General features: G+C 37.3%; 4 protein-coding genes across 8 annotated transcripts; 2 read left to right on the top strand and 2 right to left on the bottom strand.

Annotated features, from left to right (window-relative positions):
• Window positions 1–229: 229 nt before the first annotated feature.
• On the bottom strand, window positions 230–31,588 carry PROK1 (prokineticin 1). Its single transcript, XM_058176679.1, has 5 exons — window positions 31,541–31,588; window positions 29,421–29,507; window positions 24,530–24,616; window positions 1,786–1,911; window positions 230–543 (listed from the first exon to the last, which is right to left on the bottom strand). The coding sequence occupies exons 1-5, from the start codon at window positions 31,586–31,588 to the stop codon at window positions 424–426; spliced, it is 468 nt and encodes a 155-aa protein (XP_058032662.1). The 3' UTR covers window positions 230–423.
• A 239-nt stretch (window positions 31,589–31,827) lies between these two features.
• LAMTOR5 (late endosomal/lysosomal adaptor, MAPK and MTOR activator 5) lies at window positions 31,828–42,833 on the top strand. Its single transcript, XM_058176986.1, has 4 exons — window positions 31,828–31,922; window positions 32,097–32,158; window positions 38,715–38,832; window positions 39,794–42,833. Exons 1-4 carry the CDS (start codon window positions 31,888–31,890, stop codon window positions 39,852–39,854), a joined length of 276 nt encoding a protein of 91 aa, XP_058032969.1. The 5' UTR covers window positions 31,828–31,887; the 3' UTR covers window positions 39,855–42,833.
• A 998-nt stretch (window positions 42,834–43,831) lies between these two features.
• On the top strand, window positions 43,832–62,734 carry SLC16A4 (solute carrier family 16 member 4). The gene is made up of 8 exons (XM_058176680.1): window positions 43,832–43,963; window positions 50,270–50,402; window positions 50,843–50,986; window positions 52,579–52,740; window positions 53,583–54,143; window positions 55,404–55,615; window positions 57,449–57,542; window positions 62,154–62,734. The coding sequence occupies exons 1-8, from the start codon at window positions 43,832–43,834 to the stop codon at window positions 62,276–62,278; spliced, it is 1,563 nt and encodes a 520-aa protein (XP_058032663.1). The 3' UTR covers window positions 62,279–62,734.
• Window positions 54,500–86,537, bottom strand: RBM15 (RNA binding motif protein 15). 5 transcript variants are annotated; one of them, XM_058176979.1, is made up of 6 exons: window positions 78,516–86,536; window positions 77,489–77,537; window positions 62,926–62,986; window positions 56,380–62,246; window positions 55,490–55,612; window positions 54,500–55,012 (listed from the first exon to the last, which is right to left on the bottom strand). In XM_058176979.1, the coding sequence occupies exon 1, from the start codon at window positions 86,373–86,375 to the stop codon at window positions 83,556–83,558; it is 2,820 nt and encodes a 939-aa protein (XP_058032962.1). In that variant the 5' UTR covers window positions 86,376–86,536; the 3' UTR covers window positions 54,500–55,012; window positions 55,490–55,612; window positions 56,380–62,246; window positions 62,926–62,986; window positions 77,489–77,537; window positions 78,516–83,555. The 5 variants fall into 5 exon arrangements, with proteins under 5 accessions (XP_058032962.1, XP_058032961.1, XP_058032965.1 ...); XM_058176978.1 differs by having other exon boundaries at window positions 55,490–62,246; XM_058176982.1 differs by lacking the exons at window positions 54,500–55,012; window positions 55,490–55,612; window positions 56,380–62,246; window positions 62,926–62,986; window positions 77,489–77,537 and having other exon boundaries at window positions 79,755–80,125; window positions 83,489–86,537.
• Between the last annotated feature and the right edge of the window lie 33,779 nt (window positions 86,538–120,316).

Raw genomic sequence — 120,316 nt, forward strand, 5'->3', positions numbered from 1 at the left:
AGATTAAACTGTGAGTAGGAAAGATGAGGAGAACACAAATATCTATTATCTCTATATGTCTATTTGCTGTCTGTCTGTCTATCTAATCTAGCTAGCTAGCTATCTACTCTATATCTATCATTTTTCAAGAAACAGTAATATTAACTACCTAGTTTTTTAACTATTCTGGATATTCTGGAATAAATAAAGACGTTTGCAGAACTACAAAAATATACCCAGCTCACATTAGTCATTCTGCAAGTTTACATTTTTAATCCCAGTTCTGGAATCTCTTCATTTGTTTTACAGGAACAATATCTGCACATCCAGAAGTTACTAATTACTGACAGCCCATTTAAGTCATTTGTGTAAACTGACAATTATCTTCAACACTTTTTAACATGCTGTGGATTTAAAGGTATGAAGGTCACAAAGCACTTTTCATTAAAAATCCATGTTCTTGAAGTCTATTGAGCATCGGTATCGACCATCAATGAATTTAGAGCATATGAGATTTGGCAAACAAGGACAGGTATGATGTTGCCGTTTTCCGAAGAAAGGGACCTTTTAAAGAAAATAGAAAATATAAATAATGTTAATAATAAACTTTGCAATCAATTAAGATAAGCAACTAAATGCACAAAGAAGCTGTAAAACACTTTATCCTTAATAAAAGCAAAATGAAACAACTTAGATTCATATGGTCTAATCTATCTAAACCAGGGGTGTCAACTTAAAACCCGGAGGCTGAATCCAGCCCGCAGGGTGTTTAGATCTGGCCCATGGGGCCACCCTGGAAACAATGATGGACCAGACCATGGTGCCTCTGCCAGAAAAACATGTGGCCCTCCCTAGCTCTGTTTTTATTGACAGAGGGTTGCAGAAGGCCATCGCAGCCAAAAATGGAGTTCGGAAGCCTGTTTTTGCTGGCAGACTGCTTGGGCCACCACAAGCACCCCCAACACAAGTGATGTCAAGCTAACCATATCCACCCTGGCCATGCCCCCCCTCCAAGGTCAAACACAACCCTGATGCAGCCCTCAATGAAATCAAGTTTGACATCCCTGATTTAAACCTACCTTTTTTCAAACATAATAACTTTTAGATGGAATTCTGGGAATGGTGGCTGGGAGCATTTTGGGAGTTGAAGTCCACCCATCTTAAAGTTGTCAAGCTTGAAAAACACTGACCTAAACTCTGCAATGTAATTTGGAATGGACCCAGGATCTTCAGCTTTCTAGAAATTTCTGAGCTAACAAGGAACGAAGCCTTATACAACATGGGGAAAATGTTCCACTTCTCCCTTGGAATGTGTGAAGTCTTCTCATGAGAAAGAAATAAAAGGCCACACTTTTTCATACAAAGCTAATGCTATGCTGATAGCTGATTTCTTTAACAAAAAAACTTATTTCATTGCAAAAATGAATTATGTGAAGCAATTTAACTTCAGTTAAGAAATATGGGGTTTTACCTCCCTCCCAATTTAGTTGAAAATTATGCAGCAGATAATGTTACCGTTGCTTTGTTTCTATAATTCAACTCAACAAAATCAAACAATGTTCAGGCTGCAGAAAATGGAATTCTCAACTAATGCACAAATGCATTTTGCTTTGGGACCCTGCAGATGCCAACTGAAATGTAAACATGTTCATAAACAAGTGATAAATAATGTGAAGCCTGTGGAAATGTCACTTGCTCCAGCAGTTGATATACATATATATCAACAAATCAATACAAAGATATATGTTGACATGAAAGACAATTAGTACTTCATGTCATGAGCTAGTTGAGGCCACTTGCAAATACCTTATGGCTAATAGGGTGGCATTCATCTCCTTCAAGTCCCAATGGGGTGCACATACGAAGCCCACGGAGCCACAAGCTGATGGCACAACATGTTCCACTTCCACACTGCAGATCTCTTTCACAGGCCTGCAAATATATATATATATATATCACAGAAATGCTAGTTTGATGAAGAAACTGTTATTTACCATTATAGTTTTATTGCAGATGTAAAGATATGTGGGAATTTTAGAGAAGCAGTCTTCTAATAAAAAACATGTTACAAATAATTAAAAACATCAAGACCTGGGAAAATGTCACTGGTAGGTCCCAACATTTATTATAGCTGAAAGACCGGTTTTATATCTGATGCTAAATATACATTTTGTCAGAGAGCCAACCAAATAGGAGACTAAATTTAACATACACATTAGGGTAATTTTCAAATGACCACACTGTAATCTCTGCTGAGTGGAACATATTAAGAATTATCCAATAACACTTACATGCAATTGTTTGTTCAAGTCTGGGAACTGATTTAATGATCATACGAGCACAGAAAACATAAGCTTTTTGAAGGGATTTTTATTTATTTATTTATTTATTTTGTCAATCATATATAAGATAACAGGTAAAAGTATAAACATAATTTGGATACATGAAAGTGTAAGTAAAAAAGGAATATTAGGACAAGGACGGTAGGCACGCAGGTGCACTTATGCACCCCCCTTACAGACCTCTTAGGAATGGGGTGAGGTCAACAGTAGACAGTTTAAGCTTAAAGTTTTGGGGGTTTGGGGAAGAAACTACAGAGTCAGGTAGTGCATTCCAGACATTGACCACTCTATTCCTGAAGTCATATTTTCTGCAGTCGAGTCTGAAGCGGTTTACCTTGAGTTTGTATCTATTATTTGCTCATGTATTTTGGGGTGGAAGCTGAAGTAGTCATTGACAGGTAGGACATTGTGGTAGATAATTTTATGTACTATGCTTAGGTCAGACTGAAGTCTGTAGTTTATGTAGTTTATTTTAATTTAATTTAATTTAATTTAATTTAGTAAATATATATAATATATTATAATAAATATAAATATATTTAGTAAAATATAGCAGAGCTAACTTAAAGTAAATTTACTTTAGTTAATTTCCTTTAAGTTAGATCTGCTATATCTGGATTGTAAAAACGCCAGTGACCACTTGATGGCAGCAAAAAGTTGAAGTTAAAAGGTTAAGAAGAAGTGGCAAGAATACACAGAACTATACAAGAAAGATCTTAACTTCCCTGATAACCATGATGGAGTGATCGCTGACCCTGAGCCTGTATGAAACCAAGTGAGCCTTAGGAAGCATTGCCAACCACAAAGCTAGTGGAGGTGACTTATTCCAGCTGAGCTATTTAAAATCCTAAAAGATGATGCAGTTGAAATACTGTTAAAGTTGCATAACAAATGCTAGCAAATTTTTAAAAATCAACAGCAGCCACAGTCTGTTTATGTTCAAATCCCAAATAAGGGCATACTACATGGGTGAGAAGGGAAGAAAGAGGATTACAAGACATCAGATCTTCCAGTAGTCAATAGTCCAGAGTGACTATTGGTAATAGCTAGTGGTGGGTTTCAAAATTTTTTACTACCGGTTCTGTGGGTGGGGCTTGGTGGGTGTGGCATGACTTGGTGGGCGTGGCTTGTTGGGCGTGACAGAGGAAGGATACTGTAAAATCTCCATTCCCACTTCACTCCAGGGGAAGGTTACTGCAAAAGCCCCATTTCCTCCTGATCAGCTGGGATTTGGGAGGCAGAGAATAGGTGGGGGGCGGGGCCAGTCAGAATTTTTACTACCGGTTCTCCAAACTACTCAAATTTCCACTACTGGTTGTCCAGAACTAGTCAGAACTTGCTGAAACCCACCTCTGGTAATAGGCTATTACCAATCCACTAGAAACTAAACCAGAATTTCTTAAATTTGCTTAAGAAAAATTGGGTACAGTTTAGGCGAGAAGCAATTTAGAATGCCCTTAGATCAAGCAAAGAACTACCAGTATGTGCTATTCTAAATTGCCATTCCATAGAAGAATCAAAAAAGCTGTACTGATATCCAAATCTACAACATGTCTAACTAAGGAAAGCTTCTTTAGGAATTTTTGTAGATTTTGTGATAGGCAAAACCTGTCTTCACCATACAGGCTTGTTAGGAACTGGTTGGACATTAAATCATGCAAGTATTATGAAGATACACATAGGATTAAACCCACGTTAATTTTAAATAATTCATTAAGCCTGTGTCAGTTGTAGAGCCCTTGCCAGAACATGGATGTTGCTAATAGAGGGTCTATGCCAGTTGGCCTCAGGCAAGGTTTTTGAGCAGCTTCCCTGCAACCCCTGCCATATAAATTAGTCTAAAGTTTGTTTGCCATTAGACTCTTGTTCGACCCAGCACACTGGCAAAGTTGCTTCCTCTATGAAGCACGTTAATCAAAAAGCAGATGTGTATAACTGGGCTGCATTTAGAAGAAGAAAGAGATGTCAGGCAAATAAAACATGATTGCTTATAACTAATCTCATCATTTATTACAAGGGGGAGTAAAATTGCAGGCGTCACAACAAAATGAAATGACATTTATATGGCATCCTTTTTGAAATATGGGGATGCAATAACAGTGCATCTCAAAAGAGCAATAAATATACTGATTTTCAGGGGAAGAAATAATAAGCAGGGAAATTATTCCACTTCTTCAATTCTCTCTTGTTTAAGAAACTTTGTAATTTGCAGTGGGCATCTAATTCCGATTATGCCACAATTCTGTTGGTTAAAAAATAAATCATAGTGTTGCTTTCCAGAAAAGAATGAAGCAATCTGTAAGACTCTTATTCAGCAAGAATAATATTCTGCTAAATCAATTCCAAATATTTGCAATGGCTTTAATAAAGAAATGGTTATTTCCATTGTGGCTTAACTTCTAAATATTTAACAGTAGAGATAGTTTTACAATTTAAATAAAACAGTCAGAAAATCAAGACCCATATTATCTTCAAAGATGAAACTCCAATCTGCAACATCTGCAACTAGAACAATGAGAATATTGGTGAAGGAGAAAGACAATTTCACTAGAAGACACTGTTATTCATTAGAAGACACTTATATCCATTATTTGCCGGAATTCCACAACAGTTTTGGATGAGTATATGTTTACCCTCGGGAAATAACTAAGTCCAGCCGCTAAGTCAGAAAAGGCTCAAAAAGATCTTCCAGTGCCACATAGAACAGCCTTTTCCAATCTAGAACATTCCAGAATGCTGAGAGGTAGCAATTACCAAATTACCAACCATAATTTTGGCTGACAATTTGGCAGTCACAGGAACAAGTCAGCACTTTCATTTTTACTTGTAATCTGCCCAGAATCACTTAGGTGAGGTTCAGTGTAGAAATTTGATAGATAAATAAATAAAAAGCTAAAGTTTTATAGCACTCAGAACTACACAGGAGAGTTGTACACAAAACTCAAATGGAGGGTCATGTTTTGTCAAATAAGACTTATGAAGATTATAGTTTTTGTTTAGAACTTTTTAAGCTGTACTGCTTGCAAAATAAATGTGATGAATTGTGTACATTAAAAAAGTGTAAGTAATACAGTAATACATACTCGATTTACGACCATAATTGAGCCCAAAATTTACATTCTTAAGCAAGATAGTTGTTAAGTGGGTTTTGCCCCATTTTATGACCTTTCTTGCCACAGTTGTTAAGTGAATCACTTCAGTTGTTAATTAGTCACATGGATGGTACACGAATCTGGCTTCCCCATTGATTTTGGTTGTCAGAAGGTTACTACTACATGACCCTGGGACACTGCAACCGTCATAAATATGAGTCATATGCCAAGCCTCTGAATTTTGAGCATGTGACCAGGGGATGCTGCAATAGTCATAAATATGAAAAACGGTCATAAGTCATTTTTTTTAGCGCGTTGAACTTTGAACAGTCACTAAATGAACTGTTGTAAGTTGAGGACTACCTGTATAACACGTGATAAAATCAGTGAATTGTTTACTTATAAACTTGTATGGCTACCCATCTTAAAATTAGAACTTGAGGTGGCTCACAATCATAATATAAAAACAACATTATACAAAAAAAATTTTTTAAAGCAGAAGTCAATAGCAACAGAAACAACAAGAAAAGCTGGCACCACAACCAATCTCTCTTTTATTTATTTTATTTGTTACAACAGTATATATAAGCATAAGCATGAAATAACTATATGACATATAAGCATATATATAAGTATAAGCATGAAATAATTATACGAGTTGGATACGATACCCACAACAAGCTCTTCCAACTCCAACTTCACCTTAAGCCAATGCTTGGGGGTAGAACCCAGTTCTTTACAGCTTTCTATAGGGGACTATAGGATTTTAATGGGAGGGGTCTTTCAAAAGGAAGAGACTGCCACAGAAAAGGTACTCCAAACCCCTACGCTTTTGTTTGATTTCCCTGAGAGTGTAGAAGCAATTTGGGGAAGAAGATAAACATCTGGATTGGTTGACTAATAGAAATGCAATTCCGTTGGAGGAGATATTTTCAGCAATGCCTGGTCCCCCGCTCTATCCTGTTTACAGAAAGAAACTGAGCTGCCTGGCTCCTCTACAGAATATAGATTATCCCACCCTAAAGGCTATTATCCTCCCTGCTTCAAAAACCTGTGAAGAACAGGGTAGACGTTTGTTTTTCTGTCTAATATCTAAAAGAGAAAGGTAATGGGAACTTGAGACTGAGGATGAATCAAGCTGGCTCCAAATCCTGGCAAACAAAATAACTTTTGGGGATACAATAAGCAGCATGGAATCCAGGGGTGAAATCCAGCAGGTTCTGACAGGTTCTGGAGAACCAGTAGCAGAAATTTTGAGTAGTTCAGAGAACTGACAAATACCACCTCTGGCTGGCCCCAGAGTGGGGTGGGAATGGAGATTATGCAATATCCTTCCCCCAGGAGTGGGGAGGGAACGGGGGGGGGGATTTGCAGTATCCTTCCCCTGCCATGCCCACCAAGCCACGCCCACCAAGCCACACCACGCCCACTAAGCCATGCCCACAGAACCGGTAGTAAAAAAATTTGAATTTCACCACTGATGGAATCCATTCATTTCTTGCATTGGGGAGCACGAAGGCACAATAAGAAGCAACCACTGTGATCCTGAGAAACCAGAGAGAAGATATAAAATGTATTATCCATCTTCTCTGTCCTTGTATTGTGAAAGCTCTTTCAGACTAGTAATATAAATCTGTCAGCATTAACTAAACCAGGGGTCTCCAACCTTGGCAACTTTAAGCCTGGAGGACTTCAACTCCCAGAATTCCCCAGCCAGTCCTCCAGGCTTAAAGTTGCCAAGGTTGGAGACCCCTGAACTAAATGACACCCTTCATCTTTTTCTTGCTGTGTTGCTGTCACCAAGTATATATACAAATAGTTCTCAACTTATAGCCATTCATTTAGTGACTGTTCAACAGCACTGAAAAACATGATTTACGACTGGTTTTTCACACTTACAACCGCTACAGCATCTCCATGGTCTCATGATCAAAATTTGGGTATTTGGCACCTGTCATGTACTTATGACTGTTGAATTGTCCCACGGTCATGTGATCACCATTTGTAACCTTCCCAGCCAGCTTCTGACAAGCAAAGAAGCCAGATTCTCTTAACGAACACAGATTCACTTAACAATTGCAGTGATTTGCTTAACAACTGCGGCAAAACAAAGTTGTAAAATGAGGTGCAGCTCTCTTAACAACTGCCTTGCTTAGAAATGGAAATGTTGGGTTCAATTGTGGTTGAAAATCAAGGACTACCAGTCACTGAGTCTCAGAATTCCCCCGGCTTTATTGCATTGGTTTGACACAAAGAGAAGGTGATCTTACTCCACCAACAGAAGCTACAATCCAAGCTAAAGAAGCCCAACAGCTCATCCTTGGCAAAATAGTCTTTTGCTGGAGAAAAAGAATGCTTTTCCCCCCTGTGCTATTAAGTACAGAAAATTTCCTCTAGCTACTTCAGCCAATCTTCCTTATAGAAAAGCCTTGATGGCACAGGGGTTAGAATGCAGTATTGCAGGCTGACTCACTGCTCACTCCAGGAGTTTGATTCTCACCAGGCTCAAGGTTGACTCAGCCTTCCATCCTTCCGAGGTGGGTAAAATGAGGATCCAGATTGTTGGGGGGAATATGCTGACTCTGTAAACCGTTTAGAGAGAGCTGGAAAGCACTATGAAACGGTATATGTCCATGTCAGTGGTGAAATCCAATTTTTTTTACTACCGGTTCTGTGGGTGTGGCTTAGTGGGCGTGGTAGGGGAAGGATACTGCAAAATCATCATTCCCTCCCCACTCCTGGGGGAAGGATATTGCAAAATCTCCATTCCCACCCCACTCTGGGGCCAGTCAGAGGTGGTATTTGCCGGTTCTCCAAACTACTCAAAACTTCCGCTACCGGATCTCTGAACTGCTCAAAATTTCTGCTACTGGTTCTCCAGAACCTGTCAGAACCTGCTGGATTTTACCCCTGGTCTACGTGCTGTTGCTATATTTCAAATGTGCCATTATTGCAACATGTAAGCTACAGCTGTGGGCCCCAAACTCAGGACTCCAGAAAAATGGTGATTACAGTCTTGAGTTGCTACTTGCTTACCATGAAAACTGTTTATGGTTAATCAAAATGGAGCAAGCTCACATATATGTCTCCTATAGCCCAGGAGTTATCTTTGATATAGAAAACAGATTCACGATAAAATCTTTATAAGCCAGGTGCTATCTAATTCCCATGTTAACATTCATTCTTTTTTATTAAACTTTAACCTCTGCTTCTCAGGAATATAGAATCGAATAACAGAGTTGGAAGGGATTTTGCAGGTCTTCAAGTCCAACCCCTTGCTTAGGCAGGAAACCCTATACCATTTCAGACAAATGGTTGTCCAATCTCTTCTTAAAAACTTCCAATGTTGGAGCATTTACAGTTTCTGGAGCCAAGTTGTTCCATTGGTTAATGGAAATTTCTCCTTATTCTAGATTGCTTCCCATTGCTTCTTGTTCTACCCTCAGGTGCTTTGGAGAATAGTTCACTCCCTCTTCTTTGTGGCAGCCCCTGAGATGTTGGAACACTGCTATCATGTCACCCCTAGTCCTTCTTTTCATTAAATTAGACCGGGGTGTCAAACTCAAACTTCAGCTGGTTTTATCTGGTTCGGACGAACAGCGGGAGGCTCCATCCACCCACCCGGATGTCATCACATCCTGTTTTTGATGCTCTATGCATGCGCAGAAGGCTCTGCGCATGTGTGGAGGAGGCGCATGCTCACATTTGCGAATCACTAGCAAATGTAAATGGATTTCACCCCTGCCACAGGGTACTTAGAAACAGTGAAGGACTGGCCCACGGTGCCTCTGACAGTGAAAATGGAGCTCGGGAGGGCCGCATGTGGCTCTCCCAAGCTCCATTTTTACTGGCAGAGGGTTGCAGGAGACCGTCGCAGTCAAAAATGGTGCTTGGGGGTCTGTTTTCGCTGGCAGAGCACTCAGGTCACCGCAGGCACCCCCGACACAAGTGATGTCAAGCTGGCCATGTCCTCTGGCCATGCCCCTGTTCCCCCCAAGGTCAAACACAACCCTGATGCAGCCCTCAATGAAATCGAGTTTGACACCCCTGAACTAGACATACTCAATTCCAGCAACTGTTCTTTACATGTTTTAACCTCCAGTCCCCTAATCATCTTTGTTGCTCCTCTCTGCACTCTTTCTAGAATCTCAACATCTTTTTTACATTGTGGCAATCAAAACTGGATGCAGTTTTCCACATCTAGTTTTACCAAGGCATTATAAAGTGGTATTAACACTTCACTTGATCTTGATTCTATCCCTCTTTTAATGCAGCCTAGAACTGTGTTGGATTTTTTGACAGCTGCAGCAATATCTGGTACCCTTCTAATTTCTGGTCTTCTGATATAGAGTGTGATGGCTATTGAATTGGTTCTTCTTGATGCCTATGAAAGTGAAGCATGTGTTTAAGCGTATGGTTGTGAATGTGAGAGAGTGTATATGAGCAAAAGGTTTGACAAAATGCCATAAATTCTTTCCTAGCCATTTTTACTATAATTTTTTTTTTTTTTTGGTTCATGATGATGGTTGTAGCGCCAAAGTGAGCTGCTCTTTTAAAAATATCTACTTCCACTGTCATCTAAAATATTATCTGAGTCACTTACATGCCACAGCTGTGACAATCTAAATAGATAAATGTCAGGACAAAAACGTAATAATGCAATTTCCTGCATCTGTTAAAATTCAAATAGCTTAAATTAAGTAAAGATGAGGAAATAAATATCAGTTTTATTCAAAGAAACACTACACAAACACAAATCAAATTCTGCCAGGCTGTGAATTGTCATGCTGAGGTCATCAGAACTATTTAAGGAATGGGAAGTAACTCATCAAGAATATGAGCATCCAGTTATTACAATACTTTTGAGAGAGTTGACCCTTTATTTGACTTGATTGTAATTCAGATCCCTTTAGGTACACTAAGAAGATTGTTCAGACAGTTTTGTTTTGTTTTTATTTTTATTTTTCAATTTTGATTTAATAATAACAACAACAACAACAACAACAACAGAGTTGGAAGGGACCTTGGAGGCCTTCTAGTACAACCCCCTGCCCAGGCAGGAAACCCTACACTATCTCAGACAGATGGTTATCCAACATTTTCTTAATTTCTAACATTTTCATCTGAATTCAGCTTCTATTTGAAATCTGAATGAAATATCTGCATAGTAAATTAGAAACAATGTTTAAATACAGATAACAGAAAAATAGGCTAATTTTAAACAATTTCAACCCATGAGATATTGCCATGAAATACAGGTAGTCCTCGAGTTATGACCACAATTGAGCCCAAAATTTATGTTGCTCAGTGAAATATTTGTTAAGTGAGTTCTGCCCCATTTTATGACTTTTCTTGCCACTGTTGTTAAGTGAACCTCTGCATTTGTTAAGTTAGCAACATGGTTGTTGTTATGGGAATCTGGATTCCCCATTGACTTTGCTCTTCAGAAGATCACAAAAGGGGAGCACATGACCCCAGGACACCACAACTGTCATAAATATGAACTAGTTGCCAAGGTTCCAAATTCGGATCATGTGAACATGGGGATGCTGCAACGGTCATAAGTGTGAAAACGGTCATACATCACTTTATTCAGTTTTTTCCCGAAGGCCATCACTCTGCTAAACAAATAATTCCCTCAACACTGTCAGACTATTTACTGAATCTGCACTACTATTAATCTTCTCATAGTTCCCATCGCCAATCTCTTTCCACTTATGACTGTATGGCTATAACTTGTTGCTGGCAATCCTTATGATTTATATTGATATATTGACCATCAATTGTGTTGTAAATGTTGTACCTTGATGAAGGTATCTTTTCTTTTATGTACACTGAGAGCATATGCACCAAGACAAATTCCTTGTATGTCCAATCACACTTGGCCAATAAAATTCTATTCTATTCTATTCTATTCAGTGCTGTTGTAACTTTGAATAGTTGCTAAATGAATTGTTGTAAGTTGAAGACTACCTGTAGGGTTTTTTTTGCTTTGTTCTGTTTTGTTTCGTTTCGTTTCATTTTCAAAATACTGTATATCTCTCATATATAGAATTCAGCGGTAGGAAGAAAGCAATGCTAGGAACAATTAAGGTATTGTGCAGAACCCTCAAATTCCCAGGCCTCTGGTAAAGGACCTGAGATTGAGGAAGACACATACAACACATAGGGGTGAGAAGGGTTTTTCTTTAGATACTGTATATGATTATTTCTGAAGTAACACACAGATAGAACTGGCCAATAAGCACACAGTTGAGAAAAAATATAATTGAGAGGGTTAACAGAATGTATTCCGATTGGATCCTATTCAATGGATCCAATCAGTTGCTTATTTGAGAAATAACTTTAATTATGAAATTAAAGGCAGGGTTCTTTAATAAAGTTATCAGTAATATTGAAAGGAATCAATAGGAAAACAAATCGTAATCACAAACACATTTTCAGGGCGGTTTCCCCAACTAGTGTTCTCCAGGTGTGTCCAAACCAGGAGTGAAATCCAGCAGGTTCTGGAGACCCAGTAGCGGAAATTTTGGGTAGTTCGGAGAACCAGCAAATACCACCTCTGGCTGGCCCCAGGGTGGGAATGGAGATTTTGCAATATTCTTCCCCTGCCTTGCCCACCAAGCCACACCCACCAAGCCACACCACGCCACACCACGCCCACCAAGCCACACCCACAGAACCAGTAGTAAAAAAAATTGGATTTCACCACTGGTCCAAAGCTTAATTTCCAGAACCACTAATCTGCATGCTGCGATTGTATGAAGGCATTGGGGTTGGTGGTAGGGGAGGTGTTAAAGAAGTAAAAATGATTGCTCTGATCACACGACCCATCATCCCCTGAAAATGTTGTAAGCCCAATAAATTTGAGGGGAAATTTAATGATACCCAATTGTATATCTCAACCCCTAGTGAATTAAATGATACAATGAATATCCTGTCTTGTTGCCTGGAGCCTGTGAGGATCTGGATGAGAAACAACAGGCTTCATGAAACCCTGACAAGACCAAATATATTTGGCTTTAGGGACTCACTGCTTAAAGGAATATATATTTTTTGGTCCTGGATGGGGTTGCACTGCCCTAGACAGACCCAACATGCAATTTGGGATCCTTCTCAAGGAGTAGGTGGCAGTGTTGCTAGAAGGTCATTTCCACAGTTCCTGAATCATCAGGTCCTGATAACAGCCACTGACGCCCTAGTCACCTTTAGATTGGACTACTGCAGTGTGCTCTACATGAGTTGCCCTTGAAGAGCATCTGGAAGCTTCAGCTGGTACAGAATGCAACAGCATAGGCAATTATGTGCACTCCTAAGTCAATGCATATTAGAGCTCTGCTTCTTGAGCTGCATTGGTTGCCAGTCTGCTTCTACATCCAATTCAAGGTGCTGCTTTTAATCTTTAAAGCCCTTTGGCTTGTCCCACTTATATCAGCCTGCTCTGTCAGATCTGGCAGAGAAGGCATGCTGTGGGTACCTTTGGCTAAGAATTTACATTTGGTGGGTCCCAGGAGACATGTCTTCTCTGTTGTGGATGGAATATTCTTTCCCCCAAAATTAGGTTGTCCTGATCCCTCTTGATATTTCATAAGGCCCTTAAGACCTGGTTATATGACCAAACCCAAGGCTCCCATAGAACTGAAGACCTAGCTAGATGGGTTCATCGTTGAAGGGGCTATTTTTATTTCCTTTGACCATGAGATTTCCAATTTTTGAGTGTATTTATTATTATGGTTCTTTATATTTTTTTCTTGCTTTTTATCTATTGTTATGCACTACCCACTACTCAGTCAGTTGCCTTGACTGAGATGGGTAGCTATATAATTGACAAATAAATAAATTGCAACTAAATAGAATGTGTGTAATTTTGTTACAATAATAAGATTTCTATACGGGATGGAGAACTGTTAATTTTTCTTCCTCTTTAAATTCTTGTATAAAAGAAGAATCCCATCTAGTTATTTTTTAAGTTAAATACAATGCAGCATGCTTTCTACAGGTAGCCCTTAACTTACGACCACAATTGAGCCCAAAATTTCTGTTGCTAAGTGAGACAGTTGTTAAGTGATTTTTGCCCCATTTCACAATCTTTCTTGTCACAGTTGTTAAGTGAATCACTGCAGCTGTTAAATTAGTAACACGGTTGTTAAGTGAATCTGGCTTCCCCATTGACTTTGCTTGTCAGAAGGTTGCAAAAGGTGATCACATGATCCTGGGACTCTGCAACCGTCCTAAATATGAGTCATTTGCCAAGCATCCAAATTTTGGTCAAGTCACCATGAGGATGCTGCAACTGTTGTAAGTGTGAAAAATGGTCATAAGTCACTTTTTTCTGTAATTAACTGTTGTAAATGGAGGACTACCTGTATTACCAATTTCAGTGTAAAACTGAAACTTCCATCATTTATAAGAAGGAAGAGATTTTCAAACCATACAAAAATTGAATACCAAAGGGCTATGTGTCTGTCTGTCTGTCTGTCTGTCTGTCTGTCTGTCTGCCTGCCTGTCTGTCTGTGTGACGCGCGCCCCCACAGGTGTGTGTGTGTCCGTGTATGTGTTTAACTTTCAACTTTCAACAGTGAGGGGTGAATTCCTGTCCCACATGGTATGCATGTGGATTTTTAGAATCAAGGGATTCTAAATCATATCCAATAATTCGGACTGAGCCATCGTATACTTCCTCTACAAGCAATGGGGAAAAACTGTAACTGCTCATCAATGTGTATTGCATCTAATGTTCCAGATTAGCCGGTGTACATAACATTACAAAATGCTCTTATCCGTATTGGAAAGAAGTCTCAATGAGTTTGACCGACAGTGTGTTGCTGTCCGTTAACAGAATCTGGAATCTGTCATCAAAGAAAGTTGATCTCTGCTTCATGACTGGACCAGGAATGGATTCTTCTTAATTTTTTGACCATCTCCATGTATTAAACAGGATGTTTTTCAACACATGTCTTTAACCAGTATAAGTAAGTAATCATTTCCAGGAGAATGCTGCTTTCAACCTTACTCAATAAGATATTTCAATTTAACTGATGCAGATAATACTATATCTATTAACTGATATATGCAAATAATAGTCACATAAGAAATCTTTTACTTGAATAGGATGATCTAGAATTTAAGGAATTGCCTGAAGTTTTTGTCATTAGAAAATCTACAAAAATGTTTTTCTCTTTTTTTCAAATTATAGAGCCAGTTGCTGAAATCTTTAAAAAGTTCCCTTGTCAAGTGCTGATCAATATATTAATGTGGGGAATAAACATGGATCATATTTAAAATATAATATTTTTACTAATTTGGAGCTTGTGAATAGTTTTGTGTAAGCTATTTTCAGATGGGATTAAGAAACATAGATCCGTAATTTAGGATTTTATATAGCTAATATTGAAAATATGTTGTTTTGAAAAATATATTAAAACCATTAAAGAAATTCAAAGTTGCCTTATAATGAACATTAAGAATATAACTTTTTATTTTAGATCATCAATATTCACTAAACTAACCTTTAAACATGCCATTTTTAAACTTTTAAATCTTTACATAAACATACAGCCCAATTCCATGCATCTTTTCTTAGGAGTAAATCCCATTTTTAGGTAGGTGTGTATACTATATTACCATTTCAGACTCTATTCCAAGCCTATGAATATTTTAAAAAGCCTTTGAAATCAGTGAAACAGTTTTTCCTCCCTCCACCTTTCCAGGACTTGTGAAAACGCAATAGTTATAATCAATTAATAGTCAGTTTCCTTTATTTTTATTTTATTATGTTTCGATTGGCATATTTTCAATGGTAACTTAAAATCTCAGGGTTAGAGTTTAAACATGTATTAGCCATGCCATTTAAGTTAAGAATAATAGAAAACATTCTGTCTGGCATTGCCAAAATTCACATGCCATCTTCACAGCAAGCGGACCCTAAATTTACAGCCAATGTGGTCACAGAACTTCTTCAACAATTACAGTAGTCCATAAGCAAAAATGAAAAGAGAGAGAGAACTTACCCCAGTGATCACTGCACATTTGTACAAGGTTAGTAAAAGAAAGAAGCATAAGATCTGCATACATATTTTCATGGTGCTTGAAGGGCGAAAAGCTTATTTTTCCTTCTTCTTACACTCTCTTACATGTCACACAGCCTCTCAACAAGGTTGCAAGTTTGTCTCTTCCTTCCTGCTTGCCTGCCTGTGTGAGAACTGATCACATCCTCCTCTCTTGGTTCTCTATTTAACATCTTCTCAGCCCCTTTCAATTTGTTTGCTGATGTGATAGTATGATGATCCAAGAACACAAAGATGAGATGTGAGCCTATAACACTGTTATAATACTACAATCATCTTCAGTCTTGTCAACGACTTAGATTCAGACAGGCACAATTATCAGTTTTCATTTTTAATTTACAACTGAGAAACTTACAAGTCATCTCTGAGTTGGAGTCATATTTTATATTAAAAAAATCAGAACTGATATTGAATGAGGTAAGTTTGTGGGGAGTTGGAGATTTTTTTAAAAAAAAATTTGATTAAAAAAATCTGATTCTCTTCCCATCCTACACTGATCAGATTTCTCTTATAGATTGATAGCAGATGAGGTAGCATAAGCAGTGAGTTTCACTGTCACGTTTAGAGGGGCAAACCATATATCTGGCATTGGCTGAGGCACTTCCTTCTAACTCAGGCATTGTTGTATTTTATTTTTATATCTAGCGGTGGACAGTGCAGAATTGGAAAAGCACATTCTGGGTTGATGGAATTACAGCCCAATGCTCTTGAAGGGCAACAGGCTGGGTAAGAAGGGTGTTTTTAGTTGGACAGATCTTACCACTTCTGGCATTATGTAAGGATAGAAGAATAAAAAGCTGTAGGCAAAAAAATGAGCAGAGAATGGGCAACCACTTTACCCATTTAAAATAAAAGCTAAACCAGATATTGCCTTTGCATTTAAAGTACGCTTAAAAAATGCAATAGTTGCTCCTTAGGGCAGGGGCTGATAATTAACAGGACTGCAGCTGTTTGGCTGCAGGAATATCTCCCTCCCTCTGATGCTGGTATCTACATTGAAGTAATGTGCAATGTGGCATTTCCTCCTGTTGCATTATCAGCTTCTTTCTCCCTTTCACTGGAGGAAAGTGTTAAAGAAGGCCATCTTTCCCTACATGCTATTACTCCAGAAGTGATCAACTTTTCTCCCCATTCTCTACGAGGGCCATTTGCATTTTTCAACATGCGCTTTACCTTCAAAACTACTCAATTGCTCTAGAGCGGAGGGGCAATAATATCCTTGGACAGCCTGAGCTGCTGTGATCGTCATCTTGAAGGAAAGTGCCTTTTTCCTGGGTCTTGATCTCGTGAAGATTAATCAAGCATTGGGAGAAGCTACCTACCATCCAACACTGGAGAGCCTTAAGCAGAAACCAAATTGTGCTCACAGCACCACGAACCTTCTCAATGTACAGATAGGCAAAAGGACACCTTCTTCTCACAGCAAACATGGGACAAGAGCAGGTGTTCCTTCTCTTATTATTCAACTGCCTGCCACAAGAGGTTCATCTCAGGCAAGAAGCCTAAGAGATTCTTCTGGGATCACAGAGCACACTTATGCCATGTGCCGTTTGTGCAAGGGCATCCAAAATTCATTTAACTGCAAAAAAATGTTTCCTTTCAGTATTATAAATCATTTGCAAGTAACCACCTAGCTGTTTCAGTGAAGCTATACAATTAATAAATAATCAAGAATTAGAATTGGATATAAGGCCACTCTATTTATCTTCTTAGCATTTGCCTTACCAGGATGTTTTTATTCTTGATGGATGGCCCACTTGCTTTTTCCAAGCAGCAAAATCTTTAAAGCTGATCCTGGATTTATAGATATTGAAATTGCTGTTTGATTACTATTCTCCCCAGACCCACCTTGGCACCTCCACTGCACAGTAATTCTATTACTTTTAAATTAGCCTTCCCCCCAAGGGGCTGTCCACACTGTCATGGTGCCTCAGGACTTTGAGAGTCCTAATCCCAATAAATGTGGAGGGCACCAGATTAGAAAAGAGTGTGCCAAATTGACATGAAACAGAGGCTTCTCCAAGTCACAGCCTGTAACATTATAAAGAATAGAATAGAATAGAATAGAATAGAATAGAATAGAATAGAATAGAATAGAATAGAATAGAATAGAATAGAATAGAATACTTTATTGTCACTTTAAATGTACACTAATCAGCATTCATTAAAATGAAATTTTGCTGCATTCGACTCTCAAAATATAACCATTATGCATATTCTCACATACACACACATATATGACACAGAGAAACATCACAGTCTAGTTTGAATGTATACACATATATGGCAAAAAAAAAAAGAATCTTGCAAGTTTACAAGATGGATGGCATAAGGAACAAAGCTATTACAAAATCTAAAAGTCCTGCTAGAGGTACTTTGAAATCTCCTTTCAGAGGGGTGCAACAGAAACAGACCATGAAGTGGGTGTGTGAGGTCTCTAACAATACTTCATGGTCTGAGCACATAGCGCTTATAAGCAGTATCCTGAATAACGGGAAGCGAGCTTCCTATAATCTTCTCAGCTGTCCTTACCACTCTCTGTATGGACCTTCTATCTGAAGCACTGCTGCCAACAAACCAAACAGTGATGCAGTTTGTTAAAACGCTCTCAATCTTAATCAAAAATTACTTGATTACCGTTTGTAATGGGATGTGAAAATAATGTTGAGAAAGAAGAGAAAAATGGCAACCAAGACAATGATCAGATAAGAGAAGCCCTATCCCAAAGCATAAATACAATTTGAGAAAGCATTTCAGACTGGACCCTTCCTCGTTCTCTTAAGAATAGAGTCAGTAATATGTAGTCTTGTGGTCTTACAGGTTTGAAGAAGACACACTGTTCTGCAATTCATTTGTGGTTCCAGTTTGGAAGCACAGAGTCTAGCAATTGGGGCCATTGGAGGCCCATTGTTTCAATAACTTTAGGTATTAATTTGTGATGCCACTCCTAATTTTCCATCAGTTTTTGACCGGCTTTGTTGTGTTGTGATATAGGCTTCACAGCTAAGGGATTGCTAGTGAGTTCTTTCTGGAACTGTATATCTAGTTCCCTTGACTGGATGTTACAGTGCAGGGGTGGAATCCAGCAGGTTCTGACAGGTTCTGGAGAACCCATAGTGGAAATTTTGAGCAGTTCAGAGAACTGGCAAATACCAACTCTGGCTGGACCCAGAGTGGGGTGGGAAAGGAGATTTTGCAATATTCTTCTTCCAGAAGTGGGGAGGGAATGGAGATTTTGCAATATTCTTCCCCCAGGAGTGGGGTGGGAATGGAGATTTTGCAGTATCCTTCCCCTGTCATGCCCATCAAGCCACATCCACCAAGCCACACCACACCCACCAAGTCATGCCCACAGAACCGATAGTAAAAAAAAATGGATTTCACCACTGCTACAGTGGTATATGGTTTTCTTCCTAATGTCTTTGTAGCACTTCCGTGGACAATCTAAGGTCTCTAGTTCACCATAAAGCAACTGGTGAGCCATGCAATGGTCTCCATTGTTGATAACATGTCCCACTTACTGCATCTGGGTAATCGGGGATTCAATGTTGGTGGGCCCCATGTGATCAAAGACCTCCAGATTGAAGTCATAATCTTGGGAGGATGGAGTGGAGGGTCTGCATGTGAAATTTCTCCAGTTTTTTTTATGTGTCCTTAGAACAGAGTCCAGGACTCACATTCATATAGTAGATAGGGGACAACTCTGTAGAATTATGGCTTTGTGGGGATACAGATGTTGTGTTAATTAGCACCCTAATATGTAGCTGCCCCAGAGCCTGGCTGCCTTGCTGATCCTAGAGTGATTGATTGATTGATTGATTGCCCTCTTTAATGATTGTATAGAGGCCCTTTGTCTTGCTTACGAGACTTTTTCAGGTTTTCCCCAAGGCATCAAGGAAACTCCTTCCAAGTTCACCTTGTATCTCTCCTCTGTCCTTTGACTTGTGAACTGAACTGTTTTTGGAATCAAGTTTAGTTCTCTTCCAAAACACCACCACTCTTCTGCACAAAAATAACCCTATTCACAGGTCTCAAACACTGAGCTCCTCCACCCCTGTGGCTGGTCACTCAAGCAACCTGAAAGGTGGCAAACCTCTCTATCCCTTATAGACACATCCCAGAACTTGCCACACAGCAGCACGCAGATCTTGAACATTGGCTTGCTAACCGCCAACCCAGCATCCTGACCACATGAGCCACCTTCTGCCTTCACATTCATTCCTTCCATTCCATATTAGTTGAAGAAGTGGAGAACAGCATATTTTCATGGACAGCTGGCTGTTCCCTAAGAAAATACTAGTGGATGCAAGACAGCAGAAAAGTTTATAAGATATATAATATGTCATTCAGTTGTTGACTGATGGCTTGTTATTCTCAAATAATTAGCAAAATCCAACAGATTATAGAAATCCTGGCTGATTGCTGCCCCCAGAGCAGATGTATAGCTTCATTGCTAGAAGTAAATGCTCTCTGATAGACTCAGAATAATTCTTTCAACATAAGTCAGATGAAATGGATTTGTTGTAATGCTTGTGTGTAATATTTATTGAATTTCTAAAACATAAGCTCTAAGAAAATATATCTTGCTGAAATAGATTACAATCTAATATAGTCATAAAAAAGCTCTATTCAGCTAGAGTTTTCACCACTTAGTACCTTATCCGAGAAGGGGAAAGATTCATGGTTGTCCTTTGATTAGTTCGTTCTATTTCTTAGCTAATGTCTGTAAAGGGGAGGGGATGATCTACAATCCTTGATTTCAATAAATGGACTGATGGGAGCCACAGAAACAATGCAGTAGGATCTATGGTTTGGGGAACAGTGTTTAAGTAGAGGTGAGCAGATACTGCAGGTGCTCCTTTATGGCTAGGAATCTGGAGAACAGCCACAAGAATCTTGAAGACCCAAAAAGAAATAAGGGCACCTTTCAACCCCCATCACAGGACAACATATATCAGGTTATAGGTATAACAATACATCTCTTCTTAAATCTCATCTGAAATGATTATCGAGGTTCCTTATGGGCAAACAAACAAATACTATTTATTAGAAAAATGAGAGCAAATGGGCTTTGATTCTATTTGCTTCATTATATGGAATAGTTAATCCTAAAATTTAGAAATAGTAATGGGACAAAGTACTTTTCAAGGTAGGAAAAAACCCTATTTCTTAGTGGATCATGAGCACCACAAGAAAAATAAATAATACAGAGTATAGCAATGAGCCAGCTTTGGTACCACATACCAATTTTTAAGTTTCAGTCTACTTGCTTACTAAAGGCAATATCTTCTAGCTATACTTACATGAATTCCTAAGCTAATTTTTGTATTTTACATAAAATATACACCAGCTGGGATAGAGAGAGATAAATGGGACCCATTCAGAGATAGAAATGAGCACGTAGAATATTTCAGAACAAATGAAGATAAAAGATGTCCTAGGCAATGTCTTAGGCAAATGTCCCCATTTAGGTTGTGTTCCAGAAGAAGCACTGAGTCAGGAGGAAGTGGGAAATCATTCTAGTCAAAATATATTAAAGTATTTGTGAGATGTTTGATATAAACTGAGCATTGCAGGAGATGAATTAGGACTATGTAGGAAAGAGAAGAGCCACAAATAACAATGAATCTAGGTGCAATTTTCATCTGCTAAATGCTTCCTCGCTATAGTTTCTCTCCCTCCCTCCCTCCCTCCTTCCTCTCTCGTCTCTTTTCTCTCTCTCCATGCACTGTGATAAATCTGTTTACTTGTCTGTTGAAGTATCTGTGTGATGGTTGATTGTAGTAACTATTCCTGGACTAGAAATAGTAAACTCACAAAAATATGATTTTATTATGTGGGAAGAAAGGCCAACTAAGGCCAGGTGGAAATGGACATGGAGTAGGAGTAGCAGTCCACAGAGCTGGCCCTCTCCACATGACTAGGGATACCACAAAGAATATTGGTAGGTCTATCTGATATTGACATTGGATTGTTTGGAAATGTGACATCTTGGAATGTATGGAATTCTTGCTTTATATCAATGCAGTGAAAATTAGATAACAGTATAAATACTAGGATTATGGGAATAGTGCCCTAAGCAGACAATTTTGCAAGCCTGAGAAACCAATATTAAGGATTTCTAAGAAAAAGAAGAGCTGAATAATAGTGCAGCTCTCTTCTCTTCTGCCCTAAAGCCTATGTATATTTCACAAAAGTCAATAAAGCACAGAAGTTACTCTTTACTGAATCAAGCCCCTGACTTATTTAGCTCAGTGGTGCCCATGCTAAGTTTCTAGAAATTATGCCTTTTAGTTCCTCTTGACATTCCTGTTTTAACAGCAAATCTTCCATTGTATTAACAATTGATTGGTTGAACTGCAGGCAAGCAACAGGGAAATAATGGAAGAGTTGTCACTGCAATGCAGAAGGACTAGGAGAAATAAAGAGACAGCATTTCTGAAGACAACTACAGAAAAGAAAAAGGGGGTACAATAGAGTGAAATGCTGTGCCGACTAGCTAATTCATGGCCACCCCACACCCCATTCCAACATTAACCCTGCAGGATAAAAGGCTGTCAAGAAGACAAACAAGAAAAGAGTCAAGGTAAGTACTGTCATCAGGGCAAGAGGTTGAGTCAAAAAATGTAATGGTAAATGGGAATGATCTTGCAACACAAGGAAGAACCACAGACTGGACAACTGGCATGTAAAAGATTTCTCCATCCACAGAAAAGGAGAAGGTACGAGAAGTATTTCAGATGAGACCTTCCCTGATTTTCCAGAAAGTAAAAGAAATCAAGTATCCCACCTTCATAGAAGAGATTGAAACTCCCCATTCCAGCAGAAGACTCCCCCTCTCAAGAACTCACTAGACAAAACATCTATCTGGCTAACATTGTTGTCATAGCTAAGGAGCAGATTGAAATACAGATTACAGCTGCATGTACAAGACTGGAGATCTAAGTACAGAGGTGCTTTGAGAGTGGTACGCTGAACTTTCTGGGAGGAGTATTATAATCTTACCTGGAGAGCCTGAGAAGATTGAATCTGAACTGTGATCCTTCCCTTTCAAATCAGTAATAAGATGTTCCAATCCCAGTCACTGAACTTCTGGAGTTTGGAGGTCGTTCTCCAAAAATACTTAGTGTGTTTTAGTTTAATATTTACACTTTATTTTATTAGAAATATTCTACTTAGTGTGCCTCCAAAAATTAGAAAATGATAATGAAGACAACACAATGACTAAATTCACCCAGGATACGGTTTCTCTGCTCACTTAAAGGCAGCCTAGCCAATATCTGAAATTTAGGATTTTTCTCTACCATCTTTTTTATCTTCCATTTTTCTTCTACAGCTCATTTCTTTGAATATTTACCTGGAAGTAAATCCAAATGAGGTCACAGTGAGTGATTCAAGATTTGCAGCCAAAAAGTTTACTGACACTTTCACTGCCACTGTTGAGGGTGTTAAAGAAAGGATTAAAATAGCATTAAGGAAATAATGAATATTTCATGAATGTGTAATCTATTGATATTTTGAACAGAATCCAGATTCACTATTTAATTGTAGAAACAAGCTTGTTTAGTCAGCTGGAAATATAAATTGTTTGTGTACCCATATTCATGTACATTAGAGGTCCATCAGTTTTATCTTTGTTTCTTGTAGATTAAATGTTGTCTGTAATTTGAAATACACCCTGCTCTGGAAACTTAAATGCAAATGAACTGCACAGTGTCACTGCAGTTGCCAGGCAACTAAAATTGGCCTTTGCAATGGAAAAGCCAATTATCAATAAAGGTTGGCATAATGCTCCAGATGTAGCAATAAATTGTATGATTTTTCATAGGAAGAAAACATTATTCTGTATGATTGCTTTGTCTCTGAAATCTTTTGACACAAGTTTTCTTGAATGAATTGGTGTCTTTGACCAAGAGCATGTTAGCTTTATTAAGTTCTGTTTTCAATGGCACCTGATTGGCTATTTTCAACTTTAAAATATAGCACTGGAGTATATTAGTTTTATTGGGGAATACAAATGTTGGTAATTCCAGCACGACTAAAGAAAAGCCTTTTAGAAATCATTTTTTTATGAATTTTATAAATTCACAAAAATTCCATCATCATCCTAATAATAATAATAATATTATTGTTATTATTATCCTGCCCATTGTGTAAAATAGCTATAATGCAAATGCTAAATATTGCAGGGGTTCATAATGTAGTCTGCAAAAAACCTGGGGATATTAAAATCCATTTTCAGATGCACTAAAGAAATACGCATTCAGAGACATTTGTGATTCATTTATATGAAAGAATTATTCTTGGGACAATTTAATGTTGGCTCTCTATATTTTATACCTAAGCAGTTGTCATGCTGATACTTCTTCAGTGCTTGTAAAGGTGACATTTTTACTCTGTCATGCAGAAAGATTCCCTTTTAGCTATCAAGTTTCAGTCAATTCAATGAAAAAGAATTTGCTTCTCTCTCTCCTTCTCTCTCCCTCCCTCCCTCCCTGTCTCTCTTCAATATCAGGGAAATTATTATGGCTGTAATATGGGAGGAAAGGGGCTGCACTTGCACAACGGCCAAAGTTTATGTGGGAATGTGTTTAATTCCCAAGAAAAACATAATTTAATCTCCTAATGGACTTTTTTTAGATGGATTAGTCTAGACATTCAAGGGAAGCGTTAGGGTGGTAGGACTATGGTACAAAGCATCTCCACTATTTTGAATGAAATTCTCAAACACTTCTTCTTTCCTACCTAAGATAAGGCAGACAATGGAAGAAAGAAAATGGAAACTTCTTTGGCAAGGGAAGAAAATGCTTGGGAAATTCCAAAGCAAATTTCAATTCAGCATTACTTTTATTATCCCATGTTCTAGGATACAAAAGAAAAATGTCCTGCCTACTGGAAAAAACTAAACAATTCTATTTTCTACATTACAGACTTTCAGAGCCTATTGGAAAAAATGAATAATTTTATTTTATATGTTGCAGACTTTTAAAGACTTGAAGACTGCTATCATACTTCTATTTCTTTTCTCTAGGCTAAATATAAATAATACCTCTAATGATCCCTCATATTTACTTTTTTCTTCCAGGCCATATTGGCTGCTATCTTCTGGACATCCTCCAATCTGTCTATGTTTTTCCTAAAATATGGTAAAAGAAATGGACGTAGTAATCTAGGGGCAGTATGACCAACACAGAATAGAAAAGAATTTCAGGTAGTCCTTGATTACCACCACAATTGAGCCAAAAATTACTGTTGCTAAATGAGACATTTGTTAAGTGAGTTTGCTGGTGACCTTCTATCGCTGCACTATGAAGCGTATCTTAACTTACTGCACCTATGTATGGTTTGCTAATTGCACAGTGGCAGATAGGACAGCACTCCAGAGGGTTAACATCATTGCCCAGAGGATCATCATTGGTTGCCCTCTCCCCTCTTTGGAAGAGCTTTGTAGCTCCCGCTGCCTTAAGAAAGTTCAAAATATACTTAAAGATCCAACTCATCCTGGGCACCCTTATTTTGAACTATTACCATCTGGCAGACGGTATAGAACAATAAAAATAAGGGAAAAATAGGCTGAAAAACAGCTTCTATCCCAGAGCAGTAACTATGTTGAATTCTACTGGTATAGTGCAATATTAATGCAGTATCAGGGATTTTCAATTCAGTTGTGTAGAATGTGAAGGGTGTATTTTAATCTGCGCCACATGGGATTATGGCTCTAACATATAAAGGTAAAAATGCCTTTGCTCTGTTAGACAAAGATATACCATATCTATGAAGCACTAGTTAATATAAAATGCACATCGTAATAGTATATGGAGATTGTATGTAAAATAAATGGGTATATGTAACCATAAATCCAGCACTGTTTTGCATTCCTGATTCCTTATTGCCTAGTACGACAAAAATTTCTCTCCCGATCATAATTCCATGTCCAAAGAATGATAAACTTTTATTTTCCCCAACTAACTCAGAGAGCGTCTTACTCAGGCTCTGTGTTGTTGTGACAGATGGGATGGCACAGATCTCACATTCCTGTTGGTGATTGGAAGTGGCAAAGGAAACATCACTCTTTTTGCTTCTGACTATCTCATCAGGGGAAAAGTGCTGATGCACTAGAATTAATGTGGCATTTGATTTAGGAAGCAACATTTCTAATCATTAAATATAGCTCTGGGAGACAATCTAGTTGAACACTTAGAGGTAAACATTTCATCCTAATTTTTGTAAAAAATCTAAAATCAATTTCGATGGGAGGCATCTGTCTTTGGTAGGAGATAAAGCTTTCAAATACATGTTCAATACAAAATAAAGAAAAAATGTACAAACTGGACAAACATAGTTTAAAATTGCTGTTTTTATAATTCCCGTCATAAATATAGAATAGAATAGAATTTTTTTTATTGGCCAAGTGTGATTGGACATACAAGGAATAGCTAAATGGAATATGAGAAATACATGTTATCACATTACATGCTGTTGAATACAAAAATATATATTTGAGTCGTGTAAAAAGAATGATTTGGACTTCAAAAATTTCAGGGGAAGGCTCTTTATAATTTAATTATATGTAAACTTGATACAGTTGATCAAATCTTGGATGCATATGCCTTAAATGGATTATGAAGCTATTCAAATTTGGTTTCTTACTCTTTTACTTTTATCTGAATATGGATCTAACAGCCGGTTTCAAGATAATCCTCTTTCTCTAGTACCTAATGTCGGTGAAAGAGATGCTGGATTATTTCTTTTTTTTTTCTAATTGCAGGCACCATCTCTCAGCACCGCCCTGCTCTTTCTTATGACTGCCTGCCGGTCCTTTTAAACAAGTGAATCACAAGGAGATAATGTGAAAGAAATCCCAGCTAGATGGCAGCATCGAATTCATACCGATATAGAAAGTTAAACCGGGCGCTTTTGATCTGATGCTAAACATCAGACTTATATATGGTTTTATTGTATTTATTTACTTATTAGACATAAGTAAATCTAACGTCCAGCGCATATGACTCCGGGCGGCGTACACAAAACACAAAGCTAAGCAGTCTGGAGAATTCACACACGACCATTAAAAACCAGTTAAAACCAATTAAAAACCGTGTCATTTTATTATTCACACACACAATATTAGGATCCTAGCTATGTGCAAGCAGGTACGAATGGTTGCAAACGAAGCTCAGCCCAACCCAAAAATCTTAAAATCATTTTCGATAGGAGGAATTTATTTATTTCGCGGACGAAATAAAACGAACCTTAACTCTCAGATACAAATACATGTTTTGTAGTACAAAACAAAAACAAAATCTAAACAAGCTGTGTTTTAAACACAACGGAGCGCGATCCCTTTCCGCAGAAACCCATTTCCTTCGCGTTTCCCGAACGGCGTTACTTCTCACCGGGAAGAAATTAGGCCTTCGCGAGCCACCGTCTGAGCCTTGCCAGTCACGTGGCTCCGGATCACCTGATGGATTCGGGGGCTGCCGGGGAGGTTGAGTCAAAAATGTAATGGTAAATGGAATGATCTTGCAACACAAGGAAGAACCACAGACTGGACAACTGGCATGTAAAAGATTTCTCCATCCACAGAAAAGGAGAAGGTACGAGAAGTATTTCAGATGAGACCTTCCCTGATTTTCCAGAAAGTAAAAGAAATCAAGTATCCCACCTTCATAGAAGAGATTGAAACTCCCCATTCCAGCAGAAGACTCCCCCTCTCAAGAACTCACTAGACAAAACATCTATCTGGCTAACATTGTTGTCATAGCTAAGGAGCAGATTGAAATACAGATTACAGCTGCATGTACAAGACTGGAGATCTAAGTACAGAGGTGCTTTGAGAGTGGTACGCTGAACTTTCTGGGAGGAGTATTATAATCTTACCTGGAGAGCCTGAGAAGATTGAATCTGAACTGTGATCCTTCCCTTTCAAATCAGTAATAAGATGTTCCAATCCCAGTCACTGAACTTCTGGAGTTTGGAGGTCGTTCTCCAAAAATACTTAGTGTGTTTTAGTTTAATATTTACACTTTATTTTATTAGAAATATTCTACTTAGTGTGCCTCCAAAAATTAGAAAATGATAATGAAGATAACACAATGACTAAATTCACCCAGGATACAGTTTCTCTGCTCACTTAAAGGCAGCCTAGCCAATATCTGAAATTTAGGATTTTTCTCTACCATCTTTTTTATCTTCCATTTTTCTTCTACAGCTCATTTCTTTGAATATTTACCTGGAAGTAAATCCAAATGAGGTCACAGTGAGTGATTCAAGATTTGCAGCCAAAAAGTTTACTGACACTTTCACTGCCACTGTTGAGGGTGTTAAAGAAAGGATTAAAATAGCATTAAGGAAATAATGAATATTTCATGAATGTGTAATCTATTGATATTTTGAACAGAATCCAGATTCACTATTTAATTGTAGAAACAAGCTTGTTTAGTCAGCTGGAAATATAAATTGTTTGTGTACCCATATTCATGTACATTAGAGGTCCATCAGTTTTATCTTTGTTTCTTGTAGATTAAATGTTGTCTGTAATTTGAAATACACCCTGCTCTGGAAACTTAAATGCAAATGAACTGCACAGTGTCACTGCAGTTGCCAGGCAACTAAAATTGGCCTTTGCAATGGAAAAGCCAATTATCAATAAAGGTTGGCATAATGCTCCAGATGTAGCAATAAATTGTATGATTTTCCATAGGAAGAAAACATTATTCTGTATGATTGCTTTGTCTCTGAAATCTTTTGACACAAGTTTTCTTGAATGAATTGGTGTCTTTGACCAAGAGCATGTTAGCTTTATTAAGTTCTGTTTTCAATGGCACCTGATTGGCTATTTTCAACTTTAAAATATAGCACTGGAGTATATTAGTTTTATTAGGGAATACAAATGTTGGTAATTCCAGCACGACTAAAGAAAAGCCTTTTAGGAATCATTTTTTTATGAATTTTATAAATTCACAAAAATTCCATCATCATCCTAATAATAATAATATTATTGTTATTATTATCCTGCCCATTGTGTAAAATAGCTATAATGCAAATGCTAAATATTGCAGGGGTTCATAATGTAGTCTGCAAAAAACCTGGGGATATTAAAATCCATTTTCAGATGCACTAAAGAAATACGCATTCAGAGACATTTGTGATTCATTTATATGAAAGAATTATTCTTGGGACAATTTAATGTTGGCTCTCTATATTTTATACCTAAGCAGTTGTCATGCTGATGCTTCTTCAGTGCTTGTAAAGGTGACATTTTTACTCTGTCATGCAGAAAGATTCCCTTTTAGCTATCAAGTTTCAGTCAATTCAATGAAAAAGAATTTTATTCTCTTTCTCCTTCTCTCTCCCTCCCTCCCTCCCTCCCTCCCTCCCTCCCTCCCTGTCTCTCTTCAATATCAGGGAAATTATTATGGCTGTAATATGGGAGGAAGGGGGCTGCACTTGCACAACAGCCAAAGTTTATGTGGGAATGTGTTTAATTCCCAAGAAAAACATAATTTAATCTCCAAATGGACTTTTTTTAGATGGATTAATCTAGACATTCAAGGGAAGCGTTAGGGTGGTAGGACTATGGTACAAAGCATCTCCCCTATTTTGAATGAAATTCTCAAACACTTTTTCTTTCCTACCTAAGATAAGGCAGACAATGGAAGAAAGAAAATGGAAACTTCTTTGGCAAGGGAAGAAAATGCTTGGGAAATTCCAAAACAAATTTCAATTCAGCATTACTTTTATCATCCCATGTTCTAGGATACAAAAGAAAAATGTCCTGCCTACTGGAAAAACTAAACAATTCTATTTTCTACATTACAGACTTTCAGAGCCTATTGGAAAAAATGAATAATTTTATTTTATATGTTGCAGACTTTTAAAGACCTGAAGACTGCTATCATACTTCTATTTCTTTTCTCCAGGCTAAATATAAATAATACCTCTAATGATCCCTCATATTTACTTTTTTCTTCCAGGCCATATTGGCTGCTATCTTCTGGACATCCTCCAATCTGTCTATGTTCTTCCTAAAATATGGTAAAAGAAATGGACGTAGTAATCTAGGGGCAGTATGACCAACATAGAATAGAAAAGAATTTCAGGTAGTCCTTGATTACCACCGCAATTGAGCCAAAAATTACTGTTGCTAAGAGACATTTGTTAAGTGAGTTTTGCTGGTGACCTTCTATCGCTGCACTATGAAGCGTATCTTAACTTACTGCACCTATGTATGGTTTGCTAATTGCACAGTGGCAGATAGGACAGCACTCCAGAGGGTTAACATCATTGCCCAGAGGATCATCATTGGTTGCCCTCTCCCCTCTTTGGAAGAGCTTTGTAGCTCCCGCTGCCTTAAGAAAGTTCAAAATATACTTAAAGATCCAACTCATCCTGGGCACCCTTATTTTGAACTATTACCATCTGGCAGACGGTACAGAACAATAAAAATAAGGGAAAAATAGGCTGAAAAACAGCTTCTATCCCAGAGCAGTAACTATGTTGAATTCTACTGGTATAGTGCAATATTAATGCAGTATCAGGGATTTTCAATTCAGTTGTATAGAATGTGAAGGGTGTATTTTAATCTGCGCCACATGGGATTATGGCTCTAACATATAAGGGTAAAAATGCCTTTGCTCTGTTAGACAAAGATATACCATATCTATGAAGCACTAGTTAATATAAAATGCACATCGTAATAGTATATGGAGATTGTATGTAAAATAAATGGGTATATGTAACCATAAATCCAGCACTGTTTTGCATTCCTGATTCCTTATTGCCTAGTACGACAAAAATTTCTCTCCCGATCATAATTCCATGTCCAAAGAATGATAAACTTTTATTTTCCCCAACTAACTCAGAGAGTGTCTTACTCAGGCTCTGTGTTGTTGTGACAGATGGGATGGCACAGCTCTCACATTCCTGTTGGTGATTGGAAGTGGCAAAGGAAACATCACTCTTTTTGCTCTGACTATCTCATCAGGGGAAAAGTGCTGATGCACTAGAATTAATGTGGCATTTGATTTAGGAAGCAACATTTCTAATCATTAAATATAGCTCTGGGAGACAATCTAGTTGAACATTTAGAGGTAAACATTTCATCCTAATTTTTGTAAAAAATCTAAAATCAATTTCGATGGGAGGCATCTGTCTTTGGTAGGAGATAAAGCTTTCAAATACATGTTCAATACAAAATAAAGAAAAAATGTACAAACTGGACAAACATAGTTTAAAATTGCTGTTTTTATAATTCCCGTCATAAATATAGAATAGAATAGAATAGAATTTTTTTTATTGGCCAAGTGTGATTGGACACACAAGGAATAGCTAAATGGAATATGAGAAATACATGTTATCACATTACATGCTGTTGAATACAAAAATATATATTTGAGTCGTGTAAAAAGAATGATTTGGACTTCAAAAATTTCAGGGGAAGGCTCTTTATAATTTAATTATATGTAAACTTGATACAGTTGATCAAATCTTGGATGTTGCATATGCCTTAAATGGATTATGAAGCTATTCAAATTTGGTTTCTTACTCTTTTACTTTTATCTGAATATGGATCTAACAGCCGGTTTCAAGATAATCCTCTTTCTCTAGTACCTAATGTCGGTGAAAGAGATGCTGGATTATTTCTTTTTTTTTTTTCTAATTGCAGGCACCATCTCTCAGCACCGCCCTGCTGTTTCTTATGACTGCCTGCCGGTCCTTTTAAACAAGTGAATCACAAGGAGATAATGTGAAAGAAATCCCAGCTAGATGGCAGCATCGAATTCATACAGATATAGAAAGTTAAACCGGGCGCTTTTGATCTGATGCTAAACATCAGACTTATATATGGTTTTATTGTATTTATTTACTTATTAGACATAAGTAAATCTAACGTCCAGCGCATATGACTCCGGGCGGCGTACACAACGAAAACACAAAGCTAAGCAGTCTGGAGAATTCACACACGACCATTAAAAACCAGTTAAAACCAATTAAAAATCGTGTCATTTTATTATTCACACACACAATATTAGGATCCTAGCTATGTGCAAGCAGGTACCAATGGTTGCAAACGAAGCTCAGCCCAACCCAAAAATCTTAAAATCATTTTCGATAGGAGGAATTTATTTATTTCGCGGACGAAATAAAACGAACCTTAACTCTCAGATACAAATACATGTTTTGTAGTACAAAACAAAAACAAAATCTAAACAAGCTGTGTTTTAAACACAACGGAGCGCGATCCCTTTCCGCAGAAACCCATTTCCTTCGCGTTTTCCGAACGGCGTTACTTCTCACCGCGAAGAAATTAGGCCTCCGCGAGCCACCGTCTGAGCCTTGCCAGTCACGTGGCTCCGGATCACCTGATGGATTCGGGGGGCTGCCGGGGAGGCTGCGGTCGGCAAAATGGAAGGGACGCTGGAGACGCATTTGGAAGATACGTAAGTGACGCTAAGGACGGCGCTCCTACCCGCGGGACGTGAACGACCGGCAGGCTCGCTCTCTCTCTTTTTAAAGAAGGCAGCCGGCTTGCGGCTGGGGGGGAGGAAGTGGGGGGGGTCTCCTCTGGCCGGTTCACTGTCACCTGTCACCAGTGCCGTCTCCTTTTTCCTTAGGATGAAGAATCCCTCCATTGCGGGAGTCCTCTGCACCGATTCTCAGGGGTTAAATTTGGGCTGTAAGTATTTATTTATTTATTTTGTCACAATATATATAAGCATCATACAAAAAAGATTATATAGTGTATAAACATATATATGAGTAAATATTAGGAGAAATAAGCATATATATATATATATGTGTGTGTGTGTGTGTGTGTGTGTATATATATATATATATATATATATGTGTGTGTGTGTGTGTGTGTGTATGTATGTATGTATATATGTATTTGTTTTCTGAGGTTTTCACGGGTGTTTGTATATAGGTCTTTGGTTGTTCGGGTTTTCTCCCGTGTAAAATTGGAAGTGTCTTGGCGACGTTTCGACGAAGTCTCATTCGTCATCTTCAGGCTTCAGCTTCGTGCTTCTGGGAGCAATGTGTGATCGCAGCTGTTTCTTCCTTTTAACTGCTAGTGGGGGTTTGAACTGATTGGGTGGGAGCTTGGCTGTGCTCTGATTGGATGGGGTTTTTCTGTGCTCTGATTGGCTGGGGGTGTGTCCTGTGTTGGTGGGGGCTTGGTTGTGCTCAGTCTAGTCTGTGCTGCAGGGGGATTTGAGCTGGTGAGCTGCATAGCTGTTGTTTGGCTTTGTGGTCGTGCTACATCTTCATAGTGGGTGTCAGTCTGCTGCATGAATGGATTGGAGGGGTTTGAAATGGCTAATGTTGCAGCTGCGGTCTGGCTTCTGGTCCTTGGTCGTGCTTCATGATCAGTGTGGGTTTGGGTCTGCTTTCTGGGTGGATGTGCGGTGGTGACATCCTGTGTGGACCTTGTGAGTGTGGGTCTGGTGTCATTCCTCGTGTTAGGGACTCGTTTGTCAATAAGGGTGGGTTTCCAAATGGCTGGTAGGCGGGAGGTGTCATCTCGTTTGTTCATGCTGTGTGGGCGTTTTTCTATCTCAATGGCTTCTCTGATTATTCTGTTGTTAAAGTGTTCAGTTTTGGCGATAGTTCTGGTCTTTTTAAAGTCAATATCATGTCCTGTGACTTTAAAGTGTTGGACCAGGGAAGAAGTTGGTTCCTCTTTTTTGAATCTCATTCATGAACAAACGAGATGACACCTCCCGCCTACCAGCCATTTGGAAACCCACCCTTATTGACAAACGAGTCCCTAACACGAGGAATGACACCAGACCCACACTCACAAGGTCCACACAGGATGTCACCACCGCACATCCACCCAGAAAGCAGACCCAAACCCACACTGATCATGAAGCACGACCAAGGACCAGAAGCCAGACCGCAGCTGCAACATTAGCCATTTCAAACCCCTCCAATCCATTCATGAAGCAGACTGACACCCACTATGAAGATGTAGCACGACCACAAAGCCAAACAACAGCTATGCAGCTCACCAGCTCAAATCCCCCTGCAGCACAGACTAGACTGAGCACAACCAAGCCCCCACCAACACAGGACACACCCCCAGCCAATCAGAGCACAGAAAAACCCCCATCCAATCAGAGCACAGCCAAGCTCCCACCCAATCAGTTCAAACCCCCACTAGCAGTTAAAAGGAAGAAACAGCTGCGATCACACATTGCTCCCAGAAGCACGAAGCTGAAGCCTGAAGATGACGAATGAGACTTCGTCGAAACATCGCCAAGACACTTCCAATTTTACACGGGAGAAAACCCGAACAACCAAAGACCTGTATATATGTATGTATATATATATGGGAAGAAGAAAAGAAAAACAATAGGACAGGAACGGTAGGCACGTTTGTGCGCTTATGCACGCCCCTTATAGACCTCTTAGGAATGGGGTGAGGTCAATAGTAGAAAGTTTTTGGTTAAAGCTTTTAGGATTATGGGAAGAGACCACAGAGTCAGGTAAAGTATTCCAAGCACTGATGATTCTGTTACAGAAGTCATATTTTCTGCAATCTAGATTAAAGCGGCTGACATTAAGTTTAAATCTATTGGTTGCTCTTGTATTATTGCAATTAAAGCTGAAGTAGTCTTTAACAGGAAGGACATTACAATATATGATTCTATGAGTTAAACTTAGGTCTTGTCGAAGGCGACGGAGTTCCAAGTTTTCTAAGCCTAGGATTTTAAGTCTGGTGGGATAGGGTATTTTGTTGTTTTCAGAGGAGTGAAGAACTCTTCTTGTAAAATATTTCTGGACACGCTCAATTGTATTGATGTCAGAAATGTGGTGAGGGTTCCAGACAGGCGAGTAGATACTTTCCGGGTGCAGAAGCCGTTTCTCACCCTGCCAAAAGCTCTGCGCGGATTCCAAATCTGCTTGGTTTATTTTGAATTTCGAATAGAATAGAATAGAGTTTTTATTGGCCAAGTGTGATTGGACACACAAGGAATTTGTCTTGGTGCATACGCTCTCAGTGTATATAAAAGAAAAGATACGTTCATCAAGGTTCAACATTTACAACACTTAATGATAGTCATAGGGTACAAATTTAACACTTAATGATAGTCATAGGCTACAAATAAGCCATCAGGAAACAATATTGATATAAATCATAAGGATACAAACAACAAAGATACAGTCGTAAGTGGAAGGAGTGGAATAAAGCCTTATACAGCAGTACTCCCCCCCCCCCCGTAACTCCTCTTTGGGAAGTAGTTTCGTGATATTTAGGATGTACCAGTAGTCCTTGACTTACAACCACAATTGAGTCCAAAGTTTCTGTTGTTAAGTGAGACATTTGTTAAAGTGAGTTTCACCGCATTTTATGACCTTTCTTGACACCGTTGTTAAGGGACTCACTGGTTGTATGAAGTTAGTAACCCGGTTGTTAAGTGAAGCTGCCTTCCCCATTGATGTTGCCTGTCGGAAGGTTGCCAAAAGTGATCACATGACACACACTCCCTGGGACACAGCAACCGTCATAAATATGAACCAGGTGCCAGGCTTCTGAATTTTGATCACATGACCATAGGGATGCTGCAAAGGTAACTGTGAAAAATGGTCATAAGTCACTTTATTCAGTGCCATTGTAACTTTGAACGGTCGCTAAATGAACTGTAAGTCGAGGACTACCTGTATTAGATGATTTTTTTTATTTTTTTTTTGGCTGGGAGAAGTAAAAATGAAATAGAGCATGTTACTCCCTCCCCCATCCCCTTTAACTGCTATTTTATTTTTTTTACTTCTGCCCAAGCAGTCCTCTTGGTGGTTGAGTTTTCTCATTTTCACATGCATCCATGCTCTCTTTCTCATTTTGTTTAGAAATTCTAACAGGGTCCACAAACCTAGCTTATTTTGGGCCTCTTGCTGTTAGCCTCCTTTAAATCCTGCTTCTAATGAAATAGCAAGTGGTGTTTTGTTTTTGTTTGTTCTTTTAAACTCTGGGAATGCCTATCCAGAATTTTGACATCTTATTCTCTGGCAGCGATGAAGAATCCAAGCTAGAAACTTGGCAGTGATAATCACAGCTTATTAAACTTTTTTTGCCACTCAACTCTCAGCAATGGGAAGAAGTTCACAGCAATCAAAGAAATTATAATAAAATCAATTAAGCCTTAAAAAATAAAGATAGATGATGCAATCATGATGCAGTGCGTAGTCTCACTCTCCCTTGCCAAAGGCCTTCATGGCTCTTCTAGGCAACAGCAGAGTGGGGGCCATCTAGATCTCAGAGACAACCTCATTCCAGAAGGCAGGCAACAGCTACAGAGAAGGGGCACTTCTGAGGTCCTGAAAAATAACATCGTTTAATTGAAGGAACCCAGAACGTGCCAACGCTTTAGGATTGAATTTGCCAGGATATATTATGGGAAGCAGGTGGTCCTTCAAGTAACCAGGCTCTATGCCACGTAGGGCTTTATAAAAAACAGTTCTTTAAATTGCATTTGGAAGCAAACCAACCAGTGAGTTTGTGAAGCAGATGTGTTAGATGGGCATGCTGAGGCATGTCCATCACTGCTCTCATGGCTGCGTTTTGGACCAATTAAAACTTCTGTCTAGCCTTCAAAGGTAGCCTATGTAGAGCATGTTACAGTAGTCAAGTTGTGAGATAATTAGAGCGTGAATGGCTGTCTGAAGGCCTACCCACCCCCATCTATGAAAGGGCCTTAGTTTTGTTGCAGCATTTTGTATTTGCAAAACTACTGAGCCAACTGAATTTTAATCAGCATGTTCTTAGTTTCTGGTTCACTGTGGTTACACAAATCCAGCAATTGAATGTATTGTATGAATGTTGCTCCCATCATCTGCATATGTGCTGTTAAAGCAGCCATATGTTCAAACATGCACGTATGCAGAGGATGAGAGTAATATTGGGGATGGGGATGGAGAAATGTCTATGGAGATTCCGAGTGTCCAGGTCATGGTTGTTCCAAAGGTTCTTTTCAAAAAGCAACTGGACTTTTTGGTTTTTTTCTTGAAGACGTTTTGCTTCTCAACCAGGAAGCTTCTTCAGATCAGGACAGTTCAGAACTGAAGAAGCTTCTTGGACGAGAAGTAAAACATTTTAAGGAAAAAACAAAGTCCAGTTGCCTTTCGAAAAGCACCTATGGGATAAGGACGGGAAAACTGCTACCCATGGAGAGGATTTGTTCTGCAGCCTCCTGTCTATTGTGATCAGATTCAAGGACCAGAGAAAGTACTCAGCCAGGCTTGGCAAGTCATTTTATAATTACTGTCTCTGCTACTGTCCATCAATGAACCACAATTATGTAAACTTGTAAGAGCCATGGAGGAAGATGTAGACTCAATTGGCCCATTCGTTACCAAAGAAAATGAGAAGAGGAGTAGCCATTCACATTCACTGAGAAATGGAACGAACGTTTTTCATCTTGTGAAAAATTGCACTAACTTAATAATTATGCAACCATTCTAAAACCAGTACTGCTGTAGGTACTTTGTTCGTTTAAAGAGGGAATGAATGAACGACTAGCCTTGTGGTGCAACCAAAACAATCTGGAACTGAACACACTCAAAACCGTAGAAATGGTGGTAGACTTTAAGAGAAACCCTTCCATACTTCCTCTCACAATACTAGACAACACAGTATCAACAGTAGAAACCTTTAAATTTCTAGGTTCTATCATATCGCAAAATGGACAGCCAACATCAAAAACATCATTAAAAAAGGACAACAAAGAATGTTCTTTCTGCGCCAACTCAGTAAGCTCAAACTGCCCAAGGAGCTGCTGATTCAGTTCTACAGAGGAATTATTGAGTCTGCCATTTGCACCTCTATAACTGTCTGGTTCTGTTCTGCAACCCAACAAGAAAAACACAGACTTCAGAGGATAATTAGAACTGCAGAAAAAATAATTGTTACCAACCTGCCTTCCATTGAGGACCTGTATACTGCACGAATCAATAAGAGGGCCGTGAAAATATTTACAGACCCCTCGCATCCTGGACATAAACTGTTTCAACTACTACCCTCAAAAAACGACGCTATAGAGCACTGAACACCAGAACAACTAGACACAAGAACAGTTTTTTCCTGAAGGCCATCACTCTGCTAAACAAATAATTCCATCAACACTGTCAAGACTATTTACTGAATCTGCACTACTATTAATCGTTTCATAGTTCCCATCACCAATCTCTTTCCACTTATGACTGTATGACTGTAACTTTGTTGCTGATAATCCTTATGATTTATATTGATATACTGACCATCAATTATGTTGTAAATGTTGTACCTTGATGAACGTATCTTTTCTTTTATGTACACTGAGAGCATATGCACCAAGACAAATTCTTGTGTGTCCAATCACACTTGGCCAATAAAATTCTATTCTATTCTATTCTATTCTATTCTATTCTATTCTATTCTATTCTATTCTATTCTATTCTATTCTATTCTATTCTATGAATGGGAAAACACTGAAACAATAGTAAATATAGAAATGAGAAGGAAGCCACTTTTTAAAATCTAAGGCAGAGTTCTCCAACTTTTCCAGCTTTGTGGACTGGAGGGAGGGGGGAAGATGATGGTTCCGCACGAGCGACAGGAAAGTGCGCACACTTTCCCACTATTCACGCAAGGGGGGATGCATGCACACGCTTGCCCACCACTTCTGCAGCCTGGTTCTGAACAGCTCAAAGCCCCGAGGTGGGCCACAGCCTGGGGGTTGGGGATCCCTGTACTAAGGGGTACCATAAAAAGAAGATAAACATGAGGGAAACTTTTTCTTCCTAAAGGGTAAGAGGAAAGCACCAAGGTGCTTGGAGCTTACAAAGAAGACCAAGCAAGTCTAACCTTCCTCACCTCTGGTTTACAGTTGCCAAAATTAGCAACTCCACATTAGACAAGCCTTTCCATCCCTCTGCTAGACCCAGAATCTAGTTAATAATTGTAACGCTATAGCAAATAAGTGACATAATAAAAGCCTTGCTGGGTCAGATCCAAAAGTCCAATTGTTTCAGGATTTTATTGCCCAAAAGTCAACCAGTTTCTGAAAATGTTATGTAGCTGTATCAGTCCTTCACTGCACTTTGACTTTGCAACTTGGTAGTAACTGGACATATTGTCAGAAATCCAGACAATTCCTGCAATTTGCAGTTAATTATTTGGGCAGAACGTTTATTCTTCTTCACAGCTAAATACAGAACATTTTTCTTTTGAATGATATACAGTTATCTTCTAGGTCGTGGCACCCTCTCAGATGAGCATGCAGGTGTAATATCTGTTTTGGCCCAGCAAGCAGCAAAATTAACTTCTGATCCAACAGATATTCCTGTTGTATGTCTTGAATCAGACACTGGGTAAGCATAATTAATACAATTTTAAAGACCAATATATGATTCCATAAATATTGATGGATCCCAGTCCATTACAGGGAGAACCCAATTATTATTTTTGCCTCCAAGCTCTGGAATGTTCTTGGCAATTTTCAACCTAATTTTTGTAAAATTATTTTTGGAAATGGTTTGCAATTGCCTGATTCCTGATTGTTAGGGCTGAAAAAGAGTCATCCAGCTGGCTTTATGCCTAAGGTGGTACTAGAATTCAGATTCCTGTTTTCTAGCCTAATGCATTAACTACCACACCAAACTGGCTCTTTTAATAGCAGTAGCATTTAGGTTTATATACAGCTTCACAGTGCTTTACAACCCACTCTAAGCGGTTTACAGAGTCAGCATATTGCTCCCAACAATCTGGATCCTCATTTAATTGACCTCGGAAGGATGGAAGGCTGAATCAACCTTGAGCCTGGTGAGATTTTAACTGCCAAATTGCAGGCAGCCAGCAGTCATCAGAAGCAGCCTACCGTACTGCATTCTAACTACTGCGCCACTGCAACTCTTATTCTTGGATTTGAATCCTTAATTCATTTTTATTATCCTCGAGCTATATTTTGGAGTCGTTGGAGATAAACCTGGGTGTGGAGTTCCCATGGAAACATGGAGTCCATTAAATGGCTGGCATAAGTTTGATTGCATTTTTCCATGTTTAATTATTATAGTGTTTTCACTGTTTAAATGTATAAATTGTATTCATTACGTAATTTTTGTTTTGTATGTTCTGCCCAAAGTCATAAGCAAGTGAAATGGGTGGCTATATAAATTCAATAAATAAAACACCAGGTTCAACCAGTTCTGTAACTATAGGAATTATAAAATCATCAATAACTCCTATCAACACTATTTTCATTAATATTTTGGGTTTGCTTACAATATAAAAAAAGTCTATAACTTATTTATTGTTTGGTCTGTGTTTTTTCAGAAACATCATGATCCAGAAGCATGATGGCATCATAGTGGCAGTACATAAAATGGCATCTTAATCTTGCACATTCACAGTATTCATTGCTCTTCAAGAAATCACTTTTGTGGAACTGTCTTCTGCCAATTCATACAAATGGGATATCCAAACTCATGAAGCCAGAACCTAGTTGAATCTGTCAACGTCCTCACTTGCCTCCTTTGGTACCGAGTGTACCTACAGAACTTCCATCGTTTCATCTTTTGAGTAATGAAGCACTTTTTTTTATTGCTGGAGAGGCAGCAACTTAACAGATGGCCCCAGTGTTAGAGGAACTCAAAAAAATTTTTGTTGAGGACAAGTAATGCATTCTATCTTGACTAAATATTGTGCATCTACTTTGATATAGCAGAAGAATCTGTTAAGAAAATCTTGACTTCTTCCTTGGCCCATTGAAACTAAAAGTCTATTTCATCTCAAGCTTGGCTCTTGGTGACTTACGTGGCCATATTTGCCGTCAAATGTAAGAGATTAGCCATTGCCGCCTTCTCCAAGATATTTTTCACTCTAGTCTATAGCTTTGGGTTTCCTATCTCAGTGCAAATACTGATCACGACCAATTCAACGTAATTTTCTAGATCCAAATATTGCCACCTTGCCAAAAAAAAAAAAAAAGTATTGCCTCCTTGCATATTGATAGATATTTAAAGGAGTTTGATAACAGCAGTGTGGTTTTTGCACTGCTCTTTTCTGAAGAGTAACCTAGAAAATAAATAAGAACAACTCCTCCTCTAACCAGTTATTAACTAATGTCATGATCTTATTGTGGTTGATGAGGCAATCACATTCTTTTATGTGCTGGCTACTAAAAACATACCAACAGGATCAATATAAGCATGGATGTTTCTTGCCCTAAATTTTAAGATAAATTTGCAAGCTTATACTTAGAAAACAGTTCATCAGAGTTAAGCCCTGGGGACATAATTCAATTAAGGTTTGGGACTGGTTCTGGTTCTGTTTGAATAAAAGGAAATTAACAAGAAAATAGAACAAGATATACCCCTATGGTATATGGGTTATTTTTTAATACAGTTTTACTAATACTTCCTATCCAAGTAAAAACTACATAAATCCTTTCAGTTACTCTCTTAAAATTCTGATGCTCCGAAATTAAAATACTTAGCAGCAAGAAATTGAAAAAAATCTGGTGCCCTTAATTTTCTTCCAAAAAAGTAATTATTTGGCATTGTGAGAGTCTACTTAGCCAAAGGGAAATACATTTTTTTAAAAAATGGGAATGGAGGTAGAAGCTGGTGGCAAAGGATTACAGAGCCAGAAACAGTAAATACTAGGGGTCTCCAACCTTGGTCACTTTAAGACTGTGGACTTCAACTCCCAGAGTTCCTCAGGCTGAGGGACTCTGGGAGTTGAAGTCCACAAGTCTTAAAGGGACCAAGGTTGGAGACCCCTGATTTAGAGTACTGAACTGTGATTGACTGAAATCTATTTCATTGGCTAGATTGGCATAAAAATCCTGAGCCACAAATTAGCCAACCACATCTTCATATGTTCAACGAATCAGCTACCTGGGAAACACACATCACTGGGATGGATAAGATTTGCACAGAGGGAAGGCTGGAAGTCTTAACAGATTTACTGTATAAGCAGAATAGAGGTTTTGCTGTCTTTATACTCAGCAGTTCCTAAAGAAAGAAATATGCTACCTAGGTGGATGACCTACAGCTCAAGGTTGACTTGTAGAGTCCTTGTTTTCTGAGTTTGGTTATTTGCTTACAGATATATCAGTACCCTATCCAATACTGGGTAACAGCATCAGAGCACCAGGGTCTCCACAGACATTCAGAAGAGTGCATTCATTCTCTTGAACATGGGCAGAGCTCTGCAGAATCCAATATAAACAAGGTTCCTTGAGTCTCCTTCCCCAACTACACATTTGGGGGTGGAGGCAATTTCCCTTCAGACTTTCTTCCTACCCCCATGTATACAGGAGAAAGCTTACGGGGCTTTGTATTAGATTCTGAAATAGTTTTATTGTTCCCTTCCTTTCAACTTTTAAATTGTAACAGTAAATAATAGTAAAACCATCGAAGATTGTGGGCAAAACGGGTAAGATTTTTTGGGGGTGGAGTATGAGACATAGTTTAAATGGACAATGTGGATGACTACAGATTTCCTCAGCTCTGTATTGAATGCTAGTCAGGGATATGATTGGGACACTAGACCTGGGGTCTCCAACCTTAGTAACTTTAAGGCTTGTGGACTTCAACTCCCAGAGTTCCTCAACCAGCTTTGCTGAAGTCCACAAACCTTAAAGTTACTAAGGTTGGAGACCCCTGCACTAGACATTCCTCCATAGAGAAAGAAAACTTCTGGATTGAGTATTGTGTCCTTTGGACATTTAGCTGAATCTGCCTGTTCCTTGCTGCAATGCACAGATTGCACACATTGGCATTGTAGTTGAAGGGTTTCATTAGCTTGCAATTAGTTTCTGCAGAAAAGAAAAAACAACACAACACTATGTATACAATTACTAACCACAGCAGTAAACCACTGTTTACAATGTACTACTACTGTCTTGATGTGTGCATTCACACTAAGAATAAAATATCTAACCAAACCTTGGTTCTGCTGCAATGACATCTGCACTGATGAAGAACATCCTAAATCCAAATCACTGAGGATTTTTATGTAATGAAGGAAAGTTAAATTTGCAAGTCTGTACTGGTGATTTTGTGTCAAGCCATTTCCAAAACTCTTCTATGTCAGCAAAAAAAGTAAAAAGTGACAAATTCTCTAGACATGTAATTCTCTTAGCTGAGGAATTCTGGGAGTTGAAATTACCAAATTTGAAAAACACTGGATTAGTCTTAATTGGCTTTCAAGCAATTATTTTTAAAGGGCTGCGGCTGATAATAACCATTTCTCAGGACACTGTGTAACTTGTGAAAATGGATTTTGATTATTCAAATGTAAAACTGCAGAGTATTATTGTTTTAAAGTCTATTTACAACCATGAAATAAAAGAAAGTGCAATGTCATGGCCTGGATCTCAGAAACAAGTGATTTTTCCAATCTAACTAATTGGCATTCAGCCAATGAAACATACCTCTCTTTGAAGCTGAATTAAAAGGGCAGGACCTAATTGATTTAAATTGCTGGAGTTAACAACCATATTTATAGTTTCAGTTGTGATCTATAAAATTGTTTTACCGACTACATTGGTCAGATAAATTTGTATGTCTAACAGCAAAAATGAATACAAACAACATGTAGCTCCATTGAAACCTTTTGATGGGTCAGGACTCTTAAAAATCATCTAGGAAGTACTGTTCATCTTGTAACAAATACAAGCTCATTAGTAATATTTGAATATTTGCACAGCAAAGTTAATTTTTAAAGCAGTTCTATTTAATATTTTTAATGTCAAAACTTACTAGAATGTTAAACAATCTATAATTGCTTGTTTAGAAAAATGGATCATACTGGGGTGGTTTTTTTAAAAAAAATCTTCAATTGCATTGTTGCTAGGGGAAAGATTACACTGGAGAAGATGAAGAGGTGATTACTTGCTGATCAAAACTGTTACAGGTGCTCTGGCAAACTAAACTGAACAATATGCCCGAGAAAAAGGAGAAGAGAACAAAGAAAGAGGAAGCAACAAAGGTTAACACATTACAAAAGAAACAACTTTCGGCTATTTTCATCAGATTCTGGTCTGCTTGTCAGGACCCACATTTTTAAAAACCCAGAGGCTATAGAACAACTTTATTTTAATGCCTATTTTAAAGACCTATTTTTCTTTACTTAAAAGCATTGGCAGGGGCCATGAAGCAACTGTAGCGCCAATCTTTGCTAACAGAAAGAAGGGAAAAACTAAAAAGATAGCAATTAAAGTTCCATCTTGGTTATACGCTTCATCCTTTAAAACATTTGGTTAATGATTAAATTGAAAGCCTGCAGCACATACCTATTAAAGCAATTGTGCTGACATGTTTTGAGAGGCAGACTGCCTTGGTTACTACATTTCTGATAACGCCAATGGCAGCAACTGCCTGGAGTTCAGAAAAGGATGGAGAATCCGTTGAAAGTAATAAAAACAGTGAAGGTTCCCGTAGCACAGCAGTTCCTGACGGAGGATGGGGCTGGCTGATTGTTCTCAACTTTTTTTTAGTAAGTAAGAAGCAGATAAGTTACCGGTACTATGTAGTGCGTGGTTTGGTGTTGCTTAAAAGTCATGACAAATACAAAATGCAGTTGATTTTATCAGTGTGTAGAAATTAAAAATATTGAAGAAAAAGGGGGAGCTTTTTCTCAGTTTAAATAGCCTGTAACATGTTCTCGGCAAAAACTAAAACAATATAAACAACTTAAGGAATGGGTAAGAATTATTGCCCTTTGGTAAGAACTTATCAAACATTTGCAGAATGGAAAACATCTAATACAAATTGTAGTACAAGATCCATACACTAGCATCTTTCTAGAGCTGGTATCTTTAGAGTTAGTACTATGAATTTAACTGGAGACCTATTAGCTGAAATCATGTGCTGTGCTTAGTTATAATTTTGCTTGGTTTTAGCATTTAGCCAGACATTTTGGCTTATGCAACAAACTATGGTTGAGTAAATCATGGCATATAGATTGATATGTGAATCCATGAAATTCCTGCTCTCTCTGGTAATAAGCAATTTGTGTTACTCTGAAGCAGGGATCTCCAACCTTGGTCTCTTTAAGACTTGTGGACTTCAACTCCCAGAGTTCCTCAGCCAGCTTTGCTTAGTAACTTTAAGGTTTGCAGAGGGACTCTGGGAGTTGAAGTCCACAAGTCTTAAAGGGACCAAGTTTTTTTTTTTAAAATTTATTTTATTTGTCACAACAGTGTATATAATCATAAGCATGAAATACCTATACGATATATAAGCATAAATATAATCATAAGTATGTAATAACTATATGAAATTGGATACAATTAAAGGGAACATTAGGACAGGAACGGTAGGCACATTGGTGCTCTTATGCACGTCCCTTACAGACCTCTTAGGAATGGGATGAAGTCAATAGTAGGTTGGAGACCCCTGATCTGAAGGATGTAGTAAGTATGGTCTATATAGAAGTTACAATTGATTTTTGGTGATGAATGTGGTATACCAATCAGGTATCCCTCTCCAGATCACAGTGAAAGCAACATCTGGAAAACGTGCTCTATTCCTACTGTAAAAAACATCTGACATAAATTTGCTTTTGGTTGTGTGTTACAGTTCCCTACAGAAAGGGAAATAGTACAGTGCCATATAGTGTGAATTACAATAAACAAGAGATGACAAGAGTATGAGCAACTGTCCTCAGTGCATCCTTGCAGATAGGACTACAATTAGTAGTTTAACCAGAGCTGAGCAAATCCCCTCCAAGTCATGGCTGCCATCTGCTATTTTACCAGGAACTCTAAATCAGGAGAACCCTAATATTATGAGTCTGTTTTCTCTGAAGGAGCACAACTTCAAGACTCAAAGATGGTATAATCCTGACATCTCTAGGCTTCTGAGTGAACAGCCACTCACCCCTTGCTTGAGTCTCACCCTGCCTGCAAGCACTGAATCAGGACATCTCCCATTTGGGCCAAGGAGGAGATATACAATTAGGTATTATCAACATACCTAATATCCTGTTTCCCTGAAAATAAGACCTATCCAGAAAATAAGACCTAGCATGTTTTATGTGTGTCTAAGCCCTACTTAAGAGCCTGTGCAACTGTCCGGCCACCCATTCCATCTGGTTGCTTGCAGTGCCACGGCCACGAGGCGGGGTGGTGGAGCTGCCCTACGTACCCCACACCAGCTTACCTCAGGGTCCCCGCAGCCAGGCCATCCACACCCCGACACCTGCCTCGTGGAGGCAGCACCAACAGCCATGTGCAGCAGGAGCCCATATGGATACCGGACCACTTTTGCTTGCTCATGGCTGAAATGGAGCAAGAGGTTGAGTGGTGTTGGTGCTGCGGCTGCGAGGCAGGTTTCAAGGCGTGGATGGCCTGGCTGCAGGGGCCCTGAGGTAAGCCGATGTGGGGCGTGTGGGGCAGATCCACCCCCTGCCTCACCTTGTGGCCATGGCACCATGTGTCACTCAGCCTCCAGCTCTGTTGTGGTCGCAAACAAGTGGGCCAGTGGCTACACAGGATCCTGATGGACTGGGTTGTCAGAGCTGCTGCCGTAAGGCGAAGCAGATGTCGGGGCATGGGTGGCCTGGCTGCGGGGGCCCTGAGATAAGCTTGTGGGGGCGCTTGGGGCAGCTCCACCCTCCCATGCCTCGCAGCAGTGCCACTGGTGCGCTGCACAGCATTCTGCCCTGCCACGAGCAAGCAGAAATGGGCCTCCCGTACATGGGGAAAAATAAGACACCTCCCAAAAATAAGCCCTGGTGCTTATTTTGGGGCCCAAAAGAAAATAAGACCTAGTCTTATTTTCAGGAAAACACAGGTACTCATCTCTCACTTTGAACTAAGTGATGACCTTTCCCAGACAATTTACATCGATGTCAGCAGAGAATACCCTTGTGTCTGTGATCTGTGGCACATCCATTCCCCCATTGTCACTACCAACTAGATTCATCCAACTGCAAAGTAGCACTATCCTAAAAGCAAGCCAATTCCAAGCTTTCACAGGGGATTCAAAAGGCTACTGGGATCCACAACATTGAGGGCTTTCGATGGGCTTTGTCAAAAAGTCCAAATATTTTGTGTGATATATCAGAGAAACAGAAGAAAAGCTGAAAGCTGTCTAAGTCTGAGAGAGAAAAGTGTGGGGAAGGGCAGAAAAATATATGAAGCAGAACTGAATGCAAAGGGAGAAGGGTATTATAGCACTTCCCCCCAAACCAATGGCATTCTTGATACAATGGATTGTTTAACAAGCTTATCCAAAACTAAATAGCTCTATTTAACTCAGAATAGTTTCTAAAAGAATAGAAACGACCACTGCACAGTCTGCACTCTGCATCATTGTAATGTGGGGTTTTGCAGCAAGAGAAATGTTGCTGTTTAGAATTTTATTAGAAGCATACAACTGCGAGACAATGCCAAGAAAAGCCTAGGCTGTATAGGTTTGATGGGTTAGTTGAGTTGGAGGTTGATTTTATTGTAAACTGAAAGCCAAAAAAAACTCATCACCATTCTTTCTTCCATCACAATGTTTCTCAGGATATTTTTTAACCTTATCCTATAGTGACAATAGCCATGGTCAGCCCAGTGCCTAAGCTACATCCTTTTCTCTGTTTAGAAATGGGATTGAAAATGCTCTGCCTTATCGTGGTCCCACCACCAGCAACACTGACCCTGGGTCAATTCCATAGCAAACTTAAACACTCATCCCATCTCATTTGCTGTCTGCCACGCCTGGAAAGAGAAACTGAGGCATAAGAGAGAGGGCATTATTTGAATGTGTGTACACAGGATATAGACAGAGGTGGTACCATTGATAGTTATTTGACTTTCAAACAGCTTCTGAAAAAAAAAACCCTCACTGAAGAATTTTGAATAAGCTTGATTCTTATGAATCGAGAACAATATGCTGACTCTGTAAACCACTGTAGAGTGGTATACAAGTCTAAGTGCTATTGCTATTGAAGGATATTACCTGGATAAAGGACAGGAAACAAAAGGTGGGAATATATGGAGACAAAGATATTACTTTTAAAAATCAGAAGGCCCTCCTTGTGCCTTGGGTGTGCAGAAATATAAAGGACAAAAAGCAAGAAGCGTTTCAGAAATGAAAATGATTTTTAATGAGTTTAAAACAAAACTTCAGAGAATCCCTGGCTCATACAACTTTATTTATGCAATTCCAATGGAGACCAAAATTATGTACCATTTTCATACAGTTGTGCAATGATTTCATGTGTGCAAAAAATAGTCTTTATAACCGTTTCTCCAACAGAGCCCTGGCATAAAGCAGGAATTGCTCATACAGGTAGTCCTTATTTAGTGACAGTTGGGACAGTCAACTTGGTCGCTAGGTGAAATTGCTACCGTGCTTATGATCTATTTCACATTTCCTTTGTTTTTACAGACTTGGGAAGGTTGTAAATGTGAGGATTGGTTGCAAAGTTACTTTTTCATCACCATCACAACTGCAAACAGTTGTTAAACAAGGACTTCTTATTGTTGTTTATAATGTGTATCCAGTGCTTCTTCCAGATATATTTTTCTTTTTTAGCTCAAGATCTGAGGGCATTCCATTTTTGAAAACATAGCTTTGACTTCTCATTATATCTGAATTCATCTCTTCTGGTGATCTTGGCCAAACCCAGACTAATCAGCCTGATCTTTATCACAATTTTGTATGAGAATTTTGTAGTTTCCTCCCTTCTTCTGTTTACCATCACAAAAGTCTGTGATCATAGTAGTCCAAAACATGAAATTTATGTTTTAAAAATACTTCGTATCATCATTATTTTAGCACTCAAACACCACAGGTTTCAAAATATTCATGATAAAACTATAAGCTTTCCAGCAAAGGTCACTCATTCCTCTTCCCTTAATTTTTTCCCCTCAGATCAGATACTAGCTGGACTTTGCTGAGTCTGCCAGTGTGATGCCTAGTTTCATCCTCTTATCATTTAAATGTAACACTGCAGAGTTTCACAATGGAGTGCCAATTAATACTCCATTTTGCATTTCAATTAATACAATACTGATGATTTCCTGCAGGTTTGAAAGGAAACTACAGCCACCTATCTCCACAACCCCCATCTCAGACACACCAACAACAGCCAAGCCTCCTACAACTGACCCCATTTCATTGGGTTCACAACCCCTAGTGATCACAGAAAAGGAAGTGCAGGACCTATTTCACAGACAAAAGCCAGGAAAAGCGCCAGGCCCAGACAAGATAACTCCTTCTTGCTTAAAAGTCTGTGCTGACCAATTGGCCCCCATCTTCACCCATATTTTCAATAAATCACTAGAGATGTGCTATGTTCCTTCTTGCTTCAAACGCTCTACCATCATCCCAGTGCCAAAGAAGCCCACCATCAAGGAACTGAATGACTACAGACCAGTTGCTCTAACATCTGTAGTCATGAAAACCTTTGAAAGGCTAGTGCTTTCCTACCTGAAAACCATCACGAATCCGCTTTTAGACCCCTTGCAATTTGCATACCGAGCAAATAGATCAACAGATGATGCTGTTAATATGGCTCTGCACTACATCCTACAACATCTTGAGTCTCCAAAGACCTATGCAAGGGTCCTTTTTGTAGACTTTAGTTCAGCATTCAATACCATCATTCCAGACATTCTTCTAACTAAGCTAAACCAGCTACAGGTACCGGAACAGACTTGTAAGTGGATCACAAGCTTCCTAACAAACAGGAAGCAGCAGGTGAAGCTAAGCAAGATCACATCAAATACCTGTACAATTAGCACAGGGGCCCCGCAAGGCTGTGTGCTCTCCCCACTTCTCTTCTCTCTGTATACCAATGACTGCATCTCCAATGATCCATCTGTTAAGCTACTGAAGTTCGCAGATGACACAACAGTGATTGGTCTCATTCGAGACAATGACGAATCCGCATATAGACGAGAGGTCGAGCGACTAGCCTTGTGGTGCAACCAAAACAATCTGGAACTGAACACACTCAAAACCGTAGAAATGGTGGTAGACTTTAGGAAAACCCTTCCATACTTCCACCTCTCACAATACTTGACAACACAGTATCAACAGTAGAAACCTTCAAATTTCTGGGTTCTATCATATCGCAAGATCTCAAATGGACAGCTAACATCAAAACATCATTAAAAAGGACAACAAAGAATGTTCTTTCTGCGCCAACTCAGTAAGCTCAAACTGCCCAAGGAGCTGCTGATCCAATTCTACAGAGGAATTATTGAGTCTGTCATTTGCACCTCTATAACTGTCTGGTTCGGTTCTGCAACCCAACAAGAAAACACAGACTTCAGAGGATAATTAGAACTGCAGAAAAATAATTGCTACCAACTTGCCTTCCATTGAGGACCTGTATACTGCACGAATCAAGAAGAGGGCCGTGAAAATATTTGCAGATCCCTCGCATCCTGGACATAAACTGTTTCAACTCCTACCCTCAAAACGACGCTATAGAGCACTGCACACCAGAACAACTAGACACAAGAACAGTTTTTCTTCGAAGGCCATCACTCTGCTAAACAAATAATTCCCTCAACACTGTCAGACTATTTACTGAATCTGCACTACTATTAATCGTTTCATAGTTCCCATCACCAATCTCTTTCCACTTATGACTGTATGACTATAACTTGTTGCTGGCAATCCTTATGATTTATATTGATATATTATCATCAATTGTGTTGTAAATGTTGTACCTTGATGAACGTATCTTTTCTTTTATGTACACTGAGAGCATATGCACCAAGACAAATTCCTTGTGTGTCCAATCACACTTGGCCAATAAAATTCTATTCTATTCTATTCTATTCTATTTTTATAGGTAAATGTATTTGTAATCGGAACACTGAAAAACTTTGCCATTTTCTTTGTGGCTTTTCAAGAAGACATTGGTGGCTCTTCTGAACATGTCAGCTGGATTGGCTCCATTATGTCCTCACTTCGATTCCTAGCAGGTTAGTATAATATTGGTTTAAATGCATTTGACTGGACTGTGCTGAGATTATGTCAGTATGAGGCCAGTTCATGATTGGGGTCCAATTTGCAAAATCTTGCCCCTAGAGCTGGGGGAAGGTAGTACTCTTACTCAGAATGCCAACTGTGCTTGCAAAGCCTAACCCTAAACCCCCTACCTATATCTGTGAGTTAAAACTATTTGCCCATCTTTTAGTCATTTACCAATCTGATTTACTGATCATAACTCACACATTAGAGTTCTCATATGTAGTTTTCATAAATCAGTCTTCATGAAAATCATTGTCAGTTTAATAAACAAAAATAGGTAGTTTGGTAATTCCTTAAAGGTTAAATATTTTCCCCTCAGTGTTTTCCGTCCCAGAAGTGGTATCTATTTCTCAAGCTATCATTAATGCCATTTCCATCTGCTCTGTTCCAGCACCTCTGGTAACTACAGTGTGTGAAATGCTAGGAGAACGGAAAACCTCCTTGTTAGGGGCTCTCCTGGTTGGTGCTGGTTTTCTTATTAGCACACTGGCCACAAGTATTCCTTTTCTTTGGGTCTCTATGGGTCTCCTGACAGGTAAGTGTACCATGTCAAGTATATTTAAGAAGCCCCTCCAGAAACTTTTCAGAAATTGAAATTATACATGAAGATAATGTGTTATCTATCACCTGCTCATTGTCAAAGGTTGGGTTTTCTGGGCATTTTCATAAAGCTATTCCCTATCAAAAAGACCTGTAATCTGTTTGGACTGACAGTGCTGCAAAACAGAAAAGGAAACCTCTCAATTTAGTGGACTGTTCAGAGGGAAGAGAATCCATTAAGTGGTGTATGAAATATTTCCAGCCCAAAAATACACTTGGCTTTGTACTTCAGGAAAGGCAGAGGAAAAAAAAATCAATGTTAGGTGCTGCTTCTAGCCGGCTGTGTTAACTATTCACATCATCCTTTATCTCGTTTCTGCCTGAATTTTGGACAATAACAGGATCCCCAAAAAATTGTGCATTAAATCCACGCTGCTAAATTGAGGCTGTTAAATGAAATACTACTACAACTGACTATTTTAAGTTGATGTTCTGTCCTTAAGTAATTAGGGAATATTTAAAACCATGGTATTTAATTTGTTCCTTCCTGCATCATCTTTTGAGGAGCATGAATAATTCCTTACCTGAGGCAAGGCCAGAGAGTACTCAATCATACTTCTTTACATTGTCCTTAAAACTTTAAAAGTTCTTGATTAAATTGAATGCTTGTATTGGAGATAGATACAAAGATAAAATACTAAAAAAGCTTTTCTTATATTGCTATTGTTAGAAATACATTCTTACCCTTATATTCAATGATGGGTTTCAACATTTTTTACTACTGGTTCTGTGGGTATGGCTTGGTGGACATGGCAGGGGAAGGTTACTGCAAACTCCCCATTTCCTCCCAATCAGCTGGGGCTCAGGAGGCAGAGAATAGATGGGGGCAGGGCCAGTCAGAGGTGGTATTTACCGGTTCTCCAAACTACTCAAAATTTCTGCTACAGGTTCTCCAGAACTGGTCAGAACCTGCTAAAACCAACCTCTGTTTATATCACTTCATATTAAGAAGCTGGTCAGCTATTTAACAACATTGCAATATTATATAGTAGGCATGATGCTGATTCTGATAAGGCAATGATTAGCCAGGGTTTTAAGGTTTCTGTGTCTGTTGTATGTATTTTATTCTAGAGAATATTAAGCCTTTGACATAGTAACATCATATCACAGAATTATGGTCCCTAAATGTGTACTATGTCAGCAACTGATTTACTCTTTTTTTACGTGACATCATTTCAAATTAAGGATTACTGCATTCAAAATAAATTTACGAAACCTCAGAATAGAGATCTGTCTGTGGCTATTAGTATGGAAATTCCAGAATGCAACATAAGCAGTCCAATCCAATCTTTTTCCCCCCCTTTTGTTTCCAAAAAGCATCATTAGAAGTAATTATTTATCTTGTTATGGGGGGGAAAAGTGAAGACTAAAATACAATTGCTTCAGAGTTAAAAACTGTCCACCTGGAATCTTTGTGTATTTATATGATTCACTACTAGTACTCATGAAAGGCTGTTTAATTAAATGAAATAAAAACACATTCCTACAAAAGATTCTGCCTCTGCTCATGATGTTTTCTTTCTTTAGGGCTGGGTTTTTGTCTGTTATATCAGATAGCTGCTGTCATGGTAGTTAAATACTTCAGGAGATACCTGGCTCTAGCCAATGCAATTGGCCGCTCGGGAATGGGGCTGAGTGTTGTACTAACACCACTTGTTCAATTCCTGATAGAAATGTATGGTTGGCAAGGTTAGTCATCTTCATTTCTTATATCTTCACACTAAGTAAGTAAGTTGATGTTAAACTTAACATTACAGTCAAATAATAACTGAGATCTCATTCTCTTTCAGTCATTCAATTTCCTCTGAGTTTCCTCTCAGTGAGATAAATGAAATGAGAAATCTGCTTTGTATCCTTTTGCTATAAAAGGAACGATACATTGTGCTTTAGATTTTCTATTTTAATTGCTCTGATTTTCTGACAGGACAATTTTAGAAAGAGATACAGAAACCAAGTTATTGCTATTCATGTGTCACCTCAGAGACACACAGTAAACAAATATTTCCAAAATAACATTTTAGAAATTAAAACAGAGGTTCGTTTTAAATAGCTATAAAACAGAGCTTCATTTTTAAATAGCTAGAAAACATTTTTTTTTCTTTTAAATTTCACTTAGTATAATAGAATTATACTAACTATACTAGATTATAAAAAGTAATACTGGCCTAGGGTGTTCATCAGTATTGGGGGAGGGGGTGGACATCTTGGAAGGATGGGCAATCTCTGAGGACTGTCAAATGCATTATTATAATATTGTTATTCACTTAAAGTGATATTTACCATATCTACTAATGGTGTTCATTTTTATGTTTTTCTTTCAATCAAGAATAAAAGCTTTGATATAATTTCAGGCAATGCTGAAAGTAGATTCCATACAGCATAGGGAATAAGGAGATTGTTGAACACTGCTTGAAAACTACCAAAATGAATAGCCTTGAAAAGGAATATTTATCCAGATGCTAATTAGTTCTGTGACTGTAATGATTTTTTAAAAATGATTTTAAAAAAAAAATCTTTTCCCATTCATTCAGGTTTCTTATTGATATATGGCGGCATCATGTTGAACCTTGTACCTTCTAGCCTGCTACTACGGCCAGTTTATAAGAAAAAAACAAGAGACATATGTCCTAAAAGTGAAGGCCAAATAGTTGCACTAAGTATGCTTCCAGAGACTTTCAAAGGCAGTCTAGATAAAATCTGCACCAGAGAATTGAACATTCTGGATCCTCCCAATCAAGAAGGTGCTGAATCAGACAACCTACAACAGTCTGATAATTTAGCCCCAATTAACTACAAGTTTTCTGAAACGCCACAGAAAAACAGTTGTGTGGACTCCTACAAGAATGATAACCAAACTGATGATCAAAGTTTCATCCGATCAAATGACGAAGGAAAATCCAGGATGCATCCTTTTATCCAGAAGCAATGCCATCTTGTTGTTTGTCACCTAAAAAATCCCTTTTTCTTTATTTTCACATGGTCTTTTCTCTTCAGTCAGCTTGCCTATTTTATCCCAACTTTCCACCTTGCAGCCAGAGCCAAAACACTGGGCATTGACCCAATGGATACTGCTTACATCATATTAGTAGCTGGTAAGAAAAATCTCGAACTTTTAAAATGTTTCTTGTAAAATGTCACCATTACCCATCAATGCAAATCATGATATTAATTACGTAATCACTAATTACATATGGAGCACATCAAAATGTATAGTGGTTTATGGTTTAAAAATCAAAAGAAATCAAGGCATGTGTGTTGATTCAAATTCAAAACCTTAGCTCCATTATTAGATGAATACTGAAGTGAAGAAGAAATTACAACGTAACACTGGAAAAAATATTTAATATATAGCTTTATGAAATGTGGTTATGCTGTAACTATTAAGACCTTTTATTCATGCTTCTATAATTATGTATAGTTTTGGAAATCCATCTTAACAACAACAAAATATGTTCTTATATTTTATTAGCTTTAAAAAAATCACCTCAATACAAAACTGCTTCCATCTTTATTACATATTTTTCTTAAGATATAAACCAATAGTTAAAATGACTTTATTATTTATTTTCAATTTAAACCAATCCTTTAAATTTTGCTTGAAAACACTGGTGTGGAATAGGGGTTAAGAAACTGAGCCAAATCCACCTTACACCTGATGATGGATAGATACTCTTGAGGCAAAACCAAGCAGCTTATGTAGCAAGAGAACTTACCAATGGGCAATTTGGGGGATGGACAAAGCTAAGGGTTATTACTCCAGATTCTAAACTCCAACTTCATTTAACAAAGCATTTTGCTATAAAATTACTGACCAGAGCTTGTGAATAAGCTTACAGGAATTTGGTGTTGAATCTTGATAATGATAGAATTGAAAATCTAAATGGATGGAAGACTTACCACTCAGATAAGAAATCTGACAAACAAGGCCACAGCCAAGCAGCGTGAGCATCTACCAGGAAGTCTATAAGTAGTATAGAAAAGGATATTTTGCAGGTTATTTTTGCTTCATGTGAATTAGAACAATCTGGTTACCCTCAGACTTGGAATGACAGTTTATAAACCACTTTATAAATATTTACCATATGGCTCTTCACAGTGTTTTACAGCATGATTCTTTTTTTGTTTATTAATGTTTTAATTAAAATAATACAAAATAAAATTAGAGGGGGCACAAAATCTGATTCTATGACTTAGATATTATTGCTAGATATATTTATGTCCTCTGGTGCTATATTGGTGACTTAGGTTTTAGAAATTTACAAAGTGCCAGTTCCGCCTTTTTGATGCTTATTTAGCACCCAAAGAATTCTGTTTTAGAAATCATTATGTGTTTTTGTTCTGTTTTCTTTTAGGGATAGTAGAGACAGTCAGTTTACTGGTCTCTGGCTGGATTGCTAATCAAAACTGGACTAAGACGTATCATTACCATAAAACATACCTCATTCTTTGCGGGCTCACTAATCTGCTGTGTCCTCTGGCTACAAACTTCCCATTACTTATGAGTTACTCTGTAACTTTTGCTATTTTCAGTGGTGGATATCTTGCACTGCTGTTTCCTGTGCTGGTAAGTGGAAAAAAGTAATTGAACAGTGAAAATATTAGCACAGTAGCACTTTACATTTCCATCAAATTTGCTTCAATTCAGTCAGTGCTAGAGACTGGAGAATTGCATGTTTCAGGTCCAGTCAGAAACATGAATTGAGGAGGCAGAGAAAGAACTGCACAGAAACACTGAAAATACATTTTACTGATCCTAATTTATTATTAGTTAAGTACTGATCTGCACTTTCTTCGGTTTTTTTACCCTTGAAAACATTTCACTTCCCATGTAAGAAGCTTCTTCAGTTCTAAGTCAGAACTGAAGAAGTTTCTTGGATGAGAAGCAAAACATTTTCAAGGAAAAAAACCTTCAAGATAGCTGTCTTTTGGAAAAGCATCTTTGAGACAAGTGTGATCTGGATGATTGAGAATCTCTATAGACCCTGATCTGCACTATTTTAGAGCCAACATTTTTATTAGGTTACTACTATTTTAAGAGCCAGTTTGGTGGAAGGGTTAAGGTACTAGGCTAGAAAGCAGGAGACTGTGAGTTCTAGTCCTGCTGGAAACCAGTCTGCTGAGGAAGATGGTAATGGCAAGCCACTTCTGAAATTTTGCCAAGAATACTGCAGGCATTAGTTCAGGCAGTTGCCAGGAGTTAACACTGACTCAAAAAATGCTGTTTTTAATATTACATATTTAACTTTTAACTATTAAGTTTTAAAAGAAAACACAGCTCCAGACTGAAGATATGCTATTGCTCTTTCTTCAAATTAATTATTCATTTACCATACTTGCATCCTCCTAACTGGAGTTTCCTGGATTGTAATCCTCTTCAACCCACTCACAATATCTCATATTAGTGCACTGAAACAAAAAACAATGCTCATTTTCAATAAATAGTTCATACAGAGTAATTAATGAGAAATATTTATGGAAAACTAAACTCCCTAAAATATATTTGGACAACTTAACCTACTTGATTTTCAACACTGCCTAGAATCAATGACAATATAAATTTGATAAATACATTTTCAAACATTTGTGTCAATTGACCTTTTATCTTCCATCTATACTTTTGTGGAATGAGACTTATTATAAATTTTAAAAAAGCAAAGACATAACACCTCTGAAATGTAGTCAAGTGTCAGGGACTTCATTTCATGCTTTGAAAGCTGCTAGGCATATTTGACTATTAACAGACAAGGAGCTGGAATGTGATCCCAAATCACACAACACATTGACATTGTGGTATAGTTCAAATCTGAAATTTATCAGAGAGGAAGTTGTTTTGGAATAGTTTGGCTAACAGGAATTAATATTTTAAATTTTGGTTGATTTTTAGTGGCTATTTAAAATTTTTTGAGATACTGTCTTTTGAGTTCAATTTGCATTCAACATATATTTTATACTATGTAAAACTGAAACCTATATTATCAGTATCAGCAGGATGCTTCGGCAGCCTCCAAGGCATCTGAAATTTTAGCTTCTTTAAGAGATGTTGTTCATAAACTGAAACCAACAGTTCACTTTTATACAGTATTAAAATGTGTGTGTGTATGAATGTTTAACAAGGGATAGACGTTTTTTGTCTTTTAAAGTTGGCAATGTAAGAAATTTTAAGGTTCTTTAACTCATATGATTTGTTTTTGCTCTGTTATAGCTGTGTTATAAATTTATTAAATTACAACAAAGGTATCTATAGTAATATAAAAACATGGCTTTATCAAGCTTAGAATACAATAAATCTGTGTGTGTGTCTCTCTCTCTTTCTCTTCTCTCTCTCTTTCTCTCTCCATGCACTATAATAAATCTGTTTACTTGTCTATTGAATAATAAATACTCATTCCTTTAACAGGTAGAGCTTGTAGGTGCAGCCAGATTTCACAGTGCCTTGGGAGTCGCCTCATTCATTGCTGGGTTTGGAGTTATTGTGGGACCTCCTATAGCAGGTAACATACCGTATTTTTTGGAGTATAAGACGCACCGGAGTATAAGACACACCTTAGTTTTTGGGGAGGAAAATAAGAAAAAAGCTGATTGGCAGGTGGGTCGGCCTCCCGGAATACCTCAATCAGCTGTTCCAGAGGTGAATTTTAGCAATAGGTTCCTTGGTTGTGAGCTCTGTGCCTTACTTTTTTTTGCTTTTTTTCTGTCTCTGAAACTTATGAAACTCTTTCAGAAAAAACTTTTTTTTATGCCTCTGAAAACCTCTGAAACAGCTTCAGAAAAAAAGCCTCTGAAGCTCTGTTTGGGGGCTTCTTTTTGGAAGCTTCGTTTCTGATGCTTTTTTCAGCCACTGAAATCTCCCTTTGAGAAGCTGGGCGGGGCTACGTTCCGAGTATAAGATGCACCCAAATTTTCACCCTCTTTTTTGGGGGGAAAAGGTGCATTTTATACTCTGAAAAATACAGTAATTATCATTTTCTTTCCTTGAAAAAATAATTCTTCTAACTGCACTGCATTTTTCTTTCAAAATACAAAGTATAATGTGACTTATATATGCATTTTACGTTTAGGAAAAATCCTATCAAAAGTGTAAACAAAGGGAAAATAAAAGTACCTGTGTACAATTTGGCAGTGTTCCACTTAGTGTTACATTTCATATTTAAATACGATATTCTTCTACTCTTTCCCTCATTTCATCGCCCTTAAATCTGTTTCTAGTAAAGAGCAGAGATTTCTTTCTGTTCATAAAATGCCAGGTATGCTGACCTGTCTATGTAAAGAATAATAACAGAATGTATCACCCACAATTACTACAAACAAGAAATCATTGTCTTATTTCTTCCTCAATCCCTTCTTGTACTAAAGTTATCTTTTCTTACATTATAATTTTCTTTTAAACTTTTGTTAATAGATATCAGAGCATTATTCCTTTCTACTATTATAAGATTACCTTCTTGTAGGTCCAAATGAGTAGCTTAGTTCCTCAAAAAAAAAAACCTTATGGGTGTACACAACAGCCAAAATCTATATCTTAAATATCTGTCAGCCAAACAGCTGCATCACTGAATTTATGAAAAAAGAGTTGAAAGTCCATATAAACTACATAGATAGATTTTAACTTCTATGTTTATAGGTTAAGGATAATACTTTTCAGACTTTATGGTATTTAAGCCATAAAGATTATTCAATTATAAAAGGCTGTAAAATTCTGTGATTTTCACAGAACCAAAGGAGGTTCTACAGCTTCTTTTACAACAGAAAGAGGGGTGCCTCCAAACGTTGTAAAGCACACCTTATGAACTCTTTGCACAGCCCTAGAAATAATAATTTGAATATAAAATATTTGTCAGTTCTTAACTATAAAAGAAAACCCTCACATTGTTCTACAGACAATGCATTTCTTTTTATAAATGCAGCAATGAAGGTAACTTGTTCAGAATAGATACCCTTTGGGAAAGATGTTGATAAGTGGAACATGAATAAATAGTAACAATAAACATGCTACAGCACCAATGCTACAGCTAGACCAAGTTGTTTACATCTCTCTCTCTCTCTCTCTCTGTGTGTGTGTGTGTGTGTAAGAAACAGAGAGATGGGGGGAGAAATATGTATTCATACAAGTATTCTATATTAATAGAAAAAAGACCCAATTTGTTAAACTAATGTTTTCTTCAGCTACACTAATAGTTTCACTGTCTACTTTCATCCTAGCCTAGGATAAATAGTTACATTTATCCAGTTTAGACCAAATGTGGATGGTCCAAATATAAACAAGGATTATATTTCTAAAGCTGAATTTTGATCTTACATTTCATTTGAGATGACACAACCTATGTGGTAAGGGAATTAATTAAAAAGGGTTATTTAAAGCTATTGTAATAGAAGCTCAAAAGCAATAATGCAATTTAACAATCTAAGGGAAACAACAACATTAAAATTTTATTTAGCATCCATGAGGAAAATAATGAAAGGATGCAAGTTTTGATAAAACCAATGTCAGCCAATGAGGAAAAAGGAAGAAAATGTTTATTGAACTAAACCAGGCATAGGAAATTAACCAAAGAAACGTAATACCTTTGTAATAGAAATGCAGAAAGAGGATAGGGAAATTGCACAGGTTCTACCTGGAATTTTTGCATCAATCTTCACTGTGAAAGATGTTAATGCAGGACCCACACCTGAAGCATATTCTAGGGAATGGGGCAGGGCTGCCTCTGAAGAGCTGTGCCAAATAGAAAAAACGTAAGAGTTTTTAAAATTAACACATAAATAACTACATAATTCTTGAAGAACTTCTAGTAAATAATTAATTAAATTTAAATATGTTAACATTTAAATCTAGTTTATTAGCCCTTCTTTAGCAGCTAGCAACAAAAATGGTAAAACCACAGCTGTCTTGCTTTCTGGGGTATGGTCCAGTTGTCAAAGTGGATTCTGAGAAGTACTAGTGAGACAGGATTCATTTCCAGAAGACAATTATTGTAAAGTTTTTATGTGTTTTATATTGCAATTGTATCCATGCATTTTATCTACATAACTGGAATTAATAGTATCCATTGGATGTGGATTCAGTGATTCAAGATAGTGAAACCTAAAGCAGAAGAACTTTTAAAAAATGAATGAGCAATTAAACTACATGGTTATATACTATGAGCCCGATAAAACCTAAATTCTTAAAACAGTAGAAGCTTAACTGCAAAGATTTTCACCTGAGGTAAACATTTCCTTATAATACGCACTGAACACTGGAGTTATTAGGAAAAGAACTGAAAATGAAATGGCAATTACTGTTTTTAAATAATTCTGTAGGTAACATCATTTGGTATAATCAGGATACAATTCATTTCATAGCCCTGAAACAAACAGAAAAGAGTAAGTGAAATAATCAGAAATATGATCATGTCCATAAACACCATGTTAAGGCACTTGAGACTTCAAAAAAAGAATACGGTCAGAATTCCGTATGTATATTTGGTAAATGTGCATATTCTTTCATATCTCTAACATTTGAGTTCATTCAGTGCAAGTTATCTGCGGTAGATTTGAATTAAAAAAAACACCATAGTTTAAGGCAGGAGTGTCAAACTCAAGGCCCACAGGTTGCTTAGATCTGCCCACAGGGCCACCCTGGAAACAGCAAAGGAGCAGTCCACACTGCCTCTGCCAGCAAAAATGGAGCTCCGGAGGACTACATGCGGCCCTCCCAAGCTCCATTTTCGCTGGCAGAGGGTTGCAAGAGGCCGTTACAACTGAAAATGGAAAATCAGGAGCCCATTTTCACTGGCAGAGCACTCAGGCTGCCACAAGCACCCCTGACATGAGTAACATCAAGCTGGCCAAACACACCCTGCCCCCCCACAAGGTCAGACACAACCCTGATGCGTCTCTCAATGAAATCGACACCCCTGGTTTAAGGCACAAAATAGCTAAACTAACAAGCAGAGGGTTACATTTATAGCCAAATTCATGTTTGAATCTACATTTTTATAAAAAGCAGATAGGTATTAAGCCTTAAGGGATAAAAAGAATTTGTTCAGACACTGTTGTGTATGAGATTTGGAGTAATTGGGAGGACAGATAATTTTCTGCATACAGGAAGCATCTATATGGCTGTTTTTTAATGAAGCGAACTAGACTGTCAAGGATCATATGATCCTCTAGTAATTCAATTCATACATGTAATACATAGAAGCACCACATAAGTATGAATCAATAGAAGCAGGTTTTCAGGTAGGATCTACTCCAGAGTGCTTTAAATATGAGCCATACTATTTCAATGTGGGAACAAGCCCTCTGGTGGTAAATTTTAAGTTTGCCACAGCAAGAAAATCCTCCACAACCTAATTGCTATGGGATCCTGGGGATTTACCGTATTCCCAAGTAACTGTGTGAACACCAATGAGATCTCACCAGATAAGAGATCAGTTTGTTCTATAAATGTTAGGGGTAGGATAATAGTGCATTGCTTCTATGAATTTATATACTTTTTCAAGGGATGTGTTTTACCCATTTTCAAAATTATTAATACTTAAAAGTCTGTGAGGCATCATATTAAAGGCTATTTACCAGGATTCATTCGATATACATTACATAAAATTCGCCAAAATTAAAATGTCCTTATATGTGGGTGTATAAGAATGTTTAGTCTGAACAAAAGACTGTATCTTCTATGTGGTTCTTGAGTATCACTCGAGTACTCCATAGCTCAATACTACTGTAAAAAGCCATCTCTTCTTCACAGTCGAACAATGTACTCAAATGTGGGATTCAGTAGCAGATCCTAAAATACAGAGATTGAGCAAGCAGAAAAATTAACAGACTGGTGAAAGAAAAACTGAAACAGATTATTATTTAATAAACATGCCATGAAGAAATATTAAAGGAATGAAATATATTTACCTTGGAATAAGATATCAGTTCCTGTAATTTAAACCAATTAAGGTGGATTACAAAACATAATCTTTATTGCCACTTAGGTTAAATGATGCAAACCCAGTATTGTTTAGGTGCCTACGTGGTTTTAAAAAGTGTTGCATTAGTAATGATATGAAAAGACAACTACACCAAATGAGAATGATTTAATAACCAAATCCTGATGTTCCTCTTACTTACAGGTTGGCTGTATGATTACACACGGACATATGCATGGTCCTTCATTTTGGCTGGCATATGTTTCCTTGTTTCATCCATTTCACTATTCTTGGAACCTTTAGCCCAAAAATGGAGACAAGAAAGTTGAATCCACTATATAAGCAGACAAGATTCTGCAATTCTCCAAAGGCTGATCTTGTAGAAGTCATAAATTTTCAACAATAAACTAATTATGGGACAGTGGCTACAAGGTGTCTTTCAAAAATATTAATATTCTGCATGCCTATAAGCTATGATGTATATTTATGTATCGTTGCCTGTGGTCAAATATAAGCTGCTCAGCTAGTTGTTATAGATGTTTTAATTTGATCCCTGCAACCACCAAAGAGTCTGAGTGTCATGGTCAAAATGGCCACTTTGAATTGTTTCATTTAGCAGAGTGTGTTCAAGTCTGAAAACTACTGCAGTTATCATCCAAAGCAAATGGAAAAATTAAATTAGACATCCCTTCTTGTATTGTGACAGCCGCTTGATCGATATCTCAAAATAGAGGAACAAGGAAGATGGAAGTTTAAGTATTAACATCAGCTATATGTAGAACAGGCGAAACAGTAGCAGCAGCAGGAGGCTCCGCCCACCCACCCACCCAGACGTTTTCAAAAACACTCTGCACATGTGCAGCGTGGTCGCAAAGCGCATGCCTGTGCGCTACCAATAGCAAACCGGTAGCACTGGGATTTGAATCCCACCTGATCTGATAACTCACTTGGTGTTATCTTTCTCAGTCCAACCTACCTCATAGGAATGTGGAGGGGATAAAATGAAGAGCTATCTTCATGTAAGTTGCCTGGAGTTCCTGGAGAAATAGCAGGATAAAATGCTAACCATCAGTTAATTCATATTAGCATAACCCTTCATTTAAAAATAAGCACACATATAAAAAAGATCATTCCTTCTTTTAGAGGGCAAATAAAACTATATTCTGAGGATTAGGACAAGATCTCATTTTTTCAAAAAAGAAAAAACTTCTTCCCCACAATATCAGACCAAATAAGGAAGCAAGTTTTGTAATTCATATTTAATACAGGTAGTCCTCACCTTACTACAATTGAGCCCAAAATTTCTGTTGATAACCAGGACAGTTGTTAAATGAGTTTTGCCCCATTTTATGGCCTTTCTTGCCACAGTTATTAAGTGAATCAATGCAGTTGTTAAGTTAGTAACACGGCTGTTAAGAGAATCTGGCTTTCCCATTGACTCCGCTTGTTAGACAGTCACAAGACGTGATGACATAACTCTGGGACACTGCCCATCATAAATATGTCAGTTGCTAAGTGTCTGAATTTTGATCATGTGACCATGGGGATGCTGCAAATTGTTGTAAGTTGTGGATTACTTGTACATTGATGTTTTTAGTGTACCTAAGAGAAAGGTTTGAGGACAAAAGTCATTTTCACTCCTTTCATCTTACTCCAACCTTCTCCAAACAATGTTCTCCAGAAATGTCGGATTATGAGTATCTTTTAATTTTCAACTAACATAGGTAAGACTTACAGTCCAACATCCACAAGGCCCCATGTTGGGAGATCTATGAGTGCAATACTCCAACATCTCTTGAAAGTGTGAAACTGGAGAAAGTTAGCTGTATCAATAGCTACCAGAATTAGAAAACTCAAGTGGCTTTATGTCCAACAAGGAATATTCACCCAAAAGTAAAAAGAAAACCTTTGAATTATTATATAAATGTGCTTATCTTACATGTTACGAAGTTTATATAATAGGATTGCATTAGTTCAGATCTGAAAATCATTGTAGTTTGTTACATATATGTGTATGTACTTATATCACTTCCTAATATGTGTTTGAGGTGATACACAAATTTGGGCAGGTGGGGAGAACCAAGGCTGTTATAGAAATATATACAGTGGATATAAAAAGCCTACATTCCCCTGGTTGAAATGCCAGGTTTTTGAGATGTAAAAAAAATCAGACCTGGATAAATCACTTCAGAATTTTTTGCACTTTTAATACAATCTATAAGCTGAACAACTGAAAAACAATTTTAAGTCTTTTAGAGGAGAAAATAAACATGAAATACTTACAATAAAATGGTTGCATAAGTGTGCACATCCTTTTAGAAATAGGGCTATGGTTGTGTTCAGAATTAACCAACATTCAAAGTGAGGTTAAATTTACAGGTTGACAGTACATGCCTGCCATCAATTAGTGACTCTGATCAAGCCCATATAAGGTTCAGCTGTTCTAGTCAGATTATTATTATTATTATTATATTCATTAAACATGAAACTCAGTCAAATGAACATTTAAAAATGTATCACAAAAATTGACTGGCACTGATAGTTGATATGGGTTGCTGCCAGCATCCTAGGTATCAACCAAGTACCTTTTTAAGATGTACGATGTTCTGAGTAGTGCAGTTTTTTTGCAGTTCCGCTGGTGTTATTGCAGGAAGCTGCAATTTATTGATGTATTTTGTAAAATTATTGGACATGGTACCAAGTGCCCCGATGACAATGGGTATCATTGTGACATGTTTCTTTCATAATTGTGTAGCTTCAACGGCCAGGTTGCAATATTTTATTATTATTATCTCTTTTATTCATTAAACATGAAACTCAGTCAACTGAATATTTAAAAATGTGTCAAATACGATTGACTGGTGCTAATGGTTGATACGGGTTGCTGCCAGCATCCTAGGTATCAACCAGTGGTGAAATACAAATTTTACTACCGGATTTGTGGGTGTGGCTTGGTGGGCATGGCATGGCTTGGTGGACGTCGCAGGGAAAGGATACTGCAAAATCTCCATTCCCACCCCACTCCAGGGGAAGGATACTGCAAAATCCCCATTCCCACCCCACTCTGGGGCCAGCCAGAGGTGGTATTTGCAGGTTCTCCGAACTACTCAAAATTTCTGCTACAGGTTCTCCAAGAACCTGTCAGAACCTGCTGGATTTCACCCCTGGTATCAACCAAGTATCTTCTTAAAATATATGATGTTCCAAGTAGCAGTTTTTTGCAGTTCCGCTAGTGTTATTGCAGGAAGCTGTAATTTCTTGATGTGTTTTGTAAAATTCTTGGACTTATTATTATTATTTGACATCTGCTCAGTTGCCTCTTACAGCAGAAGCCATGGTCTGCACAGAGCATCAAAGGGATCTCATTGGAAGGTATCAGTCAGGAGAAGGGTACAATTTTTTTTCCAGGCATTGGATATACCATGAAACTAGAGTGATGACAGTCATCAGCAAGTAGAGAAAATATGGCACAGCAGTGACATTACCAAGAACTGGATGTCCCTCCAAACCAACAAGGAAACTGGTCCAAGAGGCCTATGGCAACAATAAAAGTTAAAAAGGAATCCCTATGGATTTTACTGCTAGTCGTTACCGGCTATAGGGGGCAGTACTCATTTTAAGGCCATTGAGCCAGAAATCTCCGAAGACATTTCCAAGGTCATGTGGCCAGCATGACATCATAGAATGCTGTTATTTTCCCACCGAAATGGTACCTATTTCAAGACTCGAGCTCCACGTGATGGGTTGAGCTCCCGTCCTCGCCCTAGCTCCTGCTAACCCAGTGCTTCTCAATTATTTTCTGTCATGCCCCTCTAGGAAGAAGAAAACATTTTTCGCGCCCCCCGCGCGACTGTAAATAGTATCATTATTAAAAAAAACGAGGTCAAACGCGCCCCCCTTTATGGAGTCTCGCGCCTCCCCTGGGGGGCGCGCCCCACTATTTGAGAAGCACTGTGCTAACCTAACATTAAAGGAGCTTCAGGAATTTTCCAGAAAATATTGATGTTGTACTAGATGTGACAATCATCTTCCATATTCTTCATGTCTGGGCTGTGGGGTAGGGTGGCAAGAAAAAACATCCAAGCCCGGCTACAATAACAAAAACCTATTATCAAGTCTGACAGAAGCATGTGGGAAAATATGCTATGGTCCTGATGAGATCAAGATTAAACTTTTTGGCCATAATTCCAAAAAGTATGTTTGGTGTAAAAACACTACGCATCAGTGTTGTTTTTGTACACTGTACCCATAGTGTACACCGTGCTCACAGTGAAGCATGTGGGTGGCAGCATTATGCTTTGGGGCTGCTTTTCTTCAGCTGGAATAGACTTTAGTCAAGGTGGAGAGAATTAGGAACAGTTCCAAATATCAGTCAGTTTTGGCACAAAAACCTTCTGGGCTCTGCTAAAATGCTGAAGATGAAGAGGAATTTCACCTTTCAGTACGATAATAGCCCAAAGCATAGCTCCAAATCAACAAAAGAATGTCTTCCCCAGAAGATGATCCAAGGTCTGGAATGGCCCAGGCAGTGCCTGGACCTGAATCCAATTGAAAATCTCTAGGGTGACCTGAAGAGGGTTGTGCACAGCTGTCCTTGCAATCTGACTAATTGGAGCACTTTTGCAAAGAGTAGTAGGCAAAATTCCCAAGGCAAGATATGTGATGCTGATATGCTCCTATGCCAAAAGACCAAATGCTGTCATAAACTCAAAAGATGCTTCAATAAAATATTAGTTTAAGGTACACTTATGCAACCATGTTATTGTAGGTGCTTAATTTTTTCCCCTCTAAATGGTTTTCAATTGAACAGCTTGTACCTATCTCTTCCCACTTATGGCTATATCCATGTTGCTTCTATCTTTATAACTTATGTTTTCATTGTTTCCTAGTATGATTTGATTTCTTATTAGTATCCTATAACTATCACTAATTGTTGTATCTTATGATTCTTGAGAATATATTTTATTTTTTCTTTATGTACACTGAGAGCCTATGCACCAAAGACAAATTTCTTGTGTGTCCAGTCACGCTTGGCCAATAAAGAATTCTATTCTATTCTATATTAAAGGTGGAAAAAATCTGAAGTGATTTATCTTGGTCTGTTGTTTTTTACATCTCACAAACTTGGCATTGAAACAGGGTGTACAGGTAATCCTCAACTTACAAACACAATTGAGCCCAAAATTTCTGTTGCTAAGCAAGACAGTTAAGTGAGTTTTGCTCCATTTTATGACTTTTCTTGCCACAGTTAAGTGAATCACTGCAGTTGTTAAAATTAGTAACATGTTAAGTTAATCTGGCTTCCCCATTGACTTTGTCAGGTGACAAAAGGTGATCAGTTAACTCCAGGACACTACAACTTTACAAATTTAAATAATAAATAAATAAATAAATAAATAAACTGTTATAAATATGAGTCGGTTGCCAAGTGTCTGAATTTTGTTCACATGACCGTTGGGATATTGCAACAGTCCTAAGTGTGCAAAACAGTCATAGGTCCCTATTTTCAGTGCCACTGTAACTTAGAAACAGTTACTAAATGAATTGTTATAAGCTGAGGACTATCTATATAGACTTTTTATATCCATTGTACTTATATCTTATCGGTTTTAACCTAAAAAGAATCAGCTCCTAGACAATAGGAAATATCTGTGCCTGTCATGCAATTTGGATAAACATTACCAACTGTAGCTGTTTTACAAATGCATTGGGCTGGAATTCCCAAGCTAACACTGCCACTGACCATATAGCTGAAATTCAACACAGGTCAATGGCTAGAAAAGTAAAATAGCCAGATCTAAGGTTCTATCCACTATTATCCTTAATTAAAGATCATTTGCCTAAACTAGGAAAAGCATTATATACTGCATGAATACATGCTTCTAAATAAGAAGTATGAAGCATGTGAAATAGGCTTTCTACTCAGTGAAAGTAAGTTTTTCACACTGAACCAGCATAACAGATTAAATCTTGCATAATGTTGTATCCTTTTTATACTTATTTGCTGTGAATTTTTTAGAAAAAAGTGCCAAAGTTGACACTTTTCTATTTGAATATTTAATGCTTCCAATTGGGATCTGATGTACAGTTGTTTTCTTGTGTCATATGTGCTTTGTTTGCTTGGCTGGTTGCAACTGCTAACTTCCTAGCCATGTGAAGGAACTCACTGACCAATACAAAAACGTATTTACACACTAGCAGGTAGCAATCCCATTGCTGCAACTGCATGTGGAAATAGTAGAATGTATTATTTTTATCTGACGGCAATATCAGTTAAAGGAATGCAGCCCTTCAGTCATTTATGGTGGTTTCTCATATGTTCAACAGTTTCTTCTTTTCAGTTTCAGGCTGAGCTCCTTATCTTACTTGGCTCTTGGCTGCTATCTGGCTTGTTCAACATCCCAATGTGCAGCTCTATAATGACTGATGGCATTGATTATGAGTGCCTACCATTTGCATTTCCTTAAGACTGAATTATAATGATGCAAAATATTTGCTTACATCATTCCACTCCTCATTCCAGGCTTATCATTTGTTAAACAGCTTAAAAGTTGTTTATTTGCTGGTAAAAGCTCACTTTGAATGAGAATCTTCTCCTGAGGGGCAACAGAGGTAAAAACAAAGTACTGAAATGGATCCCAACATTAACAAAATCAGTTGACTAAACCCACCCAGAAAATACCTGATTCATCCACAGATTGTTTTACAAACATATCAAGAAATATAATTGGTTCATCAGCCTTTTCAGTATAAACTTGTTCCTCTTTAATAAAAGAAGCAAGGGAAATAATCTTGATTCCAAGTATGCCAGTATAGAGTGGTCATCAAGGAATTTATGTCAGCTGAAATTCTGCTCTAGTCTAATTGATCACTATGAAATTTGTGCTTAATTATGAATATTGCCACTTTTCCATGCAGATACTGTAAAAAGCATTGTTTCAATTTGTCGAAGTGTGTTTCTATGATTGATGATATTGTAAGGATTGCATATATCTTTAGAATCACCAATTCCCAGTTTTCGTCAGAATGGGAAGAAAAACACAAGTCATCTGTTTTTCCTTCTATTTACTAATTGCCCAAGATGTCACCCACAGAATAAGGCAATTCTGAACATTATTTTCTGCAATGTTTTAGCTCTAGAATGGTTCTTTAAATCAAATGAATGAAACACAGTACAACATGCACTGACATCTTCTTCCTGGCTCTTTCCTTCTTTTCAAATCTGCTGCATTCACTGGAAAGGTTAAATGTTTAATCAGTGGACATTTTCACCACTGTCCCATCATAATTTACCTTAGTCATCACTGCTTTCTACAGAATTTAAATGCATATGATGATGCAGGATCATACTCAGATTTTCAGCCAATTGTGAGGCCTGTCTCTAAACAGAGTAGCTTGATATAAATATGTTGCTTAAGTATAAATAGGATGGAAATTTAAAATATAAAGTAAAATCAGTAGACGTAAGTTTACTCCAACCAGCATTATCGTTCTGATTCCATTTGCTAGATTGACTGTGTTCAAACACGTCACTTGTTAGTTAGATTCAAACTCATTCTGATATAAAATAATTAACATAAAGAAGAAAAATGTTGTGAAAAAATAAGCATGACTGAGCGATAGTTATATCTAGGATTTTGATTACATTTCTGTGCAGTATCTCATACCAGTAAGTTATCAACGAACAAATGATATCCATACAAAATTCCTTTACTATACTTAAGATCAAAGATTATCAGAGTGGAAGTATCCATTCTTTAAAGTGGCCTAGAACTTTGTTTTGTCAATGTTTATTAAATAATGTTACAAACTGTCCCTCTCCTCCTCATGATGCAATCTTTTGCTATGCTTAGAATCAAGGTACAAGAACGATGAAGTTGTATAATGCTTTGGATTTGATTTTAAAAAATATTTCAAAGCATGCAAGACCACAAAGATAGCAGCAGTCTGCAGTTGTTGTTGTTTTAAGTAGCCACCTTTTTCTATGACTGAACAATTCTGTGAAAAAGCATGGCTGGTTTTCATTTTCATGTGAAAGTTGTTTTTTGTAAATTGAATCCAAAGAACTGCAAATCCCAACATTCCTGAAAACATCAGCAAGAAAGGACTCTTAATGTATGAAGTACAAGAAGAAATGATGCTGGCTGTTATTCTCCCATAATATGACACACCACTAATAGTGAATTGTTTAAAAATACATCAAGTTAAGTTTCTTTTTTCCTTTTCTTTTCCATACACTAAAAACTACTGATTGGTGCTATCAAGGATAGTTCCTAACTATGAATATAGGCCACACTGTTCATATGCGACCACAGAACTCTGTCACACCATGATGAGAAACACTTAGAAAAATTATTGGGAAAAAAAATTACCAAGTTTCATAAAAGACATATGATCTACTTTAGAATATAGTCCTCTTTTAACAGTCGCTTAACGACCATCATAATTTAAATGGACACCCTCCCCCAAAAGCTTATTTATGAACTGGTTCCGGAGTTCCAACACATACCGGTTACAGCATTCTAGTCACACAATTCATGTTTTTTCCCTGATTTCTGGCCTTTTCCTATTCACATCTCCAAGGACTATGAGCAGGATTAGAGAGAAAACAAGGCTTTCTCCATCCCCTAAGGATCACTGCAGATTCTGGTTTTCTGTTACTATTAATAGTAAACTAGAAAACTGCTCCCCACTAATCAATCACATGGATAAAATGGCCAGCAGGAAAATGCTTGTGGAGATTCTCAGTCATCCAGGTCATGGTTGTCCCAAAGGTGTTTTCCCAAAAGGAAACTGGATTTTCTTTTTTCCTTGAAGACATTTCACTTCTCATCCATGAAGCTTCCTCGGTTCTGACTGAATGGCAGGGAATGGAGCCATTCCCTTTTGAAAAGTACCTTTGGGATAACTGTGACCTGGATGACTGAGAATCTCCATAACCATTTTTCCCACTGACCATATTATCAACGTGATTGAACCGAACCATTCCCTGCCATTTGATCAGAACTGAAGAAGCTTCTTGGATAAGAAGCAAAATGTCAAGGAAAAAACAAAGTTGACTTTTGAAAAGCATCTTTGGGATGCCAGTAGGAAAACAGATCCAAGGGTTTCTTGTGGTTTATAAGCTATGGGTTATTCCTCCTTGGAATGAAATATTTATCTATAAGACAAAAAACCTAAAAGGAGTGCTGGAGCAATTGATATTTATCAAATACTTGGAACCGCTTCCTGAAGTTGGTAAGATTTAGGGCTACACATAAAAATATTTAAGATATGAGCGTTTCTATAATATGATGGCAAAGGATTTAATTCTTTTGAGGGTACACATAATATTCCAAATTTTTATCACCATTATAGACTTACATAATAGCATTTATTATCTATTTAAGTTTACTGATAATCTTTATACACTAAGTTGTAATTTATGTGCTTTTTCTTTACATGGAAGATTCTATAATCTGGTCATATGCAAACCAGAAGGGTCTAAACTCATGGTAAACTGAATAAATATGCATGTACTCTAGTCTTACACACAAAAATTTTATGATTCATTGAACCACCCAGAATGCATCTTATTAACACAGTCACTTGAACTCAAACCCATGCTCTAACTAGGTAACAATCGGAGGCTATCCATAATCCTTTTGGATTCTGAGCTATTAATTTCTTAACTACTCCTTTCAAGTTGGGATACCACCATTAAATTACCTGGATAAAAAAGAAAACAAGAGCTTGTCTCTTTGGTAGATATCATTAAATATCACCTTTGTAACTATATATATATCATGTAACTATATAATATATATTGAAAAACGTAATAGTAAAATACAAAACTGAAAGTTGGTACTAAAGCTAAACTTCCCCAACTTGGTACATTCCAGATGTGCCCATCCTGACTGGGAATTCCAGCACATCTGGAGAGCATCAGATTGTCCTAGGCAGAAATCCCATAAGTACTGATACCCACAACTAACTAGCTAACTCAGTATATCAAAAAGCTAAATTATTAGATGGCATTTATTAACCTGGGCTGGATCTAACGATGCTCTCCAATTATCCTCAATAAAATACATCAGAATCGTAATGATTGTAAGGACTTTTCATATTAAAAATAATACTCAAGGCAAACTTAAATATTTTCCTTTTACTGAATAGCAACAGACTTATATATCGCTTCACAGTGCTTTACCCTCTCTAAGCAGTTTAGAGTCAACATATTGCCCCCAACAATCTGGGTCCTCAGAATAATATAGACAGCATATAGAATGGTGGTTCTTGATTAATTATAACTCTCTTCCAGCAAATATTTTACAGTGTTTTTTAATTTTAATTGAAGTGCAGCTTAACCATAACCCAGTATTGAATCACCCGGTTCTTCTATAAACGAAACAAATAACAAAACAGATCCCACCTCCCCCGCCCCATAACCTCCCCATGTGTCCTTGGTTTTAATGTCTGATCTTAACATTTTTTAATTGTATATATTACTATAAACCACCTAGTTATAAATAAATTTCATAAATAAATAAATAAATAAATAAATAAATAAATAAATAAATAAATAAAAGGATGCTATAAGACACCTTCTTGAAGTTTTAAATTCAATATTCTATCTTATGTAATAGATCAATAGAAATATTCATATAATGTTTTGTAACTTTACCAATTCTTAACATTGGTCCAAACCCCCCTTGGGTGCCACTGACCTTTATCTAATTCTAAGCAGGTGTTGATTGACTCCTGTGCCAACCGAAGCCTGTGCATAGGCTTTTAGCAATAAATTAATTTAGCCGAATCTTCATGTGTGAACCTGGTCTTTTGTGAAAAAATTATCCAATTTAATTAGGAATTAAATGGTCTCCAACACCTTGCTCCAGTCATGTAGAAGAATTTTCTGAAAAGCTTTCCAAAATTTTTGATAATATTTTGGTGGGTAGCAATATATTAATGGAATTCCTAATTTGGGGGATCTTTCTCCTTATAAATAAACATTGCATATCAGAAACTGCTGAAATAGTGATGTTTTTTAAGTCCAGGGCATTTCATGTTTCAGTTGTGCTGCCATTCTACTGCCCCCAATCTCTGGGGGCAGTAGAGTGACATCTGTCACTAGAGGGTCCTGTCTGGTAGCATAGCACAGAAATACAATAACTGGTCTGCAATTATCCAAACCATTAGATAGTAGCACAGAGAGCAAGAAAAATATTAACTCTGATGCTTGTTCAGATTTTTGCAGCCCAGATCTCTAAGTTTACTCTTTAATTTTGTAGCAAAACTTTTAACATTGTTTGGCATTTTCTTCACTATTTGTCCTCACACAAAAGAAAAAGATAATATCACCATTCACTGTAATAATTAAGCATTAATAGATTTAAAAAGGAAATAAAGATATATCCTCAAAATGATCTTTGTGCTCTCTGTGTCTTCCACTTCTAACAGCTAAGTCAAGTAGCTGTTAACACTGCCTTTTCAACCCAAAAGACATTTATCTTCTAAGATTAAAAAAAAAAAACCTCTTTTAGACTCAGCATGCCTACAGTTAGCTAAAATGATAAAGTAATGGTATGATAAAAAATTAGAATATACATTATCTCTTCTGCCACATTGCATCAAAATGCTTTCTCTTTTAACCATTTAATCTGGAAAACAGAATGCTCTGAATCCTGTATTCAGTTTGTATTCACTTTCCCCAATTTGTAGTAGTATGCAATGTTTGGGTCTCCTGGATGCAGTTCCTGCTCAATGAGCAGGTAACAGCTGTGCCACAAAAGTTCTTGAACAGCTTCATCTGGCAAACTATCATTTCCTAGATTCAAAGATTCTCCAGATAGTCGTCCTAAAGGTGCTTTTTCAACTTTCTGGTTGCTTACTTACCAGAAAGTCCAGGTGCCTATTGAAAAAGCATCTTTGGGACAAATATGATCTGGATGACTGAGAATCTCCATAAGACACTCTTCAGATAGTCATTCTTGACGTAGTCCTATCATAGCTTGATGTACAACGCATCTTACACGCGACTGCCTTTCAAGAACTCACTGGAATCTTCAGCTGGTGCAGTTAGTGATGGATATGCCCTTGTGCCCATGTAATACCTCTCTTTGCAAGCTACACTGGTTTCCAATCTGCTTCTGAGTGCAGTTCAGATGTTGATTATATCTACTTGGTAAGAGTTTGGATTACTTGAGAAACTACCTCTCTCCTATATCAGATATCAGCCTGGGCATTTCAACATGACAGGATTGAGGCATTCCAGGTTCCTTTGATTAAATAGTGTCCTCTAACAGGAGCCCAGAAGCATGACTTCTGTCACAGCACCTGCCTACTAGAATAAGCCTTCCTCTGAGATCAAGGTGGAACTCACTCTGATGCTGTTCTGGATGGCCTTAAAAAATCTGGTTCTTTTTCCAGGTTCCAGGCTACAGTCATTGAACTCCTTTGCTTGGCATATACCATCTTTACTGTTTATTTTTATGTTAAGTTGAAATAAATAAATTAAAATACTGTTCTCCATTCCAAAAACTGTGGCCCAGAAAATGAAAACTGAAATTGCTAATAGAAAATACATAGAGCCAGTTAGATCTGATGATTAAGATGATGAACTAGGAACTGAGAAACCTGAATTCTATTCCTGCCTCAGGCACAAGAACTGAGTAACGTTGAGCCAATAACAACTCTCAGTACTAGGAAGGAAGGAAGGGCAAACTATTCCTGAAAATATTGCCTGGAAATTTTAAGGATGTATCTATGGAGTGACCACAAAACAAGGCTGACCCAAAGGCAAAAAAAACCCAACAACCCCAAATACATACAATATAAGCCAACTGAGTGACTCTGGGCCAGTCCTTCTCTCAGCCCAACCTACCTCACAGGATTGTTATTGTGGGAAAAATAAAAGGAAGGAATATTATGTATGTTCACTGCCTTGATTTACTTAAAAGGTAATGGAGAGTGTGTAAAAAAATCTAATAATTAAATAAACTGCAACCTGATATATTTTCCTAAATACTTCAGATTCATTCAGAAATGAAGATACCTTTATCAGTAAAAATTATCTAAAGTATATAACATATGATGGAAAGTAGAAATGAACATACACACAGCACACTGTGCAAGGTATCTTGGTAAGTACCACTGAATGCTTTTTACATCCCAAAGGTATAAAACGCATCCAGTGGTATTTGAATGTCTTGGTACATAGACGTGTTGTCAGTGGTACATAGAAGCTTTAATGTCTTCTATTCCCTATTATTCTTTGAGTTAAAGCCCAATCATTACTGTCCTTAATAATCAAAGTCTGTCATCACCAGAACCTACCAGCAGCAGACATTTACATTTGCCTTGTTTGAAGACTTAGCACCAAGATTTATCATTCAGGCTCCTGGGGACAGTAACTTAGTAAATAATGCACTTAGGGATTTGCCTGAAATGTTCCACCTGTTCAATAAGCATGCAAATTTAATTTAAGAATATAAGCAAGGAATTTTCTTTTTTTCATACCATATTTTTAATTTGATTCCAACCCCACCTGCCATACTAAATAGTGATTGGCTTTAACAGTTATGTATTCTCTGCTCAAATCAAATGTAATTGTGTAAATCTACACAGTTCCATTTCCTTCCTTCCTTCCTTTTTCTTTCTTTTCCTTCTCCCTCTCTTTTTCTCTTCTTTTTGCACATTTCAGTCTGGTTCACATGACATAAGAAATTGCCCAGGATAAAAAAATCCAACTCTACAACCACGTGAGAGTGGTGAATGGATTTATACATTCTTCTCTTGAAATTATTCATCTACATTTTCACTGACATAACAGCTAGGCATTTTTTATGAAAGCAGAAATCTTTGGGATCTTGCTTTCTCACATACTTTCAAAAATTCCACCTGTAGATGGGATTATAGCATCCTCACTATGATGAATACTTTATCATATATCAAATCCTATACTTTCATTATATGTGATAAACCTTTACACATAATGCAACTTTAAACTGGAGATAATTCTCCAGTTAGATCCAAATTTAAATTATTTGACCAAAATAAATGAAATCAGTTTGATGCAAATTAATCAGGATAAAGACCCACTGATTTCAAAGGATTTTATCTAAACTATGATTAAGTCGGGAATCAAAGTATTTATAAAAATACTTTGTAAAGATATTTTTTTAAAATGCAAAGATATCCTTGAACCAAACCTCGTTCTATCCCAGTAACTGCAGAAACTACCCTAGTAATTGTATAGTTGAGCAACCATTACAGATATCATTATCTTCTGGGATGCTTTTTGAATTCCTGGTTTAGCCTGAAGCTCTATTTCCCCTATTTCCTGTTTAACTCCTGCCAATTAGCAGCCATACTTCCTGATCAATTAATTTTTATATGTTACAATCAGGAAGGCTCCCCACCCCCTCATCTAAGCATATTTGGGATAAATCTTAGCTCCACTGTTAAATTAGTGCAGAAAAAATTAACATAATTTGCCAGTCTAAAAAAAAAAGACTATGGACACAAAATCAATCATTGGACGATGTACACCAATCACAGAATGCCCGGATCTTTCCTTTTGCATGATCCCAAGAATGCCTGTAGAAGCATTTAACTCTAGCTAACCAGAGCAGGGATCTCCAACCTTGTCAACTTTAAGACTTGTGGACTTTAACTCCCAGAGTACCTTAGCCAGCTAGAGATTCTGGCTGAATATCAATTATAAATATTTCTGAAACAAGCCAATTCAAAACACAAGCTTATGTAGTATAATTAATGCAAACATCAGAGCATTCAGTGACTAACTTCAATCAAACAAACTAAAAGCTATACAAACCTATTTTCCTAAAGAATGTATAATAATCCCAAGGCTTCATAAAGTAATGCACATTACAATAAACCTTGGTTTATCATGACATTAAATGTAGTCAGAATACCTATCTTTGTAGTCCATTATGTTGAAACATGAATTCTACAAGGATTTAATGCAAAGCTATTTTCCAAAATCTTCTTTAAGACTAGTACATTACAGTACACAAGTCAGAAGAACAAAGAGTTAGGTTTGTTATATTCAGCTAGAAAAATGGAGAAATGTAAGGATTATGTACCATTGCAGAGTATGTCCTAATGAGGGGCAATATTTCATTTAAATTATTTGCCTTTTTTAATGAAATTCTTACTGTCTGAAATTTTAAAAATCTACAACCCTAATGTTTGGATTGGTAACTAAAAGCTGCCTTTAACTATACAAGTTATGTACAGTATTACCCAAAGTTAATAGTTTTTTCCATTTCATTGGTTTTAGTGGGATAATTTTCTTCTGATAAAATTGGTAAGATTTTCTAAAATTAGTATATTAAATGCTGTTTAATATTAAAACTGTGCTATTCCATTTCAGTTTTACAGAATACAATTTTAAGACAGTGCTCTAAGGAAATGCAGTTTTATAAGTTTTCTCAGTCTGCTTTGAATGATTACACAGCTACGTCCATTTTTATATTCTTATGACATAGTCAAAGCCAACCTAAGCAGCATTTCATTCTTATGGAAAAAATAGTTACCTTTCAGATAAAGATGTCCCTCTAATCAGTCCAGAGGGGCTGACCAATCCTGTGAAGAAATAACTATTATGGAGCAACTATTAAAAGCATTTCCCAGCACCAAATGCATTGGAGTTATATACTGGGTTGAACAATAAAAAGGAAAATACATCAAATATTTTGATTTAATTGATCTGAAGAATCTTCTTCAGTTTGCTAACTCAACTGTATCATTCCCTCATCAGAAACTCTTTTAAGCTGCAATTCTATAGAGAAATATGTAGCAGTAAATTCCATTTTACATGAATTATTTCTGAGTAGACAGGAGCAAGGCTGTTGTTAGGAATACAATTTTTTAGATTACAATCAGAGGATACTTAACCAAACCTTTTTATCTATTTATTAAAATTAGCTGCTTTCTTCCAATAAAGGATGCCTAATGGAACCTGTTACTTACCAATTGAGAACAATTCTAAAGTTTAGAATTATAACTATTTCTGTCAAGTAGTTTCTCTACTGATATCCCCTAGCATTCCATAAGCAGATTGATTGTATTTCTAGTCATATCTCAATCTAACTATTGAAAAAATTTGAATTATCTAAAAACTGTCCTCTTCACATTCCACTGTCACTGTACAGAAGAAAGGGACCAATCAGAACATAAATATATTTCGTTATGTATGTACCCAGAAATAAACATCCACCTTTTACGTTACTTTTCTTATGGAGAAAGGATAGCCTGGACCTAGTTAGAAATTACTGTGTTTGATACAAGCCTCTTGCTTCTGTAATTTACGGAACAGAAATGTCACCATAAATGCTCAGCCCTCACAACTACTTACATTTAGAGTTCAGGAATCAATATGAAAGTGGCATTAGATGTTCAAATTAATACTTAATTGTACTAAACCTCATTGCATTGGGGGAGGGGGTACTGTAAAAATTAGTAATTTAAGAACTTGGAAGGCTATAATGAGCAAAGCCTTAAAAGCAGTCAACCCAGTTCCTTATAATTACAATTCACTTTGACCTCTTAAAACCCCCTTACCTGTTTAAGAGTTTTATACAGCAGTTTGCCATGGGAACCCATATTTTGTGGAACACAATCGTAGCATCCTTGGTTGATAAGCACCTGCTGCCTAGCAATCATCCTGCATGGATATAGGACCGCGCTAGTGTTCTTTATCCACAATAGGTTAAGCATTTCAAGGCAACCAGAGCAAGCTTGCATTTCAAGGTGTCTTCCATCTGCATGTCAAATGGCAACTAGTTAATTCTAAGAGACTTGGGAAACAAATGCAGTTTCTGCAGCCACGATGCAGGTGCAGCACTGTTCGCTTCCTCTTGACCTCTGGTGATGTGTAGTCAACTGTGCCCCGAAGTCTCCTGCAGCAAAGAGTTGTACTCCTGCACAGTGGGAACAGCTTTCCAAAGCTCAAGATCCCCAAATGCAGGAAATATAGCACATTTTTTTTCAAAGTTTCACCACTTTTTTTTTCCTCCTGATATCATCTGTACTACAAACTAGAAAGTTTGCAGTGGTACCTACGAAACGATCAAGGTTGCATGCACATCCAAGGTGTGTAGACCATTTGCTTCAAAACGGGTCAAGAAAGAGCACCAATAACAATCGTACACGTTTTAAATGACAGCGCTCTAGCTCTCAGGAACTCTTCTTCCATTCAGAACTACACCCAGGACTGCATAACTCTGAAGAAAAGCCCCTGGTGGTGGAGGAGCTCTTCAACTGTGTCTGGAAACGCGCTATCATTTAATTTTTTTTTATGAGTTACTTTTTCTTTTCAATTTGGTGAAAAGGTTATGAGCAAGATGCAAAGCAATTTCAAACTTTCTTCAAATTAAAATCAGAACTAAGGCCAAACAAGTTAGGTGAACAAAATAAATCAAGAACTTAAAATTCAGGAACTCCAGCTCTTCAAAATCAACAAAGTCCCAGATCTGTACACTGTTCTGAGACTTAAGATGCTTTCCCTGCTTCTTGCATGCCAGCAACAGCACCATTTCCTCGTAAAGATGAGGAGATAGCAGCCATTGATCCCCATTCACCGTACACAAGAGGACACAGCAACACAACAAACTAGATTTCTTCAGATCTGATACAAAAGATGGTCAATATCAAAGCGAAGGTTTCCCTGTTTCTTGTCTGAGACCCACAACTATCAGATCGAGGAGAAGGAGCAGCAGGAGCAGTTGTAAAGTACCCCCACAGCTGCAAACAAAGGGGTCAAAGGTTTGTCGTCAATTCATTTCCAGGCAGAAAAACCACTTTCCTCAAAAGAAACAATTTATTTAGAATGAAACAAAATCAGCTCGACTGTGAGCGCATGTTTTGAGTGACAGCTATTTTAAGCTGTGTGAGCCATAAAAAGGTTTTTTTTTCCTTTACTTTTGCAGAAATCTTGTGTACACAGCACAAAGCAAAGAGGTCAATTTTCCACTTTAAAACATGGGCATTGGCATCACAAATAGCAGATACACAACTTTTTAAGCTGCCATTTTAGTAAAATGCACAAATACTAAACAGATAAGCTTTCTTCCATGAGGCCCATGTAAATTCCACATAAGCCAACGCTTTTCTTCGCAAAGGTCCATTAGAGTTTGGAATCCCTTGTGGTCTTCAGCACTTCACTAGCCTTGCTTTCAGGAGGAAAGAAGAGGTTATTCAGTACAAATGTTTACAAGAGATCTGTCTTCCCCCTACATTTACAGATAACTGTTCAAACTACAAGGCTATTAATGTTCTAGGTAATGTCTGAAAGCACCAATCACCCTTCACTGGCACAAAGCTTTTGAAATGAATTAACATCTGTATATAAATGCACAAATAGTAGTTCAGGGAGTTAAAATATAGGGTAGAGATTGGAAAAAAAATCAGCTGTACTAGTTAAAAAAACATACAGGAGAAAAATCAACTGAATTTTCACAATTCACACAATTTCTCTCACTTTCAAAAAGTCAAACAAGAACATGAAATTTAGTGTTCTGTTTGCAAGTATTTTTTCATATTGCTATGTTATCTCCAACTACAGACTCATTACTTACTGGAGAAAACTAGCTAAAATATACATCAGATTCTCTTCATCCTACATCTGTGTACATTTTTCTAGTTGTTCCAAATTACTTTAGTTTGGATAATGTAAAGGGAAATGTTTATCTTCAGTGACACATCTGGAGCAGCTAATATTGTTTACAGGGGGAAAACTGAAGGCAAGGAAATTAATACATCAAATTACTTTACAATTTTGCAAGCCATTCAATCAGGCACCCTACATGAATTATTCTTCTATATGCTTAAGTGGCTACCCTTAACTTTTTCATTTTTATCCAATTCAGATGTATTCCTATATTCTTTTACTCTTAAAACATAGTCAAACTCCTACTACTTGTTTAAATTCCTAATGAAGGCTTCTTCCTTTCCCCCTTATATATCTTGGGAAGAAAAGACCCATGCTAAATATATTGGCTTTAAATATGCTAATCTTGCCTTCCGGTGTTCCAAATTTTGATAATCCAAATTGGAAGGCAATTGTATAAACATAAGAGTGGATCCTGGTAAATGAGGTAGCCTTAAATTGATACTCCACTGACAGCCAACCATATATGATAAGCATTTGTCAAAATGCAAAGCTCCTAGTTAACTTTAAGGGGGGGGACCCAAACTCAAACCCAAAAGTTCCCAATTATAGAATTTAAATCCCAAAGACAACATGCCAGTTAAGATTTTCCTACCCAGCTCCCCCAAAAGTGATATTAAGTGACTGTCAGGAAAAAACACATTTTCCATCCTAATGTTATAACTCTGGAAACAAATTTCTGAACATGTGCAGCATTCAAATATACATTGCCTTAAAGCTTCATAATACCATATACAAAAGATCACAATCCTCTTTTTTGCATACAGATGTGTCACAAAATTTAACTTTTGCTGAAGTCTTGGAGGTTGGCTCAAATGAATAATTGCACTGCTGTTATTCTAATACAAACAAAAAGCTATAGCAGCTATAACTAAGTGCTGAGCCATCCAATGTTGGTTATCATTTTAGTCTAAATTGGACTTCTACTATTCTTTTTCTTTCTATAGCTACTACTGGACTATCTTCTTTCTTAAAAAAAATCTTAGATAAAAGGTTTGGAAAACTGAATTGCCCATTTCACATATACTTTACCCAGTTCAAATCATAAGCAGCAGCACTGAACATAATTTTCAATTAAAATAGAAAAAGAAATCCATGGTGTAAGGTTTTCCAACACTGGTTCTCAAAGGTTGCCTAAAATGCCAGTATGTTCACTTTACCTCAAATTCAAGTTCTGAAGGATTTTTTTAACAAGGAGAGCACATCAGTATGCATACTATTGCCAACATGTTTGGCTTTCGAATCTGATATTAAAGTTTTTCCAAAAAAATATAAGGATGGATTTTAAATTAATATATTAGTTCAACAGAGCAAATTCTTTCTCCAAATAAATACACTAAGAAAACTCTTTATGTAGCCACTAGCATATTGCATTTGACAAATGCAGTAATATGGATAATCCAGTAATATTATGCAGTACAGACAACACAAATCTGTCTTACTGACTCTGCCTATAACAGTAGCTAGATTTAATTTGGTTCACAGTTCCAAGTTTCATTTATTACAGAACAATTTATATTTTCAATTTGTATTTCAGAACTGTGGGATTTAGGTTACTGTACCCACATTCTTAAAGAGTGAAAGGGCGTAATAGTTTCAGAAGTGAGGCTCTACTTGAAAAAAATACTTTTAAGAATAGCATTTTTCCCAATAATATTTCACTGAGCAGTGTTTCATTAAGCCACTTTTCAACTATCGTAATTGTACTTATTCAAACTTGAGAATTGGTTTACACATGAGAAACATATTGTTACTGTACAGTGGCTTTACAAACAAACAAAAATATTGGACTAGAGAAGAGACCAAGCAAAGTCACAGTTAAACTGTTGATTCTTTCCTAAGTCTTATCACACATTTTAAAAAATAAGAACTGCTTTTAAAGGCTTACTTTCAATCGAATTATGTTCTTTTAGTAAACTGAATTGCTTCCCAACATTTAGAAATACAAGGTGAATGCAAAAGTGTCAAGATTAAAACAGTGCAACCCAGACTATAAAACCTCACATAATGCCTATTATATTTTACCTGAAAAATATTGAGCAGGTAAGTTTCTTTTCGATTTCCACAGGGGTAGAATGATAATTGAAATGGTTATGTGGCAGAACTTTTCGTGAAAGTTAAGTGCCATCTTTGAAACTTGTGTTCCCAAGTTATACTTTAGAATTCATTGTGCCTATTACAATTAGTAATGGGCAAAAACAATGATACCAGTAACTACCTGCTATCTTCAATACAGAAGTTCATGATGTACATGGGTTATAGTAAAGCTTTCATTACAACTACAACCCTTAAATGCACACAAGTTTTAAAAAAATCAACAAAGCAAAATACCATTAGGAACATTTTCCAAGGGTATGCATATCTCTGAATTTGGGAACAAAAACTGAAAACCCAACTGAAAGAAAACTACCGTGCACCATGAAGGCTTAATATCAGCTATATCAGGGACTCAACCATGAGTTAATTCAATTTCATTTTACATTTTGTAAACTAGGAATTATTCTGAAATCATAACTATAGTTTTATGGAAGCTGCAGGGCTCAGAACGGGCATAAACCATGAATGCTTTAAGTATGGCAATTTAGAACGTAAGTATAGGAAAAGATTTTATACCTAAAGTTGTGAAATGAACAAGGACAAGTTAAAAAGTAAAAAAAAAAAGAAGAGGGAGGCAAGCTTGTTCAATGTTTCATATTTTAGTGAAAGCAAGCCATCCCTTTTGCTATGCTGTCACTAGCAAGACAGTTGAGGGTAGCCTAGTGAACAATTAATATATCTGCTCTCTAGAGTTTATAGAAAATAAAGGGAAAATAACAGTAACTACAGATCTAAAATTATACTTAGGGTGTTGGCTAAGGCTTAGCACCTGGCAGACACTGGAAGAGGGGGGAGTTGTATGAAGCAGCAGGATAAGCACAGAAAGCATTGGGACTTTAAGATGCACCACGAACAATGATCATGACCAAATAGTCATCCTCCGATTTAGCCAGGGCCTTTGCTGTAGAATCCAGGAATTGCTGAGAAAAATCACAGGGGGGGAAAGCATGCAAGACTCCACTGTTTTCTTTGTCTTTGTTGCCTCCTACTGGGAGGCTTATCACTCCAGCTGCCTGTTTTTGCTTAAGATAGGACACCAGGTTTCTTAATGGCCGCTGGGTAGAGGTGGTATTAGCTTCACCAGCCCCAGATGAGGCACGGTTGTCTGTGGTACCAGGCACAGCAAGGAGAATAGCATATCCATTGGGTCCTGCTACTTTGATACGGCGGGTAACTTCATCTAACTTGGGCTGGTCCAAACGAAGACGCTGTGTGATCTTTAGTTGGGCCACTTTGCCACCAGTTGTTCCTTCCACCAGCAGATTGCTAGCAACACTGAGATCACCTTGTAGTAGGTGCATGTTTGATGGAAAGTTGCTGTTCTTCAACAGAAGCATTCCTTGCCAGGCTAGGCAGAGTTTGGTAGATGATCCCGACTTTGAGGCCCCATCCTGCTGCTGCTGCTTTTGGGGTGGCTTCAGCCGAGATCCACTGCTACTATTCCCTTCAGAAGTATGTTCATCCTTTTTAGCTGGACTCTTGCACTCTTGGATAGCAGTTGATGCAAGTGTGCGATGTTTTCTTTCTTTTTCAATCAAACTCTTATGTTCCCGCTTCTCACTCTGGCCTCTCTCCAAACTCCCCTTCCGTGGCTCTCTGACTGGTGAAGGACGATCCAACAAGAGTAAGCGAGAAGAGGGCCGATCAGTATCAGTATTATAGCGGTCTCTGATTAAGCTTGTTTCAGGACTACGATCTTGAGGAGATGCTACAGCAGGGCAGTGACGCTTACGAGATGAAGATGAACGTTCACTATCTGGTGATCGGTCCAAATGTCGACCCCCATCCTCCACTAGCCTTCGCTTCCTAGGTGGGTCTCTACTACTACCAAGCTCTCTTTCCCCACGAGTTCTTTCTAGAGACCAACCATCTCGACGCCGTTCCAGACTTTCAAGTGCATCATACACAGTTGCTCGGTTGCCTCGGTCCCGAACTGGAGGTGGAGGAGGCACCCAGTCTGTTTCACCATATAAGTCTCTATCACGGTCACCATAAAGCAGTGGTGGTGTTCTATCCCGAGCACCTCGGAGTGGATCTGGTGGAGCACCACGATGTGCTCCAAAAGCTGATGTTTCTGCTACCAGCTCATAGTGAGCAGGGGGTGGAAGTGGCAATGGCTGCAAATAGGGCTGTTGATACCGATGCTCAGTGTCAGCAAAGTCCACACGCAGGCGACGGTCTGGCCCACCCAAAGGAAACCCACGCATGTGGGTACAAGCAGCTTGTGCAGCATCCAAACTCTCGTACTGGATGTAGGCCCACGAGTCACCTTTACGATAATCAATGGTACGAATAGTACCAAAGCGATCAAACTCCCTGGCAAGAGCAGCTAATGGTACCCAGGGTCCCAGACCACCCACCCAGAGTCTCGTGGTGGGGGTTGCTTTACCATAGCCTATTTTAATAGGATTGCGCAACAGCACTTTACCAGACATGGCAAGCTTAGCCCGGTGGGCCATATCTAAATTCTCAAACTTAAGAAATCCGTACGTGCTAGTTTGACCCCGGCTTGGCCTCTTAATATCCACTTCGGTGATAACCCCAAAGCGATCAAAAGCCCTACGAAGGTCTGACTCTGTAACCGATATATCCAAATTACCCAGAAACAGGGTGCGATTAGCTCTCTGGTCATCTTCAGGGCTAATCTCTTCTTCAGTGGCCGTTCCTGTACCAACCCCACGAAAGGCAGCGGCCGCCACTCCAGCAACTCGATCCAGACTGTAGGTGGGCCTCACCCGATCATAGAAACCGCTGTAGTCTCGTTCTCTTTCCAGCTCCCGGGGCAGAGGCGGCGGGGGCAGACGACCCAGGGCAAGCTGTTGCAATCTAAAGTCTCTGTACCCTAAGCCTGCCCCTCCACCAGCAGGCGAGAGGGCCCTCTGGGTGGCCCCAGTTGCAGGGTGCCTGATAGTGGCGGGAGATGCCCCCGCCACCCCCACTGCTGAGGCCCCATAGGGAGACTCCTTGTCCAAAAGCGCTGGGGAACGACTGCCGCGTCGCCGGCTGCTTCCCCCTCCGCTGCTGCCCCCTACATAAACGGCCTCGATCTTCAGCGGCCGATGGTAGAGGACCAAGCGGCCGCGAGCATGCTTAGCAGCCCGGGCATCCTCAGGGCGGCGGAAATTGACAAAGGCCACCCGCTCGTCTCCGGACCCAGTGCCCGGAGGCAGGCGGCTGATTTTGACGCTGACGTCTCCGAAGCGCTTGAACTCGTGGAAGAGGCCGTCTTCGATCGCCTCGTCGCTCAGCGCCGAGCCCAGCTCGCTGATCTTTAGCGTCTTGTACTCACTGCTGCCGGCGGAGTCGGAGGGGGGCGCGCGGGAATCGACGCCGCGGCCGCTGCTGCCACGCGAGGACGAGGAAGACTCCGCGTTTTTGCTGTTGTTGTTGCCGCTGTAGCCGTGGCGGCCGCTGCCGCTCCCAGAGCCTCCGACCACGGCCGATTCATATTCACGGCTACTGGCCCGGCTCGCTTTTTCCAGATGAAGGCTCCGCCGACTACTGCCGCCGCCGCCGCCCTCGCCCGAGCCGCCGCCCGCAGATTTCCCACCGCCGTTGCTGGGCTTCTTACTGCTCCGCTCGGTCCGCGCCGAAGAAGAATCCTCGCCACCGCGGGACCGTTTGGCCTTGGCAGGCGAGCGCTCCTTGCCCTTCATGGCGGCAAGCGCCAGCAAGAGGGAATCGCGCGCGGAGTATCGCGCCTCACGCACCCGCCGCCATCTTGGAAGCTCAGGCAGGCTGGAACTCCGCCCACTGGGCAGGCATTGGACAGTTTAATCGGAGCCCATCGTGTTCATTGCACAAAGGACCTGTCGGTGAAGAAAAGCGTAGAATCTGAAACGCTCCAAGCACCGGAAACGGAAATTTCGCCTTCCTACGCTACTTTCACCAGGCCGTTGGATGAACGGCCAATCAATCATCGGTTTCTTGAGCGGTAATGGTCCGAATTGGAAGAACTTCCATCCCATTAGCTGAAGCAGGAACCCCAACTCTTTGTTTCCCCACCCACCCCCTCCACGCTCTTATTGACGGTTTTTGTGGAAGGCCTCCGTTTCCCCGCCGGCCTGAGCCCGCGCAAAAGTGCTTTGGGTTTTGGGACAGACGAACGAGATGGCCAGGAAGGCGGAGGCCTCAGTTGGTTTTTGGGGGGTTGTTTGGGGTCTGGAGTGGACGCAGCTTCGAGTTTTTTCAGCTTAGGCGGGAAAGGACTTGTCGGGCGAATATCGTTTTGTCTCTCTTTTTCCTCAGCGAACGCGGGCGTGTGTTCCTCTGGGCGGGAAACGTTTCTCAGCCTCAACAACTTTTAAGATGTGTGGACTTCAACTCCCAGAATTCCCGTGCCGCCAGCCAGATCATTTCTCCACCCAGTGCTGGGGAGAAAATTCTGGAAGTTGATGTTCACGCGTCTTGGTTGCTGAAGCTGAGAAACACGGGCTTAGCGGATCACGGAAAGGATCCGAGTCTGCCTCCTCGCATATCGGAACTCCGTCCAAAAAGCCAAAGCGCTTTTGTACCCGGAATCCATTCAAATTAGTTTCCCAAGGCCGCCTCCTTGTTAAGCTACTCTGGGGGGCTTACAAAGGGTTAAAAACATCAGGCTGTAAAACACGTGGAAAATAAGAAAGCTCCGTTCGTCTTCCGTGGTTTCCTGAAAGAATTTGATCTTTCGAAGCACGGTAATGTTAGGTTTATTAAAGTAGTTTGGTTGCTGTTCTCGGAAATCTCGTTAATTAAATTCATAAATCCTATTAAATGGCCGTATTTACAAATAATAATTTTGAAAAATCGACTGAAAAGGCTTGGTGGAAATTTTTTTTAATATAGCGCTAAAAAGAAAATGAGCTGCAAAGGCAATACTGCTGGTACTATTGTTCCTATATCCTTAGGAGAATAGGATACCATAACCTAAAAATTATTTAACTTATTTGTACAATTGCCATGCAAAAATTAAGTATTAATTTAGAACACTAAAACAACAGAGGGCTAAACTTCAGAACTGTCTTGATTTGTTAGTTTTATTTAAAACTGCACAAAATGTTGCCATTATATACCGTAATCACATTTGAAAGTTATCCTTTTAAATGAGCAAATGTTTAAAGTACTGCAGTACTTGCAATTTTTAAAGAAACGTTTGCTGAAATGAAAGTGCGGAAATGAAAGTGCGGAAGTGAAAGCCAGTTTGGTTGAAGTAGTTAGACTTACTGAGTTAGAGATTGCAAGTTCTAGTTCTGCTTTAAGCACAAATCCCAGTTGTTAATCATCAGTTAATCCCCAGATAGACAGCAAAGGGAAAGTTGTGCTGAAAGAATTGGGGGACTTGTCCATGTAGTTTCCAGGAGTCCAGACTGACTCAAAACACAAAATGGAAGTAATGCACAAGATGCAAAAGCACTCTGCTTTGATGTTATTTTTACCCTCTTTAATGAGATTACTGGAACAATTTTTTGGGCAGATGCATCATATTCATCATTTTCATAAGTTAGTTGTTAGTGACTGGAATAACTACTAGGTAGAACATCTTTCTCAAGATAAAGTTTCCAGTGCAGACCTGCCAGCCATTTCTCTTGTTTACTTGTCCTCGGAGAAATCACTTCTGCTTACTTAAGTAATAAAATGAGGGGAGGAGAAAATTGGGGCCAACAAGCCTATTTTTCCAACATCATTCAATGATTCTGAGTAAACAGGGTTGATGGTTACTTCTCCAAGAAACCTTCCCTCCAAATTATGCTGCTGTGCCCAAGATTCACATTGTGTTGGCCAAGGAGAGAAGATTCCCAGCAAGTGGTAGAGAAGCATACAGAAGCAATCACCAGTCTTCGAGGAGAATTGGGAAACAAATTACTCTTAATTTGCTCAGTAAAGAAGCAATCTTCAATACTATCATTGTGAAGATATGACTTCCTTTCTACTTCCTAAATACTTTGTTCTATCAATAGTTCAAGAGTATTTTTAAAGTGCGGATATTATTTCAAATATGCACTAGAAATGGAATCTCAGATAATGATGCATCGATCAATTCATAAAAATTTAAAATGGTATTAACAGATCTGAAATTATTCGTACAAATGTACTTAGAGTGTACTGGACTCCCCAACAAAAATATTTGAAAGGATGGATATCAGGGTTTCTCTGTTGTAGGTATAAAATTGAAGGTTCGTTGATCATGTGATTATTTGATATCTTTTGGAGTACAGGAGTTAATTAGTGTACATAAGTAGATTTATGTGGAAATGTTTAATTGTGTTAAAGATTTTAATTAATTATACCAAAGTTTTGGAATCTCTTTATCAGGAATGATAGTTGTACTGAACATGGGAAGTGGCTGAAAAATTGGAAAAATGTTAAAAACGGTTATCAGAAATGTTGATATATCTATTTTGGAAAAATAATATTTTCTATTAATCAAAGGATGCTGTTTTAAAATCAGTTTTGGAAAACTCTTACTTTATACTATCAGTAGACAGTATAAGAGAAGCTAAACTAAGATGTTATTTTTCTTAGTAATTGTGTCAAGGCTTGTCATACTTTCATTGTAGACATCTACTTAATTTTTCTGTACAGTTTTTATACACAGAAATAAAAGAGTTTTACTTAAATAGGCATTTACTAATAGTCTATATTTTAAGTGGGGGTTGGGTGATGGACAGGTGTTTTGTGTATCTATATGCCTCAGTTTATGACTCCTAGTGATTGGATTACTGGATTACTCCCTACAGTTTTGCAAGATTTTTCAGAAGTAGTTTCTCATTGTCTCTTTCCTAGAATTGAAAGACAGAGACTAGTCCAAGACCACCCAGCTGGTGTTTGTACCTACGGTGGCAGTAGAACTCATAGTCTCGTGATTTCTATCTTGATGCATTAACCACTCCTGTACACCAAACTTTCTCTTTTAGTTTTATTAGTCTTTATTATTTTATTTATTAATTATTATTTAATATGTGCCAGCTGTGCATCTTTTGATTCAGTGATTTGCAGAATTTGCTGAAAAGATTTATTTCTGGGCATGGCTGACATGGTTGCCAAGCTAGACTTCTTGTTGAGATATCATGGCTCTGCTTCCCCTTTGGAGGAAGTTTTTGTCTCCTCTTGCCACCCAGTTGAGTTACACTTTTTGCAGCTTCTTAGTAGCTCAATCAAATTTTTAAAAAATAATTTGTTTCTAAGCAAGGCTTAGTGAGTTACATGGATTTTATGACCTTTTTTGCCATGATTCTTAAGCAAATTGCTGCCATTAAGTGAATCACGCAGTCATTAAGTAAATCCAGTTTCCCCCACTGGGGAGGTCAAAAATAGTGATCCTGAGATGCCTCAACCATCATAAATACACACCGGTTGCCAAGCACCTAAATTTTGATGGGGATGCTCTGATTCCCCTAAGTGCAAGGACTAGTCATAAATCACTTTTTCAGTGCCACTGTAACTTTGAATAATCACTAAACGAAAGGTTGTAAGTTAAGGACTACCTGTATTTTGTCCATTTCCACCCTTTAGATCTGGCAAGGTGCATGCTATATGTCAAGTTAGTGAGTTTTCTCATTTTATATTTTCTATACCTTTTATAGGGAATTCGGTGGTGGTCAGATTTTTGTTATTGCAACATCTGAGGTCAGGACTGATTTTGCTTTTTGATTTGAATATTTCAGAAATAAATATAACCACAAATTTTCTTCACAGTGGTTCTGGAAGTTTGGGGAGTGAAAGTAGTGATGGTATGAAAATGTGATCAGATTACTTTTGTATAGTAGCAATGTTACATATTATCACTAGGTTAGATTATGAAATCTATATAGGAATCATTTGTTGATTTAACCTGAGAAGTATTAGGTTTAGAAATCAGTGGCAGATAATTTCACGTTTCAATATAACTTGTCTTCATCCAAACAAAATACTAAGAGCCTGTGTGGGAGTCAGGCAGAAGAAGATACTCAGACTGGGTGTCATAGAAACGAATTAATGGTTACCATGAATCTATTTTGAAATCACATTGACAGAACCTCCATTAATTTCTATTTTGAGCAGCTTTATTGGGTTTGGAGAAGGATGACATAGCAGAAGAGCATGCAAGGCTGAATTTGATCATAATGGAACTGAGACTGTATTCTTATATAACTGTATTTACAGTTCTTTTGAATGATATATAGCATCCTTATTGAATACTATATGTTTCAGTTGCTTCTCCCTCCCCCCCAATTTACAACAGTTAACACACTGGATGGAAATACATTTTCTGCCAAAATTAAAATACAAGATTTCATTTCTGTCCAATATTTATTTATCTATTAAATTTATTGGCTGCCCACCTTACTACAATAAGGCAGAATATTGGACTTCTAATATGCAAGAAACCAAACCTAGTATAGTTATCCCATCAGTGAAGAGAAATACAGATAGTCCTTCATTTACGACCACAATTGAGCCCAAAATTTATGTTACTGAGAAACTTGTTGTTTTTCCCCATTTTACAACTTTTCTTGCCACTTTTGTTAAATGAATCACTGTAGTTGTTAAATTAGTAACATGGTTAAGTGATTCTGACTTCCCCATTGACTTCGCTTGTCAGAAGGTTGCAAAAGATGATCATATGATCCTGGGAGAATGCAACCATCATAAATATTAACCAGCTGTCAAGCATCTAAATTTAAATCACATGACCACGGGGATCCTGCCAGACTCATAAGTGAAAAATATTCATAAGTCACTTCTTTCAGTGCCTTTGTAACTTCGAACAGTAACTAAACGAACTGTTGTAAATTGAGAACTATCTGTAGTTAGGACATTAACACAGGCTGGGACAAAATAAATGAATATAGTTTACTTCAGAGAACATACAGAAGGTTCCACTATTTTAACCAAATAAATTGTGTGCTTATACTGGAATGAAAATACGTAATCAGAATAGGTATCCTAACCGGTGGGTGCTCAACTCAGGCAAGGAAGTACAATTGTAAGTTTTAAAAACAGTCCAAAAAAAAGCCACAATATAGAAGAGCAGCACACAAGGATTATCCTAGCAATAGGAGTTACAGATTCCCTGCAAATCAAAGAACTCACAATAACATCCACATATCCTATCATGAGTTCTGGAGATGAGATATTCCAGGACTCATCACCCAAAGCGGGTCATCTTCCTTGGTACATGTAAATATACAAGGTAGGGGCGTGGCCATGACCGTGGTGGGGTAAGGACCTTTCCTTCACTTCACAGGGCTTATTAATGAAGATTTATGAGGATTTATGCTGTTTGGAATGCACCGTTATGGATGAAAGTTAATAAATCATGAAGTGAAAGTGTTAACAGCCCAGCAGACTGAATTTAAAACTGGTAGGTCATCTGAAACTGCTTGAATTAAGGAGTTTTTACAGCGTGGGGGTGACCGAGCCGACTGGCAGACACGATAAGTTTGGAATAAATTGTTGTCTTGCTTTTCCTATTATAACTATCGTGTTCTGTGTTTTATTGCTGAGGCCAAGGAGTGAATATTAAAGACTGAATTTGTTAATGAGAAGAATTTAACTGAAGAGTAAACCGATCTTTTGTGTTGGACTGACCGGCAGCAATAGGATTTTACTGGGCGGACAATTTTTTTTTATTTATTTTTTTCTTCTTTTGAGAGGAAATTAATAGCTTGTTTATATCACAGATAACAAAAAAAAAGGACTTTTTTCTGAAGACTAAGTTGGAATGAAGCAGTAAATTTCTTATATATTTTTTTTCTTTCTCCTTTGCTGACGTGGAGAAAAAATGGCGCTGATTACTGTTTAAAAGCTGTGAGGTATCTGTTTCTTTGTGGAGTGACTATGAGTCACAAGCTACTGAGAGATAACGAGTGCAAATAAGCCGCTTCGCTTCAATTAAAAGACTGCCGTCCCTTGATCTTCATTAAGACCCTCTGTAAAATTGGTTTGAAATACTAGTTTGGAAAAAATTTTAAGATTTTTTAAAATGACTCAACAACTTTCAGAAATGCAGCAACTTGCTGCAGCTTTAAATAAAATTGGGGAAAAAATAGCAGGACTATCAGAGCGCATGGATGACATTGGAAATGACATCAGAAATGAAAAAGATGAAACAAGAAATGAATGAAAATTTTGCAAAGCAAAGAGAGGAAATGACAATTATTAAAGATGAAATGGAGCAGATCCATGTACTTTTTTTTTTTTTTTTATTTTTTTTTGCAACAAACAAACAAAAAGAAAATACATTATTACACCCTTGTGCTATACATAAAAGGAAGATTTGGGTCTTCGGATATATCCTCATGATTGCCAAAATCCACGTTCTCGAGGTACAGGTACTGAAGCGTCCAATGTTCCAAGCGCAAAGTCCACAAATGGTTTCCAAGTCTTCCAGAAAATATCTTCTTTATACACACCACTTCTAATTTTAATATCACATGTCATTTTATCATTTAAAGCTAATTTCCACATTTCAGAATTCCACTCTTCTATTCTAAAAATCACATCTAGTTTCCAATATCTAGCTATTATAATTCTACCTATTATAATCATAATTCTAATCAATTCTTTTTCATATTTTGTTAATTCTATTTCCTTAATTACCAACAATAATATAGTTTCCACTCTCAATGTTATTACTTTCCCCATCATTTCAAATATCATTTTCTCCAATTGTTGCCAAAACTTTTTAACCTTATCACAATTATACCACATATGTTCATAAGTCCCCAATTCCATCTCACATCTCCAACATTTTTTACTAGTTTTTTTATCCATTTGTGACAATCTTACTGGAGTCAAATACCATTTCCAAACAACTTTATAATTGTGCTCTTTAATCCTTATAGATAAAGTTCTCATAATTCTACTCTTCCAATTCACATTCCAATCTGATTCTGGTATTTCAATATTAAGATCTTTTTCCCAATTTGTCCTCATCACTCTTTGTAATTTTTCATCAGAATTTATAATCTTATAAACCCTACTAACGAGTCCCTTTAGCCCAATTTCATCTTTCATAATCCGAGATACTAAATATTCAAATTCAGTTTCACATCTATTTATCGAATAATTTTCCTTTAGTTTTTTGTCCATTTTCTATCTGTATTTTTCAAACCAACTTAACCCTAATTTTTCAATAATTTCTTTATTCCTCCTTTCATTTCCATAACTTTTATCCAATCTTTAATAATTTCTATATTTTCCTCTTTAATCACTTCATTACGTTTTATATTATTTTTAATCGCCAAATTCCAGTTGTCTCCCCCAAAAAGATTATATCCGGAATTAAAATTTTAACAAATTTGTTCCACATTTTACTTAATCCCTTTAACCAATAACTTCTACTTACACATTTTAAATTTGCTTTATCTAAAAACCACCTTGATCCAAATTTCTATATCCCTTAACTCTAAATCTCTCCAATAATTATCTTCACCTTTAAGTATTTTTACCACTATCCGGATACCATACGCACAGTAATAATTAAATAATTTGGGGATTCCTAATCCGCCTTCCTTTTGATTTTGATACCACATTTTCTTCACTAATCTGGGTCTTTTGCCACCATTGCAAAATTTATCCAGTTTTTTCTGATATCCTTCAATATCTTTCTCTGTCAGATTTAGTGGTAGCATCTCGAATAAAAAGTTGAACTTGGGCAACAACATCATCTTACACATTGCAATTCTACCAAACCAAGACAACTTTAAAATTTTATATTTATCTATCTTCTTCTCAATTTCGTTAATCACCACATCATAATTAAGTTTTTTCAATTCTTTAACCTTAAGTGAAAGCACTATACCCAAATATTTCAATGTGTTTTAATCCTTATCCCAAATTGCTCTTGCATATTCTCAGACTCATTACCATTACTATCCATCAATAATTCTGACTTTGACCAATTTACTTTCAATCCTGTCATTTCTTCAAATTCTATCAAATGCTTATATATCTTTTCAAATCTTTCTCTACATTTTCAAAATAATTAAAGTATCATCCATACAAATTTATCTTATACCCTTATATCCTTCTAATTCTTCATCTTTTCTATCATTTTGTCAATATTTCCATAGCCAATAAAAATAATGTTGGGGACAGGGACATCCTTGTCTCGTACCAGCTTCTAATTTTATCTCTTCAGTTAATATTCCATTCACCTTCACTCTTGCACTGCTCTTTTGGTACAATTTTGAAATAACATGTATAAACTTATTACCAAAGCCTAAAGCCTCCACAATTACTTTAATTGTTTCCCATTGTACAGAATCAAAAGCTTTAAAAATATCCAATGATACTATACCAATTTTATCACCATTATATTCAGCTACATCTATAATATTTAATACTCTTCTAACAATATCACTCATGTATCTACCCTTCACAAAGCCTACTTGATTATAACTTATATATCTATCTATAAATCTATTTAATCTATTACTTATAATAGCAGTAAATATCTTTGCATCCTGATTAATTAAAGAAATGGGCCGATAGGACTCAATCCTTTCTAAATCTTTATCCGGTTTAGGAATTAGGGATATCACCGTTCTATTCCATGACGAAGGTACTTCCCCACCATGTAATATTCCATTGAATAATTTTTGCAGTCTTGGTATTATTAATTCTTTAAATTCTTTATAAAACTCAACAGGTAATCCATCCTCACCTGGAGCTTTCCCTAATTTTAATTTTTGTATTATTCCATTAATCTCATCTTGTGTTATATCTTCTTCCATCAATTCCTTATATGTTTGATCAATTTTCACCACATACTTTTCTAAATAGCTTTGCAATTTTCCCCGATTAATTGGTTTCTTTGAATATAGATTCTGAAAAAAGTTTCTAACCACTTCACATTTCTCTAATTTTTTATAACATCTTATACCTCTATCATCTATCAAAACTCCAATTTCTCTCTTCTCTCTTTTATCTTTCGCCATCTTTGCCAATAATTTAGAATTTCTATTACTAAATTCAAAAAAATTCCTATTTAAAATCTCAAATTTCTTTTACTAACTCTGTATCTTCTTCTATCATTTTATTTCTTAACATATTAAGCTCCTGAAGAATTTTTTTTCTTTAGTAAGCAAAATTGATTTTCCAATTCTTTAATCTTATTTTATCTCTTTCCATTTTAATTTTATAATTTTTATATTTCCTACTTGATAATTTAATACTCTCCTCTAAACACCGCTTTCATCGCATCCCAAACAATTTCAAATTTAACCTCCCGTTATCATTTAATCTCCAACTTTCTCCAATTTTTAAGTATCCATTTTTATCCTTTTCATTTTTATACAATTTCGTCATATCTCCAATAGCTTCTTTTTTCTCAAAATTAAAATCTAAGTCCACCATAACTTCTGCATGATCAGAATCTTTAAATTCCCACATCTACCTTATCCACATTATTCAACAAATCTTTAGAAAGAAAAATATAATCAATTCTAGAATATGTATTATATATCTTAGAAAAAAGTGTATACTCTCTCAATTCCTTTAACCTCTCCACACATCAACCACGCTTTGAAGCATCCACATATTTAAAATCCCCATTTTATTTGCTCCTCCACAGCGGGTGGGATTAGTACTGTCTATTTTATCTCTGATTAATTAAAATCCCCAGCCACAATTACTTTCCCTACACTTTCATTCTCCAAAATTTTGTTATTTTTCAAGAAATTCTCTTTGTTTTCATTCGGTAAATATAAATTAACAAGTGTCACTTTTTCCTCATTAAGGTTTCCAACAATTATTACATATCTTCCATCTTCATCCAAAATTACCTTATGTTTTTCAAAGTACACCCTATCTCATATCAGTGTTGCAACTCCTCTAGCTTTTGAAGTTCCAAATGCTTTTCATATATTTGCATACCTTTTATATACATTCTATTTGAATCTTCAGATTTCTGATGGGTTTCTTGTAAAATAAAATGTCTGGTAAATCCTTTTAATCTTAAGCTCCAATCTTCTTCTTTTAATCTGATTCCTGTACCCTTCACATTCCATGACATTATTTTTATAACTCCCATTTAAAATATAAATTTTTTAATCCTATCCCCGCATCTTCCTTTCTGTGCCCCCCACCACCCGACATTAAACTACCATATAAACAACAATAAGAAAACAGAAAAAACAAAACAAAACAAACAATAAAATACAAACAATCTTCTTCCCCACATCCTCATCGGTTTCGCCTCTATAAAGAGAATGGGGAGAGGGACGTGCCAATGCCGGGCACTTCTTTCGGGCTGTCTATTTAAATTCATCACTCAAAAAAGATAGCGATGACCGCATTCAGCTTCATATTTTCCAAGACTCTTATCTGCTTCTTCTCCTACTGTATCCTCACGACTCTTCTTCTGTTCAACCAACACAGGTGATATTTCTTTCCTCTTTAACCCTTTAGAGTCTTGCCTCCAATAGCCCCTTTTTCTTCTTCTGAGATTGATGTTTCCACGCATGTTCCACCCATCTGAAGCATTTGATCTTTTATCTCCATTGAATCCTCCATCTCAATCAGTCCAAGCTCCGTAAATATAATAATGCATCTATATCTGGGGTGATTGTACGCATCCTTCCTTTATAAAAATTTCAATTGTTGTGGTGGCCTCCAATTGTATTTAATTCCATTATCTCTCAAAACTTTTGTAATTGGTTTTAAAAATCTCCATGCCCTTTCTTCTCTTGATATATCCGGAAGACTTGAATAGTCTTCCTTCAAACTTCAAAGCATCTCCCAACTCTCTTAACTTGGCCATAACTTCCAACTTATCACCAAGATTTGCGAACCTGACAAGCACATTCCTGTTAGAACCATTTTGCCTTCTATATCCAATTCTAAAAACGCTTGCCAGGTCTGCTATTGTGAACGTAAGTTGCGTATCCAAATCATTAATCCATTTCAAAACCCGCTGTTTCAATTTATCTTCCCTTTCTTCCGAGATTCCTCTAATAATAAAATTATATTTCCTCATCTCTTCTTCCAAAAGACAAATTCTCTTATCTTGCTGCTCATTTTTATAAAATATTTTGCCAATTTGCCGATCTACTTTTGCCTCATGCACATGCAGCTGCTCGGAGCAGATCCATGTACATGAGGTAAAAGTGGATCGGCAAATTGGTGAAATATTTTATAAAAATGAGCAGCAAGATAAGAGAATTTGTCACTTGGAAGAAGAGATGAGGAAATATAATTTGGTTATCCGAGGGATTTCAGAAGAAAAGGAGGATAAATTGAAACAGCGGGTTTTGAAATGGATTAATGATCTGGATACGCAACTTACGTTTACAATAGCAGATCTGGCAAGTGTTTTTAGAATTGGATATAGAAGGCAAAATGGCTCTAACAGGAATGTGCTTGTCAGTTTCGCAAATCTTGGTGACAAGCTGGAAGTTATGGCCAAGGTGAGAGAGATGGGAGATGCTTTGAAGTTTGAAGGGAAGACTATTCAAGTCTTCCCGGATATATCAAGAGAAGAAAGGGCATGGAGATTTTTTTTTAAACCAATTACAAAAGTTTTGAGAGATAATGGAATTAAATATAATTGGAGGCCACCACAACAATTGAAATTTTTATAAAGGAAGGATGCATAATTACCCCAGACATAGATGCACTATTATATTTACGGAGCTTGACTGATTGAGATGGAGGATTTAATGGAGATAAAAGATCAAATGCTTAAGATGGGTGGAACACGCGAAACATCAACCCCAGAAGAAGAAAGGCTATTGAGGGCAAGACTAAAGGGTTAAAGAGGAAAGAAATATCACCTGTGTTGGTTGAACAGAAGAAAAGTCGGAGGATACAGTAGGAGAAGAAGCAGATAAGAGTCTTGGAAAATACGGGTTTAATGCGGAGAGAGCCATCACTATCTTTTTTCTTGAGTGATGAATTTAAATAGACAGCCCGAAAGAAGTGGCCCGGACATTGGCACGTCCCCTCTCCTCCATTCTCTTTATAGAGGCGAAACCGATGAGGATGTGGGGGAAGAAGATTGTTTGTATTTTATTGTTTGTCTTGTTTTTTGTTTTGTTTTTTTGGTTTTCTTATCGTTCTTTTTATGTTAAATGTTGGTTATATGGGAGTTTAATGTTGGGTTTTGGGCACAGAAAGGAAGATGCGGGGATAGGATTGAAAAATGTATATTTTAAATGGGAGTCATAAAAATAATGTCATGGAATGTGAAGGGTACAGGGAATCAGATTAAAAGAAGAAGATTGGAATTTAAGATTAAAAGAGATTTACCAGATATTTTATTTCTACAAGAAACCCATCAGAAATCTGAAGATTCAAATAGAATGTATATAAAAGGTATGCAAATATATGAAAAAGCATTTGGAACTTCAAAAGCCAGAGGAGTTGCAACACTGATATCAGATAGGGTGTATTTTGAAAAACATCAGGTAATTTTGGATGAGGATGGAAGATATGTAATAATTGTTGGAAATCTTAATGAGGAATAGTTCTTTGCATCCATGCTGGTTTCTTTTGTGAAAACAAAGAGAATTTCTTGAAAAAATAACAAAAATTTTGGAGAAGGAAAGTGTAGGGAAAGTAATTGTGGCTGGGGATTTTAATTTAAACAGAGATAAAATAGATAATACTAACCCCACCCGCTGTGGAGGAGCAAATAAAATGAGGATTTTAAATAAGTGGATGCTTCGAAACGGCGTGGTGGATGTGTGGAGAGAGGTCAAAGGAATTGAAAGAGTATATACTTTTTTCTCTAAGATATATAATACATATTCTAGAATTGATTATATTTTTCTTTCTAAAGATTTGTTGAATAATGTGGATAAGGTAGATGTGGGAATATTTAAAGATTCTGATCATGCAGAAGTTATGGTGGATTTAGATTTTAATTTTGAGAAAAAAAGCTATTGGAGATATGAGGAGAAACTGTATAAAAATGAAAAGGATAAAAAATGGATACTTAAAAAATTGGAGGAAAGTTGGAGATTAAATGATAACGGGGAGGTTAAATTTGAAATTGTTTGGGATGCGATGAAAGCGGTGTTTAGAGGGGAGAGTATTAATTTATCAAGTAGGAAATATAAAAATTATAAAATTAAAATGGAAAGAGATAAAAATCAGATTAAAGAATTGAAAATCAATTTTGCTTACTGAAGAAAAAAATCCTTCAGGAGCTTAATATGTTAAGAAATAAAATGATAGAAGAGGATACAGAGTTGGTAAAAAGAAATTTGAGATATTTAAATAGGAATTTTTTTGAATTTAGTAACAGAAATTCTAAGTTATTGGCAAAGATGGCGAAAAATAAAAGAGAGAAGAGAGAAATTGGAGTTTTGATAGATGACAGAGGTATAAGATGTTATAAAAAAGTAGAGAAATGTGAAGTGGTTAGAAATTTTTTTCAGAATCTATATTCAAAGAAACCAGTTAATCGGGGAAAATTACAAAGTTATTTAGAAAAATATGTGGTGAAAATTGATCAAACACATAAAGAATTGATGGAAGAAGATGAGATTAATGGAATTATACAAAAAATAAAATTAGGGAAAGCTCCAGGTGAGGATGGATTACCTGCTGAGTTCTATAAAGAATTTAAAGAATTAATAATACCAAGATTGCAAAAATTATTTAACGGAATATTACATGATGGAGAAGTACCTTCGTCATGGAATAGAACGGTGATATCCCTAATTCCTAAGCCAGATAAAGATTTAGAAAGGATTGAGTCCTATCGGCCCATTTCTTTAATTAATCAGGATGCAAAGATATTTACTGCTATTATAAGTAATAGATTAAATAGATTTATAGATAGATATATAAGTTACAACCAAGTAGGTTTCGTGAAGGGTAGATACATGAGTGATATTGTTAGAAGAGTATTAAATATTATAGATGTAGCTGAACATAACGGCGATAAAATTGGTATAGTATCATTGGATATTTTTAAAGCTTTTGATTCTGTACAATGGGAAACTATTAAAGTAATTGTGGAGGCTTTAGGCTTTGGTAATAAGTTTATACATGTTATTTCAAAATTGTATCAAAAAAGCAGTGCAAGAGTGAAGGTGAATGGAATATTAACTGAAGAGATAAAATTAGAAGCAGGTACGAGACAAGGATGTCCCTTGTCCCCAACATTATTTTTATTGGCTATGGAAATTTTGACAAAAATGATAGAAAAGATGAAGAATTAGAAGGATATAAGGGTATAAGATAAATTTGTATGCGGATGATACTTTAATTATTTTGAAAAATGTAGAGAAAGACCTGAAAAAGATATATAAGCATTTGAAAGAATTTGAGGAAATGACAGGTCTGAAAGTAAATTGGTCAAAGTCAGAATTATTGATGGATAGTAATGGTAATGAGTGTGAGAATATGCAAGAGCAATTTGGGATAAGGATTAAAAATACATTGAAATATTTGGGTATAGTGCTTTCACTCAAGGTTAAAGAATTGAAAAAACTTAATTATGATGTGGTGATTAATGAAATTGAGAAGAAGATAGACAAATATAAAATGTTAAAGTTGTCTTGGTTTGGTAGAATTGCAATGTGTAAGATGATGTTGCTGCCCAAGTTTAACTTTTTATTCGAGATGCTACGGCTAAATTTGATAGAGAAAGATATTGAAGGATATCAGAAAAAATTGGACAAATTTTGTAATGGTGGGAAAAGACCTAGATTAGTGAAGAAAATGTGGTATCAAAATCAAAAGGAAGGTGGATTAGGAATCCCCAAATTATTTAATTATTACTGTGCGTATGGTATCCGGATAGTGGTAAAAATATTTAAAGGTGAAGATAACTATTGGAGAGACTTAGAGTTAAGGGATATAGAGAAATTTGGATCAAGGTGGTTTTTAGATAAAGCAAACTTAAAATGTGTAATTAGAAGTTATTGGTTAAAGGGATTAAGTAAAATGTGGAATAAATTTGTTAAAATTTTAATTCCGGATATAATCTTTTTGGGGGAGACAATTGGAAATTGGCCGATTAAAAATAATATAAAACGTAATGAAGTGATTAAAGAGGAAAATATAGAAATTATTAGAGATTGGATAAAAGTTATGGAAAATGAAAGGAGGAATAAAGAAATTATTGAAAAATTAGGGTTAAGTTGGTTTGAAAAAATACAGATAGAAAAATGGACAAAAAAATTAAGGGAAAATTATTCGATAAATAGATGTGAAACTGAATTTGAATATTTAGTATCTCAGATTATGAAAGATGAAATTGGGCTAAAGGGACTCGTTAGTAGGGTTTATAAGATTATAAACTGATGAAAAATTACAAAGTGATGAGGACAAATTGGGAAAAAGATCTTAATATTGAAATACCAGAGTCAGATTGGAATGTGAATTGGAATAGTAGAATTATGAGAACTTTATCTATAAGGATTAAAGAGCATAATTATAAAGTTGTTTGGAAATGGTATTTGACTCCAGTAAGATTGTCACAAATGGATAAAAAAATTAGTAAAAAATGTTGGAGATGTGAGATGGAATTGGGGATTTATGAACATATGTGGTATAAATGTGATAAGGTTAAAAAGTTTTGGCAACAATTGGAGAAAATGATTTTTGAAATGATGGGGAAAGTAATAATATTGAGAGTGGAAACTATATTATTGTTGGCAATTAAGGAAATAGAATTAACAAAATATGAAAAAGAATTGATTAGAATTATGATTATAATAGGTAGAATTATAATAGCTAGATATTGGAAATTAGATGTGATTTTTAGAATAGAAGAGTGGAATTCTGAAATGTGGAAATTAGCCTTAAATGATAAAATGACATGTGATATTAAAATTAGAAGTGGTGTGTATAAAGAAGATATTTTCTGGAAGACTTGGAAACCATTCGTGGACTATGCGCTTGGAAAATTGGACGCTTCGGTACCTGTACCTCGAGAACGTGGATTTTGGCAATCATGAGGATATATCCGAAGACCCAAATCTTCCTTTTTTTATGTATAGCACAAGGGTGTAATAATGTATTTTCTTTTTTGTTTGTTGGAAAAAAGTAATAAATTTTTTTTTAAAAAGTAAATATACAAGGTAGCATAAAAGCTTCCCTATTAGCTACAGTGGAACATCCTACAGGGACACTACTGTGTTAATTCCCAGAAATCCTGCAGACACCCTTCAACTCCCCTTATAACCCATATAAGATGAATCTGCCTGGAGGGACTCTTAGGACTCATGCTGATATTCTACTGGGACAGCACCAACATGTCCCATCTTTGTTAAGCATGTTTTCATGATGCTGCCTTCTCCAATCAGCCACTGAAGCCATTTAGATCTAATTTTCATCAACACATTTTTTTTTTGCTATCAGTATGATCTTAATGTGCTGTACTGACAATTGCCATACTGATCCAAATATGATCCCCTTCCCTGAAATCACTGGGCACTAACTTCCATGGATATTTTGACTCTGGGTATAAAGGAGAGACGGGATACCTGACTTCTGCAGAGAATCCTGCTCCAGAACTACTGCATAATGCCTGACCAGTGCTTTCCAAAACAATTTTCAGGTCTGAGATATGCAAACCTAACATCTTTTCAAAATCCAAACCTTATTTAAACAAAGACTTAGCTTTATTTATGTAGCATACGGCAATGTTACATTAGCCAGGAGAGTACAGTGCGATTTACAAAGTAGTTGTTTGGCTGCTGACAATGGCCGGTCCATTCTGTTCACGCTCATCCATTATCCAGGGTGTACCACAGGGCAGATCTCATAAGAAATTAGTGGCATCCTGCAACAGCATCCTGGGCCTTCTCTCACCATCAATGTTGCCTTGCAGTCAGATGTCGCATCTGGGCAAGTCCAGCACTGGTAGACTATTGACATGAAACACCACCATGTTTTCCACCAAAGTGATATCTATTTATCTACTTGCATGTAGCATGCTTTCGAAGTGCTAGATGGGCAGAACTGAGGCAAGTAACAGGAGCTCGCTCCACCACGCAGTGCTAGGACTCAAACTGCCAAAGCAAAGACCATCTCCAATGTCTAAGCCATTGAGCCACTGTGCCTCTACAGATTTATCTATTAGTTTTTATCTATTATCTAATTTATCTATTACCTATTTAACACTAGTCCTGTGTTAAACTGGGAAAGATGTTCTATTGGTAATATGTTGCTAGTTCTGTCACCATTAGCTTTGTTAGTTTTCTATTTCTTCTGCTGACAAGTTTTGTGTGGCTGTATTTATCTGCTGTTTATACCACTTTTGTTATTTTTGAAAACTGACAGGCATAACTGGTAACTTATCTGTCAACACATCCAGGATCAGTACCTTATAACTTCTGTCTTCATAATGTTTGCAGTTATTTTGTAGCGATCCTTATTGGGGAGACGGGAATTTTCAATACTTAGTTTTCATTTTGGTGGCAATAAGTGCCTTGGGGAACATTATGGGAAAATCGTATTTGCATGATTTTGGAACTCTACCATGTATGTTTTCCATTGTGGTCCACAGCTGCTTTGGAAACATCCAAGCATAAGGACAGAGTTATACACCTTGGTCCTTTGCTAAATTGCTGTACAAAGATAGTCAGGTCAATTGTCATTAGCAGGTGGAGATGGAGTTGCATAGAGCAGAGAGTTTTAGGCGAAATCATTCCTGATTCATCTTGCATGCCTCAGCCACCTCTATGGCCTGTCAGTTAGAGTTCTTTGGGTTTTGTGCCCTGTCAGAAAAGTGCTAGACTCATATTCAGAAATAGCCTGACTAAAAGTGACATGCCCGAAGAACCTACATACCTGTTAGTCTGGGAACATGATGAACTAAATAACCTGTTATTTTGAGCATGGGAAGAACAAAGCCAACTTTCCTTAATTTTTGTCACTTTAATGATGTCCTTCTTTTTATGGAAGAAACAGAATGGGCAATGAGAGCATCCTAATTTATGCTGGCATACTTTTTTGAAGTTTAGATTTTAACTTCCACTTCAGGACAGAAAATTAGCATAGCTTTAACATAGCCAATTGCTTTTGCCCTTAATATTTGTATTTTCAAAATTGTTGATTCTTCTGCAACTAAGATTGGGGGATTAGAAATTTATGGCATTATTTTGAATGTTGTGATTTAACTCCAACAACTTGGAAACTTATTCCTGTTATAAGTTTTATTAAATTCGTTTGCTTTTGGGAAAAATGTAAAAACTGTCACTAATAGAATCTTTGAATCTTTTGCTGTTCCACAAACACTGCAGAGATATCTACCATTTTACATCTTTTTCTGAATATCTGTGTTAGGGTGTTGTACTAATTAGTCTGGATTGATATAAATTGTCATTCCATTGTCTTAATGGCAACATATTTTTCCCTCTCCACATCAGAATATAGAATTCCTTCATGGAATGGCATGAAAACAGACACCAGTTGTTTTATTTACCACTGATCAGCAGAGGGCAGAAACTGTTTAAGAATTTTTCTAACACTCCCCTGATTGTAGTGTTCTATCATCTGTCACTTATCTTAGCCGTTGATAATGATAACATCCAGAGTCTGAATTGTAACATCTGCTGTAATATTTCATTTCACTAAAATAATTCATTCCTTGCTAAGTTTTTCAGTCAAATGGCTGACGGCAATGCTAAGTTTGAATCAATAATGAGAGAACTTTAAGACCCATTAATGCAGCCGTTGATCTCTTTCTCCTAGAATTCTCAGAATGATCAGGTGCTTTCAAACAGGATTCCTGGCACTATCTGTCATTGCTCTTCCACAGTTAGCTGAAAACTGAATTGCAATTGGCTGTCCATGCATCAGAGGTCCTGTGCGTTTGAAATCCACATCTTGTTCTATTCTATACATAAAGTGGGAATAGAGTTGCCAAGCAGGCAAGCTTTCAGCACTAATTATCTCACAAAGTTCTCCTGAGATCTTTAACATCAATAATTTCTTAACATCATTGTAATACTGCTCTCTTTCACCTTTAATTGTAGTTGCTATTATTGTTGTTACAATTCTTATTCTTATTGCCTACATAATAGAGCTAGAATATTGCAAATATGCCTATTACTAAGTATATAAACTGAACTATAAGTCCTGTGGAGTTCATCTCAGAGCAAGGTCTAATCAAACTTTATTGTAAATTGACATTAAGAGAATCTTGAAAGTATGAAAATACAGTTCTCTCCCATCACCTTTACAGCCCAAAAAACTAGAGAAGGTCCCTTCTTAGACCTTTCTTCTGAGGGCTGAACTGAACTGACTCTTACTTTACCATTTTCCTGGTTGTAACTCTTTTCCTGTCTCCTAGGTCATGCCCACATGCCTATAAGTTTTTAAAAAACAAAACAAAACAGAAAAATTAGATTTCTAAAATCTCCAGGAATGCTTTGCTTTGAAATAATCTATCAGTTAAAAAGGAAAAGAAAAATAGAGACTTCTCTGATGGTCATGATGAGCTGAATGACCTTGAAGGAGCAGGAATGGCATAGTGGCAGGGATCAGCAACCTGAAACTGAACACTTTGGATAAATTCAAGTATAATTGGAACAATAGACTGGAAATTAAAGTTAAGATTGTCTGCTATCATAGACAAACTGATGTAAAAGAAATTATAAAACTGGAACAAGTTTTACTGGACAAGACTGAAGCTAATTTGAATGTGGATTTAAAAATGACAAATTATAAGAATGATATAGAAAAAGATGTTACACTATCCGCTATACAAATGAAACCTGCTAATGTCTTAAGAATTAAAAGTGATATACAAATAAGAAAACATAAGAGTGACTTAGATAATTTTCTTATTTGGGATTTACAAAAGAGACTTCTTAAAGTTTCAGAGAATTTTCTGAGAAGAGACAAAGAGAAAAGGAAATCAAATTTTGGAACATAATTTAAAAGGATTAAAGTTAAAATAAAAGGGAAGGAATAATAAGTTGGTTTATTTGAGCAAAGTTAAAATATATGTGCTGCAGTTTCTAGTAACCCTTGAAGGATTTTTATTGACCAGAACCAAATGATGAGGCTTTAAGTGTTTGGAAAAAGATACTTTTTATTTTATTTTTAGAAAAAGTGGTGAGACTTTAAGAATTTCTTGATAGATAAGAGATGAGATGTGAGAAGAAGAAATCTTTTGTTGCATTCTCAGAGAATGTGATTAGTTACTGAAATTGTTTGTACTTGTGGTGACGAAGAAAAAAGTCATTTTATATCCAGCATTTCTTTTCTTTTTCTTTACAATATTCTTATTTTTTCTGTATTCTTCTATTTTTCTTTCTATTTTCTTTTCTGCAGTTTCTATCCATCTTTTTCCATTTTTTTTTAGTTTGTTGTAGTCTTTTATCTTTGTAATTGCAAATTTTATTGAAATAATTATTTTTAAAAAGAAGAGAATAATAAAATTGGCTTGGAAGGAGGGTCAAGTAAGCATGCTTTGTTTTCCCTTCTCCTGACCTGGGGGAGAATACAGAAGAAGTGAACAATTCAATAGGAATACTTAACTTGGAGGGGGTTACTTATGCTGTATACTAGCTATTTCAATAGATGGGAAATTCTCTTTCAAGGCAATTCATTTTTTCAGAACTGACCCCCCCCCATTCCACCATCATCCCAAGAACCACCCCCCAAAAACAAAACGGGAATAGTTTGTTTTTATTTTGACTTCCTCTGCTGGAGGAATGGATAATTTGATCTGCCTCTGTAGGTAAAACAGCAAACACAACAAACCACAGCCTGGTATTTGCATATTGGCTGAATTCCTGCTGATGGGGAGAAGGGGTCTTTTTCCTGTCAACTACTTCAGAAGATAGCTCCTACTGACTTACTGTTAGGCAGCTCTTGTCAATTTCATCTCTACTCATTTACCTTGGCTACATTAGCTCACCCAAGGAGCTGTGAGGACCGAAAGACAGCATAGGTCCCCATCCAAATTAGGCCAGTGAGTGTCTTTTATATCAGAATCCAAAGTGATGGGAGAAGGAAACTTGGTTATCTGGAAGTCTCTTGATAAAGCTAGAAGAAAAACAGAGAGCCAATTTGGGGTAGTAGTTAAGGTATCAGGCTAAAAACCAGGAGACAGTGAGTTCTAGTCCTGCCTTAGACACAAAGCGACTCTCAGCCTAGGGAAAAACAGTCAATGACAAAATACTTCCGAAATCTTGCCAAGAAAATTGCAAGGACTAGTCTAAGAAGTTGCCAGAAGTCAACTCTGACATGAAGGCACTGAAAAGGAACTTTTATAATATTGTTAACACTATTAGCCATTCTGCTACTGGGGAGAAATGGTATACAGATAAAAAAATATGATATAAGATACTCCTGCGCTAACCTCTTTATTGTACAATATTTAGCTTAAACAAAGCTTAATCTGTTACAGAAAATTTATATATTTTTTTCATACACACACACACACACACACACACACACACACACACGGAGAGAGAGAGAGTTATATATATTCTGGAAATTACATGAACTAGAATTGAAAATGTAGAAAAGCAAGCTTACATGGTTTAAAAACCTCAGTTAAGCCTTGAATAAAAGCACTGATTATTTTTTTCAGAATTGAACAGATTCTTTTAATTTCCTGAAAGCTAATATATAATAATACAATCTAATAATAATGAGATAATAAACTCATTTTGAGGGCATGCAGAATATCAGTTCTATTAATATCAAATTTTAATCATTTTCTGAAGGGGTGCCTTCTCTAAAGTATTTCTTCTAAGAAAAAAAATGTTTTTTAATTTTGATTTTTTTTTTTTTTTATTTATGAAATTTATTTACTGCTCATCTCGTATCCAATGATTCTGGGTGGCTTGCAACATAAAAACAAACAACCTTAAAATCATCAGTTGTAAAAAAAAAACACCAGATAAAAACATTAACAGATAAAACCATCAACACCATGATGGCAAAGGAAGGAGTCAGACACATGGGGGATTCAAGTTTTAATTAGTCAACCACTCCAGTATGAAACTCCCCCATTGGGTACCCAAGTCACCTGGCAGAGCCAAGTCTTAAGGCAATTACAGAATTTCAAGAGAGTGGGTGCCAATATTATTGCAAAGGGTAAAAATGTTCTGCTGCTTGTGTAAATTTATAAGATCACTGTCTCAAGGATCAGAAAACACATTCCCAGCTATGTTGCGGTCTCTATAGTTCTTTTTTTTCTTTTTCTTTTTCTTTCTTTTTTTCTTTTTTTTCTTTTTTCTTTTTCAGGTATAATTAGAGAGGAAGACAGCTGGAGGTTGGAGCTTCACTTTTCAGCCTTCTCACCTGATAAAGCTTTAAATTGCATAGGTGATATTTGGGCAGGCAAGGACAAATGCCAAGAAAAGCAACTGAGAATGTGATGATAGTTTTGATTTGAGACTACAGGGGTAAAGTCATCCATTTTATAATTTTAACAACTGTTTCTAAACCTTTGCATTTATGAGCAACCATTCTGGTGAATCTGAAATGTTTCAGCAATTCCTAGGAGCTGAATTTCTACTGATGCAAGAATGGGTAAGGCAAAGGATCTGCCCAATGTGTGGGATGCATGGAGCAAGTAGCCAATAGGTTTCATACATAAGGGCTGCCACATTATTTTCTGTTCTTGTTTCTCTGTAATCTTTATGCTACATACTAGAAGTTTCAATCACAAACATCTGCTACATCAGTCACTAAACTGGTGCAGATTGTCAGGAACAATCTGACGTTATTGCATCATTGCTGTTAAAGTAGGTACTGTAATTTCAAATGCTCTTCCAATCACCTTAATCATGGAAGAAAGAATTGGGAACCTGAGTCTAGCAGGAGATGCAGATAAATTTCTCATTGAAATTATTTTGTGTTTTATTTTCTTATAGCTTCTGATTCTCTTTGTTCTTGCAAGCCTTGCTGAAATGCTATTCTTGCTTGAGAAAATCTTTCCATTCTTGTCATCAGCTGACAACTTATCAAGACAAGGACTTGATTGGTTGTACACAACTACTGAAACATCATGCTTTTCCAAATTGGAAAGCAATAAGTACATTAATAATAATATAATAATAAAATATAATATAATAAAATATATATATAATATTATATAAAATATAATATAATAGTTACACACACACCCCAAATAATGGTGGATAAGCCATTCTGTTATTTTTTTTACAAATGGCAATACAAATGGTATTTTTTTTTACAAATTTTGAGAGGTTCACTAGCTAGAATCCTGTGAGCAATGGGCAGTCTTGTGATACCTAAAAATTATTTTCTGTTGCTGTCCAGAAGGGAAGATAAGCTACGGAGAGATCAAGGAAAGAACCATAACTTTATTGTGTTTAAATCTTACAGCCTATCTGCCTTGCATATATAGGCTCAATTCACACTGTATGCTCAATCAAAACCAAGCAAAACATGTAATCATTCAGCATGATGTGAGAAGGCAGGCCTAACATTTCTAGTTCCTCATAATATAGTTAATTCTCATCAGCTATAAGAGTTTGCTTTAAATCAACCAGTTAGTTTTCAAAATATCACATGTGGTTTTGTATTGTAACTTATGATTTAACATGAGTCATTTTTTGAAATGCATTTTTGTTGTATGCATACATCTCCTCCCTCAGAAGAGAAATATCATAGTCTGATATTTCAGACTTTGCCAAGGAAATTCAGCCAAGATCTTTTTAATATGTACTTCCAAAACCTATGGATCTGAAGAATCAAGACCATCCCAAGTTTCAGACGGCAAATGTAATGAAGGAAGCACAAGCATCCAATCTCTCATGAAGTGTTAAATTGACAGAGTTAGGAATACAACATCTGCCAAATATTCAATAGAGACTATTGGAGAGAGACAGGAGAGGAAGCATGGTTGAGGAGAACCCGGAGGACAGGAAGAAAGTAAAGGAAACTAATATAGAGCAAGGAAAAATGAGGGGTTCAAAAAACAATGTTACTTGATCTCATCCAATCAATATTCATTACCCCATGATTTATTTATTTTTAAAGGCATCTGAGCCAGAAAATATCCTCGGGGTTGGGGGGGGGTGAATCCTGGGGAGAGCTTGGAAATAGATAAGGCCCTCGACCAGGACCCACAGAAAAAGTATGAGGAAAACTGTAGTTGAAGGAGTACTAGCAGTCCCAAGTTTCAGTCGGGACTTCCAAGGCAGCCCCAAGCCTTTGAGAGTGACAGAGACAAAAGAGACCAAATTACAATAGTGCCAGACCACAGGAGAAGGCTCCTTTAGAATAATGGTCTACCTGGGAGTTACTGTTGCTTCTAAGTAAGACAGCAGTCTCAAATGGTAAATGTTTCATCAGTTGGAAATGATTCAGTACTACAAAAAACAGCTATATGCTGCTGTGATCAGCTGTAAGAACTTTATTTGCAACTTAGACTTGAGCCCAAGATCTCATGGCTTCTTAGCGTATTATCATTTGCCAGTTTCATGAGCAGAATAGTGGCTACCCTACACAGTCCCAGTCACAATGGATTTTCACCCATCGCAAATACCTCATAATTGAAGATGACAAGCATGTTAGGGACTATCTGGGCATCAATTTTTTTTCTCTTAAAGCACCTAGAAAGTGTGAGGACAGATAAATTATCATTCAGATAACCTGGATTATTGGTGAATATACATATACGATGTAAAACGGGATAATCTCACAAAGACTGTTTAATGTATTTATATAATTACATAATGCAACAACATTTCTATTTAATAACCAGTGGAGGAGAAAGATTGAACTGCAAATTACACATATATGTCAATAGTGATGCAGATCACCATGAATACAAAAGTGATGCAGATCACCATGAATAGAATTTAACTGCCTCATCCAAAATCAGATGCAGGGAAATATACATTATTCCAAGGACACACAAATTTCAACCCTTACACATGAAGTCTGCTAAACTAGAGTCCATTCTATGGTAGTTAATACTGGCTAGGCCAGTACATGGTGATCATGTGTTACCTCAAAGGCACTTTGCTTCTCAGAGATGACACGATTCATATTACTTGAGGAGCAATCGTGACATTCTATCTGCGAGGCCTCTGGCATATCCAGGAGCCTGAAGGCTTTTGTGCATCTTTTGTAAAACAGCTTTGATGGCATCTTTGTCTGCAGCAAACTGAACCTATGTGAAAATGACGATACTGTAAATGTGCGGCAAGATCAGGAGGTAAATGCCACTTCAATGAACAAGGTCCCGACATTTAATGCAATGTGTAGGTGTATTTTGTGATGTCCATTTTCTCACTACCCTCCTCCCAGTTTTCCTATTGACTCCCCTTTTGAATGACTGCTGCAAGTGCTTCGTCACATTAATTGTTTCATCACTTTCAAAATTTTGCACAGCCCGGATATAAAATCAGTTTTGGCAGCAAATGTTCCTTACATGTGGATACTCCAAAACACTTCCAATTGATTTTTTTCAAAATGTATAGTTAAACTGAACTCTTTTTAATTTTATTATTGATATCCTGCCTTTCATAATGAAAGACATTACAAACATTTTGCAAGCAATATAAACAGGTGGAAATAAAAATAGTGTACAATAGTATTTAAAAGCCAAACATCTAGAATCCTTCCCACAGGGCAATTGTTTAGTAAAGCTTGCAGAGGGAGGAAAGAGTCAAACTGAGCAAACGTCTGTATTGCTTTTCATCTGCCTCCATTTCTCTCCTTCAGTGTTTATTCTGTCTTGAAACTTAATACAGTCTTATAAAAATGAAAAAGGAAACTGTGGTCTTGTTTCTCGGAGAAGCTAAAGGAGCAGTTCAACTGAATAGGCTTCTGGGATGGCTGACATCAATCAAGACACCCTTTCTCAGTGTCTTCTCCAAATTATTGGATTCCATCTCTTAGCTTTAAGTTCACCAATACATCTTACAAACAAATGCAATAATTAATTATAATCAAATAGCTAGTGCTATACTATCACACATTCCACTCAAAAAACTCCAACTTGTTTATTTCAGCGAAAGTGAAAGCAGTCTCTGTCTGAACGTCTATAGAGATTCTCATCCATCCAGGTCCTGGTTGTCCCAAAGGTGCTTTTTTAAAAAGGCAACTGGGCTTTCTTCATTTTCCATGAAGACATTTCAACTTCTCCAAGAATTCCAGTTGCCTTTTGAAAAAGCACCTTTGGGACAGTCTTTCTGAACAACAAGCACAAAATTATATATAGAGAAAGCTAATATGTGCATATACCTATATAAAGTTTTGATAAATAATGTCCTTATTTCACAATAATAGGCCATATATAATACTGTATGCAGTGGTGGGATTCAGCCAGTTCGCACCACTTCGGGAGAACCGGTTGTTAACTTTCTGAGCAGTTTGGCAAACTGGTTGTTGAAAGAAATCATTAGGGCAGAGAACCGGTTGTTAAATTGCTTGAATCCCACCACTGACTGTATGCCTCTATAAGGAACTTGTTTATGAATTGTAAATAATATCCACTTTACCAGTTACACAGTGGGTTGAAGATATGATGAAAACAACCTTTTAAAATTGTTTAATTTGGGGGTGGGGGTCACTTGTTTTTCTTTTCAATCATAAAGTCATCTTAAAACAATTTTTTGACGTTGCAAAATGTCCTTTTCTTCTCCTTTAGAAGCAAGGACAGAACTGTATAACTGCCAGCTATGTCTTTTGTCTGTATGGAAGAATTTTTCCCCCTGGATTTTTTTTAATACCAGTATGTATGTTTCTGTGTTATTTGTTTCTTGCAGTGAGATGATACAAATTGTTTCAAAGTTCTTTTGTTACTGAAACCTTTTTAAGGATGGACAGCTTGCCAGTCATGCTTAGATGTGAAGACTTTAATGCACCCCATTTTTTCAAACTAAAGGAACTAAATTTAGTACCTGGCAGAGAGCACAATGCAGGAAATGAAACAGAGCAAGTATAAAGCAGTATAATCAATCAGAATAGAGCTGGAAGCGACCTTGGAGGTCTTCTAGTCCAGTCCCCTGCTCAAGCAGGAGACCCTATACCATTTTAGACAAGTGACTGTCCAGTCTCTTCTTAAAAACAGTGATGAAACACCTACAACTTGTGAAGGCAAGTTTATACTCCTAAATGTATTATAAATCTGCATATCTTTTCTTTAAAGCATGTTTCTATATTTATTCAGTCATTCATTCATTTCCATATAAGAAGTGCTGTTGAAAGATCTCTGAATCTTTCTTAACTCCAGTCTTTTGTTACTACTTTGGCCAATTATGGAACGAGTTTGCCCCAATCTTGATGCTCTCCAGATATATTAAATTACAGGTCCTAACATATCTGATCAACATGCCCAATAATCCTGGGGGAAATGATTTGTAAAAGGCAGAAAACAGTTTACAGGAAGCAACTGCAGAATAGAATAGAATAGAAAAGAATTTTTATTGGCCAAGTGTGATTGGACACACAAGGAATTTGTCTTGGTGCATATGCTCTCAGTGTACATAAAAGAAAAGATACGTTCATCAAGGTACAACATTTACAACACAATATATATGGTCAATATATCAATATAAATCATAAGGATTGCCAGCAACAAGTTATAGTCATACAGTCATAAGTGAAAAGAGATTGGTGATGGGAACTATGAGACAATTAATAGTAGTGCAGATTCAGTAAATAGTTTGACAGTGTTGATGGAGTTGATCAGTGTTGATGGATATGATTTTGAGTAGGTTATAAATATCAAGTATTCTCTTATTCATTAAAAAAAGAACCTCAGGAAATCTTGAACTGATCAGAAAGTTTTCCAACGAAGTTAAAAGCAAAATCAGAGGAAGATAGGGAGGGTGAATGAAGATTTGGGGATGCCAGCATTTGTGAAATAAAATGCAAAAGCTTAGCAACATTCCTCTCAATAAAGAACAAGGGAAAATGCAGCCAGTAATTTAAAAAAATAGAATATTGATAAGAATTGCATAGATTTAGAGCACAGCCCAGTCAAAAATCCAAAAGGGTAGGACTGTCTCAGGAATGTACTGATGCTTGTTCTGAGAATTCATTGAAAACGTAAACATGGTATGAGGAAATAAGAAAATGAGAAGTATAATGGCTGTATTTCGGGGGGCGGGAAAGGGCATTACACGACTTTTTAGGCCGATCCCTTTAACTTCATGCTAATGAAGTTAATGAAATGAAATGCTGATTTGTACTTCAAGCGTTTAGGAGTAGTCTGTCATTAATCATTACTAATAGTAAAAAATAGATTTGCTTATATGCTGAAGTGTTATGTTTTTCAGGTGGCACTAAAAGTGTGAACCTTCCACCAGCTTGGAGAATCTGGTCAGTTAGGAAAGCAGTCTTGATGCTTAGAAAAACAGGCTGAAATCATTAAAATGAAATGCAACCATATATGTAAGTGCATGTATATAATGGAGAATAAGTGATGATTTCACAATATTGTTAGAACCAATGTGTTTTTTCAACACAACAGCAATAATATGGGATGAGTGGTGAGAACATTTGATGACAACTTGCAAGTCATATCCTGGCAAGCAGAAAAGGCAGATGCTTATATGGTGGTTTTGATATTGTAAATTTAGCTTCAAGTTAAAAGACTAGGTTGAATATATCATAACCCAGTAATTCTTAATGTATTTCTCCCATACTGCTGCTGAAATTCTTCTTATCTTTCAAATTCTTCTTATCTTCAAATTCTTCTTCCATCTTCCATGTTAAGCTATTTTACTTTCTGCTAAAAATATACTTGCGAGTCCCTTGGACTGCAAAGTGAACAAACAAGTCAGTCCTAGAAGAGATCAACCCTGACTGCTTTTTAGAAGGCCAGATCCTGAAGATGAAACTCAAATACTTTGGCCACCTAATGAGAAGGAAGGACTCACTGGAGAAGAGCCTAATGCTGGGAAAGACTGAGGGCAAAAGAAGAAGAGGACGACAGAGAATGAGGTGGCTGGATGGAGTCACTGAAGCCGTTGGCATGAGTCTAAATGGACTCCAGAGGATGGTAGAGGACAGGAAGGCCTGGAGGAATGTTGTCCATGGGGTTGTGATGGGTCAGACACGACTTCGCAACTAACAACAACAAAAATGTACTTGATTTCTTTTAAGTACAGATGGGGATTTTTACTTTGTGGGGCTTTGGAGCGAGGAGGCTTTGGAGCTAAAAAGAAGAGTCCCACTCTCATTTTAAAAAAAGGAGCAGAAAAACAATTTTGGGAATATACAGTATGTAGCATTTCGATTGTGCTTTTTACACACCATGTTCTTCAGGGAGACCATGAGTATCCTAAATTTAATGGAACTTGTATCTCCCAGATAGTCTACAAATGAGATTGGTTTTGTTAAGACGACCCATACGACATTATTTCAGATGATTATGTTTCCACAGGGCCATCTTTCTACCTGTGCAGCCACTTTCTGACACAAAGTTCTGTTGCCCTGGAGCTGAGTCTCCATGGTTACGTTTGCTTTTCAGACACTCAATGGAAAATTCTGGTGTGGAGAGACTCATGCTGAAATACTGATTCCATCTAAGTGTCTGCAACACAGAGTGAATTTTAATGCTATTTTACTTGCCTATTGGCTAAAAATATATGTCAGTTCTCTTACTAAACTTTAATAAGGATCTTAAAATAATTCCTCTTGTCACATTTCTATGAATTGACTACAATTAAGCCCAACTGAGTATTTTAAGAAATATCCAGCTAAAACAATCATTCATCCGATTAGTAACGTGCAATGATTCCTAAAGAAATGGGGGTGGGGGGGGGAGGACCAGAAACAGGAAGCGCTTTGTAGTAATTCAGAAAGCAAGAGAGAGAAAATTAGTGAGTCACAGCACAATAATATTGCAATACATAGAACAGAAACAACTGGGGTCTACCAACAAATAAGTATTGCAAGTTGTGGTTCTGGCTGCCAGCTTGGACCAGTTTCAAAAAAGGATTAATTTTTGGAAGTCATGGGGATCAATAGCTATTAGCCTTGATTGCTCTGGGATTGCTCTGTAAGGCCGTCTGCTGAGATACTACTTGTGCTTCCTTGTGCAGTTGGTTGCTCACTGTAGGAACAGATTGGTGGACTAGATGGGACAGAGATCCGGTCCAGAAGGGCATCACTTATGTGCTTATGTTTTTAATGAATCAGAAAATGCTTTCATTCACAGTGTATTCTGCTCCACTTTAATCTATCCTCGTTAACCTAGTTTTCATTCTCATCCACCATCCCATTCCTGTATTCTGTGGCCAAATTTTCACTTTTCCTTGGAACCTGTGGGGGGTGGGGGCGGAGAGAGGCGGTATAAAAAAGGTTTTGTACTTCTTTGAACTCTGAATAGAATAGAATAGAATAGAATTTTTATTGGCCAAGTGTGATTGGACACACAAGGAATTTGTCTTGGTGCATATGCTCTCAGTGTACATAAAAGAAAAGATATGTTCATCAAGGTACAACATTTACAACACAATTGATGGTCAATATATCAATATAAATCATAAGGATTGCCAGCAACAAGTTATAGTCATACAGTCATAAGTGGAAAGAGATTGGTGATGGGAACTATGAGAAGATTAATAGTAGTGCAGATTCAGTAAATAGTTTGACAGTGTTGATGGAATTATTTGTTTAGCAGAGTGATGGCCTTCGGGAAAAAACTGTTCTTGTGTCTAGTTGTTCTGGTGTGCAGTGCTCTATAGCATCGTTTTGAGGGTAGGAGTTGAAACAGTTTATGTCCAGGATGCGAGGGGTCTGTAAATATTTTCACGGCCCTCTTCTTGATTCGTGCAGTATACAGGTCCTCAATGGAAGGCAGGTTGGTAGCAATTATTTTTTCTGCAGTTCTAATTATCCTCTGAAGTCTGTGTTTTTCTTGTTGGGTTGCAGAACCGAACCAGACAGTTATAGAGGTGCAAATGACAGACTCAATAATTCCTCTGTAGAACTGAATCAGCAGCTCCTTGGGCAGTTTGAGCTTACTGAGTTGGCGCAGAAAGAACATTCTTTGTTGTCCTTTTTTAATGATGTTTTTGATGTTAGCTGTCCATTTTAGATCTTGCGATATGATAGAACCTAGAAATTTGAAGGTTTCTACTGTTGATACTGTGTTGTCAAGTATTGTGAGAGGTGGAAGTATGGAAGGGTTTTTCCTAAAGTCTACCACCATTTCTACGGTTTTGAGTGTGTTCAGTTCCAGATTGTTTTGGTTGCACCACAAGGCTAGTCGTTCGACCTCTCGTCTATATGCGGATTCGTCATTGTCTCGAATGAGACCAATCACTGTTGTGTCATCTGCGAACTTCAGTAGCTTAACAGATGGATCATTGGAGATGCAGTCATTGGTATACAGAGAGAAGAGAAGTGGGGAGAGCACACAGCCTTGGGGGGGCCCCTGTGCTAATTGTACAGGTATTTGATGTGATCTTGCTTAGCTTCACCTGCTGCTTCCTGTTTGTTAGGAAGCTTGTGATCCACTTACAAGTCTGTTCCGGTACCTGTAGTTGGTTTAGCTTAGTTAGAAGAATATCTGGAATGATGGTATTGAATGCTGAACTAAAGTCTACAAAAAGGACCCTTGCATGGAGGTTCCCTCCAGTATGCTGATGCCTCTCACTTGCAAAAATTATGTTATTTTAGTTGCATAAAGTATCAGCAAACATACTCAAACGTTGGGAATCAAAGGAATTAATCAGGGAGAGAAAGGGGGCAGGGAAGGAGAGAAAGAGAGAGAGAGAGAGATGAAAGTTGGGAATTATTTCCAAACATTTCTGTAGGTGCCTTATTTTTTTTTTTCAAGCCCATTGGTTTTCTTAATGGCATAACTGGCTACTGAACAAAAATAGGTTTATGTGTTGTTTACGTTGTTTTATTTCTTTGATTTTCATTGTCATAACAGATTCTATTATAACAGAATGTGGCTTAGGCCAGGGATCTCCAACCTTGGCAACTTTAAGACTTGTGGACTTCAGTTCCCAGAATCCCTCAGCCAACAAAGCTGGTTGAGGAATTCTGGGAGCTGAAGTCCACAAGTCTTAAAGTTGCCAAGGTTGGAGACCCCTGGCTTAGGCCCAGTAAATGTAACTGGAGGGCAGCCGATCATCATTTTGACCAATCTCACCTAGTTGTGTGTAGCAACCATTCCAATTATTAGCTGGTTTCTATCTTCGCCTGGTTTTCATCTGGTTTCCATCTTCATGTGCCAAGGTTCTGGTTTCCACCTTCATGTACCCAGGAGCACACAGAAAATGTAGAAAATGATATGTGATTATAATTAAAGAAGGTGTAAGCAGTGATCGTTGGAAAAGTAAGGCGGTTAAACCTGCTGGCTTGAAGAGATTTATCTGATTTTACAGTCATAGAATCACGTTTCTGTTGAGCAGGTATAAATTCAAATGTTTGTCATGACTTTTTCAATAATGTTTATTAGAATTTTTGGTTGGGAGTTGGGAGATATGGTGGGCTGATATTTTCCAAAGGAATAGAAAGACATCACAGCTGAGAACAGTAGCTGGAAGGATTCTGGCAGCAGTAATCTCTCTGGATCAACGAGAGATTGTGAGATTATCCATATGCACTCTGGATATCAACTTCCCTCAAAAATTCTCTGAATATTTTTGTAGTTGAATTGAGAATTGAGTTGCAGGGGGCCCAGGATTCCATCTACACGCACAACTGTGGCATAGCCCTCATGGACATTAAATTCTGCCTTCCTCATTTCTTAATCACTTTGGAAAGTTATTTGTCTATTTATTTTATTTATTTATTTCTAGACCACTCATCTCCCCTACAAGGTGACTCTTGTAGAAACAAGTGAAAAATAGTCAAAATATTAAAATAAACCAACATTACAATATCATTAAAAACTGCTAAAACCAACTGATCTATAAACATAGAAATATTTCTTCTGTGACAAAGGTAAGATTTATTGAGTGGTGAATCAAACCTTCTTTTGGAATTATAAAAAAAGAAAGAGACACTTTAAGGATTGAAAGATCTAAGAATTTTCAGCAAAAAGCTTAACAAAGAGAAGATTTAAGAAAGCTTTAAAGTAGATAAAGGGTCAGTCCAGGTGAAAAACATGGTGCGCGTTGAGGCTTCATTAGATTGAAACTCTTAAAGCCACAGAAGATTAAAAAAGAAGGAGGCTTGCTTTTTCCTTTTGCTTGTTCGAGATACTTTCACTTTTGGATTACAATATACAATGGCATCTCTGAGAAAAATAGCAAGAGAAGGTAGAACAGGGTCGCTTAGAGCAATCGGCAGAAAAAGTTACATTAGTTTTGCTTCAGAAATTATTTGAACAAATGGGCAATAAATGGGAAGCTTTTGAAAAAGAATGGATGAAAGCTTTATATAGTTGAGAGAGGAGATGAAAGAAGATACTTAAAAGATGGAATGTTCTATAAAGCAAGTATCAGCAGGGGTAAAAGAAATGATGAAGTGGAAACTTTACACAGTAACTTACGGATAGAGAAATAGAAACATAATTAGATAATCTGGTTTTATTGAAAGTGAAAAAGAAAGAATTTTGTTTGAAATCCTGAGTTGTTTCAGAGGTTTTAAATGAAGATATTAGAGAACAGTTTATTAAAATATTGGGCAATTTTCTGGATTGGGAAAAAATCTATAGAATAAATTCTAGATTTGCCAGAAAAAGAAATGTCCCAAGGGATAATTTGGTTCATTTGGTTAGAAAGAAGACAAGGTATCAGGTCCTGCAGCAGCATTTTAATCT

The sequence above is a fragment of the Ahaetulla prasina genome, chromosome 3 (genome assembly GCF_028640845.1).
Source record: "Ahaetulla prasina isolate Xishuangbanna chromosome 3, ASM2864084v1, whole genome shotgun sequence".
Classification (NCBI taxonomy): Eukaryota; Metazoa; Chordata; class Lepidosauria; order Squamata; family Colubridae; genus Ahaetulla; species Ahaetulla prasina.

Bases quoted from the DNA above. Each gene is read 5' to 3' on its own strand.
- PROK1 (XM_058176679.1), bottom strand. From the start codon at position 31,588: ATGATTTTAAGATTTTTGGGTTGGGCTGAGCTTCGTTTGCAACCATTG. The intron at 29,508-31,540 runs GTACCTGCTTGC...ACCATATTTTAG, and splicing joins AGCTTCGTTTGCAACCATTG to GAAGAACATAGACAGATTGG. The intron at 1,912-24,529 runs GTATTATTTATA...ATATATTTGCAG, and splicing joins AATATGAGGGATCATTAGAG to GCCTGTGAAAGAGATCTGCA.
- LAMTOR5 (XM_058176986.1), top strand. From the start codon at position 31,888: ATGGAAGGGACGCTGGAGACGCATTTGGAAGATAC. The intron at 31,923-32,096 runs GTAAGTGACGCT...CTTTTTCCTTAG, and splicing joins GAGACGCATTTGGAAGATAC to GATGAAGAATCCCTCCATTG. The intron at 32,159-38,714 runs GTAAGTATTTAT...GTTATCTTCTAG, and splicing joins TCAGGGGTTAAATTTGGGCT to GTCGTGGCACCCTCTCAGAT.
- SLC16A4 (XM_058176680.1), top strand. From the start codon at position 43,832: ATGGCAGCAACTGCCTGGAGTTCAGAAAAGGATGGAGAATCCGTTGAA. The intron at 50,403-50,842 runs GTTAGTATAATA...GCTCTGTTCCAG, and splicing joins CTCACTTCGATTCCTAGCAG to CACCTCTGGTAACTACAGTG. The intron at 57,543-62,153 runs GTAACATACCGT...TCTTACTTACAG, and splicing joins TGTGGGACCTCCTATAGCAG to GTTGGCTGTATGATTACACA.
- RBM15 (XM_058176979.1), bottom strand. From the start codon at position 86,375: ATGAAGGGCAAGGAGCGCTCGCCTGCCAAGGCCAAACGGTCCCGCGGT.